Consider the following 137,633-nt stretch of genomic DNA (forward strand, 5'->3'; position numbering starts at 1 on the left):
GCAGTGGGTAATTTAAGAAAGTGAACTGGCAGTACAGATGCGGTGGTCAATGTGGGATGTTTGAAATTGAAATTTTAGAGATTGTGAATTTTTCATCATGCCTAGGTCCAGGTTGAACTCATGTGGGGCAAGACTCCAAGAATGGAAAGCTAAAGAAGAATGCATGTTGTTAAAACTGAGAGACCAGGGTATTAGATTTATCATCCAGGTAGAAGCTAAAGTCAAATATTATTCCAGTGAAGAGAGACTATGAGGAAGAAACTAAGTTGCTGAGGGCAGAGTGATCAGGAGATTGGTAAATGATAGCAAACAGGAGAGGAAAATGGTGGTTTGGCTCTCTCTCAGACTATTCTTATTATTTTCCTTCCACTATCTGTTTTCTCTTTGCTTACCCTGTTCAGGACCACACAGCGTCTGTGGATTCAAAATCTTCATTTTACTATACAAATGCTGACTCCATAAAAGTTCTATACTCAAAAAATTCCTTGAAGTGTTACATTACAGGCAAGAAAAGTGATTGCAGAAGGATATATGGCAAAAGCTATCCTTGGAACTCACCCCTACCCATATTTGTTTAGTTATTATTAAGCACATTAGGTCTTTTGACATGTATTCAGTGCATGAGTAGTATTCCCAAGGTATAGCTATGTTCCTAGTATAGTCTCTAGAGATTTAAGAAATAGGGCCTTGTTGCCACTCATCTGTCCTAGTTATAAAAATTGCCCTTTAGAGTTAGCTTACCTGTCCCATATTGTCATTCCCTTTGGTTATGTTTTGTGCATTTTTTCAGGATTGAGCTCTAGAAAGTTTTCTCTGAATTGCCAAGACTGGGTTAGGTGCATACTTTTGTGCTTCTATCAACTCTCTGATTACTTCTGTTGGAACACGGTGTTTTACTGGGTATCTTCCCCACCCAGCTGAACAATCTAGCTCTACTTTTAGAGTTCCTTGAAGGGATTGTGTCTGATTACTCTTTGTATAGTATTGAACTAAGTAAATGATGATGTCATTATTACAACATGATTCACTTTCTTAAAAATGTTGGTCGCATGCTTTGTATTCAGGCTTTCATTACCATCTGTTGTATTGTCATCTATTTCCTACTGTGTTGCTTACCTCTTTGCATAACCTGATGCTTAATGGAGTTGTTGGTTTCTTGTTATTGGTTTTTCTTTCTTTCTTTTTTTTTTTTTTAAATGAAGGCCTCTATTACATCTGCCTGGTCATTGCTGCAAGACTTTGTCAAGATTCTGAGAATATTAATTAAGAGAAACATCATCTTTAAAAATCTGATGTGCTAAGTCTCGCAACAAACAATATGCTTACACTCTTGGGAATGACTTTGTCAGATGAGCTTAGTTTTTTTTTTTTAATTTTTTTTTTTAAGAGAGAGTGAGAGAGAGAGAGAGAGAGAGAGAATTTTTTAATATTTATTTTTTAGTTCTCGGCGGACACAACATCTTTGTTGGTATGCGGTGCTGAGGATCGAACCCGGGCCGCACGCATGCCAGGCGAGCGCGCTACCGCTTGAGCCACATCCCCAGCCCGAGCTTAGTTAGTTCTATATTATAGAACTGCAGGTAGGCCAGTGAAGGGAGATTGTCTTAAGCCAATATTACAGCATCTTTGCATCTTTGCTCATTAAACTTTGCAAGTTTAGGTAGGTTGGTATACCTACAGTTTTCTTGTCTGCAGAATAAGAATAATGGTACATTAACTCAGTTTAGCAGTTTTGTTTTGTTTTATACCATGGATTGAACTAGGGATGCTTAACCACTGAGCCATATCCCCAGCCTTTTTATTTTTTATTTTGAGACAGGGCCTTGTTAAGTTGCTGAGGCTGGCTTTGAACTTATGATCCTCCTGCCTCAGCTTCTCTGAGCCACTGGGATTACAGGTGTACACCATGTCCCTGGCAGCAAATACTTTTAAAGAAGTTACCAGCATGTGATAAATATGAAAGGAATTTCACATAAATTGACAGATTGGCAATCCCCTTAAAATTTAATTCCTTAAAAAGCAAAGCTATACTTGTTTTTAGAAAGCAATCATACAACTTAGCTCAGACGTATAAATTGAGAAAGGGATAGTTGAATATTTGGAGAAATTATACTGTAAATAAATAATCAAACAAGGGAAGAAGAGAACTGATTCCAACTTCCATGTTCTTGGTGGTAAGACTATGTCTTTAATCCTCACAAACAGCTTGTTAGCAAGCAAATCATGGTTTATGACACTAAGCATTTACCTAGTCTAATTGTAAAGACCATGTCACCACGGATATTGAAAGGAAAAATAGTGCATTAGTGTATTGTAATTATAATGTAATTATTACAAGTATTATAATATTATAATAAGTAATTACATTAATTAATGTAATAGAATTACTATATCTGGTCAGGGCCTGCCTTCCATTTCATAAAAAGCCATGTTCCTGTGACTTCAGATGGGGAGAAGGACAAGGGAGCATGCTGGGGGATTTCTTTTATAAGGACACTAATCCCAACATCAGGGCTCCACCTTCATGAACTAATTATCTGACAAGGGCCTCGCTTCCTACCCTCACATTGCAGGTTAGGATCTTGACATGCAAATTTTGGGTGGGACACTGACATTCAGTCTACAGCAGTTGAGGTGTAGAATTGTGGATGAATTCTTCCCTTTACATTTTTTTCTTTTTGTAACATTGTACAACAAATACAAATACATACTTTTTTTAAAAAGTGTGAACCACTGAAAAAGGTTTTCTGTGAAATAAAGAACTTGGAATGGTAGCTCTTCTCCACAGCAATTCCACAATGTCTTGAAATGCTGCACAAATATGTACAAACAAGGACCAAAGAATATCATAGTATATATTCAGTCTACTTAAATGGGTGTGCAATCTAACAACAATTTTTATTTGCTTTGGATAATTATCTCTTATATCTAGCCTATAAAATTGTGCCTTCCTTGTTCTGTGCTTATAAAGCCCTTTCAATTCCCCATACTGTCTAGCACAAAGTTTAGTGTGCAGTAGGTCCTTGGGACAACATTTGTAGAGTTTTCTTCATTAAACTTGCTCTTACAAATTTAACAAATCAGTTCCCTTTAAATCTCTTTGAATGTAGAGCAGTGTCTTTCTCATTTATTAAAAATGTCAATTTCAGTACACCTAGACTAATAATAATATCTGGACAGCTTTCAAGTAATTTTCAATTAACTTTCACATCCCTTATGAATTAATTTTTTCATGAAACTGTACAATATGCAAATTATATCATAATTTCAAAAATATTTTAAATATCTAGAGAGATACAAGGTTTTTTGTTTGTTCATTTCTTTGGTACTAAGGATTGAACCCAGGGCTGCTTAACCACTGAGCTATATCCACAGTCCTTTTTTTTTGAGACAGGGTCTCCTAAATTGCTTAGGGCCTCACTAAGTTGCTGAGGCTGGCTTTGAACTGGCAATCTTTGTGCTTTAGCCTCCCCAGCCACTGGGATTACAGGCATGAGCCACTATGCTCAGCTGAGACACAAGCTTTTTAGTCACCTCCAAGCTCTTCTAACTATAAAGCTATCATTTCAGTCCCAAAGTGAAGTTGAAATGAAGTTTTTTATTCTGATAAAAGTGTTTACTTAATGCATCACATTAAGTATATACATCCTTTGTAAAAGCCCAGTAATAATAAAGTGTTCAACTGAAATCTTTCTGGTATTTGAGTTATTAAGCAAAAACAAAGACATGTTATTTTAGTTATTAAAAGAATTAGTATCTATATTGTTCAGAAATAGTGGCCAATAAACTTTGAGGCCAGCCTCAGCAACTCAGCAATTTAGTGAGAACTTGTCTCAAAAACAATAAAAAAATAAAAATAAAAAACAAGAACTGGGGATGTAGCTCAGTGGTAAAGCACCTAGGTTCAATCACCCACCCCACCCCACCCCCCAAAAAAGCTTAGTATAAGCTAATAGGTTTTATTTTAAAAAACAGCTTGAATATTTGTTGGGTACTGTGGATTGAATCCAGAGGGGCTTTACCACTGAGCTACATCCGCAGCCCTTTTTACTTTGAGACAGGGCTTTGTTAAGTTGCTGAGGCTGGCCTGAAACTTGCAATCCTCCTGCCTCAACCTTCCAGAGTTGCTGGGATTATAAGCATGCACCACCATGCTGGCTATAACAGCTTAATTTTAAATATTTATTTATTTACTCATTTATTTCTTATTTTGTAGTGCACCACATAAAAACAAATAAATAAAGGTATTGTGTCCAACTACAACTAAAAATATATATATTTTTTAAAAATCACAATTCACAATAGCTAAATTGTGGAACCAACCTAGATGAATGGATAAAAAAAATGTTCCATATATACACAATGGAATATTACTCAGCAATAAAAGAGAATAAAATCATGGCATTTGCAGGTAAATGGATGGAGTTGGAGAAGATAATGCTAAGTGAAGTTAGCCAATCCCCAAAACCAAATGCCGAATGTTTTCTCTGATATAAGGAGGCTGATTCATAGTGGGGTAGGGAGGGGGAGCATGCGAGGAATAGACAAATTCTCGATAGAGCAGAGGAATGGGAGGGGAAGGGAGGAGACATGGGGTTAATGATGGTGGAATGTGATGGGCATTATTATCCAAAGTACATGTATGAATACATGAGTTGGTGTGACTATACTTTGTGTACAACCAGAGATATGAAAAATTGTGCTCTATATGTGTAAAAAAAAATTGTAATCCATTCTGCTGTCATATAAATTTAAAAAAATAATTTAAAAAAGAATTGGAAAAAATAAATAAAATCACATCACATTAAGCATACATACTACCAACATGACTTAGGACTATTGATTAACTGGAGAAAGGAGTCTTAGGTTTCTCCATTGTAAAATTACTTTTATACCCTTCCTACCCACTTTTCACCTTCTCCCTTTCCATATTGTACACTTTGAGAGAATGTCTTATGTGCAGCCAACACCTAAGGAATGGAGAATTATATGTTATGCTTATCCTTTCCTTTTTTTTAATATTTATTTTTCAGTTTTCGGTGGACACAACATCTTTATTTTATTTTTTATTATTTTTTATCTTATTTTTTTTTTGGTGGGGTTCTTTTTTTTTTGTCTTTTTTGGAACTGGGGGTCGAACCCAGGGCTTTGCGAATGCAAGGCAGACGCTTTGCTCACTGAGCTACATCCCAGCTTTATTTTATTTTTTATGTGATGCTGAGGATGGAACCCAGTGCCCCGTGCATGCCAGGCGAGCGCATTACCGCTTGAGCCACATCCCCAGCCCATTATCCTTTCCTTTTTATATAATCCATATCATTCTTCCATTTCTTTTCCACATACCTTAAAGTAGCTTTAAAAAATTAAGTAGCAAAGGGCTGGGGATGTCGGGGCTGGGGATGTGGCTCAAGCGGTAGCGCACTCGCCTGGCATGCGTGCGGGCCGGGTTCGATCACAGCACCACATACAAATAAAGATGTTGTGTCCGCAGAAAAACTAAAAAATTTAAAAAAAAAAAAAAACAAAGGGCTGGGGATGTGGCTCAAGCGGTATGGCGCTCGCCTGGCATGCGTGCGGGCCGGGTTCGATCCTCAGCACCACATACAAAGATGTTGTGTCCGCCAATAACTAAAAAATAAAAATAATAATCTCTCTCTCTCTCTCTCAAAAAAAAATTAAGTAGCATAAATCATGAGAGGCCTGCACACAGTTCTTGTCTTCTACATCCTAAATTCAATCTGTAATCAAACCCTACTGAGTCTATCTTCAAAATAGAATCCCAACAACTCCCCCCCCCCACACACACACACACACTCTGTTGCTACCGTTCTGGTTCAAGCCATCATCAATCTCTCTCTCTCCTAGGGTATTGTAGTAACTTTCTAACTGGTTTCCTTGCTTCTGCCCTCATCTAGATTATTTTCAATGTAGCAACTAATGATCCTTTTAAAACCTGAAATCAGTTCATTTCAATCCCCTATTTACGTTCTCCAGTGGCCATAACTTAGGAGTACAGGCAAGTCCTCATCATGGCCTATAGAGCTATTTGTAGTCTGTCAACCCTATTAATCACCTCCATCTCAATTCTTTCTTTTCTTTTCTTTTTTCTTTTTTTTTTTTTTTTTTTTTGGTACTGGGGATTGAACCCAGGGCACTTAACCACTGAGACAATCCTAACGTTTTTAAAATATTCTATTTTGAGACAGTGTCTTGCTAAATTGCTTAGGCCTTGCTAAATTGCTGAGGCTGGGTTTGAACTCGTGATCCTCCTGCCTCAGTGTTGGAATAACTTTCGGTTCACAGCTAGTAGCTATGAGCAGTTCAGAGTGCTAGGAAAACCTATGCTTGTACAGGCCTGACAGGAACACCTGCAGGACAGGGCACTCTGCTCTAACGAGCCATCTGTGAAACCACATCCTCAGCACTTGTGGTCAGCGTTGCCAAGCTACCAAACTACCAGGTCAGGAAACGGAGAGTCAAATGCTTCAGGGCATGTAACCCCCCAACTCATAACCTCCCTTTCTTAGGGACAAAGACCCTTCCAGACTGCCTTCCATCATGACAGCAATATTCAGTGCTTCCTCATAGTGCGGTTACATTAAGCATAAGATGATTGGCTTATAGATGCTAAGGTGCTTATGTGTGATTGGTGGGCATGGCCTCCCTGAGCCCTATAACAGCTGTACGCATTCCAAAAATAAACAAGCTTCCTTGGAGGTCGACTGAGGTTGTCACCTGCCAGCTCTCACCAGCTCCCGGTGTCCATGTGTTGCTCTGACACCACATCTCTAGCCCCCACGACTGAGGTAGCCGAATGACCATCAACCACCAGGGACATAGGAACACATACATCTCAGCCTCCCCAGGCACTTGACCCATCTCAATTCTTTTTTTTTTTTTTTTTAGTTGTAGATAGACACAATGCCTTTTATTTTATTTATTTATTTTTTTAAAAAATACTTATTCTTAAGTTTTAGGTGAACACATTATCTTTATTTTACATTTATGTGGTGCTGAGGATCAAACCCAGTGCCTAGTGCATGCTAGACAAGCGCTCTACTACTAAGCCACAATCCCAGCCCCATTTGTTTAATTTTTTTTATGTGGTGCCTGGGATCGAACCTAGTGCCTCACTCATGCTAGGCAAGCACTCTACCACTGAGCCACAACCCTGGCCCTCCACCTCAGTTCTTTTTTTTTTAATTTTTTTTTTTTTAGTTGTAGATGGATTCAATATCTTTATTTTATTTGTATGTGGTGCTTGGAATTGAACCCAGTCCCTCACACATGCTAGACAAGTACTCTACCACTGGACTACAATCCTGGCCCCCACCTCAGTTCTTATACACTTTTCCTCACTTGCTTTGCTCAAGATATACTGGGCTCCTGCTTTTTCTTGAAGATGCCTGGACGCTCCTACCTCAGGACCTTTGCACTTCATATACCCATGGCAAACACTGAGATGTGTACGTAAGATCTCTCTCTAAAAAGAACTTGCTGATCAGTTGCAAAACAGGAAGTTGGGCGATAGCCTCTTGCTTGTTGCCTTTGGGATTTGCCTTATCTTTGGTGTTTGTTCTTTTTGGGAAGCTACACATGGTCATCCAGCTCATCAAGAGTTTGGGGCCGCCAGGCGCAGTGGAGCATGCCTGTAATCCCAGTGGCTCTGGAGGATTGCGAGTTCAAAGCCAGCCTCAGCAATTTAGTGAGGCCCTAAGCAACTCAGTGAGACCCTGTCTCTAAATAAAAGACAAAAAAGGGCTGGGGCTGGGGCTCAGTGGTTAAGTGACCCTGGGTTCAATCCCCAGCACCAAAAAAAAAAAAAAAAAAATTGGAGGGCCTAGCCAATTCTGCCTATTACAGGATTCCTCAAACGGGCAGTCCTTGTTCTGGAGATCATCACTGGTTTGGCCAACAGTTTGTCAGATATACACTGATGTCTGACAAAAAAATTCATAAGGCTCTTTCTGCTGTCACAACAAGAACACACTAATGTTTTCCCTAGTTTTCAGGAACTTTTCCAGGAAAGCAGAGAATGATACTTTATAAAGCATATATTTCTTGGCTGGCTTGATGCATTTTCTAGGTGAGTGTTCTTGCAAAAGGGTGGATGTTTATTCCACACAGCATAGCATACAGATGTAGCTCTGACTTGAAGACATACCCATGTTATTCAGGAAACTAAGAAAAGTAGAGTTTTGGACTGGGAGTGTAGCTCAGTAGTAGAGTGCTTGCTTAGAATACGCAAGGCCCTGGATTTGATCCCCAGTACTGCCAAACAAAAAAATCTTAAGTCAGCAAAGTATGTGGCATTTATACTTCTGACTCTGTACTAACAGATTAATGGATCTTTAATGTTTTGTCCCTTGTTGAATACATTTGTCTACTTTGTCTGTTAGGAAATCATGTATTGCTAGCCCTTGGTATTCACAGGTTCCACATGCATAAGTTCAAACAACTAATGATTGAAAATATTCTGAAGACAAAATTGCATGTATTGACCATGTTCAAACTTTTGTCATTAATTCCAAACAATACAGTATAACAACTTGCATAGTATTTACATTGTACTAGGTATTATATTTAATTTAGAGATGATTTAAAGCATATATACAGGATGTGCATAGACTATATGCAAACACTACACCATTTTGTATAAGGGACTTGTGCATCTTCAGATTTTGGAATGGGGGAAAGGGTTTGGGAACCAATCCCTCACCATACTAGCGAGGGCACAATTATCACGTTAGTAATCTGGCTGAGTGACACAGGTCTATAGTCTGTGCTGTTCGAGAGACTGAAGCGGGTGGACCACTTGAGCCTTGGAAACCCAAACCAGCTTGGATAACTTAAAGAACCAGTCACACACACACACACACACACACACACACACACACACAGAAAGAAAGAAAGAAAGAAAAAGAAAAAAGAAAGAAAAGAAAACCGACATTAGCTTTGGAAACAATTATAAATAACCATACCACTATAATACTACCTATAACATGAAAGATCAGTACTATATATAATAACGATATTAGTTGTGCAGACAAGTATAAATGGCTTATAAATTTATCATTCTTTTCTGCTCAATGGGAAAATTTTGAAAAATCTGCTATACAGAGGAGAGGAGCTTTAAAAAAGAAACTGGAAGAAATCCAATTTCCCCTTTCTTTTCTCCATTCAAGTAAAAGTTGTGGGATCCGTTTTTAGGTTACAAGGCTGCGACCCTCCCGGTGACGATCCGGCTGGCGAATACTTCCGGCTTTCTCGCCTCACAGCCAGCCTGCAGGGTTTTTGATTGCGCGTGCGCAACCACTCCCCCCCCGCCCCCCCCCCGAACCTAACCGTTCATAAAATGAAGGTTTAAAATCTTCGGAGTACTCTTCCTGGAGCGCCGGTGGCGCCCTCGGTACTCCAAAGAGCCTTGGGATTGGTGGAGCGCGGAACAGTTTCTGGGCTCTGATTGGGTGGCACACCAGCACGTCGCGGCGACTTTGCGTGACGCCTCCAGCACCGCCCCTGCTCCCTGACTGGCCGGACTTCTGACCAGTCAGTAGGCGCAGCGCGCCCTTTGGTTTCGCGAGCTAGTGTTTGCCGCCTCAGTTCCCGCGACCCCAACGTCCCAGAGGCGGGGCCCGGAATCAGCAGAGGCTCTCCTTGGAGTAGCCTCGGTTCTGGTCCAACAAACACACCTCAGTTTTGCAGAGATTGCGGTAAGTGGGGTTTCGTGCTCCTAGTTCCTTTCGTGCAGCGGGGAGGGACGGTGGGTAATGTTCCGGGCCCTGTAGTGGGTGGTTTCTGTCCTGGGGCAGATGACGAAAAGAAATAGGGGGAGAAATTAAATGGACTAGGAATTCTGAGTTCTCGCCCTTGCATTCTTTGCAATATCCGGCCGAGACCCTGATACATATAATAAGGGATCAGTTAATGTTCGAAGTTCGTGGTCTACTGGAAATACTATGTCAACAGCAAGGTGTAAACCATGCTATGTGTGTGAGAGGACACCGTGGTGTCCAGAATATTTCGCAGAGATATTCGAGTTGGATGATGAAGGGTGACGCGTTTACCAGTGCATTCCAAGTCAAGGGGCAGACTGCGGAAACTGGAGGGCTGCAAGTAGTTCTGTTTCGGATGTAGAATGAGTGGATGGGAATGTGGTTGTAATAATAGGATAGAGTCCCATTGCGAAAGTCCTTTATTCTGTATATAAAGAAGAGCCATGAACTCCTCCCCCCACATGTTTTTATTGGTGCATTCTAGTTGTACATATTGATGGGATTTGTTGTTACATACTCCTAGAAGCACACAATACAACAATATCATATGGCCAGTATCCCTCCCCAGCACTTCTCCCTTCCTCCGCACCTCCCACTCCTTGGTCCCTTTCCTCTACTGATCTTCCTTGATTTTTAAGAGATCTACTCCCACTTTTGTTTGCCTTTTTCCTCTCTAGCTTCCATATATGAGAGAAGGATGCGACTCTTAACCCTCTGAGTTTAACTTATTTCCTTTAACATAATCGTCTTTCGTTCCATCGTTTTTTTTTCCGCAGATGCCATAATTTCATTATTATTTAGAGCCATAGACTTTTTAAGCACGAAAATAACTTGATCTGATTTATTCAGATAAACTTCTAACAACAGTGGGAAACTTTTCAGTAAAACTAGTGAAAGCTGATGAAGGGTGGTATGGAAAAGTAATTTATATGGGAAAAGACGGAGAAGACATGAGGATGACTTGATGGTTCTCTTTGATACATGATGGTGCCATTACCAGGGAAGAATATGTTTTGCTAGGAATAGGTGTTTGTGGTTTTAGTTTCAATTTCTTATGTAATACTGTTGGAATAAACTACCTTATGTATGTTTTTTAGAATTTTTTTTTTAGTGGTATATGGGCACAATACCTCTGTTTTATTTATTTTTATGTGGTGCTGAGGATTAAACCCAGTGCCTCACATTGTGCTAGGCAAGTGCTAAATCACTGAGCTATAACCCCAGCTATATTGTTTTAAAATGAGAATTGGATCAATAATTCCCATCTTTTCACCCTCATGCACAAAGGAAGAAAAAACAAATATGGAATTTTAAAACACTTCTGTTTAATGAAGGAAATAGAAGCTATTTTGTATACTTTAGAAAGGTATTTTTATTACTCTATATACTGTTATCCATGACAACCAAGTGCTATAGAAGGGTTGTGGTGGGGGGAATATTATAAATATGGTGGGAAGGTCAGTAAAGTATGAGGAGATTTTGAGGGGGAGAGAGGAGGGACAGGAAAGGAGAGGAAATAGGAACTAAACTGGACAAAATTATGCTATGTGCATGTATAACTATACTATAGTGAATTCCACCTTTATGTATACCTATAAAGCACCAATAAATAAATAAGTGGAAGGTAAACCAGTAGTGTAGAGAAAGGAGAAGAACAGAGCGGGGAGGGAGAATGAGGAACTGGGGACTGAAATGGAATCAATTAAATTCTATGCATGTATGATTATGTCAAAATAAACCCAACTATTATATGCAACTATAATGCACTAATAAAAGGAAAAAAACATTAAAAAATTTAAAATAAGGGCTGTAGAATTAAAATCTTGCATTCCATAGACGTTGCAGATATCTCTAATAGGGACTTTTTAGCCAACCTTACAAGGGTCAATAGGATTTTATTCTTATAGATATTTCCAGCCTCAGATTTTATTAAAAAAAAAAAAAGTCTTTTCTAAATGGTTTTTGCACTTAAATTAGTAACCCTTCCCTACCTTATCTTGCTTCAGACAATTCCTTTTTGTGGAATTGGAACAATGCACAAAACCTAAAAAAACTATAAGACTTAAAAATATATGGAAAATACTGAACTATAAAGAAAGGGCTATGAGGTCTGTATTTTACTTCAGAAATGTTTATTTATTTATTTAAATTTTTTTGGTTCTGGGAATTGAATCCAGGGGTAATTAATAACTGAGCCACATCCCCAGCCCTTTTAAAAAATATTTTATTTAGAGATAGGCCCTCACTAAGTTGCTTAGGGCCTCACTAAGTTGCTGAGACTGACTTTGAACTTGTGATACACCTGAGCTGCTGGGATTACAGGTGTGCACCTCCATGCTCTGCGCATACTTCAGAGATATTTAGAAGAAGCTATTCAGTGAGCAATTAGAAATGTAGGTTTGAAACTCAGGAAAGATGTGGAAGCTGAAGGTTTGCACACATGGGAGTGAATTAGAATACTGAGAGGGGGCATGCATATGGATCCAAAAAAAGAACACTGATTTTTTTTCAGAGGTATAAGTCAGTTTCTAAGGATACAATATTTATCTTTTATTGCCACAGGACTGAAGGTTCCTTGATGACTTTGTTATAGGCTCGTAAGTTTTCCTCTCTGTAGTAGACTAATAAGGCTTTTGCTAAAAATTTCTTGTATTAAGTACTACTTATTCTGTCCAGCTCAAAGCTGAAGTTGATAAAAGATTTTGTGGCAAAATCTGTACTTTCCTTAGTGAATAGATTTTCTTGCCTAAAATAAATATTAAAGATTTTGTTGCCTAAAATAAATATTAACACTAATTTATAGGCAGAATGTCTCCAAAGAATGAAAATGATCAGCAGAATCTACAAGCATTTAATTTTATAACTATAGTTAATATAAATAACCTAATTTTGCCTGCAATTTTGTTAAAGTATGGTTAAATCATATTTCTTATTTCTTTAGGATACTGAAGATTTGAAGTTAAGTACATCATTTACAAATGTTATGGAGCCTACATATCCTCTTGCAAGACCCCAGATGAATACCAGGTATAGAAATATTTTTACAAAATGTTTTTTCTTAACTGTTCACATTAACTTAAGAAGGTAAGCTGCAAGAGAAGAAAGAATATAATCCTTATCATAAAAATCTGGGCATATAATCCCAGCTCTACCACTTATTAAGTGACTGACCCAAGTTCATTAATTTAAGCCTCTGTTTCTCATTTGTAAAATGGGTATGATAATTGCAAAGCAAGAATATTGAGAAGGAATAAATGAGATTACTAAAAGCATCTGGCACATAGTAGGTACTCGGTAAATTATTAGTTACACTCTCCATTTATTTCAGTTCCATAAGATATCTCTTATTGATAGGAAATAGTACTTGAACTCCTGAGGCTAAAAATTATATTGATGTTTGTTTATATCCTAAACAAATGGGAAAGTGGTTGGGTTCTTTTCCTTTTCTAAACACTAATTCCTTGTTTGGAATTATTTCATATTGAATATTCCAGGTTTCCTCAAACTTCTCTATGCCTTTACTAGTAATGTATAGTGAGAAGGAGGAGCTTGCCACCTGTCTTCTGGTTTTCTCAATCTGTCATTACTTTGGGGGTTCAGGCAAATTGGCTTATATTTTCTGGCTCTTTGAATCATTTATTGCTTTTTTTTCCCTAGGGAAGAATAATTAATGCTGACGTGAATTTTTTTTCTTTCAAACTACACTTATACCCATGGGGTACCTTTATTCTCTGTATTATCTTCCTTTGTGCCAGATTTTGTTGAAAGACAATGGGAAATATGACCCAAGAAAGCTATCAGATTTCTTTTGCCTTAATTTTGGCCCTTCTGTTCTATCCCACTGCCACCTCTTATTCTTTGAATATTTGTCAACTGCTGTTCTTTGAAAGGTACAGTTGTGTAACAAGGGTCAAATTCATTCCTTATATTCTACATAAGATATTTAATCATATGATTTAAACTCGCTAGTCCTTAACTTTTATTTATTTACGGACCTCTGGTTTTCTATGATCCCTGGAATTTAGAGCAGCAGTTCTAATTTGTATATGTGTTTAGGAGGGGAGTTAGAGCCCCCTTTTGAGTTTTGATAAAAGCCATGTGTCTTATTTCCTAAGAAAAAGCTGTTACATACATACATGCAAACGTTTGCACCCAGTTTCAGGCTGCAAGGTTCAGTTTGTGTCTCTCCTCCCTCCAAAGTCTACCTATAGACTCCAGAGTAAGAAAAAGACTAATAACAACATTTATTGAAGTCTTACTATGTATCTGGTGCCAAGCTAAGTGCTTTGCATGCATTATTCTTTTTTTGGAGGGGGGCAGTACTGGGAATTGAACCCCGGGGCGCCCTTCCACTGAGCTACTTCCCCGGCCCTTTTTATTTTATTTTGAGACAGTACCTTGCTAAGTTCAGGCTGGCCTTGAACTTGCAATCCTCCAGCCTTAGCCTCCTGAGTGGCTGGCTTTATAGGAATGTGCCGCCAAGTCCAGTGCATGTATTATTCTTTAATCTTCACAAGAAAACTATGAGATGAGTATCATTATTACCCATACTTTTTCCCCCCTTAAATGAGAAAAGTGTGGCATAGAGAAACTAGTCAACCCAAAGTCATACAGTTAATAAGTAATATAGTCAGGATTTAAACCTGACTTCACTTCTTCCCTATGCTCTGAGTAAGTAAACCTGAATATCATAGGTTGGGCATTAAAGGTACTGTGGACTCCTAAAAGTGAAAAAGAAAGAGCTAAGGCTGAGAGTACTTACAATAAAATAAGAATTATTTTAAGCACTTTATATATATTGACTTATTTAATATTTAGTGTAATGGTAAAGAAGCATTGATACCCCAGTTTAACAAATGAGGAAATTGAGTCAAAGAGAGGTAATTAACTTGAGCAAGGTCACATAGCTTACAAATTTAGACTCCAAGAAGTTAGTTGGTAGACTTCTTGGTTTTTTTTCCTCCTCCTTTTTTCCCTTACCTTCCTTTCCCAACCAGCCTCCATTTTATGTATTTATTTAGTTTTTTAGCTTTATTTTATTTTTAATTGATATATAATAACTGTACATGTTTATGGAATACAATGTGATGTTTTGAATAATATGTATATATTTCGTATGATTATCAAATCACAGTATTTAGCATATCCATTACCTCAAACATCTTTTCTTTTTGGTGAGAACATTAAAAATCCTCTCCTAGTTATTTTGAAACATATGCTACAATATTGTTGATAAGTTACCCAGCTGTGCTATAGAACCCCAGAATTTATTCCAACTAAATGTTATTTTGTACTCATTGATTAATCTCTTGCTAGTCATCTCTTTCCTCCTACCTTTCCCAGCCTCTGATAATCATTACTCTACCAGGTAATTCTGTGAGATTGGCTTTTTCCATTCCACAAATGAGTAAGATCATGCAGTCTTTGTTTTTCTGTCTGGCTTATTTCACTTAAACATAGTGTTCTGCAGTTTCATCCATTTTAGGACAAATGACAGGATTTCTTTTCTTTTTTTTTTTTAAACAGTTAAGTAGTGTTGCATACCACATTTTCTATATCTGTTGATGAATACTTAATTTGATTACAAATTTTAGTTATTGTGAATAGTACTGCAGTAAGCATAGGAATACAGATAATCTCTTTGACAAACTGATTTCATTTTCTTTGGATAGTACCCAATAGATTGCTGGATCTTTTAAAATTTATATATATATATATATATATATATATATATATATATATATATATATATTTAGTTGTAGTTAGTTGGACACAATATTTTTATTTTATTTATTTATTTTTATGTGGTGCTAAGGATCAGACCCAGCACCTCACACGTGCTAGGCAAGCGTTCTACCACCGCTCAGCCCCAGCCTCAGCCCCAGATTGCTGGCTCTTATGGTAGCTTTATTTTTAATATTTTGAGGAACTCCCCAGGTGTGGTGGCGAATGCCTGTAATCCCAGTGGCTCAGGAGGCTAAAACAGGAGATCTGCAATTCAAAGCCAAGCTCTAAGCAACTCAGTGAGACTCTGTCTCTAAATAAATACAAAATAGGGTTGGGGATGTGGCTCAATAGTTGAGAGCCTCTGAGTTCAGTCCCTGGTACCAAAATAAAAATTTTTTTTGAGGAACTCCATGCTATTTTCCATAGTGGCCATACCAATTTACATTCCCAACAACCGTCTGTAGGAGTTCCCACTTCTCCATAACCATTATAACCATGCCAGCATTTATTTTTTGTATTATTCAGCACCTTTATCCTTTTTTTTTTTTTTTTTTTTTTTTTTGATTGCCTCAAGCTCCTGGGCTCATCTTCCTGTCCCTGTAAAAGATGAATAACTGTTCTTTATAAAATTTCTACCAAGTTTGCTTTTCCTTGTGGTTTAATTATAAATTATTTTTTAAAAAGGTTTTCTTCAAGCAAGATAGTACCTTTCCACTTTCCTCCATCAAAGTATGCACTTTGGAACCCAATGCCAATTGGAGATTTCATCTACTTACATCTCAATCACTACAGGTATAAGATGTTTCTCTTTTAAAATCAAACTAGTATAAACATGAGTCATAAAAGGATATGCAAGGAAAGTTGATTACTATGACCAGTTGTAGGTTGAGTGTCCCTAATCCCCAAATCCAAAGTTCTGAATACTCCAAAATTTCCATGAATGCCAACATGGGAAAATTCCACATCTAACTCAAATGTGCCTTGTCACAATAAAAATGAAGACATACAACACAGTTATATAAAATTGCCTTTATGCTATGTGTATGAGATGTGTATGAGACGTATATGAAACAAATGAATTTCATGTTTAGACTTGGATCTCATCCTCACGATATCTCATCTATATGCAAATGGCTCAAAATCTGAAACACTCTGGCCCCAGACATTTTGGATAAGGGACACTCAATCTATATTCATTTTTCTTTACTTTTCCATTAAAAGCTCTTCATGGACAAAAATTTCATCTTTTTGAGGAGTAATCTTAATCTCATAGTTAAAATATTCTGCAAATTTAAAGTTTCGAGTATTGTAGGAGTTAAAAAAATGTGAAATATCATAAAAACTAAAAGTGTTTTTCCTCATACTTCAGCATGTTGTCTTTGGAGGATATTGAGAAGACTGAACTGATTTTAAGTAGATCACATTAGAAGGAATAAATATAAAATATGGTGGTTTTGTTCAGGACCTTAAACAAAAGACATAGAAGTTTATACTTAAAGTAATTGAAAATTGGTTCATTGATATTTTATACATAAGCACCTACTTATTTAAAGCAGTAGTCTAAGAAGGATGGATTATACTGGGGAGAGCCTAGAGTCAGCTTAGCCATGAGATGGTTTTATATAATCATAGATTTATGCCATAGTGGTTTAAGGTATTATAACTGGATTCAGACTGCCTTTAGTCTGAAATTCTGATTCTACAACTGATTTATGTGACCTCAGTATATTAAGTATCAAGAATTTATTTTCCTTATAAAATGGCTAGAATACCTATTTTATAGTACCTTTGTTTTTTGTGATGGGTATTAAACCCAGGCCTCACACATGCTAGGCAAGTGCTCTACCACTCACCTATACCTCCAGCCCCTCATAGTTCTCTTATAAAGAATAAATAAGACAGGTTTTGTAAAGCAGCTGACACTGTGCTTACAATAGAAAGTATTCAATAAATGGTATCTATGAAAGTGTAGTAGTATTCAGATCAAGAGGAAAGAACAAAATAAGATGTTTTGAAAAGATTTTATGGCATTTGATGATTGACTGAATAGAGTGACTGAAGGAGAGATAGAAGTAAAAAAAAGTATTTAGGTTCTAAACTAGTTGGCAGAGAATAGGGGAGAATCTTGTAGAAGTTTAATTAAATATTTGTTAGACCTGTTCATCCTTTTCTCCATGTTTGTTAACCTCTTTTTTCCCGCTGTCTGTGCTATGTTTTGAGTAATTTGTTTCTCAACTGTATTAATGTTTTCTTTTTTTTAAAGATGTTGATGAACCTTTATTTTATTCATTTATTTATATGTGGTGCTGAGAATTGAACCCAGTGCCTCACAAATGCTAGGCAAGCACTCTACCACTAGCCATAATCCCAGCCCTACTAATGTTTTCTTTAGCTGTGCTTAGCTGCCATCTAACCTGTTTATTTAGGGTTTAGTTTTTTGTTTTTGCTTTTGTTTTTGTAGAACTGGGGATCAAACCCTGAGCTTATATGTGCCAGATAAACACTCTACCACTGAGCTATACATTAGCCCGTTTAGGTTTTTTAAATGTAGAAGTACATACCATATATGTGAAAGAATGTTTATAATATATATAAACAATATTTTTATATATATCAGAATAACAACAAACAACTATGAATGGTAGAGTAGTACATACCTGTAATCCCATCAACTTGGGAGACAGGCTTCTAGGAGGATTACAAGTTTGAGACCAGCCTCAGCAACTTAGTGAGAACCTGTCTCAAAATAAAAATAAGGGCTGGGGCTGGGGCTCAGTGGCAGAATGCTTACCTAGCATGTGTGAGCCATTGGGTTTTATTCTTAGTACCACTTACAAAAAATAAATAAAATAAAGGTATGCTGTCCACCTATAACTCCAAAAAAAATCAAAACAAAACAAAAATAAATAAAAAATAGAAAGGGCCCAGATGTGGCTTAGTGGCAAAGCAACTTGGGTTCAATTCCCAGTATCAAAACAAATAAACATTCGTGTATCTATACCCAGTTGATTATATAATCCATTGAAATTTTTAAAAAATTTACTTATTATTTTTATGTGGCGCAGAAGATCAAACCCAGTGCCTCACACTTGCTAGGCAAGCATTCTACCACTGAGCTACAGCCCAAGCCTTAATCCATTTAGGTTTTAAGTGAATATATTTTTTACTTCCGTAAGGCTGAATCAGAACTAATTCTATATACTTCCTTTTCATCTGATCTTTTTTCATAGTTTCTTGTTCCTGAATCATATTTTGGTTTCCCTCTTGTATTTCTTTAAATATTTTAATCATTTTATTTTGTATTCAATAATGCTATTATCTGAAGTTCATAGATATTACTATTGTAAACAAATGGGTATGACTGTTTCAATCAAACTTTATTTTGTTTACAATAGTATTGTAAGCAATGAGTATAACTTTCCATCAAAAAAAAATGGCCTCATAGTTTGTCAGTTCGTGCTGTGGTTCATAAAGTTAAACAAATTCCTAAAGGACAAATACACCTTGTGTATCAGGTTATTATTATTTTAGTTTCCAGGTGGCCCTTTCTACTCCTTGCCTTTGTCCTTGGGATTTCCTGACAATGATCTTTCTGTACATTTTAAAAATTGTGCTTTATGTTTTAGACAGTATTTCACAATGAGGATTATTTAAGGATATCAAATCCACTATTCATAAAAGACTTGTTATTTTTCAGAAATCCAAAGCTTGTGGTGACTGAAAAGACCCTTCGACTTGCTTACCGTCATGCTAAACAGAATAAAAAAAATGTGCCATGCTTTTTACTTGGTTCTCTCACAGTAGATGAAGGTAATATACTTTAGAAAATTATTTGATGCCTATAGTAGAATTTACATTTATTGATTCAGACAGCTATTGCATATGCTTTGTGTTTTTGTGTTTTCTTTTTTCCTGTATATCAAGGATATGAAGAAAATTGCTCTTCACAGTCTTTATAATCTAGTTGGGTAGAATATATAAACAAGTCATTTTTATATAAAATGATAATATGCTACTGGATGAGCAAAGTGCTTTGCTATAATTAGCAAAGTAGCCTTGCTAAGGTGATTTATGTGTTTAATTAGCATGCTGTAAATTATTATTTTTTTTCTTCAGATGAAGAAGGTGTTACATTGATAGTAGATCGCTTTGACCCTGGTCGAGAAGTACCTGAATGCTTAGAAAGAACCCCTACTGCTTCTCTTCCTGGAGACTTTGTGATCCTCTGCAAAGTTCATACTCAAGGATGTTGTTCAAGAGAATTGACAGTTCATGATATAGATGACTTCAGTTCAACTTTTAAGGTGATATTGATAACTTTATTATTCTTAATTTAATGAGAATCACATTATATATAGTATGTAGTATTTTAATAAACCCGTTAAAATATATTTCTGATTAAATTATTGAGGAGCTGGACATGGTGGCACACACCTGTAATCCCAGTGACTTGGGAAACTGATGCAGGAGGGATCACAAGTTCATGGCCAGCCTCAGCAATTTAGTGAGACCTTAGGAAATTGGCCTTGTCTCAAAATAAAAAGGACTGGAGATGTAGTTCAGTAGTAAAGTGACCCTAGGTTCAAACCCTAGTACCAAAAAATTTAAAAATTAAAAAATAAACTATTGTGGAGCTAAAATCCAATTAAATATGGTTTCTGAGGGCAAGAGTCCTAGGTAGACGATATGGATAACATTCTGGAAGAGGAAGCAGTGGGACCAAGATAAAGTTTAGAATGTGCCCAGGCTAATAGTAAGGGTGTAGATTTTTTTTTTTTTAATACCTTTATTTATTTTATTTTTTTTTACGTGGTGCTGAGGATCGAACCCAGTGCCTCACGCATGCAAAGGGTGTAGATTTTTGCTGAATTTGTGGGCAATCAAACTAGAGTATTAATTTGGAAAGTTTATAAAGAGCCTTGATGGTCATGTTAAGGAATTCAAACTTTGTCATATGGGCCATGTAGCCTTTGAAGGTTTCTGAAAAGAGGAAATACTGTACAATCAGGAACAGATTTAACCTGACAGGGCAAACTGACTGAAGTCAGAGAGAATAGTTAAACGGCCATTTCAGTTGCCAGTAAATCTATTAGAGAGGGATCTATTATCGTATAATAAAGCGGTAGCATTAAGACTAGAAAAGAACACAGTAGGCTTCAGCAAATACAGAGGAAGAACTGACTTGATAATTGGGATTACAAGAAAGGAATTGAAAAGAAATCATCTTGCGATTCTATAAAGCTGAATCAGAACTAATTTGCATCCATTTTTTTCCATGCAGTAAATATATATCAGGGGTAACATTACCCATCAAGAGTTTGAAGTGCTGCTAGGACATAAGTTGGAAGTCCATGATGGAGCTTGGAACAGAAGTCTTATTTGCTTTGATATAGTTATTCACTTTATCTTTTTTTTGGTACCAGTATTAAACCCAGGGGTGCTTACCACTGAGCAACATTGCCAGCCCTTTATTTTTTATTTTGAGACAGGATCTTGCTAAGTTGCTTAAGGCCTTGCTAAATTGATGAGGCTGGTTTTGAATTCAGGATCCTGCTCAGCCTCCTGAGCCACTGGGATTACAGGTGTGTGCCATTGCCCCCAATTCACTTTTTCTTTTGATTGCTTAGAAGAAATGAGAATTGAAATGTTGCAAATCAAAATTAATTTTGGTAATGCAGGACCATTTTCTTCTTTTTTATATGTGTATATGCACCAGTGTAAGATAAACTTTAAAAATATAAACACAAGGGGCTGGGGCTCAGTGGTAGAGCTCCTGCCTCGCATGTGTGAGGCCCTGGGTTTGCTCCTCAGCACCCCATATAAATAAATAAATAAAAATAAAGTCCATCAACAACTAAAAATAAACAAGTAAAAAAACAAACACAATTCAGAATTTTTAAATAATTGTATAATATTGATTTTTTTTTAGGCTCTACAGCACCATGTATGTAGCAAAGATTCCTTGGACTGTGGTAAGCTGCTTTTCCTAAGAGCTCATATTACTTCCAGGGAAAATTTGGACAATGTGGATTTTGACTTGCACTGGACAGCTGTAACTCTAGCAAATAACTTTAAATGTGCACCTGTGAAGCCCATCCCCATTATTCCAACAGCTCTGGCAAGAAATTTGAGCAGTAACTGGAATATTTCTCAAGTTCAAGGGACATATAAATATGGGTAAGTAAAAGATATATTATTCTAAAAATTTACATATTGATTGTATTAGTATTTTTTAAAACTGGTTTTATTTTTTAAATACATGACAGCAGAATTAATGACAATTCTTATTACACATATAGAACAATTTTTCATATCTCTGTTTGTATATAAGGTATGTTCACACCAATTCATGTCTTCATACATGTACTTTGGATAATGATGTCCATCACATTCCTCCATCATTACTAACCCTGTATTAGTATTTTTTGAGGATCTCCACATACACAATATATGTGGAGTCAGGTATAGTCTGTTAAAATGAAGTTGTTAATTGGTTGGCTTTGGGGGAGGGGTTGTTTTGTTTTTTTAGAGTGGGGGGATTGAATCTAGGGCCTCACAAATACTAATTAGCACATGCTTTACTACCAAACTACAACCCCAACCAATTAAGTTTTGCTGAATATAATAAAGCTTTCTTTCAGAGTTGTGCCCACTATTCTACAAAAATTAGTAGTAAAAATCATATTAAAATTAGTTGTGGATCTGGGGATATGGCTGTGGTAGAATCACTTGCCTAACATTATCTGAATTATTTTGCCCAGGTTTTAGACCATTTTCTTTCTTTTTTTCTTTCTCTCTTATTTCCTTTCTTTCAACTATAATCTGACTATGAACCTAACAGAGTCTGGTGAATTTATTTGTAATATGCAGTCTTAACTATGAATAACAAGCAATGCAAGTTTAGAAAGAAGCAATTAAATAAAAATTTGTAGTACTCTGGCTTACCAAAATGTCAACTTCTTGAGGGTGGAGTTCCTTCACAAAACTGGAGCAGAAACCTCTCCAGCTTCCTATTCCTTAGTGTCTTGGAAAATGCAAGCCAAAACACAAGCAGAGCTGCTTCCCTGAATCCTCATTTCTTTTATTTATTGTCTACTGAACTAGGTTAGACAATGTAAGCACCCTGTGCTTCAAAGTTTGACCAGAGGTAGTTTGAAAGATTATATTTCTTGCTTCCTTTCCCACTACTCCACCCTAGTTCCTGTTAGGTCTATGGAGGCAAGAATGTTTGCCAAGGTATACTCAACTCCAAGTCTTATCCTCTAAAAATTCTGCTTCAAAAAAGGATGAAAAAAAAATTGTCATCTCTCAACAATTCTCTCTCTCAACAATTCTCAACAAAGTCCCTGAAGTAGCAAGAAAGGCCCCATTTTGACTCCCATATTCTTACCAGAGTGTGCTTGCTGATTGGAGTGGCATTACAAAGTCTTAGAATGATCAAAACGTAATGATCAAAAAATGTTACATTTAATTTCTTTGGAATAATGAAGTGCTTCTCATTTGGAATTCTTCATCTAGGATCCTTTAGCATGCTATTCAATTGCCTATTCCCCTTGCCATCTCCTGTTGAGAATTGTCTATTAAATTTGTGACATTTGTCCTTTTTCCAACCATATTCATTTTTTCCACTCTACTATTTATATTAGGATCCATTATAGAATAGGTATTTGTGTAGGAACTAAAAATAGATTTTTACTTGTACATTAAATGTATTGACATTTAAACACCATGTGCTATATTTAATAGAGGTTTATAAACAGTGCTAGGAAGGCAGTAAGGTATGTCTGAATTGCCTGGGAAAATCATAGAAAATTTAAATTAATTCTTTTAATAGGAATTGGAATTTATCAGGTGGACAAGGTAGGGGAGAATTTTGAATTTTTTTTTTTTGGAGAGAGAGAGAGAGAGAGAATTTTTTTTAATATTTATTTTTTAATTATTGGTGAACACAACATCTTTGTTTGTATGTGGTGCTGAGGATCGAACCCGGGCTGCACGCATGCCAGACGAGCACACTACCGCTTGAGCCACATCCCCAGCCCCGAGGGGGGAGAATTTTTAAAGCACATGTGTCATTGTTGATACATAAGTTTAAACCAGTTCTAACTTAATCATCATTGTTGATTAATTTATTATATTTGTGTTTTAGGGTTATTGTAGGAATAAAATATATTATCCCCAGATCCCTCCCCCCCAAATATATATTTATTTATGTATATATTTCATATATATATACACACATATATATAAAATCAGTGGTACTATTAAGATTTAATATCATTAATGCCATTGTTTTTATTTGTGTGATATAAAGCCATAATAGTAATGTTATCTCTCAACAATTCTGTCTCTCAACAATTCTCAACAATATAGAGATTAGAGATTGAACACAGGGGTGTTTTACTGCTGAACTATATCTCCAGGCCTTATTTTATTTTGAATACTGGGGATTGAACTTGGCACTCAATCACTGAGCCACATTGCCATCCCTGTTTTGTGCTTTATTTAGAGACAGGCTCACTGAGTTGCTTAGCACCTCACTATTGCTGAGACTGGCTTGGAACTCGTGATCCTCCTGCCTTTAGCTTCCTGAGCCACTGGGATTACAGGCGTGTGCCATAGTATCTGGCTATAAGTTTTAAGTTACTAAATTTTCTTAATCTTTCCATCTTACCAGAGTCTTTTTTAGATTGAGTTTAACACTTAGAACTGTTTGTGTTTATATATGTGTAAGAGGCAGTTGTCATTTGAATTGTGTCCCCTATATAAAATGTTTCATAACTCGAATTGTTCTTTTTAGGTGAAAAGTACATACTTTTAATTATTTTTACATTAATATCTTCTGTTTAGCTATCTTACCATGGATGAAACACGAAAATTGTTACTTTTATTGGAATCTGATCCCAAGGTTTGTTCTCTACCATTAGTGGGAATGTAAGTAATTTACATTTATGAAAATCTTTTCAGCCAAATATGTGTCTAAAATGTATATGATAAGCATGTCAATCAAGTTATACTATGAGTATTTAGATCATTTTACAAAATCACAAAGGCCAGTGGGTTTGGTTTTTTTTTTTTTTTTTTTTTGGTATTTAGGTTCACTTAACCACTGAGCTACAACCCCAATTCTTTAGTCCTTTTTATTTTTTGAATTTTGAGATGAGGTCTCACTAAGTTGCTGAGGCTGGCCTTGAACTCTGATCCTCCTGCCTTAGCCTTCTGAGCTGCTGGGATTACAGACATGTTCCACTGGGCACTCAAGCCAGTGGAAGTTCTCTTATTTGTAGGATTAGCTAAAATAAGATTTTCCCTAGTCTTAGGAAGAATTTCATATATAAAACATGTAAAATTGAATTCTTCTGGTTGAAGTTGAAGACCTAGAAGCCCCATTTCTTCAACCTTCTCTTACTACTCATTGTCCTTAAGGTTACTTGAAGAACCCAGGGATCAAAATAACACTACTTAAAATTCACTGCCAGGCAGTTTTGCAGAAATTCCCTTTAGTGTTAATGACTCTTTCATTAGAGTTAGTGGTTAATGGCATTTAGATAGACTATTCAAAAAGTTATATCCATTCATTATTTATTGAAAACTTTCCTTATACATAGCATTATGTTTGCTACTGTGTTGGGGTTTAAAGCTCCTTCTTAAGTACTTTATAATTAAAGGGAGGTGGTGAAATATTCAAATATTCACACATAGAAAAATAATGATGAAGTATATGATTTATTATGAATTCAGTAGTATAGACAATGAATACCTATTAGTATTTGTAAGAGAAATGATGGGGGAGATTTTCTTATAAAAGGTAAATTCATGTTGGAATTTTACTTGTTTGGATAGTAGAAGAGAGGATTAGTAGGAAAGAGCACCATGTGAAGGAATGGCATGTGCAAAATTAATGAGAATACACATATGTCTTTGGACCATGAAATCTACTTACAGTCTGTTTGCTACGGTTCTGGTGTAGGCTTTGGGTTATTGATGCCTGAGTACACATTTATTAAGAGCCTTCTATATTTTAAGACTACCTATATGTGTTACAGCACTTGATTCTCTCAACAAAGTTTTCAGTTACAAATTTTGGTCTCCTCTAATTCAGCCCATTCTTTCCAATCTATACTAATTCATTCTTCCCTCCTCCTCACCTCTATGAACCCTTTTCTCTCTCACATCTCAGGTGGAAGAGGACAGAGAGAAAGAAACATGTACTTGTTTTTCTCTTTTTCTCTACATTAGTAGTTACATTGCTACAGATGTCTATATATTCTCTAAGTTGTCAGTATTAATTATGAAGCCTTTAATGTATTGCTCGTAAATGTCAAGGGATCTGCCATATTGCCTTGAGAAGGATGTAATCTAAAGTATGTTAATTTGTAAATGACTATGGTTTTAATTTCTTTATTTTATTTTTTTCAGTTGGCTGGCTGGAATTATACATATCTACAGTCCTCAGGTTTGGGCTTGCTGCTTGCGATACATGTTCAGTTCTTCTATTCAAGAAAGGCAAGTGATAATTTATTCTGTCATATTTTACTTTGATCTTATCTTTGGTTATAATTTTATTGGTTTCACTTAAAATTCATGTACTGCTTTAATCACTTATAATACTTCTAAATAAGTACCTAAGGAAAACATACCTTATATTAAATGGGAATAAAGCTGAGCAAAAAAGATGAGGTGGCATTATACCTGGGAATTATGAGCAATTTTCTTGCCTCACCACAAAAGATACCATTTTTAGGGTGGGAAAACACCTAGAGATCATCTGTTATAGCATCCTACTTTACAAATAAAGACATTGACTTTCAGTCAGATGAAATGATTTCAGTTAGTTGATTAGAAAAGATTTTGGATTTGTTCCTTTGCAAGTGTTTTATTAAGTTACACTATGCTACTACTAGTACACTAAGAAAAAATACTTGAGATATTTAATTTTCTTCCTAGAACTTAAAGCATAAGTATTAGAATTAACAGGGAAACTTTATGTCTAAATCAACTTCTCTTTAATTTATTTTGTACATGATGCCACTACTTGCTTCTTAGTGTCTTTATCTTTTAATTGAGTCCTTTTGTTATTGTCTATCTGTTAATAGACACTTTTTTCTTGGTACTGGTGATTGAACCCAGAGGCGCATTATCACTGAGCTGTATTCCCATTCCTTTTTTATATTTTGAGACAGGATCTTGCTAAGTTACTTAGGGCCTTGCTAAGTTCCAGAAGCTGGCTTTGAACCTGAAATCCTCCTTCCTCAGCCTTATGAGTCCTGTTTGTGCCACCATGCCTGGCTGAAATAGACTTTTTTAAAAATAACTTTTCATTGAAAAGTCAATCCAAGTACATGGCAATGAACTAGATGTATATAAAGATATACAGTAAAAGGAAATCTCCCCCAGACCTCATTTTCAGGGGCAATTATTGTTAAATGGTATCTTGACTTCCTTCCTGAAATATTTAACATGTAGACAAGTGTCACTTTCCCTCAGTCTATAAAAATTAAATCACAATTGAGAGTATTCCATTCTTCCTTTTCTATATGTTGCTTTTTTTCCCCTATATCTTGGAGATCATTATATCTTAGCATATGCAGACTTAATACACATATTTTAACAACTGAATGGTATAAAATATATGTTATGCTTCAAAAAACTGGTCCTTTTGCTTTTACAATAGTAGACTGAACACATTACTCATATCTTTTTGTTTGTTTGTTTTTGGGGATTAAACCCAGAGACTCTTAATCACTGGACCACATCCCCAGTCCTTTTCATTTTTTATTTTGAATTAGGGTCTTGCTAAGTTGCTTAGGGCCTCACTAAGTTGCTAAGGCTGGCCTTGAACTTTCAGTCCTTATGCCTCAGCCTCCCTCCCAAGTTGCTGGGATTATAGGTATGCACAACCACACCCAGCACTCATACATCTTTGTATGCATATAATAATATATCTGTAGGATAGATTCCTAAAAGTGTTTCTCTGGGCCAAAGAAGATTTTGATATATTTTTAAATTATTGGTAGATATTGTCAAATTCCCTTCTAAAAGACTCTCAATTTATAATTCTTCCAATAGTGTATGAGAATGCTTTTTTTGCCCCACAAATGTAGATATTTATGCAGTACCAACATTGTTCATGGTATTGGGGATAGCAGTAAACAAAATAAAGACCTTGAAGAAATAGGCACTAAACAAAATAAGTAAAACACATTTTTAAAGGTGGTGAGTGCTTTGAAGGAAAATAAAGCCAGAAAAGAGGAAGGATGTGTATATGAATAAAGGTGGCAGGTAGAATTGCAGTTTGTTGTTGCTAGAGAGATGGGATGAGGGCAGGAGATGAGCTCAGAGATAAGCAGAGGCCATTGTTAAACTTTGATCTTTGCTAATCTAATAGATGGAAATGGTTTTTCCCAGTGTTTTATTACCTCTTATGGGAACTGACTATTGTCTTGAAATTTTTCTTGTAGATTGTTCATTTTTTAAATATTGCTTTGTATTATTGAACTTTTGCTCTTATTTTTCAAACATTCTGCACTTGCTCCCATGCACACATGTGTGTGCTCTCTGTATACATATTAGATATGCTATATATTATATGTGTGTGTATGTGCATAAAATATATATAGCAAAAATTTTTCTCAGATTGTCATTTTTTAAAAAAACATTTTTTTAGTTGTAGATGGACACAATACCTTTATCTTATTTATTTATTTTTATGTGTTGCTGAGGATCAAACCCAGTGCTTCATACATGCGAGGCAAGCACTATACCACGAGCTAAAACCTCACCCCAGATTGTCATTCCATTCATTTTGGTTAACAGTATTTTGTCCCAGACTTTTGTTTTTGTTCCTGAGATCATACTTCTCAAATGTTCTACCACTTAGCTTCACCCTCAGTGTCAGACTTTAAGTCAAATTTTTTTTGGCAGTGCTGGGGAATGAACCCAGGCCTTGTGCATGCAAGGCAAGCACTCTACCAGCTGAGCTACATCCCCAGCCTTGAGTCAAATTTATCAGTCTTCCATCTTTTGTAGAAAGTATTTGCCCTCACTAAGAGTATTATTGAAATAAAAAAATCTTTCCCTTTTTTTTTCAGATGATTTTATAGTTTCTACTTTTTACATTTTTATTTCACCTTTGCAAAAGAATTAGTTCTGTTTGCAGTAAAACAAATGTTTTCAATTTTTTGTTATGATTTAGTATAGCTAAATTTATTATCAATTACTGATCTTACTTTAAATTCATATTAATAGTAAATGCTCAGTAAAATTAATTTTGAATCTCTTTTTTTGTGGTTAGTCTAAAGCATTGGGCGATTTTTTTATATCAGAACTCTTAATTACTGCTACAATTTAATTTGTAACTTTACAACATTCTGAATAGTTATTTTAACTGGCCTCAGAATAAGGAACTAAGCAGTACAGGCATTCTGCCTCTCTGTCCTCTGCATTATTTTGTTGGTAGTATAATATCCTCAAGTTATTTTTTTTTAATTTCTTACTATTTGTTTTTTAGTTATAGGTGGACACTATATATAGTGTTCACCTATATATTTATTTATTTTAGTCTTTTATTTTTATGTGGTGCTGAGAATTGAACCCAGGGCCTTGCACATGCTAGGCGAGCGCTCTACTGCTGAGCCACAACCTTCCCCCCAACAATATCTTTATTTTTATGTGGTGCTAGGAATTGAACCCAGTGCCTCACTCATGGTAGGTGAGCGTCCTGCCTCTAAGCCACAACCCTAGCCCCCAAGTTATTTCTTATTTATTATTTTACAAAGTAGAGATAACTAATAAATACAGTTTAGATGCTTTGGTTTAGTGTATATTTTAAGAACTCTTGAGGACTTTACATACATTCATTGAATCATTTAGTGTGACTAATAAAATTAATGTCCATTTTATCAGGGTTTATAATAGTGGAATATGGTAAACAAATATCCATTTTTAAATGTCTAGGTGAATTAATAATGGCATATCTATAAAATGTAATACTGGGCAATCACTGAAAAAATAAGGTCTGAGGTATAATATAGAATAGTGGCATAGAAAGAGGTACAAAAAGAGGTACAAAATAGATTGTTTTTTAAAAATAGCATTTGCATTAGTTAGGCCTCATTTTTGTTAATTTATGTAAAATGTTTGTGAATGCCTAAGGTAAAATTCTGGGTGTTTTTTTTTTTTTTTTGGTTTTTTTTTTTTTTTTTTTTTGAGATAGGGTCTCACTATATTGCTTAGATGGGTCTCTAACTCCTAGGCTCAAGTGGTCTTCCTACCTTAGCCTCCTGAGTAGCTGGCAGTACAGATGTTCACTGCACCCAAATTAAAAATGTATATGCATTAAATTGAGTTCTGAAAGTTTGCACACCAAATTGGAGAAGGGCAAGGAGGAGTTTTCATTTTATACATTTGTTTTGTTTGATGTTTTTATAAGAAATAGGTATTTCATAATCAAATATATCTTAAATTAAAAATTTATAATATTGGGGTTGGGGCTGTGGCTCAGTGGCAGAGCACTTGCCTGGCATGTGTGAGGCACTGGGTTTGTATTTGTTAGCAACAAATACAAAAATAAGCAAATAAAATAAAGGCATGCTGTCCATCTACAACTATAAGAAAATAATAATAATAAGTAAAAAAATTGATAATATTAAAATGGGCATAAGTTTGTTTCCTAGTTCTCTTTAAAAAAATTGGACTCCAGGGCTGGGGATGTGGTTCAAGCAGTAGCGTGCTTGCCTGGCATGCGCAGGGCGCTGGGTTCAATCCTCAGCACCACATAAAAATAAAATAAAGATGTTGTGTCCTCCGAAAACTAAAATATAAATATTAAAAAATTCTCTCTCTTAGCATAATCTGCTCTAATGCCATCCATTTGCCTGCAAATGCCATGATCTTGTTATTTTTTAGTGCTGAGTAATATTCCATTGTGTATAAATGCCACATTTTTTAATCCATTCATCTATTGAAGGGCATCTAGGTTGGTTCCACATTCTAGCTATTGTGAATTGTGCTGCTATAAACATTGATGTGGCTGTGTCCCTGTAGTATGCTCTTTTTAGGTCTTTGGGGTATAGTCCAAGAAGGGGAATAGCTGGGTCAAATGTGGTTCCATTCCCAGCTTTCCAAGGAATCTCCATACTGCTTTCCAAATTGGCTGCACCAATTTGCAGTCCCACCAGCAATGTATGAGTGTACCTTTTTTCCCGCATCCTCGCCAGCACTTATTGTTGTTTGACTTCATAATGGCTGCCATTGGTATCTTAGAGTAGTTTTAATTTGCATTTCTCTGATTGCTAGAGATGATGAGCATTTTTTTTTTCATGTACTTGTTGATTGATTATATGTCCTCTTCTGAGAAGTTTCTGTTAAGTCCTTGGCCCATTTGTTGATTGGGTTATTTGCTTTTTTGTTGTTTAACTTTTTGAGTTCTTTGTATACTCTAGAGATGAGAGCTCTATCTGATGTTTGGGGGGTAAAAATTAAAAGTTAGCCAATCCCTAAAAAACAAATGTTGAATGTCTTCTCTGATATAAGGGGGGTGACTCAAAATGGGATAGGGAAGAAGAGCATGAGAAGAAGACTACCACTAAATAGGGAAGAGAGGTGGGAGAGAAAAAGAGGGAGAAGGGGAGTTGCACGGAAGATGAAAGGAAAACTTCATTATTATACAGAATACATATATGATATTGTAATGAGAAAAAGAAAAAAAAGTGTGTCACATTAGATTGGATAGAGAGAAAGGATGGGAGAGGAGGGGAGGAGTAAGGAGGATAGGAAGGGCAGCAGAATAGAATTGATAATATGATTGATGTATGTACATTCCATGTATGTATCATATGTCAAAATTCATTCTGTTGAAATGTATGACTAAAAATAAAGAAAGAAAGAAAGAATTTTTTTTTTAAATTCTCTGTCTCTCTCTTAAAAAAAAAAACTACTAAAAAAAAATGGACTCTGTACTTAATCTAATAATTAGATTGGGAGACTTACCTCAGAGTTCTTTGAGTATAATCTTACTATCATTATTAAATTTTAACTAAATGGTGTTTTTTTTTTTTGTTTGTTTGTTTGTTTGTTTGTTTTGTCCAGGGTTTTTTCACAATCTGGAAATTTCCTCATAGTTCTTTATTCTTTGACACATAAGGAACCTGAGTTTTATGAATGCCTCCCTTGTGATGACAAAGTACCTGAGCTTCGATTTCATTTACTGACCAGCAAGGAAACATTACATCTTTTCAATGTAAGTGATTTGATTACTCACCTACATTGATGACTGTTTCCAATTGCATTTTGGCGGTTTAAGCCCAATGGTCTTTACCCTTTAAAATAATAATTTCATCAATCATTGAATATTAACTTTTCATTTATGGTTAATTTTTGTTCAGTAAATCTTAGACCGTATGTCTAGAACCAAATTATAATAGAAGATAAAAGATTATCCACAGATACCTAGCTTGGGTTTTTCTAAAATTTTTGAGGAATATGTCAATAATTTTTATATGTTGTATCATTTTGTACTGGTGAGAATTAATTTTGTGATTTTAGTGTTTTCTTTGCCTTGACTGTTATTTTAAAAATATGTATATAACTAATATATAAAGTTTTCACACTTAAAAGTCAGTGTTTATATAATCCAAGAAGTTGTATCTATTAAAATATATAGAAAAAAAATAAAATACAAAGAAATTCATTAAGGATGATCAAAGAAAAAGTAGATTTTTTTGAAGTACAGGTGTCATATAAAATTAAATTTAGCCAGCATGGTGGCACATGCCTGTAATCCCAATGACTTGAGAGACTGAGGCAAGAGGATTGCATATTTAAAGCCAGCCTCAATAATTTATCTAGGCCCTAACAATAGTGAGACCTTGTCTCAAAATAAAAAAATAAAAAGGACTGGGGATATGGTACAGTGGTAATGTGTCCCTGGGCTCAATCTCCAGTACCAAATTTTAAAAACTGCTTTTCTTTTTTTTTAAGTTTTGATTTTTCTTTTTTGAAACAAAGGTCTTGCTTCTGGGTCTGTAGCCAAGTACCACCACACCCACCTAAAGACCACTTTTTTTTGTTTGTTTGTTTGGCTGTACTGGTAATTGGACATGGTACCACTGAGCTATGTCCTGGTCTCACCACCCCCACCGTCCACCCCTGACTCCGCACATCTTTTTTTTTTTTTTTTTTTTTTTTTTGAGATAGTTCCTTGCTAAGTTGTTGAGGCAGTCTCAAACTTGTGATACGCCTGCCTCAGTCTCCCAAATCACTGGGATTATAGGTGTGCACCGCTGCACACCTTGTTTAAAAATCATTTTTTAATGAAATTCTTGGTTAGGTCTTTTTTTTTTTTTTTTTTTAAGAATTTTAATATTTATTTTTTGGTTATCGGCGGACACAACATCTTTGTATGTGGTGCTGAGGATCGAACCCGGGCCGCACGCATGCCAGGCGAGCGCGCTACCGCTTGAGCCACATCCCAGCCCAACTTGGTTAGGTCTTAGATCAATAATAAATAAAAATATTCTTTATTTTATTAAAAAAAAGTTGAATACCTCTAAATAACCATGTATATCCATTCTGATCTTTTGAGTTCATTTATAGGTTATAGCAGTTCTCATATTGTAGTTATTATTATCTTAAATGATCTCTGATAATTTGTTTCTACTGTAGAGACATATGTCATTTATCATTTTTCTTTAGATGTCATCAGTTTATAGTTATTTTATATTCATTGAAGTCCTGGTTACTGAGTAAATTACATAATACAGGTGATTGAGTTTTAACTTTCACTTATAGATCTGGGAAATGGACATTTTACAAAAGAAGGTTAGAGTTACAGAAATCAGAAGTTCCCCCACCAATTTACCCAGTATTTCAGAGCTACTTTTTATCTAAATTGAATTCTCTGGTGTTTTTATTTAAGTCACATCTCAAAGTATGACCTACTTCATTTCAGAATGTTGAACCTTCTGACAAAAATCAAATCCATTTTGAACTGAGTGCTGAAAGCCAAGATACAGAAACAGAATTTTTCAGCAAGTTTTCCAAGAGTCTTTCAACTAAGAGGTAAGAGATAACTTTTTATTGTCATATATACTTTATTATATTTATTATTTTTGGGTAATTAAAATAACTAATTATTTTTGATAAAACTGTCTTTGCTTTAAATGTATCCTTTCATAGTCTCTAGAAAGCTGGCTGATAATTTTAATAAAAAGAAAACTCTAATATAATTTTCTTTTGAGTTGATTTATTATGTAAGAAACAAAAAAGGCATTTGTCAAGAAATTATCTTGCCTAAGAAGTAGCATTCTATTTCTTTCCCCACATTTTTTTATTGGTGTGTTATAGTTATACATACTGATGGGATTTGTTGTTACATATTTGTACATGCACACAGTACACAATATAACAATATAGTTTGGCCAATATCACTCAGTGTATTCTATTTTTAATGTCTTTTGTTTGTTCTTCCCTGCCTTATAATTTTAAACCTGGCTCTGTCAGATAAAATACTATTAAAATAACTCCTCTACCTAAAAAATAAATGGTTTGTTTAAAATTTTTCAAAGCAAATACACTTGGAGAATATTAAATAAGGGCTTGTGACTCTTTGTGTTATTGTATCCTACTTTTGTGGTAAAGAGGATACACCCTTGTATTAATGAGGGTTCTCCAGAGAACAGAAACAGTAGTATGTGTATATGTAGAGTGAGATCTTTATATTAAAGAATTGGCTGCTGTAATTATGGAATTTTGGCAAGTCCTAAATCTGCTGAGTAGGCTGGTAAACTGAGATTCAGGGAAGAGTTGTAATTTGATTCCAAAGGCTATCAGCTGGCAGAATTCTCTCTCCTGGGAGATTAGTCTTTCTGTAAGGTGTTCAGTTGATTGGAGGATGCCCACCCATATTATGGAGAGTAAAATAACATCCACAGAAACATCTAGAACAATGTTTGAGCAAATAGCTGGGTATTCTGGCCTAACCAAATTGACAAATAAAATTAACCATTACATCCCTAACCCAGCTTTATCATTTATTCTACTTATGTGCCAGGTGATGTGATAAGGGTTAGGGACATGATGTTATTAGTTTATTCTTTGATTCCTTAGTTTAGAAACAATTATTATTTTTAATGCATCATAGCAATTGACTTTTCTGTTAGTCAACTTTTTTACTATAACTCAGATCTATCTTTGGACCTTTAGTGCTATCTGTTTAGAATATTAGCACGATAAACAAACAAACAAAAAATCTTTCTACTGAGTTATAGAAACCAAATTTCAGTCAAATCAAGGCCTTTTCATCCCTTTTCCTCTTTTTTTTTAAATATTTTTTTTAGTTGTAGATGGATGCAGTACCTTTATTTTATTTATTATATGTTGCTGAGGATCAAACCCAGTGCTTTACACATTCGAGACGAGCACTCTACCACTGAGGCACAACGCCAGCCCTCTGGGTTTTGTGTAAAGGATTTAATGGTGTACCAATACTTGGAATAAGAGTTGACATAATTCTCATCCATCTGTACTGCTGTATATTGAGATGTTATCATTAGCAGCTGATCTTAAGCAGACTTGTGCACATTCCTGCAGTGAAACTCCTATGACCTTATTCTGGTTCCTGGCTCTCTCTGTCATGTCTGTGCTATTCTGAGCATTTGGGATATCATTCTGTATTTCACTTGTCCTTTGACTTGATGGGAGATCTTTGTGGGTTGGTACAGAACCATCTGCTTAAACACACTATGCAGATATTCTTGTTGCTTCATTGCAGTACCTTGCAGAGAAAGATCTTTGTGTCTGTCTCTCCAGACTATCAGTTTGGGGGAAAGTTCTCGTCTGCTATTAGAATTTCAAGTCTGCTTTGGAGTTACTTGTTCTATTATCTTCTACAAAAAAGAATTCAACTTGTATAAAACAGGATGCAGGGTCCTTTCTTTCTTTTAACGGTTATTTATTTATTTTTGTTTGCTCTTTTTAGATATAGAATGTATTTTGACTTGTTATAAAGGGAGTGTATAACAAGTGTATTTTGACTTATTATACATAAAGAGAGTATAACTTATTCTAGTTAGGATCCCATTTTTGTGGTTGTACGTGATATGGTGTTATATGCATATATGAACATATAGGAAAGTTATGTTTGATTTATTCTACTCTTTCCTATTTCCACTCCTCCCTTCCCTTCATTTCCCTTTGTCTAATCCAGTGAACTTCTATTCTTCCCTCCCCACCCCTTATTGTGTGTTAGTATTCACATATCAGAGAGGATATTTGGCATTTGGTTTTGGGGGGGATTGGCTTATTTTGCTTAGCTTGATAGTTCCATCCATTTACTAACAAATGCCAGGATTTCATTCTTCTTTATGTCTGAGTAATATTCCATTGCACATACATTCCACATTTTCTTTCTCCATTCATCTCATCTATTGGAGGGCACCTAGGTTGGTTCCATTGCTTAGCTATTGTGAATTGAGCTGCTATAAACATTAATGTGGCCACATCACTATAGTATGCTGATTTTAAGTCCTTTGAGTATATACTATGGAGTGGGAGAACTGGGTCAAATGTGGTTCCAGGACTGGGATGTAGCTCAGCAGCAAAGTGTTTGCCTTGCATTCATAAAGCCCTGGGTTTGATCCCAGTTCTAGTTCTATATTGTGCAGAAGTATGCCATCTGTGATACAATAACCATAGCTAACTAAATGAGAGGTGATACCTCAATGTATTTTCCCATCACAGATATAACTTCATAGGAAAATGTAATTCTTTAATTATTTTCCTTTTTAGCCTAGTGTTTGTGTCAATGTGCATGCCTATCAACAGATTATAATTTTTTATATTAAGTATACTTGTAGACTTCCTGCATAATCAATCAGAAGGTGCTCAGTTACTATTGATTTATTGTGATGTTAACAACATAGAGATAAACTTGCCATGATCAGGTAAACAAGGTAATCAATTAAATAAGAACTTGAATAGATCAGCTTTCCTGGTCAACTAATATTGATCTGAAAAAAAATCTGTAGTGTTAGATACTAAATTAAATGATCCAAATACTACTTTTTAAGGTCTTCTTCACTCAGTTTAAACTAGAATGAAGTATACTAGGTTGCTGAAATTTTTTCTTGTCTCCTTTTCTATGCCTTAGTTCTTCCCAGAAGTTATCTCTTGGAAAAATACCAGTAAATGATCATGACTCTGGTGTTGAAGATGAAGATTTTTCTCCAAGACCAATTCCTAGTCCTCATCCAGTGAGTCAGAAGGTATCCCTGATCTTAGTATGAATTCACCTTTGTGATTAGAGATCAAAAAGCCTCTTTTTGTTAAAGCACTAAATAGGACCTAAAATTTATTTATTATTCTAGCTATATATCTCTATATGATTTTACACATATAAACACACACACCCTCAGAGTACATATAATTATTATTACAAGTAATAATGCATATACATATTATTTATACTTTTTACATATGTGTAATTATATATATAATGATTATATATAATTGTTATTCTCGGAGAAAAGTGAGGCATAGATTGGTTAAGTTACCTGTCCAAAATCAAACAGTGAGTAGTAAGGCTGGGATTGTTAATTCAGGAGGTTTGGTTTTAGAATCTGATAGAGATTTGTTTTGGGTTTTGTTTTGTTTTGTTTTCTAAGACAGGGTCTTGTTAAATTTCCCAGGCTGTCCTTGAACTTGTGATTCTCCTGCTTCAGCCTCCCTAGTAGCTAAGATTATAGGCATGTGCCACCACATTCAGCCCAGAATCTGGTGCTTTAAACAACCATATAGCCAGGAGCAGTGGCTCAGGAGGCTGAGTGAGGCAAGAGAATCATATGTTTGAAGCCAGCCTTAGCAATTTAGTGATGCCCTGAGAAACTTAGAAAGACCCTGACTTTAAAAAAATAAAAAAGAAAAGATAGACAGAAAAACTAAAAAGGACTGGGGATGTCGCTAGTTGTTAAAGGCCCCTGGGTTTAATTCCTGGTACCAAAAAAAACAAAACAAAACAAATACAGCCATATAGACTCAACATTCTATACTATCAGCAAAGCTTGATTTTTTTGTTGTTGTTGTTGTTACCATATTCTGAAAAAACATCTTACTTGCAATCAGAGGTTAATTTTCTGATTCCATCATAATTTTTTGTGCTGCCAACGAGTGGGTTCTTTTAGAATTGTTGTATACCTCACATGGATTTGTTACTTATTTTATTTATTTATTTTTTTATTGATAGTGGGATTGAGCCCAGGGGTGCTGTGTCACTGAGCTACATCCCCCAGCCCTTTTTAGTTTTTTGTTTTGTTACTTATGTTAGAAGAGAAAGGTATGGGAAAGATTTTTTAAATGAATATCAAGGTATAACTAAATTTCCCACAAGGAGCATTTTGTTTAGTCTTCCCTGCTCTTTTTCCAGCCCTTTTAACTGACATCAGTAAAAGGAATAACAGAATAACATAATTTAGTGGAAAAATATTTTGAAATATTTATTGGAAAATCCCTTGTTATTTGAGATACATAAACATTTGCTACTAGGTCTCTTGAAACATTGTACTTGTGATAACTTCTTTACAGAGTGAAGATGTAAAACTAGTGTATAAAAGTTTCTCATATCCTATGATCTAAGCAACATTAATTAGTGGTCCAATAAAAGAAGTTCCATTATTAAATAAGTCTGGGAGATGCTTAGCTATATTCTTTCAGAACAAAGACCTTGTTTATTTTGCTTACAATTATATTCGTACTGCCTAACATACAAGATATCCAGAAAATATTTATTGATGGTATAAATTATGAATAATATTTAAATGGCTAATATTAGAGAAATACTAATCTAAGGAAAGTAATGCATATATCTTTTCCTAAGAATTTCTTTTTTCTTTTCCATTTGTAGATTTCCAAGATCCAACCATTGGTTCCTGAACTTTCACTTGTTTTAGATGGCAATTTTATAGAATCAAATCATATGTTGAATCCATTGGAAACGGTGAACACTGAAAATTCTCCTTTGTTGATTCAGCACTCTGAACACTTGAAGGCAATGAAACCTGAGCTTTATGATGAGAAACAAAGCCCAGAAGCTGAACCTGGAGAGTCTTCCTTAAAAGGGATATCAAGTCAGTTTAATCAGGACGGTGCTTCTTTGAGGAGCAAGAGTAAGACAGACAGCAAAGTAAGACAGCCATCTACCTGTAACATAGGGAACTCTCATTTTAGGAATAAGAGTGTTCCGCCATCTTCTTTTAATGTTCCACCTCCTGATATAACTGAGAAACTTCAAGCAGTTTCTGCTGGAAATGTACAGAAAGAAGAGTATCCTCTAAGACCCTCCACATTTAATTCGAGACAGTCTTCTCTTGCTCCACAGTCCCATCCACACAATTTTGTTTTTTCACCTCATAATTCAGGAAGACCAATAGAAGTTCAGGTACCTGCTCCCCCACTACCAACTTATTATTCCACAAATGTCTGCAGCTGTTATCAGCATCATGGTCATATTCAATATAGTCCAATAAATTCTTGGCAAGGAGTAAATACAGTTGGATCCATTCAAGACCTCCAGTCTGAAGCCCTTCAGAAACATTCATTGATTCATCCAAGTGGATGTCCAGCTCTATGTCATAAAGCATTCTATTCTTCAAGTAGCCCTGTAGCCTTGAGACCTCAGGGAGGCATGGATAGTTGTTCTCCCCACAACAATGTAGAACCATCGCCTGTGGCAAGACCTTCACATATAGACTCTTGTAACCCACATCCTTGTGCAGTGTGTATGCACACAACCAAGACTGAGTCAGATAATGGAATGATGGGACTGTCTCCAGATGCTTATCGGTTCGTCACAGAGCAAGACAGACAGCTGAGGCTACTTCAGGCACAGGTTTGCTTGAAGATTTCTTAGTTTTGTTCAATTCTTTGTATTGATATGGTTTCTTAAAAACTGGTTTTATTACTCTTCAGTAATTACGTTTTTATGAATAGAGTTGTCAGAATTAAAAGAAACCTTCGAAACTGAATTCTAGTACCTCTCATTTTATAGATAAGCTGAAGTGAAGATTAGAAAGAATAATTTAACCCAGTTCCTCATTCCTAGTTAATAGTAGAACCAGAAAAGAAAGCAAGCCTTCTTTCACACTATCTTGTGATATCCTAACCTACAAGACTATTGCATTTTTCTTTGCTTTTTTGCTCCTATAAAAATGATTGTATAATTCTTCTAAACATTTATGTACAACTAAACATTGACACATCTTTACTTTTTCAATCATTTATTATGTATACCAACCTTTAGCCAGTGTACCTTCAGAGAATAGACTAAAACTTGACTTGTTCTGCTCAGTTTGTTCTGAAATGTTCTGTTCCTTAAGGGATTTTATTGCAGAGTTCTTTTTTATTTTTTGTGGTGCCAGGGATCAAATCCAGGACCTCACATATGCCACATCTCCAGCCCTGTGCATAGTTTAATTTATAAGTATTATGTCTTTATTCATTGACATCCTTCCTGCATATACCCACCCCAAACCAATTGTTCCTCATTTTCATATAGCTATATGGAATATATAATATATAATATGTATTTATGTGTGTATGTATATAGTATGCATAAATACATGTGCTTTATAAAATTGGAGGCATCTTGTTTGCAGTTTGGGAAAAAAAAGCAATTTGAAATTGTGCTTAAAAATGCTTTGGATAGGAACACCTGGGAAAAATTCAGCTTTGCTCTTTCTTTCTTTTTCTCTTCTTCTTTTTTTTTTTTTTTTTTTTCTTCTTTTTTGTTATTTTTATTTTGAGACAGGGTCTTGCCAAGTTGCTGAGGCTGGCTTCGAACTTGGAGCCCTCCTGTCTCAGCCTCCCAAGTCTCTGAGATTACAGGTGTGTGCTAATACACCTGGCCAGGTTTGCTTTTCTTTTGTTTGTTTGTTTTTAATATTTTTAGCTGTAGATTAACACAATACCTTTATTTTAAAGTTTCATTTTTATGTAGTGTTGGTTACATCCAGTGCTTCACACATGCTAGGTGAGCACTCCTACCATTGAGCTACAATCCCAGCCCCAGCTTTGCTGTTTTTTTAAACCTAGGTCAAATTCTTTGAAATTATAAAATATACATTGGATTTTAACAAATTGTGATAAATATGTAGCAGAAATTTTAATTTAGTTAAATATTTCTATAATGAAAATAATTCTTTTTTGTCTTGTTCAAAAAAATAATAATAGAGGCTAAAAGACTTCTTCAAGCTGTTGAGAAATCTTAGTTACTTGGGACAGGCGCTATAACACATGCCTGTTAGCAGCATCTTGGAAGGCTGAAACAGAAGGAATGTGAGTTCAAAGCCAGCCTCAGCCTAAGCAACTCAGTGACACCCTGTCTCTAAATAAAATATAAAATAGGGCTTGGGATGTGGCTCAGTGGTCGAGTGCCCCTGAATTCAATCCCCAGTAACCATCCCCCCCAAAATATATGATATAGGAAATCTTCTGTGGTTAAATATAGTATTCTCCTCGTACATGAAATTCTTTTTCTTTTTTAGCTTTTTGTAGGTTCTTTTTTTTTTTTAATACTTTAGGCATTTTCCTTGTAAGTACATATAGAACTCTCATACTCTACATAGGAATTTGCTCTGCTGTACACAGAGTTTTCTAATTGTTCTACTGATTATATCAACAGTTTGAAGTACCTATTATTGCAAAAAATGAAGTGAGCAGTGAGCATCCTTGTATTTGCACCTAACTGCATATGTGTCAGGATCTGTGTACTATAGATTCCTAGAAGTAAAATTGTGAAATTAAGTTATATGACTTTGAACAAATAATCTTACTTCTGTGAATTCAGTTTTTTGTCTTTATGCTGTTGTTGTTTTTGAGGTTTTTTTTTTTTTTTTTTTTTTTTTGTGGTGGTGGTTGGGATTGAATTTAGGGGCTTATATGTATGTTAGGCAAGTTTTCAACCCTGAGCCATACCCCTAGCCCTGAATTCAATTTTCTCTTATACAAAATAGGAATATACATGAGTTGTATGGAGTTCTAAGGATTGAATGAGTTACTAAATAAGGGCTTAGATTCATGCCTGGTATGAAGTTAATGCTCAATAAATGTTAACTGTTACTATTATTTTTATTATCATTATTGTCTCAGTTAATGATCTCATCTGTCATCCAGGCACTCTGGCCAAATTTAAAAAACAAAAAACACCTGGCTCTTGGATCTGGGGATATAGCCATGATAGAGCACCTGCCTAGCATGCATGAGGCCCTGGGTTCAATCCCCAGCACTACAAAAAATAAAAATAAAAAACTTAGGCTCTACTTTATAGATGCATCCTAAATTTAACTACTCTGTACTGTCTTTCCTGCTATACCCCAAGTCAAACCATTCTTTAATCATGCCCAGTACTGTTCCATATTTCCTGCCCTTGAAAACTCCACAAAAATCTTTTAAAGCACAGATCAGATCATGGCCTTCTTCCTTAAAGCCCTCCAGAGATTTTCCATTACAACTAGAATAAATTCCACATTCTTTACTTTGGCTCTCAAAGACCTTTGTGATTCTGTGTCTGTCTCTGTCTTCCAAATCATCTCTTAATACTCTCTTCTATGTTCACTACATTTCAGCCACAGTGTTATGCTTTTTGTTCTTCAAACATGCCACAACATGCTTATATTTAATTCTTAAATTTGCATCTCCCTTTGACTGAAATATGCCTCCTTTGGTTCTTATAATGGCTAGTTCCTTTACGTCATTCACGCCTTAATTATATGTTGGTGGTTTTTTTGTTTTTGGTCTGAGATATAAAGTAGCTCTAAGGAGGCAGCTACTTATCATCACTGTTTTAGCACCTTTATTAGTACTTGACTTGTAATTGTTGCTTAATACATGTTTTGTTACTTGAATGAATGAAAGTGACTGCCAGAGAGGTTATACCAGTGGTTTTTTTCTCTCTCTCTCTCTCTTTTTTTTTTTTTTTTTTTAATAAGGGGTAGGACGGAGTCTCTTCCCTTGTCTTTAATAAAAAGAATTAAACCTCTCTATATTATTTATTTATTATTGTAGTATTGGGAATTGAACCCATGGCCTCACATGATAGGTAAGCACTCTACCACTGAGCTATACCCTCAGCCCAGGTTATTCCAGTTTAATACCTTGTATCTGCAGTGTTAGCCATATCAAACTCTAAAATTATCAGGGTTATAATTAGAAACTTTTAATTTGCATTATATTATTATAAGTAACATGAATTATTATGGCCATTTGTATTCCTTTGTTTAAAAATCTGTTATTTAAGCATTCTGTACTAAGTCCTTTTCTAACTAATTTATAAGAGATTATATACTAAGAAAATTTATTCTTTATCACACATGGAATTTTTTACAATTTGTCTTAAGTGTTTTGCATTTTGGCCATTTGTTTCATGCATAATTATCTAGCTTATCTAAAGTTAAATATTACTCATTGTCTTTCTGAGTTGTATATTATGTTTAGAAAAGTCTTCTTCCCTTCAAGATTATAAAAAAGTTTACTCTCCATCCCTCCCCTCTGGGATTGTTGCTTTTATTTTATTTTGTTTGGATGTGGAGATAAGATTTTTTTTTAAATCAGATGACTAGCCCCCACATATTTATTGAATAATATATCTGTGTGTGTGTGTGTGTGTGTGTGTGTGTGTGTGTGTGTGTAGTATGGTATTTAACTCGGGGGCACTCCACCACTGAACCACTTCCCCAGCTGTATTTTGTTTTTATTTAGAGACAGGGTCTCACTGAGTTGCTTAGCACCTTACCTTTGCTTAGGGTGGCTTTGAACTGGTGATCCTCCTGCCTCAGCCTCCTAAGCCACTGGTATGTACCACCAAACCCAGTGTAAAATTTTATTTTGAGACAGGTTCTCTCACTAAGTTGCCCAGGATGGCCTGGAACTTGTGATCCTCCTACCTCAGCTCCCGACCCTAAATATTTGAGATTATAGTATGCACCTCTGCATCTGCTGAGAAAGCACATTGTTAAAGCATACTTACTGATTAACTTTAGGCCCTGAATATGTATAAAAAGTCTCTTATTGAGTGTTTCCTATGTGTTTTTTCTAAATCTCACTTTTCTCATTGTAAAATAGGAGAGATGATTGGTGTATTATCTGTAGATTTGAAGGTTAAATATGTTTATTATAAAATACTTTAGTGTAGGACCTGGCTGTGGTGAGCATTCAACAAGTTAAACTATTTTATTCGTCTCTCTTAATATTCACAACAACCTTAGTTTTGGGTGATATTGAAGCTTATAATATCCCAAAGGTAGCAGAGTATAATTTAAACTTATGTCTTCATGACACCAAAGCCCATGCTCAAAACCACTATAAATACATATGCCATTTTATGTTGACTCAGCCTTTATTTCTACTGATCTTAATAATTTGTTGATAATATTTATACTAATAATGTTAATCCACTAAAATTAATGAGATTAGTTAAATACAGTGTACCATTTGTAGGAAATAGAAAATCACAGTATTTTAAAAAAAAATCACAGTATTTAAAATCACAGTCCAGGGTTGGGCTGGGGATATGATTCAGTTGAAGGGTTTTTGCCTAGCACCTGTGAGGCCCTGGGTTTGATTTCCAGTACCTCCAGAAAATAAAGGGAAGCTCTTCTGGTATACCCAAGAGAAATGAAAAAAATATTTCCATACAAAAACCTACATATAAATGTTCAAAGCAATATTATTCATGATAGCTTAAACTAAATAATCCAATTGTCCACTAGCTAATGAATAGATAAACAGGGTTTGACATATATTCATAAAATGGAATATTCAGCAATAAAAACTATTAGTAAATGCTATAATATTGTTGAACCTTGAAAAAAATGAAAGAAGTCAGACACAAGGCTATATACTGTGTGGTTCTGTTTTTACAAAATGACTGGAGTAGGCAAATTCATAAAGATAGAAAGTATTTTAGTGGTTGCCAAGGATTGGGGGTAACTGTTAATGGTATGGAGTCTATAGGAATTTGATAAAAATGTTCTGGAATTAGGTAATAGTGATGGCTGCAAACTTTGTGAATATACTAAAACTAAAGAATTTTTTAAAGTGGTAAATTCTGTGGTATGTGCATTATATCTCAATTTTTTATAACTGTTGTTTTTTGTTTTTTTTTTAATGTGATGCTGAGGATTGAACCCAGAACCTTGTATGTGCAAGGGGAGTGTTCTACCTCTGAGCCATAACCTCAGCCCCTATATCTCAATTTTTAAAGGAAGAGGAGGAGGGGCTATTTGTCTTTAAGCCTCAGTTTTGCTACTTGTTAGTTATGTGATCTGGGCAAGAAACTTAAATTTTCAATGCCTTATGTTTTCTTGTTGGTAAAGTGTATTTTATGGTAGTATATTCTTTATGGGGTTTTTATAAAAATCATTCATAAAAATTTATGATATCTTGTCTTGCAAACAAGAAACACCCAAAAGGTGATGGCTATTATTTATTACCGTTTCCAGTTTCAGCATGGCCAAATGTGGGCAACTCTGATTAACATTATTAAGAAAATTTTGTGTAAAATGTTCCATATTTGGTACATGGATTCACAGTATACCATTCTTCCTTGATTTATTAGTGAAGTAGGAATAAAATGTTGAAGTATTAACCATTCAGACTTTTCTATATGAGTGTCAATTTACAAATGCTAATCTAAACACTTTTATGTTTCACTTTTAAATTTTTACTTAGCTTAAAGTGTTCTTGATAACTAATGATAATGACTCTACACAGAGTTTTATGGTAAGTTCTAATTGGAATGTGAGAAAATATAGTTAAAAGTCAGCTCTTTATAACTGGGACACTTTGTAATTCATTATTAAACTCTCCTGCCAATTTTGTTGATAACTTCACTGTCAATTTAAAGTATGTTTTTAATTGATACAGATTCAGCGTTTGCTGGAAGCACAGTCTCTGAAGCCTGGTTCCCCTAAGACAACTATTGTTGAAGACACTGTGCAAGCTACAAAGCAAATGGAGCTGGTTTCCATGGAAGCACAATCTTCCCCTGGCTCGCACATGAAAAAAAGTGTAAGCATTGCTGTGAGCACAGGTAATTTCATTTTTTTTTTAATTGTAAGAAATTTTTAAGAAATGCTTTTTTATACCTGGCTTTTGGATTTTTAGTCTAAAATTGGTGCACAGTACAATAGAATAAAACCAAGGTGATGAAAATATAACTTCAGTCTGTTATTTTACTCTTTTTTTAGAAATGTATATACATATATGTTAGTTGTAGGTGGACACAGTACCTTTATTTTATTTTAATGTGGTGCCTCATGGGTGCCAGGGGAGTGTTCTACCACTGAGCCACAGCCACAGCCCCTGTTATTTTACTCTTTATGAAAGAAAAATGCACCGAAGAACACATAAGAAACTACATAACATGATACATTGTTAGGTTTTACTACTTTTCTAGGTTGGACCTAATTCTTTTTGTTTGCTTTGGTTTGTTTGTTTTAAGGTCTTAGGGATTGAACCCAGGGCCCTCATGCATGCTAAGGCCTGGCTATATCCCCAGCCTTTTTAAAAAAAAAAAAAAAAAAAAACTCTGTAGTGCTCTACCACTGAATTATATCCCCAGTCCTTTTTTATTTTGAGACAGGGTCTCAATAAGTAGCTCAGGCTATCCTCGAACTTGGCAATTCTCTTGTCTTAGTCTCCCAAATAGCTAAAGTTAGACGAAGTTCTAATAAGATAAATCATCAGTGCTTTGAGGGATCAGGGTAAGGTTTTATCTATGCATTGTTATTGAGTGTGGGCATTAGAAGTTATGCAAGATTTCAGTAAGTAGAGTTGAGAAATGGCCGAACAAACTGGGTAAGAAAAATAGTATGGACTCTATGAGAAAACATGGGGCTCTGAATTGTATTTCTGGTGATTAAGAATGAGCAGGAGGGGCCAGGGTTGTGGCTCAAGTGGTAGCGCGCTCGCCTAGCAGGCGTGAGGCACTGGGTTCGATTCTCGGCACCACATAAAAATAAATATATTGTGTCCACCTAAAACTAAAAAATAAATATTTTTTTAAAAAAAGAATGAGCAGGAAATGTCTTATACTATGTTGATAAGATTAGGTAACTAACTGGATATAGCAGTTGAGGAAGAATGAGGACTAATAAATTACTCCAACTAAACCCAATGTAGTATCCTGAATTGCATTCTAGAACAAACAAAGGATACTGGTGGAAAATTGGTGAAATCCAATTAAAGCCTGGAGTTTAGGTAATAGTAATGTACCAATGTTGGTTTTCTTGATTTTGACAAACGTATATTGGTAATTTAAGATGTTATCATTGGGGAAATTGGGTAAGGGGCATATGGGAGCTCTATTTTTTACTACAAATTCAGAATTAATTCTAAAGTAAAGTTTAATGAAAATAAAAGTTACTCTAAGATTTTAAGTTTGGAATATGGGGGGATGATAACATCAAGTATAAGGAGTGAAGTTAGAGAAGGCAGAGGAAAGATCATGAAATCATCCTAAATAGATGCAAGCTTGAGCTTGCATACAAGTGGTTTGATAACAGACTTGCAAAAATAAAAGATGAAGATTTGAAGCTGGAGAATAAAAATTTAAGAAAGAATAAAGAAGGAAAACAAATTTCTATATTTTTCTGAACCTATTTATTATGTAGAAGGGAGAAAAGAGGGAGGGAAGCAAGAGCCACATGCATATTTTTAAGTCAAATTCAAAGAAGGGGAATTTTCTACAAGGTTATGAGAATGTTTCATGGAAGACAATGCCAAGGATTGAGCTGAACTTAAGGAAAAGAGAAACCACTGGACACTAGAATTACCATTAAGATAACTCAATTCCCTCTGCAGTCTGGCTTCCATTGTAAAAATGGTTGACTCTGAGCTTTTTAAATATTTTTTTAGATGTTGATGGACCTTTATCTTATTCATTTATTTATATGGGTGCTGAGGATCAAACCCAGTGCCTCACACTTGGTGGGCAAGTAGCTCTACCACTGAGCCACAATTCCAGCCCCTTGGAGCTTTTGTTACAGAAGCTAAGTTTGTATTATACAGTTCTAGCCATATGTGCAAATCATCTAACTATCCCTCAGTCCCAGTTTGAAATTGAAGAAAACCTTAGTGGACTAGTTTGCATTAGGTTTTAATCCCTGGTCCAGTGATAAAGGGGTTGAAAGGCACAATAGGAATTAAGCTGCTGGAGTCCCCCCTTTGTGAATTGCAAATACAAGAGTTCCCAGGGAAAGTGTGTATGTAGGTGGGGTAGAAAAGGAGCTTGTGGGGTGGGGGGTGGGGGGTTGTGGCTCAGCGGTAGAGCGCTTGCCTAGCGCATGTGAGGCCCTGGGTTTGATTCTTAGCACCACATAAAAATAAATAAATAAAACAAAGGTATTGTGTCCAACTACAACTAAAAAATAAATATCTTGGGGGCTGGAGATGTGGCTCAAGCGGTAGCGCGCTCGCCTGGCATGTGTGCAGCCCGGGTTCGATCCTCAGCACCACATACAAACAAAGATGTTATGTCCGCCCAATACTAAAAAATAAATATTAAAAAAATAAATATCTTAAAAAAGAAAGAAAAGGAGCTTGTGGGTATTATGAACCAATAAATGTACCAAAGTGCAGTCTTCTACGTTCTCTTGTGAAATTCTATGTTTACGATATTCCAGTTGCTTAACATCTATATCTATCACTAGACTGTAAGCTTTAGAGATCTGGACCACTGAAACAATGTCTGTTGAGTAAATAAACTGACAATTGAATGAAGTCATTCACATATTCAAAGTGATTATGAAATTGAGACATGTTTTCAGACATAATATATGAATTCAAATATATTAAAACATCATAGATTCATATTTAGTTATTATTCATCTACATAAAATGAATTATTAATAGTCTTTTTAACCAAATGACTTTTCAAAGCACATTTATTCTACATGTACTTAATTCCCTAAAGGTTTATATTGATACATAGAGTAAGCAGGACCTTTTTATCTTTTTCAAAATTGTCTTTAATAAAATAATGAATTCTAAGTTACCTCTTGCTTTTTTATTCATTTATTTTTGTTTATTTTTATGTGGTGGCGAGGATCAAACCCAGGGCCTCACACATGCAAAGCAAGCGCTCTACCACTAAGCTACAGCCCCAGCCCTTATTCATTTATTTTCATAACACCTAAGTAGAAACCATTTCAACTTGGATTTACTTTTTGGTTTTAATCATATTTTTTAAATCATTATTTATAGCAGTGTTTCCCAAATTGTAGAATGCAGATCACTGATGATACAAAAGAAGATTTGGGGTGATGAATATTTTACATTTTACAATGTATTTATTCTTTTTTTTTTTAAGTTTTAAAATTTATTTATTTTTATTTGTTCTTTTTAATTATATACAACAGTAGAATGTATTTTTACATATAATACATACATGGAGTATAACTTCCCATTCTTGGGATTGTACGTGATATGGAGTTATCGCGGATCATGTATTCATATATGAACATAGGCAAGTTATATCCAATTCATTCTACTGTCTCCCCTATTCCCATCCCCGCTTCTTTCCCCATTCCTCTCTGTCCAGTTTGGTGAACCTTCACACACATACACTCCCCCACCCTTATTGTGAGTCAGCATCTGCACATTAGAGAGAACATTTTGTTTTGGGGGGATTGGCTTATTTCACTTAGTGTGACAGCCTCCAGTTCCATCCAGTAAATGTATTTATTGTTATGAGTATTAGAAGAGCTCTAACTAGCACAGCAAATGTACCACTTCACAGAAACGATGACACTAGGCAAAGGTAAAGTGGGTTAGCCGGTCATGGTAATGCATGCTTGTAATCCCAGCGACTTGAGAGGCTGAGACAGGAGGATTGAGGCCAGCCTGGGCAACCTACTAAGACTCTATCTCAAAATAAAAAGGGCTAGAAATGTAGCTTAGCAGTAGAACAGGGTTTAGGTAGGGTTTAATTCCCAGTAATAAGAAATAAAAATAAAAAAATAGTTAATTTAACAAAAAGTATAAGAAAATATGCAAAAAGCTCTGAAAATATATGCAGATGGCCCATAAATATTGGGGAGCATTTGATTTTTAAATACCTGCCCGTATTACATATGTCTGATGCCTCTCTAATATAGTTTCTTAAATATTCTATTTAAGGATGAAAACCAGAGATCCTAGGGTTTTGTATTTTATGTATTTTCTCCTACTATTTAGAGCAGCAGTTTTCAACACACAAAGAACCTTAATATGTAAAACAGAGTCATTCCTCTAAAAGAGGCAGGACCCAGGATGTCCCCTTTCCCTTTGTCCCAGTTTTCTTCTTTCTACCTTTCACCTACCTTTTTGTGGCATTTCTGAGGAAATATAATCTGAAAACAGTTGTAGATAATTGTGTTAAAATAATATAGCTAATCATAACAAGCTTTTATTTTCATTATTTTTGTAATTGAATATTTATTTCAATATCTGTTAAATCACTTTACCTCCAGGTGCCAGCCTGTTTTGGAATGCACCAGGCGATGATCAAGATTCTCAACTGAAGCAAGATGACACCAAGATTTCTAGTGAGGACATGAATTTTTCTGTCGATATTAATAATGAAGTCACAAGTCCTCCAGGTAGTGCATCTTCATTAAGAGAAGTTGATATTCCCAGTTTTGAAGAAAGCAACATTGCTGTGGAAGAATTTAATCAGCCAGTTAATGAATCCAGGTAAGGTTTCCTTTATTCGTGTTTCATCCTATTTTTGTCTTTTTCTTTTTTCTTTTGTTTTCACATTTTATCTTTACATTGACAATTTTATGGGATACTTTTAGATGTTTACAGTGTAGAATGAGCAAATCAGGCTGTTCAACATATCTATCATGTCACATAGTTACCATATTTTTTTGGTGTGATGCAAACATTTAAAATACACTCTTTTTTTTTTTTTTTAAAGAGAGAGTGAGATAGGAGAGAGAGAGAGAGAGAGAATTTTTTTAATATTTATTTTTTAGTTCTCGGCGGACACAACATCTTTGTTGGTATGTGGTGCTAAGGATCGAACCCGGGCCGCATGCATGCCAGGCGAGCGCGCTACCACTTGAGCCACATCCCCAGCCCCTTAAAATACACTCTTAGCAATTTTGAAATATATCATGCATTGTTATTTACTATTATCACCATTCTGAGCAATTTTTTTTTTTTTTTTTTTGTACCGGGGATTGAACTCAGGGACACTCAACCACCGAGCCACATCCCCAGACCTATTTTGTATTTTAATATTTAGAGACAGGGTCTCACTGAGTTGCTTAGTGCCTCGCTGTTGTTGAGGCTGGCTTTGAACTAGCAATCCTGCCTCAGTCTCCTGAGCCACTGTGATTACAGGCGTGTGCCACTGCGCCTGGCTCTGTGCAATTCTTATTTAATATTTTTTTCAAAAAAAAGGGGGTATGCTGGGGATGTGACTCAGGGTTAAGTGCCACTGGGTTCAATCCCTAGTACCCGCACCCCCCACCAAAAAAAATATATATTTTTTTTGTTACTCTAACATAAAACTATTTATTTTCTACATGGTATTTTCATTGATATATTTCCATAATATCATAATATGGTGTCTGCATAACTGTCTTTTTTGAGTTTTCTTGAACTATTCCCAGATGTCAGTCACTGGAACAGCCTGAATAACTCAGAACAACTGAAGAAAACTTCAAATTACATACACTCACTCCTCACCTTTGAGATTCTTATAATACTAGGTTCTAGATGGAGATGGGGCTCAGAATTATAAATTTTTTTTATGATTCCCTATTAAAATTACACAAAAAAAGAATATTTTTGAAAGCTAACAACCTGAATACTTATCTGAGAATTGCTTCAGAATAATCTAATGGAAGATGAAATGGCTAAGAGTTTAAATGAAATAAAATTGTCTTATAATTGATAAGTTTTGAAACAGATGGTATGTGGTAGTTTATTAGATAATCTCTTGTTTGAAACTTTTCATTGTGAAATTTTCTATTAAAAAATTCCAAAGTAGGGGCTGGAGATGTGGCTCAAGTGGTAGCACGCTGGCCTAGCATGCGTGAGGCACTGGGTTCGATTCTCAGCACCATATAAAAATAAAATAAAGATATTGTGTCCACCTAAAAATAAAAAAAATCCAAAGTAATTCAGATCCTCAGTACATTTGGTAATAAATTCAGCAAATTTTCTTTGAACTTGTGGTATGTGCTCCCACAGAACTTGGCACTAGAGATCAAGCAGTAGGTTAAACAAAACAACTAATTTTATGAAATATATCCTCATAAGCAACAAAATAATATAATTTCATATGGTGACAGCTAATGTGAAGAAAATGAATAGAGTGATCAAGTGTGGTGTAACTGGGATGGTAGCATGAGAATGAGGTGTGATATATTAAATAGGGTGGGAAAGGAAGCCTCTTTGAGAGGTGACATTTGAGCAGTGATTTGAATAATGAGAAGGAACCAGTCATGACAGGATCTTTGGGAAGAGTGTTGTGGTTAGAAGAAATACCAAGTGTTAAGACCCTGAGTTGTGCATGAGCTTGACAGATCTAGAAACAAGCAGGAAAGGCAGTATGACTGGATACTGTGACCGATAAGGAAGAGTGTAAAAAATGAAGGCAGAGATCAAGGCAGGAGCCAAAGCATATAGGGCTTTGTAGGATGTAGAAAGGAGTTTTGGAGTTAATTCCCTATTCATTAAAGCCAGGAGAGGATTTCAGACAATGGTGTGGTATGATCTGATTTTCTTGTTTTTTTTTTTTTTAATATATTTTTAGTTGTTGATGGACCTTTATTTTATATATTTATATGTGGTGCTGAGAATCAAACCCAATGCCTCATACATGCTATACAAGCACTCTACCGCTGAGCTACAACCCAGCCCCTGATTTTCTTTCTTTTTAATATTTTTTTTTAGTTGTAGGTAGACATAATACCTTTATTTTATTTATTTGTATGTGGTGCTGGGGATTGAACCTGATGCCTCATATATTCTAGGCAAGTGATCCACCACTGAGCCACAACCCCAGCCCCCTGATTTTCATTTTTTGAAGATTCTTTTTGTTGTTTTTTGAACAAATGAAAGAGATTTAAGAGAGGAAATTGGGAGACTGGTTAGAGGACTTAATAAGCAAGTAAGATGAGGATGGCTTGGACCTGTGGAAATCATGGAAAATATCAAATGTAGGATAAGTTTTGAAGGTAAAAGAATAATGTAGATATAAAATACCTCAGGTAAAAGAGGTGAACTTGCTGGTAAGGTGACATGGGGCAGATAGAAAGTGGATGACCTATTTTTATCCTAAATCTTGTGATAATATTTGACATTTTAAATTGTTCTAATTGCAGTGGTGGTTTAAATAATAAACATGCCCCTCCAGAAAACAACAGAGAACCACAGATCTCCTCATTTTAGTACACAGTGTTTTAATCTTATAAATCAATTAGGGACTCATTGATGTACCACAGTATATTGAAAAGATCTTTTGTGTATATCACCTTGGCCAGATTGAGTTCCTACAGGGTCATGATCATATTAATTTCTGTAATTTTTTCTGTAGATCCACATTTTATTTGGAATATTTACAGAAACTGCGGAGGACAAGGAATGAACTATGGTTATCTCTGTTTATTCTTCTTGACTTAGTTCTGTAAACTGAAGAATATTTTCAAGGATTATGGGAGTTTTCAAGTTAGAACTTTAAATATCTCTAATCCTTTGGTGGTTTTTAACTTTAGAAACAGATCTGAGTTAACTGATAGAAAAAACTTAATTGCTTTTTCAGAGCAATTAATCACCTTCATTGATTCTAACATATAACTAGATGTAAATCTAGTCTTTTGTTCAGGGAAATGTATTGAGTTGGATTAAATACTATCTCCATTGTTGTCTATGGAGGTTCTGGTGCTTCTCTGGACTCCTCCTCCCAAACATCTGGTCTGACCTGTGCTATAGTTCCCCTTGCTGAGTATTCATACATGTCACTCAGCTACCTGGGCTCTCAGTCTCCCTTGGATGCCTTACTGGATCCAGTTTTTCTGATGTTGAAACAGTCTGTTAAAGATAAGTTTATTTGCCTTGCAGCTTAATTAGTTATTGATTGCTTTTTCCCCATGGAGAATAATGGTATGTGGTATTATAAAGATTTTCTTTTAATATGATTATTTTTCAGGAGCCACCCTTGGGAATACCTAATATTCTTTGGCATATAAGAGTCATCTTTTAAGGTTTTGTTTTAATCTTAAATCTTTTGAGAGATCTTTGTAATGTTTTGGTTCTTTTTTAGCTTTTGTTTTTTTCTTGCTAGGTTAGACATCAGGACATATATTTTCAAGTTCTTGAACATACAGTGTAACAGTGAATTAGAGCATGGTCTCTGGTGTTAGACTGCCAGATTTGAATCACAGCAGTATGATTATGGACAGGTCTTTTGATCTCTTGGGACTCTGTTTTCTCATTTATGAAGTGGGAATAATAAAAGTACCTATTTCATAAGATTGTTATGGGAATTAAATGAGTTCATATATGTAACATAATTAGAACAGTGCCTTAGCACCTAAATATTGTTAAGTTCTGGTGTTTTCATTAAAGTGAAATTGGTCAACATGGTTGAAGATAAAGGCTCAATCTGATGTTTGGGGCACAGGGAGAAGGCAGTAGTAGTTGAACTAATAATTACGGATCACCCATTATGTACATCTGGTACTGTGCTAGGTTCTCTGCATCTCCATTAATTTTATCACAGTTTTTCAACCCAGGAAAGGAAACTGAGGTTCAGGGAGATAAAGAAATTTGCCCAAGGCATTATAAACACACAGATAGTTATAATATAAATAAACACAAATGCAACTTAAAACATAAAAAGAAGGTGCTAATGGGAGTTAAAAGAAGCAAGAGAACATATCCAATTAGGGTGCTTCAATTTCTTTGTCTGTTAAATGGAGATGATATATAATATCTATCTCATAGACTTTTTTGGTAAGGTTTACATAAGATGATGCACTTGAGGGCTGCGGTTGTGGCTCAGTGGAAGAGCACTTGCCTTGCAGACATGAGGCCCTGGGTTTGATCTTTAGCACCACATAAAAATAAATAAATAAAAATAAAGATAATGTGTCCATCTACAACTTAAAAAAATGTTAAAAAGAAAAGGGCTGGGGATGTGGCTCAAGCGGTAGCGCGCTCGCCTGGCATGCGTGCGGCCCGGGTTCGATCCTCAGCACCACATACAAACAAAGATGTTGTGTCCGCCGAGAACTAAAAAATAAATATTAAAAAATTTCTCTCATTCTCTCTCTCTCTCTCTCTCTCTCTCTCTCTCTCTCTCTCTCTCTCCTCTCTCACTCTCTCTTAAAAAAAAATTTTAAAAAAAGAAAAAAGATGATGCACTTTAAACTATGCCTGGACTAATAATAATGCTGCTTCTACTAGCTAACATTATTGCTTTCCTCCATTTTCTATAATCCACAGATTACTGTTCTAATAAGAATATACTACTTCCAGCTGGGGTTGTGGCTCAGCAGTAGAGCACCTGCGTAGCACATGAGAGGCCCTGGGTTTGATCCTCAGCACCACATAAAAATAAATAAATTAAATAAAGATATTGTATCCAACTACAACTAAAAAATAAATATTAAAAAAATAAAAAATAGGGCTGGGTTTGTGGCTCAGTGACAGAGCACTTGCCTGGCATGTGTGAGGTACTGAGTTTGATCCTCAGCACTACATATAAATAAGTAAAAAATAAAGGGTACATCAACAACTAAAAAATATTTTTAAATAATAATAATAATAATAAACAGAAATATACTACTACTTTCCCTAGTTACTTAAAATGTTTCATATTTTTTACTTTGAAAGTATAAATTATTACTGTATAAAATTGGAAAAAAATACACAAAAGCATAAAGGAAAGAAATACCATCAACTATATGACTATCAGTGGCAACTTATGAACTTTCATTTGACAAGGATCTTGACAATTATTTTAAAACTCAAAGTGAGCAAATTATATATTTTAAATTTTATTGCATCAGGTTTAGAAGAAATTAACAGGTTGTTTTCCAACTTTCAAAGAAAGTTGTCTGAAATCATTACACATAACATAACTTTAAAAGGTGTTATTGGACAAGCCAGGCACATCAGTGTATACTTGTAACCTCAGCTACTCAGGAAACTGAGGCAGGAGGATTGTAAGTTCAAGGCCAGCCTCAGCAACTTAGCAAGACTTTGTTTCAAAATAGCAAATAAAAAGGGGATGTAGATTAGTGGTAGAGTGTCCTTGGGTTCAATACCCAGTACTACCCAAAAAAAAGAAAAGCTATTATGTTCCAGTTTATATGTAGCTTATCAATATGGTTTATTTATATATACCACCAGCTGAAAATACAAACCAGATGCTGCTTGAGTCTTACCCTTTTCTTCCAAAGTTACTACATTTCAAATATACAGTTAAAGGTACCTTGATACTGAGATACTAACATTTACTTAAATGTCCTATTATGCAGCTCTTCTTCAGATGTGAGAAAAGAACCCGATGTGCCGATATTCTTTCCAAATGCCTTGCTGGCAGAGAGCATGAGCATGTGCTTACAGACCGGGCCAACAGAGGGTGCCAATACCAATACTGAAACGTCTGAGAAACCAAAAATTGAGCAAGTAATGCAACCTTTGTCTCATCAGCCATCAGATAACCAGAACATCTACCAGGATTTATTGGTAAGAACATGGGGAGCATTTCATCTTTTGTGAGATGGTTTTTTAATACAAGTAATATTAGTTAAACTTTCCCTAGATTTAAACTAATAGGGAATTTGAAATAAAAATATTTTTACCTAATAAACAGTATATCATGTATTTCTTTTAGCTTTTTATAAATTATGATAACTTAAATGTAAATATGCCAGTTATCAGATACTCGGCAAAAAAAAAAGCTTATTTTTTAAATGTAAGTGTAAGTATTGATATTGTGCTAAATTCATACTAAAGTTAGTAACAACAACAACAAAAAAGCAAAGAGTTTGTAAAAAGCTTGAAAATTGAAAAGTTAGTGGAATATTTATGGTAATACTTATTGACTTCAGGTAAGCAGATGTTTATTCAATTTTTAGCTTAGTCTAAGAAAGGGGATTAAGAAAAGTGGATATATAAAGATGATTACGAGAACATAGGAGAAATAATAATATAAGAACACAAGCAACCACTCTATGACAAGTTGAAAAGTGGTGTAAAGCAAAAGGAGCACAGAATCAGTAGGGATAGCTTTAGTTGGAGTACCTCATTTTCTTAGAAAACTTAGAACATGAACTGGGACTTAAGATGACCCTGCCTATTACTTAGATCCAAAATTTTTGACCTAGGAACATTTGATATCTCTATTTGTAATTGACAGCTAATTAAACATACTTCACTAGGACTCCATGTATTCATCAGTGAACACATATTTTTTATTTGCCTGCTAGGTCCTAGATTGGTGTTAACCCTGTATGCTCAGAGAATGAAATATGCTTTAATGCCAGGAAAGTAGAGATAGTATCACAGGGCATTTTCATTTTTAGAAAGTGAAAAAAAAAAGTAATTCTGAAAATAACATAAAAGTCTAATTTACAACCCTAAACATATTACTATTTTGTAAATGAAAGCATGGTTTAAAACTTGTTTATACAGAATTTATTATAGATCCTTAAAAACACTTGGAATATTACTCAATATATTTTTAAAATGTTGGTTTAAAAAATGAATATTTTGGTTTTTAAACAGAACAACTCTTCTCTTTCCTGTACGGACTGACAAATAATGAAGGTGGACTTCTTTTGTAAAAAACCCCTAATACTTTCAGATATACTAGATATTTTATAGAATTTGATAAGATAATGTAAATTTGCCTTCCCCTGGCCTTCCTTATGGTATTATTTAGGATCTTATCCTAAGATTGTTAATAGTAATTTTTATTTTTTTTTATTTATTTTTTTATATTTATTCTCAAGCTTTAGGTGGATACAATATCTTTATTTTACATTTATGTGGTGCTGAGGATCGAACCCGGTGCCTTGTGCTTGCTAGGTGAGCACTCTACCACTGAGCCACAACCCCAGCCCTAATAGTAATTTTTAAATATGTAATTTTTCTTTTTATCAGGGTCAAGTGAACCATCTATTAAGTAACTCCTCCAAAGAAACTGAACAGTCATCTACTAAAGCAGTACTTATCAGCCATGAATGTACCAGAACCAAAAATGTTTACCATACAAAGAAAAAAAAACACAGTTCAGGACTGGTGGACAAAGATTGTGTTCTGAATGCAACTCTTAAGCAACTAAGAAGCCTGGGAGTAAAAATTGATTCTCCCACTAAAGTGAAGAAAAATTCACATAAAGTGGATCAGGCCAGGTAACCTTTTAAAATTTGTTCTAAAAGATGAATAAATTTTAGGTATATTGTAGCAGTCTCATGGGAAAAGATATAAATTTGTACCTTAATTGATTCATCATTTGTTCAGGGCCAGCTTACCTAGAATGAATGAGATCATCTTTATATTTTAGGTTTTTTTCATTTTTAGTAAGAGAGGTTACATATATAACATATAACATCTGTTATATACATATATGAGAGATATGTATATACTTTTGAGAAGAGAAATGAGATTTATTGACAGAGTCTAAATGTTCTTCTGGAGGTGGCAAGGCGATACGCTAGCTAGTAGATGTATGGTTACATAGTTGTGTCATCTAAAAAGCAAAAACATTCCTTTTTCTAGAAGTGTGTCCAACTTACATACCCTGTTCAGATCCCTTTTTATTAAAAATAACCTCAGAGTTGGGCATGGTGTTATATGCCTGTAATCCTAGTGACTTGGGTGACTCAAGCAGGAGAATCACAAGTTTAAGACCAGTCTCAGCAGTTTAGTGAGGACTTAAGCAACTTTGCAAGATCCTATCTCAAAATAAAAAAAAATTTTAAAAAGGGCTTGGGGATGTTGCTCAGCACATTCAGTCCCTGGTACCCCCAAAAATGAAATAAAATAGTACCTGGAAAGTTTTATTGTTAAGGCTAATATGTTTTCTGTTAATTATTTTTTGTTTTTAAAAATCTAATAAAATTTCCTGGTTTAAAAAATAAATAATATGGAAAAATATAAGGTAGAATACAAAAAAACCCTGCCCCCCAAATTTCTCAATCTGTCTCCTTTAGATTGCTTCTCTTAACCATTTCTTTTGTATTCTTCTAGAAATATTTTACATGTTAAAGTATATATATATGATAGGGTTTGTGATTTAATTTTTTTAAATTAACATCATTATATCTTTGATATAGTTCTTTCTCATGCATTTTAACAGCTGCATCATTTTCTATTGTACTCATTTACTATATCCAACCCCAGTCCTCTATTGATGGACTTTTTATCCAAATCTCTATTTGTTATTTTAGACAATGCTACGTGAACATCAGCTACAGGTAATCATATAGTATCTTTGTTTTTTTTTTGTTTTTTTGTTTGTTTTTTTTTTTGTTTTTTTGCAGTGCTAGAAATTGAACCCAGTGCCTTACCTAGGTAAGCACTATATCACTAAACTGCATCTCTAACCCCAGTGCAAGTATCTTTGTAAGATAAATTCCTAGGTAGGTAGGCAGGATCAAAGGGTTATATGCATTTGAAGTTTTAGTAGATATTTTTAGGCAGTGTATTTTTTAACAGCAGCTATCCTATTTTTTTTAAATATTTTTTGTACTTGTACACAATAACTTTATTTATTTATTTATTTATATGTGGTGCTGAGGATTGAACCCAGGGCCTTGCATGTGCAAGGTGAGCACTCTACCACTGAGCCATAACCCTAGCCCCAGCCATCCTATTTTAATGTCTTCAGTGTCTTGGTTTTTTTTTTTTTTTTTTTTTTTTTTTTTTTGATCTGGGAGTTAAACCCAGGGGCACCTTACCACCACTAAACTATAGCCCTTTCCCTTTTCTTTCCCTTTTTGAGACAGGATTTCACTAAATTGCTTACGGCCTTGTTGAGTTCCTGAAGCTGGACTTGAACTTGCAATCCTCCTGCCTCGGTATCCCAAGTCACTGAGATTAGGCATGTACCACCACCACATGGGGCTTGATTTGTTTTTTAAATACCTCAAATGAAATGGAAAGTATAGCCTTTTTTGTATATCAGTGTGAGGTAGTCAGATTGTTTTTTTTTTCTTTTTCTTTTTTTTTAAAGAGAGAGTGAGAGAGAGAGAATTTTAATATTTATTTTTTAGTTTTCGGCGGACACAACATCTTTGTTTGTATGTGGTGCTGAGGATCGAACCCGGGCCACACGCATGGCAGGCAAGCACGCTACCGCTTGAGCCCCATCCCCAGCCCTGTCAGATTGTTTTAATCAAGATTGTTCTCCTAATTTAAATAACAATGTGTATTATAAATTCACTATGAAAATAATTTATGTTTATGATTAAACTTTTAGAAAGTGAAAAAGTGTTCTCTGAACTAATAACTTTGCAAAGAAAATCAACTTTTTAGGAAACAGTTGGCTGTTTTATTATATATAGTTTTGTTTATTTTTCTTAACAGAAAGCAGGCATTTCCACTTAGTATTACAAGCAATACCCATTTTTAATTCAATTATGTATGTGTAAGTTAAAATTTCATAGATATGCTAGCTAGTAGATGTATAGTTTCATAGTTATGTCATCTGAAAAGCAAAAACATTCCTTTTTTTTGGAGTGTGTCCAACTGACTTTTTTTTTTTAAATGGGCCTCTCAATTTAATAGGATTTTTTATACCTTTATTTATTTATTTTTATGTGGTGCTGAGGATTGAACCCAATGCCTCACACATGCTAAGTGAGCACTCTACCACTGAGCCACAACCCAGCCCCCATAGACAGGTTTTTAGTTTCTAAAATTCTAATTAGATTTGTAAATTTACTTGCTCAAGGAAATGGAAACAAATGTGAAAAAATTAAATTCTCACTGGGCATGGTGTAATATGCCTGTAATCTCTGCTACCTCGAAGGCTGAGGCAGGAGGATCATATGTTCAAGGCTTACAAAGGCAACTTAGCAAGATCCTGTATCAAAATAAAATTTAAAAGACTGAGAGTGTAATTAAATGGTAGAGTGCTTCCCTGGTTCTGAGTTCAACCTCCAATACTGGAAAAAAGAAAATTCAATTTTCAGTTCAAAATAATAAATTAAATTAAGTGTTTCTATAAAGGAATCCATTGGCAAACATTTTATAGCAACATTTAGCTATATCTTCATATGAAAAGTTTAAAAATTTTATAGTATAAACTATTGTATAAAATATTGTAGAATTTTGAACATAGTTTGACATTTGTTCCTGCTAAGTAATATAAACTTATTTTGGAAATGGAAAATTTAGAAGAGTAGACCAAAAAAAAATTTCATATTTTTACCAACCAAACTCAACTATTAAAATTTTGCTTGTATATCTCCTTTCAGTCTTTTTTCTTTAATAATTTTAACAACTCTTAATTCAGTGGTAGACTGTTTGTCTTGAATTTAGTTTTTTAATATACTCTCCTCCTATTACTCCCTACCACATTCTAACTTATCCACCATTGTTACTTGCAGGTATATTTAAAATTAGACCAATTTTTTTTCTAAATATTTTAACATTGTGAATTAGAAGGTTGTATTTCCTTTTATCAAATTATTTACATAAGTATCTATAGACATTACACTTAAATATAATATGTATATGTTTTTCTGATATAAAATGCAAAATGTTTATTATTTTGAGGAATTAGGCAAAGAAAGTAGACTTATATTCACATTTTCACAAAGACATATTCACAAAGCATTTTCATGAAAAAATAATGCCTAAATAAATTGGTAGCATCTCTTCCATTTTATAAAATAGCCTCTGAAGCATTAAGTACCCAGAAGGTTGAGGGAGAATTCCAAGCTAGTTATAAAGACCAACATTAGGGCTGGGGTTGTGGCTTAGCAGTAGAGTGCTTGCTTAGCACGTGCGAGGCCCTGGGTTCAATACTCAGCACCACATAAAGATAAATAAAATAAAGAGACTGTGTCCAACTTACAACTAAAAAATACACACACACACACACACACACACACACACACACACACACATTTTTAAAGAATAAAAAATAAAGATCAACATTATTGAGCACTATTCATTGTTTGGTGATGACACCACTGACTTGGGGGAGTATTAATGATTGGAAGTAGCTTCTTTGAAATTTCAGGTGCTTATAAGAATGAAAGTACTTGATCATTATTTGGTTTTTGCTGGGCTGTATATTTAAGTAGTGGCTGGCACATGTAAAACAGCTGGATATTTTTGTGGGATGACATGGAAAGTTATAGTATGTTCTTTGACCAGAACTTAATGTTTATCACAACAAACAGTGCATGAAGGACTCTCTTATAGCAAAATGCAAACTGCTGAACACAGTGTAGTGAATCAGTTATTATAGAGCCCCAGAGAGTATGGCAGACATGAGTTTCATTCTCAACTTGCCACTTACTAACTTCAGCTTTGGGGGAAAAGATATGAAGGAAAGGGCAAATCAGTTAATACCAACAAAAGTTAGTTTTAGATTATATAATAAATATTTATGGGGTTGGGACTGTGGCTCAGCGGTAGCACACGTGCCTGGCATGTGAAGCACTGGATTTGATTCTCAGCACCACGTATAAATTAATAAAATAAAGATCTATCAACAACTAAGAAAAAAATTTTTTTAAAAAGTTTATGTGTGTATTTGTAAGGTTCTATCCAGAGACCAATTGATGATTTTATTTATTGCAAATGGAAATCTCTTCTACTATGAGCAATTTAATTTTCTGAGCTACTTACCAAAGCTTGTACTGTCAAATCATCAGATGTGTTTTGTGATTCATTTTACTTGTACATTTTACTTTACATTGAATATTAGCTGTTTAGGGTTAATGGTTGAAAATTAAATGACACAGCAATATTGAATAACTTTTACATTTAGAGCCTTGTATTTGTTCTTAAAACCATGACTGATGTACATACTTAAGAAAATCAGAGATTGAGGATGTAGCTCAATGGCAGAGCAATTAATTGCCCAAGGCCCTGGGTTTGATCTTTGGCACCAAAGTAAGTGAACAAACAAATAAACAAATTTAGGAAAATCAATTTGGGGCTGGGGATGTGGCTCAAGCGGTACGCGCTCACCTGGCATGCATGCAGCCCGGGTTCGATCCTCAGCACCACATACAAACAAAGATGTTGTGTCTGCTGAAAACTAAAAAATAAATATTAAAATTCTCTCTCTCTCTCTCTCTCTCTCTCTCTTAAAAAAAAAAAAAGAAAATCAATTTGTATTCCACTTTCAGTCTGTAAATCATGAATTTTACTTTCTAGGTTATCGTATTTATCCCTTGAATGGGCAGATAGGTCATGGAAACTTAAATGTCCGAGTAGTCAGATAAAAAGTACCATGCACTTAAAGCTGAAATCTTTTGTTACTTTCATAGACAGGAACGCATTTAGATGAAACTCTATTACTCAAAATGATGACTTATTATTTTGTGTCTTTCAGTGTGTTGGCATGCATCAGCCCAGAAGCAGTGATCTCTGGATTAAACTACATGTCTTTTGCTAATGTTGGCATGAGTGGTTTAAGCCCCACTGGTGTGGATTTGAGCATGGAGGCAAATGCCATAGCACTGAAATATTTAAATGAAAATCAGCTGTCACAACTGTCTCTCACTCGATCAAACCAAAATAATTGTGATTCATCTTTTAGCCTTCTACATATTAATACAGACAAAAACACAGTGGGACTTAGCTTAATTTCACCAAGCAACATGTCATTTGCAACCAAAAAATACTTGAAGAGATATGGACTCATACAAAGCAGTGATAATAGTGGAGATGAAGAGGATCCTCCCACCTCTGCAGATAGTATGAGTAACCATTCATTGAATCAAACCCCTACTTCCATACCTGCACAAGTTGGTCATCAGAAAGAACCTTTGAGGAATACCTATGAAACAACTAATTGCTATAACTGTGAATCCATGGACACTAACACAGATGTACCAGTATTAAGAAATATCACAAATGAAGTTGTGCAGCCTAAAGTAACTCAGCAGTTGAAGGAAAACCCAGCTTTCTTATTAAAGAACCTCAGGCCTGGTCCTGCAGTGAACCTCCGGCCTGCAAAAGCTGAGTTTACTCAACATCCTGAGAAAGAAAATGAAAGGGATGTCCCAATTTTTCCTGAAAGTTTACAACCTTCTGAAACTTTAAAGCAAATGAATAGCATGAACTCAGTAGGTACCTTTTTAGATGTAAAACGTCTCAGACAGTTGCCAAAATTATTTTAAACCTTTAACTCTTTCTTTTCTGATACAAGAACTGGTGTCTTCTGAAGGTACTTAGAGAAGCCAGAGCCTTTGGGTAGTTTTGGATTCCTAATCACTGTAGGAGTCAATCTCTTTCTTGGTAACAGCTGATTACAAAGAGCTGAACAAATGACTTGATTGTCTGTGAGATAACTGGCTAATGAGGAGGCCAGATTCTTATTCAGCATCACTGAAACCTTTTAAAAAAGAAAAAACTCCTAACAGTTATTTCAACAAATTTAGATAAATAGATGCTCTTCAACTCTCTCAACTGCTGTTTTATGTTGTGTGTTTTAAAAAGTCCATTTTCCTAGCATGTTGCATTTAGGCATCTACCCAGTATCAGTAAAAAACCATAAACTTACCCTGACCCTGGCTGAATTAGCAAAATCAGCCCTTCTTGAGTTTAAGGGGAAAGTTACTTTTTAAAATATTTTAAGATATTTCATATAAGGTATGTATTTCCTCTTAAGTATATTAGTTAAACTCTGCAAGTAAAACTTGAGATCTGGTGGGTTGATGTTCAACATACAGCATTAGCTATTATTAAATAAGAAAAGTATTGGGTATGAGTGTGTTTTATAAACTTTGTGATTTTTTTCAAATGTCTTAATATTTTTAAATACAACAATAAAAATGTCTAAATTAACTGTTTTCCTTTGTCTTCTGCTATAGTTTTTCCTTTCCCACTTTTGTTTTTCAACTCCTGCAAGATACAAAAATTATACAGAGGCCAAATGCACACATGCAATCCAAGTGACTTTGGGGCTAAGGTGGAATGATCACAAGTTCCAGGTCAGCTTCAGCAACTCAGTGAGACCCTGTCTCAAATTTTTTTTTTTTAATTTTTTTTAAATTTTTTTTTTTTAGAGAGAGTGAGAGGAGAGAGAGAGAGAGAGAGAATTTTTAATATTTATTTTTTAGTTCTCGGTGGACACAACATCTTTGTTGGTATGTGGTGCTGAGGATTGAACCCGGGTCGCACGCATGCCAGGCGAGCGCGCTACCACTTGAGCCACATCCCCTGCCCCCTGTCTCAAATTTTTTAAAAAATTAGTCAAGTCATGCTGGATTCAATCCCTAGTATAAATAAATAAATAAAAATCACAGAATTCAGGAATACCCTTTACCTAGTGTCCCCCATGATAACATCTTACAGAATCATAGTAAACTATCAAAACCAAGAAATTGACAATTGGTTCATTATTAATAAATAAACCACAGACCTTTTGAATCTCCTTTTTTTGTGTGGGGTAGGGGGCTGGTAATCAAACTCAGAACTTCAAGCATGCTAAGCATGTGTTCTACTGCTGAACTATACCCCCAGCCCACAAATTTTCATATGTACTCATTTAATATTTATAAAATTTTATCACTCAGATTCACACAACTATCTCTACCCTTTTGAAACATACTCTACCTCCAGCCCTTATCCTTCATCTGTTTTACTAGAATTTTATAATTTTAAGAATGTCCTATAAACAGAATCATACAGTGTATAACATTTTGAAATTAGCTGTTTTCACTCAGCATAATGTCTTGAGATCCATCCAAGTGTTATCAGTAATTATTGCCAACTTCCACCTGTTTAAAAATTAAGTTTTAAATTGTTATTTCTGAATATAAATGAAAAAGCCCTCACTCATTTCATAGATAATAAACCTTACTGAAGTTAAGATGTGATTGCTTTATATTAAAGTTTGATATGTAAACTGAAAGAAATAGACTTTGGGTCTCTAAATTTCAAATCCAACTAAATCCAGGGATGCTCTACTACTGAGCTACATCCCTAGCCCTTTTATTTTGAGACAGGGTCTTGCTGAATTGCTGAGCTGGCCTCTAACTTGCTACGCTTATCCCGGCCTTCCAAGGCACTGGAATTTCAGATGTATGCCACCATGCCTGGCCAGCTCTGGCTTTCTGGGACAATAGCATGGTAAAACAAAGTTTGCAAGCCCATATATAGTAACATGGTAATTCCCCACTGGAACCAGGGACTAGTTAGTGGGTCTTTCTCTACATTGTTGTTTTTTCAAGTTAAAATTACAATTCATAAAAGGTAATGTCTTTCCCTTTGGTTTCATGTGCATCATTCAGAGCTTTAATCATTTGAATAGTAGCAAAAAAAAATCCACTTGCATGTTTCTTTGGAGTAAATTTAAGTAATGTCACTTTCAGATATGCTTTGTTTTAACTTTAGCACTCATCCAAGAAGTGAATGTGGGTACCATTTGTTTTGCACACTATTGAAAAAACAGAGTGTTACTGAATTAACTGACAGCCTTATCATTTGTCTTACCTTTATTTCTGGGAACCCTGTAATTTTTATACTACATAAGAAGCTTTCTCTGTACAACAAAAACTGAGCCTGAGACTTAGGCAAAATTCAATTTGATCACTTATTACCACATCTAACTTAAGACCTCTGATAAAATATTTAAGCAGTTTTGGAGACTGAATTTAGACTGCAGATTAATTCAACAAAACACATCTTTTATTGTACATGCCAAGAAAAGAGATGATCAAAAAAGGCTACTCTAAGAAGAGTGTTTGCTATGGAAAGTTAACTGCTGTGATGGTCTTTAGGTATCTTTGGAAAACTCATCAGTACTGGGAAAATTGGATTAAAAACTGAGGTATTCTTCTCAAGTGATATTTCTCTGCATTTCTGTCATCTAGTCCTGCAGCATCATAAGGCACATGAGTGCTTCTTCAAATGAAATAGGAAAATGATTGAGCTTCTCTTACCCAACTTCTGAGAAATAAACCCATTAGTCTGGTTTTTGGCCAGTTGTCAACCTACCCCTTCCCCACTTCAGATGTCCCTCACTCTGCTGGTCAATTGAAATCAACAATACTCCATGTTAATGTGCTCTTCCTTCCCTTGCCCTGTGCTAAGCCCCCACATAAGTGAATGTAAACATTAGATAAGCCTTGTGAAGGCTCTGGAGCTTCTAGGGGAAAGTTGCAAAAGTTATGAGAGTGTAGAATAAAAAGCCAATTGTGTGATATTTTAAGAAGCCTCAACAGAGTAATTGTGACAGCTTCCATCTTTTTAGAGGTTTATATGTGCTCACAAGGGCACTGTGCAGATCATTCCATGTGCAGTAGTTAATTTAAGCTTCCTGGCTGACCACAGCTGGTAACATCTCCTTAAGGATAAGGGAATACCCTAGGGGAAAGAACTTACCCAAGTAGGTTGACTCAAGCTCATGTATAACTCCAGAACCCAAGAGTCTCTGAAGCCCCAAGTATTCAGGAAGAACTTCCTGCAAGAAATGGATCTGGAGCTGAATGAATGATTTCAAATACTATAGCCAGTGCTCTTTTTCATTCCTGCACAGTCCTATAAACTGCCTCACATTCTTTTCCTTCAGCAAGGAGCCTCTTGCCCTATAACCTCAAGCACAAAACTAGTTATTTACTTCTATGCCCTGAAGGAGGTAACTGCAGCTCTTTTAATGATCAAGGGTTCACTTAAATGACTATAGTGGAAAGTTAATACTGAGTCTGTACAATGAGGGCTACTGGAAATTAGAGGAACAAAATCTGTTCTTTGCCCTTGTTTTCAAGGCATGGCTCACATGGGCAGAACTTTCCATAGCCTCCCAAATTAACTAAGAGGTCTTTCTACCTGTAATATAAATTTCACGGTAACATCTCGCATTTGCACTTTTCCAAGTGCTATCCCACATATTTTCTCATATAATCCTAACAACAAAAACCCTACTGAAATATGTATGGCAGGCATAATTAACTCCTCTTTACAGATGATGAAACTGATACAATGTATAAACTGGGCCTAAGTCAGACAGTTGGAGTTAACCAGGCCGCCCACCTACTGTTCATCCACAGCTTCTAGCCCAGTAGCAGCCACTCCCTCCATCTTTCCTCTCCATTCTGGCACCTTTCTTATAACTCAGTAATATCACATTGATCTTGCTGGGCACTGAGCTAAATGCTGAGCAAGACAACCTTACCTTCTGCTACTGAACCTAACGAGGGAGAAGCATGCAAACACTAGCAATAGTCAGATAAGTACTTGAAATAAAACTGCATAAAATGGAAGACTATGGTAAGAGAAATGAGGAAAGTTATTTTGAGAACGTTCTGCAAAGATGGTGACTTTTTTTTTTTAACAGAATCAGGAACAATAGGAAAAGGGGGAAGAATGGATATTTGTGATAGAGGGAGAAGGCTTGTGCAAAAGCATGGAGATGTGAATAGCTATAAGTGCTGGAGGAGGGGGCTTTGGACAGGGAGCCAATGATAGGAAAGAAAAAAATACAAGTTAAAAAAAAAATAGCATTACCCTAGATTAAGTAGAGAGAAAGGAGGGGAAGGGAGGGGAGGGGAGGGGTTGGGGAGATAGGAAGGATAGTAGAATGAAATAGATATTATTATTACTGTGTGTATATATGTGAATGCATGACCAATGTGATTCTGCAACCTGTATACTCAGAAGAATGAGAAATTATATCCCATCTGATTCAAATGTATGATATGTCAAGGTCATTGTACTGTCATGTGTAACTAATTAAAACAAATTTAAAAAAAAAAGAAAACTCATGGACATTTCATCTCAAGATACCCTTACTTTTTATATTTATGGAGGCTGTAGGCAACTATTATCAACTGTTTTTCTTTACAAAGTTTTTGGTAAAATAGGAAAAAAATTTAAAAAATAAAAAATAGGATATAAATAAAGAAAATATAATAAAATGATAAAGGAAAAATAAAAAAGGGTTTCATTGTAAAAAAAAAAAAAAGAAAAAGAAAAAAGAAAGAAAGATCACCAAATTAGGAGTCAGCAAAAACTGAGTTCCTATCATCACTGTCATCCAAACTCGGACACTGGGCAAATCATGGGCTTTAGTTTTCCAGTTGTTGAAATTAAGTGTTACCACTGTGACCCCTGACATGCTGTGACTGCATGAAATGATGGTTCCAGAAATAGGGCTGAACAGTAGTTTTAAAGACCAGAGAAAGTAAAGTCTTGCTACCAGAGAGAGAAAGCTTTGTAGGCAGGCCCCGAGAAAGATCTTGAAGGATTTCTACAAGCAGAGGTGAGGAAAGGATTTTCCTACTTTTTAAATTATGTTTAACATACTTCACAATTGAAAAGGAAAAAGGGACTTCTGTTCTCTCTACTGAGAGACTGAGCAATCATTTCTGTTTGAGGGATACTGGCATGGCTTTCTCCAGTTCTGAATTATACCTTCCCTGTTTTTAAGGAGCTCAAGTCTGAGTGAAAAGAAAATAAAAGAAAAAAATCATAAAACATACCCCCCCCCCTGAAAAGGTGCTTTAGTGTTTGGAGGCATGGGGGATGCTCCCTATCTCTTCCTCCCCACTTCTGTAACCGGAACTGTCTGGGTCACAAAGAACATCCTCAGAGGAAATCCTGTTTTCCCACTTCCTGGTGGGGCTGAACTCCAGGAAAAGGATGGATTTGGGGAGGGCTCTGTGTCCTGCTTCTTCATGGGAGGTCTGGGGCCTCCAGGGCAAGGGGCATTAATTGAAAACATAACAGAAAAGATTATATCAGGTATTCAGAGGTGTAAGAGCTGCAGGCCCCTCAGAAGACCACTTGGCCCTCATGGTACATGTGAGGACACAGGCCAAAGGAGAGAAGGGACTTGCTCCAGTGCACAGAGCTGGGACTTCACTCAGGACTCCAGCCAGCCTCCCAGAGCACACTATTGCCTGCCATGGAATCTGAGTCAGCAAGTTAGAAATGGAGCAATAAAACCCAGGCCCTCTCTGATCCCTGTACATACCACAGGAAAGGAAAGTCAGTCCACACATACCTACGCAGTCAGTTCCCAGCCTTCCTGCCTTGATCGGTATTGTTTCTTTGGCCTCCAAACTCTCCACAGGTTCAAAGCTCTTCAAAGACCAGCTTAAATGCTCCCTCCCCAACTCCTGCATTGTTTCCTCATCTGGAGCAAACCTTCTGGAATCTTCATGTGGAAGGAATATTTTTCTTCTTTGAAACTCCATAACCCAGGCTGAGGTTGTGGCTCAGCAGTAGAGCGCTCGCCTAACATGCTCCAGGCTCTGAGTTCGATCCTCAACACCACATAAAAATAAATAAACAAAATAAAGGTATTGTTTCTAACAAAAAAAATAAATATTAAAAAAAAAAAAAAGAAAGAAACTACATAACCCTTTCTCCGGTCCTCTTCTTGACCTCTTGAAGAATTCAATACAACCAGATTGTACGTTACTTACGTGTACCCAGGACTGGGAACTCCAAGGGCAGGAACCATGCACAGTCACAATCCCTTTATCCAATGAAAAGCAACATGAAAAAGGTCTGCTTCACTCTCCTGCTATGCTAGGGGCCTTGCACTAGACTCTGGGGAGCACAATGAAGAATGAAAAGACACCACTACACTCTGCCTTTACAGGTGTGCATTTAGTGCTCACTCCTATATGTGCAGAATTATATTCATCTATCACTGAGCAGAGTCCTACTCAGTACCTCATTCAGACTTCACAGCCCTCCAAGGTACACAGCATTCAGCTTCACATGCAGATATAGAAGTGCACAAAATTACAGAGAACTGGGACAAAAGCAGGCAAAAAGACCTGCAACAAGTAAAAACGCCCTGGCTTAGGACAGTGGAATGAAGTTGAGATTGAGGGGAAGATGATGAAATTATTTTTAGAGGCCAGAAACTGCTCGCTAGGGGGCCCATTCTGTTTGCTTGCTGCATTGTGGATCCTACGGAAAATACTATTTCATATATTCTCTCATCTAATTAGCATAACAACTCAATGTTATGATAATAAGTCACACACAACGGCTCTATGAGGTTTTATAGGGTAGAAAATAGAAGCAGGGATATTAAGTAAATTGACCCAAGGTCCCACAGCCAATATAAGAAGCCAGGATTCAAGCCCAGTCATCTGGCTCCAGAGCCCATGCTCGTAACCTCAGCAGCAGGTCAGGATTATTCCTGGGATGCAATAGAGTCTCAGGTACGAAGGTGATTCCTACCCATGCCCCCACCACTAGGTCACACAGGTAAAGTAAGTGGTCAAGTCAGAAGTTGAACTCGGGACTGCTGAACTTCAGAGCCCACATGGACTGCTTCTCCTTTTTCTCCTTCTCCTTCTCATGGGTAGGGCAGAGAGACAGCTGAGGTAGGCATGTGCTTGGGTTCCGTAAAGCCCGTGTCCTGCCTTGATAGGTGACATCAGGTCTTGGCCTTGGATGGAAAGCAGGGTGTACCACAGCTGAGTGGCTTCTGATGAGTGCTCCAGACCCCTAACCAGGCTCTGTAACTCTACCGGCCCTGCTTGCCATCCCCTTCCTGCCCACCGCAGAGACTATCAGTGGAGATAGAGTCTACCTCTCACCTCCAGGAAAGGGCTGCCTCGGCAAGGGCTGCTGCTCCACAGCGCCTGTAATCATGGAACCATTGATCTCTCCTCCCAGGCCATACAGGATGCACTTTCACACTTCTCTGTGGCTGGTTCCGGGACCCAGAGGGCTAGCTAATTCCGATCAAAAGCCCAGGTTCTTACCTAGTGGTTTACCTCTCTCTCAGAGATGTCCCTCCAATGTCTTCAACATACATCTGTGGTGTCCCTACTGCATCTGGGAATATGCTGGGTCAAAGTCAAACCACAGACATGGTCCCTTTCTGGGAGGGTTTTGGCAGATAAGGCAGACACGCAAGTGTGGGGCAGCACCATGCTGTGGGGATGCTTAAGGGATACAGGAGTTTCTGCTCTGCCCCAAACACAAGGACAACCAAACCCCTTGGCTCTCTCTGTTCCTGGAGCTTCACTTGGTCTTCACTCCTCTCCCTCCTGCCACCCAGTTCAGCTAGGCCCTATTCCCCCAAGACTCTGGGGAAGCAAGATAATGATGAGACTAACCTGGGAGAAAAAAAAAAAAAAAAAAAAAACGTCCATCCATGTGCCACCAGAGGCCTGAGTGCATGATGCAATTACATTCAATTCATTTTGATTCTCCTAGGCCTGTAGTGGGCTCCAAGTCCTCCCACATCCCCAGTAGGCAGCATGGGGCTCAGCACTGCTGCTCAAAATGTGTTTGTTTAAAAAGGACCAGTAAGCAGGGGCTGTGTCCACTGAGCAAATGAGGAAACCAAGTTCTAGAGGGGATAAGTGACTGTCCTCCCTCTCAGGTTTTAGGATCAAAGTTGGAAAAAAACCTCAGATTTGTTAACCTCGCACAGGGCATGCATTCCAAGGCAGGGAGCACAGATATTCATCTCTGATACCCAGGCACAGAAGATATTTTCTGGCACAAACTAGATCCTTAGTAAATGTGGAAGAAAATGAATGGGTGAAGCTGGGTATGGTAAGCTGAGTACGCTTACCCCTAGTCTACACTCTCACCTCACCTACCAAGAGCCCCTTCATACAGCTGTTGAGCCTCAGCCTCACTGAGCTTCTTGCGGTCTCCACACGGGCCCTCCACTCCCACCACTGGACTTTTGCACTTGCTATATTTTTCTTTCCTACTATCTCCTCTTGCTATTCACAGTCTAAGGCAAATGATACCAGTTTCACAAAATCTTGTCTGCTCCTCCCCTCCGAAAATACACAGACACACACAGACACAGACGCACACACTACCTCTCTTAGACTCCAAAGCACTCTGCACATCCTTCTTTAGTAGAACAAATATTAAGCTGTACTGTGATTCTTTGCCTGTGCCTCTGTCTCCTCCATCTAGCTATCCCTAGGCCTGAATACAATGGGGCTTGGGATTGGGGGTGGGAGCAGAGGTTTATAATAAAAATTAATAACTTCTACATATTAAATGTTGCTGGGCACTGTGCTGATCTCTTTGTATGTGTCTCATAATCTTTCCAACAACCCTGTGTTTTTTTTAACCCCTATTTTAGATATGAGGAAACTGAGACAGAGAAATTGTTTGGGGGGGGGGGCGGTGCTGGTGCTCCTCATGCTGTCTTCAACCATGTTATGAGGCTTTGTCCTACACAGCAGGTCCTGGGCTGCACACCCAGGACCTGGGCCATGTGGAAGAGAGGCTATTTGCTCTCTCTTTTCCCAGTGACCCATAGCTACCTGGCAGAGTCCTCTTGGCCCAATGCCTGTGAGTCTCCTTAAAGATGCTTTGGAAAATCTCCCCCCCACCCTTTCTATCCTCGCTTTCATTTCCCGTTCTCCCCCACCCCACAGAGCCGATGACCAGCTGAGAGAAAGGTGACAAGGAGACCTGAATGCTTGTTTCCGCAGGGTGCCTCTCTGAACTAGAGTTCTCCCTGAGAGCCTGAACAGAAGGCAGAAAGGAAGAGAGAGGCAAAGATGAGAGATTACAGACAGAGACAGAGAGGCAGGGCCAGGGGCAGGAAAGAGGAGAAGAATCAGCACCAGAGAGAACTCGTTCAAGCTTAAGATAGAGACAGCAGAGATGAGAGGCAGAATGAAGAGATGATAAGAGATAAAAGGGTCCCCCACCTTATCCCTGTGACAGATAGGGAAACTGAGGGTCAGAGGAAGAAGGGACTCTACTTCCTGGAGGAAGTCCCTGTCACTCTTCTGAATACCTTCAGTTCAGTTCCTTTCTTATTCCCAGCTCTTACCTCATGTCTGTGTGCCTGGCTCTGAGCAGCACGAGTAGACGGAAGGGGCAGATTCAGGGCATGTGAATCAGGAGAGAGAGAGAGAAAGAGAGGGAGGATGGGAGAGAAAGGTGTCAATGCAGGCTAGGGCAGGGCAGGCTGATCAGGGAAGTTTTCCTGGAGGAGGTGGGGTTGGAGCAAGGCTACAAAGAAGGTTTGTAGGCAACTTTATTGAGACATGATGTATGTGTGTGTGTGTGTGTGTGTGTGTGTGTGTGTGTGTATATACATTTCACTCATTTTAATGTTCAGTTTGCTGAATTTTTTTTTTTTTTAATGTGGTGCTAAGGATTGAACCCAGGGCCTTGCTCATGCTAGGCGAGCGCTCTACCACCGAGCCACAACCCCAGCCCCAAGTTTGCTGAGTTTTGACAAATATATATACTGCATAATCACCATCACAATCAAGATAGAATATTTCCTTTACCCAGAAAGTTCCCTTATGTCTCTTTGAAATCAATCCCCTCCACCATTGCCCCTGATCTGAACTCTGCCATTATAGATTCACTTTGCCTTTTCTAGAGTTTCATATAAATGGAGTCAGACACTCTATATAATGACTTCTTTCACTGAACATAATGTTTTTGAGGTCATTCTGTATTTTTGAATGTATCAGTAATTTGTTTCATTTTTACTTCTGAGTAGTATTGCATGAATGTACCACAATTTGTTTATCCATTTACATGTTGATAAACGTTTGATGTATCTCTAGGTTTTTGGTATTATGAATAGAGCTTCTGTGACAATTTATGTCCAAGTGTCCTTGTGGACACACATTTCTTAATCTTCTCAATAAGCGTATATATAAACTGTATGTATGTAAGGAACTACCAGAGTTCTCCAAGGCAGTTGAAAGATTTTTGCATTCCCTTCAACAGTGCACATGAGAATTCCAGCTGATCTATATCCTCCTCAATTCTTAATACTGTCTGTCTTTTAAATATTACCATTATATCCAGGCATGATGGCACATACATATAATCCCAGCAATTTAAGAGGCTGATGCAGAAGGTTTACAAGTTTGAGGCCAGCCTCAGCAACTTAGCAAGACCCTGTCTCAAAGCAAAACCAAAAACAGCTAGGGATGTAGCTCAGTGGCAGAACACCCTGGCTTCAATCCTTAGGATTAAAAAACAACAACAACAAAACAAAACAAAAATCCTCAACCATTTTAATGGGTGTGTCATGATAGCTCATTGTGGTTTTAACAATTTGCATTTCTCTAATGTAAGTCTGAGCATATTTTCATGAAACTTTTGGCTGTTTGTCTTTCTTTAAGGATCACAGAGTCTTCAGCCAGAATCTATCACAATACTATACAAAGAGTTCAAGATTTTGAAGTAGTTCACCCAAAGTAACAAACACTTCCTAATAGCCAACAGGAGTCAAGGAAATATTGGCCAAGCAGGCTTGGGTGTATACTAACTTAGTGACTCTAGGTAATATGAGTCTGTTTCTTTATCTTCAAAGGGGGATCATACCAGCAGCCCTGAGTCCAGAATTCCAAGTGTGAGAGCCATCTCTATGCTTCCAAAGCCCAGCAGGATCTGTGCAGGATCAGATGACAAAAGTAGAGCAGAATAGGTGCTCACCAGGTAGAGTCCCCTTCAGGGCTCATGGGTTCCTTTCACTGTCTTGATGTGTACATATGGGCCACAGCCCCACCTTGGTGACCATTAACAAGTATTTGTGAGCTAGAGAGTGAATGGCTGCGCACATGTTTTGTGACTCTCTTCGCAGCTGAGAGGAAAACCATTGGCGCACAGCTGTCTTGAGTTCTCTGTTCCTGAGGACAGACAAGTTGAAGTGGTATTCCTTTCACAAGGATGCAGTTTTGGTCTTCTGGACACTTCTGGAAGAAGCATGGGCTGGAGAAAGGGAAAGAGCTCTGAAACATCAGAAAACATAGTGCCGTCTTTCTTTTTCTTTGGAGCAAGGGGATACGGGGGATTGAATTCAGGGGCACTCAACCACTGAGCCACATCCCAAGCCCTATTTTGCATTTTATTCAGAGACAGTGTCTCACTGAGTTGCTTGCTGGCTTTGAACTCATGATCTTCTTGCCTTAGCCTCCTGAGATGCTTGGATTATAGGCATGCACTACCTTGCCTGGCACATATTGCTTTCTTCACATCCTCAATTACCTTACTTTAGCCTTTGTTACACATGGGGTTGTGCACTAGAGCAGTGTTTCTCAAATTTTGTGTGCATCAGGGTTCACCTGGAATGCTGGTTAAAAGCAGATTGCTAGCCAAGCACAGTGGCACATGCCTGTAATCCCAGTGATTTTGGAGGCTGAGGCAGGAGGATTACAAGTTCAAAGCCAGCCACAGCAACTTAGTGAGGCTCTATGCAGTTTAGTGAGATCCTGTCTCGAAATTAAAGTGTAGGGGAACTGGGGATGTGAATCAGTGGTTAAGTCCCTGGGTTCAATCCCTGGTACTAAACAAACAAACAAACAAAAATTGGATTGCTGGCTTCTTTCTCATAGTCTCTGATTTAATAGGCCTGGAGTGGGGTCCATGAACTGACTTTTCTAACAAGATAAAGAGCATTCTGACTGTCCTCCTTGAGAATCAGGAATTAGAATAAGGTCTTTCCATCCCTGAAACCTCTGGTGGCCCGGCTGGGATTTGGAAGTAGAAAGATAACTCTCATGCTTGGAATTCTGGGTTCAGGCCTGCTAACTGGTAGGGTAAGGGTACTTTCAGGGTAAGAGAACAAAAATGAAGAGAACAGTCACATGCAAGTGAAAGGAGGAAATAATGACATCTCCTTAGATTGAAGTTTTCACCATTAACAATAATCCTTATAAACCCCAGAATGCTGTGTGGACAATTATCACCTCCCTCTACAGACAAGGAAAGTGAAACTCAGATTAACTTGCTTTGAATCCTACAGCTGGCCAGTGCGGAGAAGGACAGAAGCTCAGGTGGGCCTACCTATTGGATTGCTGCCTTGGAAGCACAGTGGCTGAAGCAAGACTAACCTAGATATGAATTCTCCTCCACTACTTACTAGCTGGGCATTCTCTGCAAGATGCTCAACCTCTCTGTGCTACTACAAAATGGAGGTCCTAGGAGTCCCCAACTCATTGGGTTGCTGTCAGGATTAACTGAATTGAAACTCTGATGTGCTTAGGAGCAGTACCTGGCACATAGAAAGGCAATGTAAAATTTTGGTTTATTTAACCTTGTCGGCCATCAGACTGCACACATTGAGAGGAGAGAGTTCAGAGAGAGTCCAGTACCCAGTGACAGGGTAGGCAGAAACACTTGAAAAACTATAAGAGCCTCGGGTGGAGGGAGCCTTGGCTTCATCGGTGGTGAGGGAATGGCCTCATTTAGAAGCCTAATTAAGCTGCTCTGCCCGCTCGGTCTTAACTCCAGGGCCAGACTCCAGACTTACCAGTGCGGGTCCCAAACCTCTCTCCCCACCGTCACTACCCCCACCCAGGCGCTCCGGGTTTCCTGCCCGTCTGAGGCCCCTGAGTGGGGCGGGTGGAGGAGGGGTGGCATTTCCTGGCCAGGCCGAGGGCCGCGTCACCCTCTCATGGACGCTCGGACAACTAGCTGACCGACAGGCACCAGATGCTATTTCGGGCGGCGCCTGGCTAAGCGCTCAGTTTCCGTTTTTCCACCCACTGTCGGAAACTGGGGAGGGGAGGGGTGTAGACGTCACGAACCCCCAGCCCCAGGCAGCCCCAGGTGGGGGCTTGGGGACTTGGTCAGGGACAGCTGGCAGTCTGATAGAGGAGAAGGCGTTTGTGTGGAGGAGGGGGATGGCGAACGCCCGCTCCCAGCCCTGGAGACAGACGCCTGGACACACCCTCTGCGGTAGGGTTGACGAGCTTTTCCACCTGTCCCCACTTCTTCAAGACAGCTCTTCAATGTGAAGGGCAGGGTTCTTTCATGCCCTGTAAAATAACCCGACAGTCGGCAGGTGCCTCAAAGGCATCTAAACTCAGGGAGTTCAAAACAAAAAGCAGAATCCCACCCCCTGCTCTCTGGTCTCCAGAACTCTCCCCCCATCTCAAGGAGGACTCACCTATCTCCAATATGACAGCCACATTCCTGGATTCTTCCCTCCTTCTTGCCTGCCAGACCCAATTCCTTCAAACCTAGTTTTACATCCTACATAAATGCCATCTTCTGCCAGCATCTAGAACAAGCTCTAATTCTCCCTCCCCAGACCACTACACTGGCCCCAGAACTGGTCTTCCAGAATCCTTCCCATCCCAACTCCACACTGCAGCCAAACAGTCTTCTAGAAAAGCATATGTGATCCTATATAGGACACTGGACACCGGAAAAAAGGTTCCAAACAATCCTTAAATTGTCCATAGGCTTGCTCCATTCCTATTGAATTCTTTTCTGTTCCTTTCATGAACTTATGGTCCTTTTGCTTCAGCCCTTGGTCCAGGCCTCATTTTCTTAGGGAAGCAGTCCCCAGCTGGACTCTCCAATATGGGATTGGCAAATCTCTTTTTGCAGGGGCTTGCATACATGAAATGACTTACCCAAGAGTCCCATAGCCCAAGAGTGACAGATCTGGGTTTCTAACTCATAATTACATGGATCTCACTCTTTCTATTAAGTGTCACAGCCAAGGAAAGGTGTGTGTGTGTGTGTGTGTGTGTGTGTGTGTGTGTATCACAGATCACAGGTGGCCTTCCACTGTGAGGTTCTGTGAAAGTTACCTGTATCCACACAGCAGCTGACTTTCATCAGAGAGCACAGGAAGAGGAGACAGGCTGCACCGAAGTAACCGCACCTTCTCAGGGAGTCATCCACATGACCTTGGAGGGACCAGAACTCAGAAAGGGGTACAATTTGGGATCAGTCCTTGACTGGAACTCAACCTATGACTGGACAGATGAGGAGCTTTTCCCAGTTCTCACACTCCAAAAAGAGCCCAAACTGGAGACAGAAGAGGGACAAGCAGCCTGGCACGATGAGAAAAATTGTGACTGGGAGTTGGACAATGAGCTTGATTGCTGGCTTTTCTTCTGGGTCACTAAGTTTGGGCCAATTTACATCTCTTTTTGCCTTATTTTTCTTCTCCATGATGGTATCCAGATCTCCTATGCAAGTGCATACGATGTTTTCATGGGCTGTGGGTTGGTTAAGTACATAGACTATCACCCACCACTGCCACCTTTTAAAGGTCATTGTATTTATTCTCACAACTTTGTGAGGCAGAAGTTATCTCCCTGTTTTATGGAGGAAGAAAATGAGGTTTGGAGCTAAATGGCTAAAATTTGAGCCTGTACTCCTTCCACTCCGACATGAAAGAATAAATTCATATATTCTCCATAGGTTGAGCCCCAGTTACCCAGTTGGCACTGTACTCCACTTCCTGCTGTACATTATAGATCTTGTCTGGAGTACTCGACCACTGAGCCACATTCCCAGCCCTATTTTGTATTTTATTTAGAGACAGGGTCTCACTGAGTTGCTTAGTGCCTGCTGTTGCTGAGGCTGGCTTTGATCCTCCTGCCTCAGCCTCTGGAACTGCTGGGATTACAGGCATGCCCAGCCCAAACTAAGTTCTTAACACCCCATTTTAGCTGAGACTCCGGGGCCAAATTTCCTTCAAACCCAGGCTCCACCACTCACTAGAAATGTAACATTGTGAAACATTATATTTTACTCTGTGCCTCAGTTTCCTCATCTGTAAACTGAGAATAACAAAAGCACCCATTCTCAGGACTGGTTATGAAAATTAAAAATATTTGTAGAGTACTTAGTACTTAGGTTAAAGTGTTTGTTAAAAATATTATGGGGGAGTGGTGATTGTGGGCACTGGGCTAAGCCTGAAATCAAGCAGAATGAATATTTTAATCCCCTATTGACTTCAATCACTCCAACCCTCTTAGAGCCCCCTTGGGTTTGTGGTACTGGCTCCATTTTAGAGCAGAAAGGGGTGGAAGGCCAGAGAGGAGTTGAGGGGCTTTCTGAGATAAGAGGAACTGTCCACTGAAATCGGGGTGTCTAGGACACTGGAGAAAGAATGAAGGAAGGAAGAAGAGTCAGAAGGTGATGGTTTGGGATGTCTTGGTGGTCTTCAGAGGCACAGAGTGTTGGGATGAGAGTCGCCAAAGAAAGGTATCTGGAAGGGCGAAGGAATGAGTGAGGTTGTAGGGAGCCAGGATTCGTGAGAGGTCCCCGGGATGAGAAATGGGGCTGAACCCGCCCGGTCGTAGACAGCGCGCTCAGTTCTCTCGGTGGCGCATTCCGGAGCCGGTCCCAGCGCCGCGCAACCAGTCCCCACTCCCTCCGGTGAAATTGCCAAATTAAAATGAATCATTTGGCCCATAATGGCCGAGGCGCTTATCGGGGGCGGGCGGACCCGCGGCAGTGCCTTATCTCCGCGGCGCACACGGCCCCGGCGCGCCTCGGCCCATGCTAACGAGGCCTGGAACGTGAGCGGGATTAGAGCGCGGTGGGGCAGGAGCCGGGCGCAGGAGGGCGGGGGAGCGGACTGCGGAGGGGCCGGGCCTCCATAGCCAAGGAGCAGGCCTCAAAATGGCCACACGCGTCCCCCCGTACGGAAAAACGTGAGCATTCTGGCCTTTTTGTTGGGGAGAAGCGACCTCCCGCCTCCCACGGAATTCCTCGTCAGTTTTCTCCCTCGCTCCCCACACCCGCAGAAGATGCCTGCGCTCCCTTTCCTTCGGTTTCTTTAGACGGGGGGCATTTTCCACGGACACCCCCGCCCTCGCCGTCCCCCTCCCGCCTCTGAGACTCTCTTCCTTCCTTCCCCTTTTTCCTTACGCAATATACAGAAATGCGCGAGGCGGTGGTTGGTTTTCATTTCTTCTTCGTGGTTGTGTGCATGCGGTGGGATTGTGAGAGTGCGTGTGTGTGAGCTGTGGGCGATGTTGGCTGTTTCCGAATGTGGTCTTTTGGGAGATAGGTTGCGTGTCCCCGTGCAATGGTGCCTGCACTGTTTGGGTGTGTAGATTTGGACCCCTCGAAGCCCTACTGCCGTTTATTCGTTGTGTGTGTAATTACGCCCGTTTCCTTTCTCAACTGGAGTCGGGTTCTGCATGTGGGGTTTGTGTGGTCTTGGCGATTGTGTTTGGGTGGCTTCGTTGTTAGGTCGCGCCTGTGTGATCCTGTGTCGGGTTGTGTGTCCGTGAGTGACTGTGTTTAACTGATTTCGTTGTGTCATGTTGGGAAGCGTGCGGGTCTGACCATGTCGGCTTGTGGGGCAGTGTTTGGTTGTGTTTATTTGCTTCCCTCCTATGAGGCTGGACCTTGTGTGGCCCTGTCCACACCGAGCTGTGTGCGTGTATGCCTGTGTCCTTTAGAGGTGCATTTGCAAATCGCAGGGGGCGGGCGTGGGGGAGGGTGAGCGAGAGACCCAGGCGCTAGTGGGGACGTCGGCATGGGGGCGGGGAGCGGGATTTCACATTTTATTCCAAATTATGATGTATTCGGGAGCCAGTGTTGGCTTGGATGGGCGGACAGAGCCCAGTCGGCTGCTGCTCTGTCGGGAGGTCAATCTGCGCCTCGGTGTTTGAAGGGTTCGTTGGTGAGTGGGAGGCTCTTCCAAGCTCGAAGCTGAGCAGCGCTTGCAGAGGCCGGCGCCTTCCAGCCGGTAGCCGCCGGCTTGGGTTCGCGCCGCACTCCGGCTTCGCCCATTTCTGGTCAGTTTCGCGGGTGCGGCCGGCAGCGGTGGTCTAGAAGGGAGGCCCGGTAAGGACAATGGATGCATTTTTCCAAGGCCTCGCGCCACGGGTGGGGGCCCTCGGGATCACCTCCGGGGGACATTTTCCTACCCTTTTCTTCATAAGCGACATTACCGTGACGGTCAGATGCCTGTCGCATGGGTGACCACAGCCAAATTCGGGCTTCTTGGAAGAACGGGGTCAGTGCTGCCCTGGCTGCAGAAGAAAGGATTTTGTTTTGCCAGTTGTTGTGATTGCCAATGTCATCATCATTATGATCATCATCATTAGCATCCTATTTTAATTAAAAATAATCGTCCCAAAGCGCGGCAGCAAGTCCCTTTAGCTTCTTTGGAAGGAGAACAAAGCAGGGCAGTCCTGTTACCCCCCGCCCTCCAGTTTTGTTTTCAAGTTGTTGGGTTTGGGGTAGGGAGAGAAAATGGAGGGGTCTGACAGAGATTCAGTCATAAAGCAAACACAACCCCGAAATAACACACCGGGGATGGGTGGGTTCCCCTCTTTCTTTCTTTCTCCATTTGGATTAGGAGAGGAGAAAGAAAATCGCCCGCATTGGATCAAAATTCGAGGAAGAATTATTCCTGTATTTCCACCAGAGCGCGGCAAAAGGAAGGAAGCCTTTGCAATTAATCCAAGACTTCGATGTGATCATAAACTGGACAATTTAGGCAAAACAAATTAAACAAAACCCACAGGGGGAAAAATAAAAGCAAACTAAATCTGGCTACACCCCTGGAAGCAGTATCCGGTTGGTTTTTAACCCTCCTTCCCTTTTGCCTTATTTATTACTGCAACAAATTACTAGAATTCCCCCTATTCTGCCTGTCTAAACCCCGAAAAATAAAAAACCATTTTGTAGGGCTGGTGGAGGGAAAGATGAAGGATTTACCCCCTCTATTTCTCTCTCCCTTACTCTCTTTACTTACCCTAACTTACTTACTTACTTTCGTTCTTTTATTCTTTCTGTTCGAAGGGAGGGGGAAAAAGGACCTGAATTTATCAGACACCTACCCACCCCCAATTCCGACTCCATTCCTTAAGGGAAGTAGAGCCCTTGGAATCTGGTTCTGGTTTCGCTTTGGGCTGGAGGTGGGTAGATTGGGGTCAGGAGAGTTCCTGGAGGAGGGGGTTGGACTTGGTGTTCTGCCCCACAGATCAGGGCCTGGACAGACTGACTATTCACCTTCCCGGACACATACCCCCCACCCATCCACGTCTGGCCAGGGAAACCCTTATGCGCTGTGGCCAGGGCCTGGCTCCGGTTGCAGAGTAAACTGCGTAGACACGTCCATGCTTAGAAAACAAATTTGACCATACCGAACCAGTCCGATCCCATTTGGAGGGTACGAAAATGTTCTGGGTAACCTGCCGGGAGGGGTTGTTGTTGTTGGACTAAATAGTTCTTCCTGATTGGTTAGGCGTAGTGTTCATTTTTAAGGGGAGTGGGGAAGGCTCCAAACACCTGCAGGTTGGGGGCGGAAAGCAGTTCGTGATTCTATGGGCTGGTTGGTGGGGGACATGAGGTAACTCCCAGCCATTGACCCCCATTTCTCTCTCGCCCTCCCTTTTTCTCTCCACCCCCATCGTTCCTGGAAACTCGCTTTGGGCGCGGCAGACCGGCCAGGACCACGCCGCAGTCCAACTAACTGCTAGTCTTTCTGCGAGAGAGGGGGAAAGCAAAGACCCCTGGCCACAACCTTGACCCCTCTCCTCCTGCGGAGGAGTGAAGGTCCTGTTCAGAGGGGCCAGTCTCTCTAAATATGCCCCAGGTGAGTTTTTTTTTGGGGGGGTGAGGTGGGGTGAGGGTGAGTGTTAGAGGAAAGAGTATCCAGGAAGGCCTTGGGATTCCTGCTTGAGATGGGGAAAGCTCAGGAAGAGAAGAGCCCAGTCTTAGATTGGGACTGGACAGGACCAACACAAGGTTGGGAAATTCAGCTGCCTCTGGCATCCAGCAGGGCCCTTCCCTTTTTCCGGTCTCCAGTAAGACCAGCTGGTGGAATAAGTCCTCCCGGCAGCTCTCATCCTTCTGGGTTCTGTGGACATTTCACAAGGCCGGTGACTCTGTAGAGGCTATATCCGGGTGGTTTAGACTATGCCTGGAGCTCCTGCAGGAAGAAGGCCCAAGCCATCCTGGCTGCTCTGGTGAGCCCTTGACACAGGGCCTGAGGCCTAGGGCCTGTAGTGCTGAACACCCCTCCATTCGGTAGCAACAGATACTGGTGGATTTGGTTCTGATGTGGACTTTGGGCTCCTCCAGAGTGTCCTGCTGGTGCCGATGCAGTAGGAGGGATTGGAGGCCAGTGTATGGTGGTGGCTCTAGCCCGGGCCCTTTTTTTTAATCTAAGAAAGTCTTCATGCCAGAGAATGGAGGGTTGGGATCTGCTGGAGATGGGGTATCTCCTTGTTCAGGCACACACTGAAAGGCCCTGCTGTTTGGCAACTGGAGTGTGAGGATTTGGTGTTGAGGGCTGCAAGCTGGATTTCTACTGCACAAAGAGAAGAATTGTAATGGTAGAATAGTCTAGTGCCATTCAGTCCTGACCCTCCCTACTTCTGCATCCTCTCCAAATAAAAATCACTCAGGCTTTCCTTTCAGTAATCTTAACTGAAGCCAAGTGATGCAGTTTTGTCCTCAACGACTATAGGCGTTTGTGTCATCTGGTGGCTTTCTTCTGGGTATGGACCCCTGGCTGGGGTGATCCTGGGCTCAGAAAAGCTAGCCGGGTTTTTCTGAGGTCCAGGAGAGGGGGCAAGGAGAGGCCTCCCATAGACGCCCAAGGCCAATCTATGTCACTCACAGGAAAATTTGGATATATGGATATTTATAGGCATCTGGAGAGGACCACGGGGGCCAGGGTCAACTCATCTGGAATATTTGCTCCTTTTGCGTCTCAGGAACTTGCTTCTACTGCTTCAGGGCAGAATTAATCAGAGTATACATGTGTCATAAGAGAGTTTGAGCTCAATTGGTGATTGGAGCGCACACTATATGTCATTCAGAAGCACATGTCATAGGGTATACACTGATGGTGGTAACTTTGAAGTAGGGAGCTAGCACCTCTGGGCTTGTATATTTCACCAAGGACTATATTTCTGTACTTCAGCAGGGGTGGGGTAGGGAAGCTAGGATGCCTGTTTTTTGCTTTTGGTTCATTTCCAGTGGCCTGAGTGTCTTGGTTGTGGCATTCTGTGGATACAAACCTTTATTTCCTTTGTAATCAAAAGTCACTTTCAATAAAGCATTGCAGATGCACTGCCATTGCTGCTTGTGTACACAAAATCTTGGGGAATTTTGTCATTTCCAGGCTAAGTGGGGGACTGGCAGACCCAGCACAGGCATGCAGTCTGAATTTCACTTCTCTGCCAGCTAGTGTGTGTGGTGGTAATTAAGCTGAATTCTGTAGGAAGTTTCAGTCTCCCTTCTAGGGTGGGAAGAATGGTTCCCAGATGATTCTGTCCAGAATATTGCAATGGCAGAATGGAGGAGTTTGATGGCTACCACAAATATTAGATGGACTTTGAGCTGAATTGGATTTTGATATATTTCTGTTCTGCTTTAAAATACCCCAATTACATAATTCTGAGAGCAGAAAACCTATTTTAGACAATTTATTAAGTCTATTGAATATAGTTTTATTAAAACAATGCACAAACATGCCCAAACTCTGGATTCTGAGTCTCATGGTTTTTTTGTTTAGGTTCTTGTTGGGGTCTGTTTCTATCTGGGTGAAGCTGGGTGAAAGATCTTAGCATATTCATGGGAAATAGAGTGGCTGTGGTCATCTTGGAGTGTGGTTATGCAGAATAGAGGGGGTTTCTGGGCTCCAGTGTATATATGGGAGAGAAACACAAAGTGAAATCAGAGTTCTATTTCTCAGGAACACCAAGATGAAGTGGGGACTGGAAGCATTCAAAGGCAGTCTTGATATCTCAACCTGATTTAAAATATTTTTTTAGTTGTAGATGAGCACAATATATTTATTTATTTACTTATTTATTTTTATGTGGTGCTAAGGATGAACCCAGGGTCTCATACCTGTGAACCAGTGGTCTACCACTTAGCCCCAGCCCCAGCCCTCTCATCCTGATTTTGGAGGGGAACCCAGACCCTAAAGGCCTCAAGAGCACTCTTTAAATCTCTGGGCTTCATGCCGTCTCAGTCAGTCTTCCCTTACAGACCTAGCCTTACTGCTGAGTCCCACTGAACTGAATAGGATGAAGCATACAGGGCTGTAATGCCAGAATCATCTTAATCCCAGCACCATCTTTGTCTCTTGGTGACCTCTCTTCTCTGTATCTGGGTAGGAGCAACACAGTAGTGCACTGAATGCAAGGTGGATTTTCTTAGTACAGCCAGGTGAGAGAGAGAGAGGGGGGGGGAGAGGGGGAGAGAGGGGGGGGGCAGTGGAAAAGACATCTTTGGATTTTTTTTTTTTTAAACTAGCATTGTAGGAGAGAACCCCAGTCCCTGTAGCTTTCATTCCCTACTTCCACCTCTACCAGGTTTCTGGGTGTATGTGTGAAGTGTGTGTGTGTGTGTGTGTGTGTGTGTGTGTGTGTGTGTGTGTCCTTCCACACACTGAGGAAGGGTGTTGCTGAGAGGTGAAGAATTGCTCCAAAAGCACCCCAACCCTGCATGACAGATTCCCCGCCAAAACCAAAAGTGGGGCGGGAAGAACACGGGTCGGGGATTTGTTCCCTCCTCTTCCCTTGCGGCTTGAGAAGGGGCACGGGGTGCTCTTTCACTCCTCTTTGTACATTTCCTTCCTCCTTTTATTCCCTTCGGTTTTCTTTGCCGTCTGTATTCCTTGTCTTCCAATGTATCTGCCGTCTTTCTCCATTTCTGTCCTTTTGGCCCACAGTCTTTGTGCCTCCCAGACACTCCCCCTCCTCCCAGTCCGGAGAAGCCCTTCTCCTTGGGCCGCAGGCCCGCCAGGCCTTCAGGCCCCTAGGGCTGAGGACTGGGGTGCGTGTCCTCTTGGCGCTAAGTTTGCTTCTCAGGTCTCAGTGCGCGAGTTCCTCTCTCTGTCCCTCAGCCCTCTGCGGCCGGGCCGGGGGCTGTTGTCAGAGCGGGCGTCCGCTTGTCTGTCTGTCTGCCTGCAGGATGACCGAGCGGCCGCCGAGCGAGGCGGCACGCAGTGACCCCCCGCTAGAGGGACGGGAAGCGGCCGAGGCCCGCATGGCCCCCCCGCACCTGGTCCTGCTGAACGGCGTCACCAAGGAGACAAGCCGCGCGGCCCCAGCCGAGCCCCCGGTCATCGATCTGGGTGCTCGCGGCGGCCCGGGGGGCGGCCCTGCCGGTGGGGGCGGCGCCACGAGAGACTTAAAGGGCCGAGACGCGGCGGCGGCCGAAGCGCGCCATCGGGTGCCCACCACCGAGCTGTGCAGACCTCCCGGTCCCGCCCCGGCCCCCGCGCCCACCTCGGCCCCAGCGGAGCTGCCAGGCGACGGCCGCATGGTGCAGCTGAGCCCGCCCGCGCTGGCGGCCCCCGGCGGCCCCGGCCGCGCTCTGCTCTACAGCCTCAGCCAGCCGCTGGCTTCGCTCGGCAGGTGAGCAGCCCGCGGGAGGGCGGGGAGAGCGGCCGCGCAGCCAGGGTCCCCTTTGGCACGTGGGAGGGACCCCTCTCCTGCCTGTGGGTCGCGGAAGGGAGCGTGTGGTTGGAAACCTCTGGGCGTAGGAGCCAGAAGCTGGAGCCGGTGTGCGAAAGTGGGAAAGGAGCTCGGGAGCCTGAGTGACTGTGGAGACAGACGTGACCTGCGGCGTGCGGGTGTGTGGAAGCCGAGGGGAGGAGTGCGCGCATTTGGGGGTGCAGGCTTGAGGCTGTGTGAGAGTGACTGCATTGTGTGCTGGGTGGTGGTGGTGTGGATAGGGGGGTGTCCTCTGTGTGTGAGTCCCTGGCAAATGTGTCTGGATGAGCTCCTGTGTGAGAGAGGAGGTGTTTGCTTTTAAGTTATGAAATTCTGGAAGGTGTAGCCCTAGGTGGACAGGCAAGAGAGAAGGATATGGAGTGGTTGTAGAGGGTACCCTTTTATGAGTCCTTGCTGGGGTCCACCCTAGCCCCCCTCCCCGCTGGCTGGGTCTGTACAGTGGGTGTAAGGGAACAGCCTTCCCTGCTGGGTTACTGTGAAGTTGCAGGGAGGATGCAGGGTCGGGATGGGGAGGGGAAGAGGAGGCGGGGTAGAGTGCAGGGCAGGCAGCTAGGAGAGAACCGCGAGTGGATGATGGGGGAGAGCCACCGGTCGGGGAGCATGTTGGAGGCGATGAGTCAGGGTTTCCTGTGCGTGGTCGAGCATCGGAGGGTCGGGAGGAGGGAGCACGAGTGAAGGTGGAGTGAGTTCGGTGGGAGGGGACAGCATGCCTCTTTGTGGTGCTGGAGTTGCATATCATCAAGTGTGAAGGCCACAACTGCCTGTGTAGGCACCTGTTTGGGAGTGTCTGTGTGGTTTTTGTGTTTTCTAGGAGAGGAGAGTGTATTTCCTTGGTGTGTGTTGTGCGTTCATTTTTCGTGTTTGCTCTGTGAATTTACCTCTGTGTGCTTGTGTGTGTGATTCATCTTCTATCAAATTCAAGTGTGAAAGGAGCAGGGTATCCCTCCAGGGGTGAGGGGCTCCAGGACAGGTGGGGAAAATCCCTAAGGAGCCTCTTTCTCTCATCCACACAATGTGTCATCTTGTAATCTGCTTGCTTCCTCCACAGTGGGTTCTTTGGGGAGCCTGATGCCTTCCCCATGTTCACCACCAACAATCGAGTGAAGAGGAGACCCTCTCCCTACGAGATGGAGATTACAGATGGTGAGTCTCCCCTGCCCCCACCTCCATAACCACCCCTCTTGCTAGACCTGTGGAGGAGGAAACCCTGGGACTATATAGGTGTCCCACATAGGTGGGATAGGCCACCTTGGAACCCCGAACCAGCAAAGCCCTTTTCCCTGAAACAGAGTTGGAGTGAAGCCATGGGTAAGGCTGGGAGGGTCCCACTCATAGTCCTAGAAAGAGAGTTTATAGGAGAGGGACTTACAGTGGTGCTCATCCCAAAGCTACAGAGTCAGTTCTAGTCCCCACTCCAGGCTCATTCCTACCTCTGGGAAGGATCCTGGGGAGGGCAGGAAGAATCTGCTATAACTCCTGACATCTCAGGGAGCCCCTGCCCCTTCCCTCAATGCCTCTTTGGAGTCTGGAGTCTGCTCCTGCCTGAAATTGCACCTTCAAGGGCCTGCTGCCAAGTCCCTACATTGTGTCCCATCACTATCTATCTCTTGTTCCACATTCTGGGCTGAGACCTGGTGTTCCCTGCCATCATGGATTCTACTCTGGTCCAGAGAGGCCTCAACACTTCTGTGAACTACCTGAGTATTCTTTGGCCCTAAACTTGAATGGTAGATTTGGAGGACCCCTTTCCTCCTTCCAAGGTTGACCTGATGTAACTGGGTCCCAGCACCAAGGTAGAAGAGTGGCCTCTTCAGAGCTTAGGGACTTTGAGCAAGTCACTGGAGTTTGAAAGGCTTCAACCTGGCTGGGGCTCCTGGGAGAAGGGCACTAAGGCCTCAGGAGACCTGGGACTTATGCTGGGAGCTGGCAGATGGTGTGTGTGTGTGTGTGTGTGTGTGTGTGTGTAGAGCACTTGAACTTCATGGGTAGAGCACTCTGTGGGGTTCTGGAGAGGAGGGGGCCAGAACCTCAGAAGTCCAAGCCTTCCTGGGTCAAGGGCATGTGGGAACAAGAGGGAAGGGTGATGGGGCGCTGCTGGATTAGAGAGGGTTCTCCAGCCTGGGAGAACTGGGGGTACCAAATAGGAAGTAGCAAGACCAACTCTGAAGTTCCTCAGGGAAGAGGCAGAAGAACCAGATGAGAGGGTTTAGGGAACTGCAGGCGCATAGGAAAGTCATTATCCATAAAAGTTGCCAGTGTATACTAAGCACCTACTCAGTGTCAGGCCAGAGAGAGACAGAAGATGCTAGAAGGATGGACAGACTAAGGAAAGAGGAAGAAGTATTTTTTTGTGTGTGTGTGTCTCTCAGGGAAGGAGTAGTTAGACATGTAGGTGAAGGGAAGGGTGTGGGGTGTGGGAGTGTAGGACATGTAGAAATCAGAGATTGAACCAAGAATCCATAGAAGTGGAACCAGTATAAGCTCTAGAGTCAGGACTTGTGGATTCTTATTCTTTATGACGTTTCTGAGCCACAGTTCCTTGTAAATGGAGTGAATAATAGTTGCCTTCCAGATTATTCATAGAGTGTGATGGAGAAAAGTGTTTTTAGGGCCTGGTTCAGAGCAGGTGCTGAGGACATGTGAAGGCTCACCCCTCCCCTCCCTTCCTTTGCTGGTCAGGAAAATTGTGGAGGGATTTCAGGAACAGTAAGCCCCCTCCATTGAAACTGGGACTGCCTAACACAAGGCAGACTTGAATATGGAGCACAGTGCTTTGCATATTGTAAGTGTTCCATATGTGCCCTGTGGCTGCTTCTGCTCTGCAAGCCTTGGTACCAGGATGCTAATGACTCTTGGGTTAAGCTTTAAGCAGTGCATTGTAGACAGGGAGACTGAGGCAGTCCTTTAAAGCCTGTCTGAAGCCTAAGACCATGACTGTGCATGGCCGTCTCTCCTCACCTCTTCTGGGGAAGAAGCCCACAGGTTAATTCCTTTCCTTTCTGGTCTCTGCTCTACTTTCATCCCCCAGTCCCCTGCCATCTCTATGCTTAGTCACTCAGGAAACATGTACTAAAGCCCCTACTCTGTGCTTTCCATCACTTCTAAAACAAAATCCTCTTACATTTTACTACAGGGTCCTGCCTACTCCGACCCTGTGCCCACTATTCCAGCCATTCTAGCTTCAGCCCTTTCCCACCTCTGGGACTATGAACTTGACATCCCCTCTGCTTGGGCACTATTCTTCCTTTCCATGCCTGTGCCTGGCTGGCTTTGTTTCAGCCTTAAGTTTTTTACCTTATAAATGTCATCACCTCAGGAGACCTTCGCCAGCTACCTTAACAAAGAGTACTAGCTCTTTCTGTCTTTTACTTATCATTTGGCCTCCTACTTTTCTTTTTAACTACTTTTTCATTGTCTCTCATACCCTCTAAATGTAAGCTACAGGAGGGCAGGAGTATATTTGTTCACCATTATTCCTTCGTGCCTAGCACAGTACCTGGGTTGTTAGTAAAAAACTAATGAATGGCTAGCAATAACTAACACAGTGTGAATGTTTAAACTGAGACAGGCATTGTGTTAAGCACATCGCCTGTGTGAGGCATCAGACCCATGTAATGATCTTATGAATTTTCTTACCAGTATTCTCTCCATTTTATGGATGAAGAAGCTAAGGCACAGAGAGTTTAAGGGCCTTGCCCAGAGGGACTTGTCTAGGTTCAATTCAGGAATTGAACGTAAAGGTTCTGGCTCTAGTTCTGTCTTGCTACATCATGCTCTTGGCGCAAGTGAGATTGAATGATGTATGGTTCCTGTCCTCAAATTCTGCACAGCCCAGAGAGGGAGCCAAGCCCAGAAACATATATATAACAATCAAGAGTGATGGGGACAAAAGAGCAATAGGGTCATAGGGGTTGGTTAGATGGGTCTGGAGGGTTGAAGGAAGATCTCAGAGGAGGTGACAGGACCTGAACTTGGAACGAGTCTCCTGAGTAACAGCAACAACAAAGTGTTCTGGGTCTCTCAAGCTTCCAGTGAATGGAGAGCCCTTTGGGAGGAATCTCAGCTTGTTCTCCTAACCCGAGTCCTCCTACCCTCCAGGTCCCCACACCAAAGTAGTGCGGCGGATATTCACCAACAGCCGGGAGCGATGGCGGCAGCAGAACGTGAATGGGGCATTTGCTGAGCTCCGCAAGCTGATCCCCACGCACCCCCCGGACAAGAAGCTCAGCAAAAATGAGATCCTCCGCCTGGCTATGAAGTACATCAACTTCCTGGCCAAGCTGCTTAATGACCAGGAGGAGGAGGGCACCCAGCGGGCCAAGCCTGGCAAGGACCCCATCGTGGGGGCGGGCGGAGGCGGGGGTGGGACAGGGGTTGGTGCTCCTCCAGATGACCTCCTGCAGGACGTGCTTTCTCCCAACTCCAGCTGCGGCAGCTCCCTGGACGGGGCAGCCAGCCCGGACAGCTACACGGAGGAGCCGGCACCCAAGCACACGGCCCGCAGCCTCCATTCTGCCCTGCTGCCCGCCAGTGATGGGGCCGGCCCCCGGTGATGGGTCTGGGGCCACCCAGGACCAGCCGGGAGAGGACCCCTAGGCCACTGGGATGGTGGGCTTTAAGGCAAGTGGGATGAGAAACAGGGCAGTGGACTTTATGAAATTCCCTTGCGCTCTGAACTTTGGGAAGCCCCAAGGCTGGCTTTTCCGTTTCCTGCTCAATAGAACAGGAAAACGGAGCAAAGTGGTAGGTACTTTTTTCTGAAGATGGCACGGTCTTCCCCCCTCCCTGAAACCCTAAGACTTCCTAAGAGAGAGGCTCAAATGTCACTGCTTTTGGCCTGGAGTTTGGAGCCCTGTCTTGGCAGACACCTGAAGTTGTCTGCTGTGTCATCTGGGGTATCCAGCAGTCTCTGCCTTGCCATTAGCCCCTCCCAAGCTGGTTGGATGGCTTTTGTGGCTGCTTCTGTCCAAATATATAGGTACCCAATGGCTGCCCATTTCTTGAGCCCTGTCTTCACCCAGGCCCATGTTGATTCATCCAGCTTGCCAGCTGCTGTGGAGAGTCACAAGCCTTGAGGTGCCTTCTTCATGGCCTGGTTGAAGAAGTTGGCCATTGGACAGCCTGCTCCTGACTAGCTGGGCCAGAGGGTCAGGAAACCCAATAGCCCTTACTTCTTGCCCCGGGGGATCAAAGTTCTTTCTCTCCACTGAGACTTGCCTTCCTATCCTGTGGCTGTGGAGATGGAGTCTACAGCCTTGAGCATGCCCTGTTGGGCCTTGTGTGAAGGCAGAGAAAGGGAAAATGATAAGAGAGTGAAAATGAGCAAGAGATTTTGGGCATGTGGGCTTCAGCTCCTGCACGTTACTGTTTGAGCAAATGCCAGTGTGCTGATGGGCACCTGTTGGTGCTGAAAAGGGAAGTGCACCCTCATGCACATTCTCCTAGATGCTTAGAGGGTGTTCCCTGCTGCAAGATGTCTGCTAAATGATCTGGTCTTTCTTCTGAATGAACTGAGCACAAACTGTCCTATGAATTATTTGTATTTAAGATTTTTTTCTTGATTCAGTTATTGGTGAAATCTTTAGGTCTGGATATGACCCAGGACACAGCCCCACTTCTAGGGCATGGGAAATCCAATCAGACACCAGGCCCTGGCTAAACATATGCATATTCATCTAGCAGAACTTTAAATACCGTGTGATTGTGCAGCTTTTTGTCATTAAAGGCGTGCAGGGGAGGCTGGTTTAATACAATATGAGTGTCCCTCCAAAAGTTGTACATGGCATTTTTGTAAATCAAATCCTTATTCTTCATCTTTTAAAGAAATAACTACTGCAAGTTCTTTTGTAAAGTGAAGAATCCTTTTGTAGTGTGAATGACTGCCCCTTTGTTTATCCCTGTGTCCATCCAGGTGGTGGGACATAGTTTTCTGCCTGTGATACATTTCTAAGCCCATGAAACAAACTGCACAGAAGTCCTCTGTATTTGTCATTGTACTTTAAGTCACCCCAGCCCTCTCCCACCAGGCTCTGCCTTTGAGGTCAGAGAAAATATCCTGTCATGTAAGAACCCATCAGTCTGGCTGTTGGAAATCGCCTTTCCTGTTCTGAGTTTCAGCCCAGCAGCTTGCCCCGAGCTGTGATGAGGCCCTATGCAGGAAAAAAAAAAATGATCCTGGCTCCCCTCCTTTCCTTTTAAGTTGTGAGGTCCAGTTCTTGGGCATGGGAACAGTACGGTTAATCATTGAAGCACTCTGACTCTCTATGTCATTCCAAACACCCCAAATCATATTTTGATAAACATTAGGGTTGGTTCCTTGCCAATGCTTAGAAGTTTCTGTGAGGAGTCTCACCCATGTAAAAATGGAGCAACTGTCCTGGGCTCTAAGACTGTGTTTGCTTCTCAGTGGATTAACTTGACATGGGAATGAAAAGTGGTCATGTGTGGATGTGTGGTTGAATGATTGGGTTTTGTGAGATGGTTCACACATTCTATTGGGAACTCTTAAAAATCCAGTTTCCCTTTCTCTTAGACTTGCAATGTGACTGGGATAAGGTACCCACGTGTCACTTTCTCATTAATACCCTGGCTTGGTCTGTCTCCTAGGGCAGCTGTGTGGATCGAATGCAGTTGTGAAACTGGAAGATTTTTGAGACCACAAAGAGCTCTGTTGCCAGCTGGGGGTGTAGCTCAGTGGTAGAGCACTTGCTTAGCATGCTCAAGGTCCTGGGTTCCATCCCCAGAACTGGGGAAAAAAAATCATCTCTGTTGCCCTCAGTACCAGTCCTTCTGTGGGGTTCCCAGCCTGAGTCTAGGCCTGGGCAGTGAACAAGTAGGTCATTTAAATTATACTCCACTTTTGCTTGAGTTATGCAGACCCTCTTCATTTCTCCAGATTGTCTGAATTTCTGTCTCATTCCAAGGAAAGGGACAGGAGTGAGAGCAGAAAAGAGATTTGGGAGCATGGGCAGACTATGTAAAAATCTGACGGGGCTGCCCAAAGAGGCCTGGACAGGGGAGAGCATGGCTTTAGGTCTTTGTAAGAACTAAAGAAAACCTATATTTTCTGTTTCCATCTTCTGTTCTCCAGGCCCTTCTTTTTCTTTGCCTCCTTCTTGCCCATGAAGAAATAGCACACTCCAAGAATATCTGTATGAAAAGGAAAAAAAGTGTAAAGGTCAACATTTTGAGGAGAACAAAGATGAATGTAACTAGAGGGAATCCCATCTGTTAAGAACTCATAATGTTTTATTTGTAGTGGCAAATGACAAGATGGTACAACCTTTATCCTTTTCTAAAAATAAAGCAAAGGGCACAACATCTGTAGTCAGCTGACCGCTGTATCGGCTGTTTGGGTGGGTCTCTCCGTACTTGTGATTTCAGTGGTACGTGACCCTCTGCGGCTTGCCCCTGCCCGTGTACATAGCGCAGTGTTTCTGTGGGCGGGCCCAGCACTTTTGGTCAATGTTGTACTGTATGTGATGAATTTCGTTGGTCTCTGCATTTTTCTGCAGAAGAGGAGTAACCACTCCGGGTACCTTGACCTTTTTGTAAAGCCCAGAGGCCAACACTGTGGGTGTATGACTAGCAAAACAAAAAACAAAACAAAAAAAAAAAACCCATGTGGTGATGATGATGTGTGTACATATATAAGGTTATATGGGGAAGATTTCTAAATAAAAGTTTTACAAAGGGGCTGGACTTTTTGCTTGCACTTTGTACCTCTAGGCCTGAGAATTGGGATATTAAGTGGAAAGGCATGGCAAGAAAGTGCTTCTTCTGAAATGGGGGAGCTTTCAGGACTCCGCTGTGCTCTTAGGAAGTGGGAGGCAGGGACAGGACAGTGGGGAAGAGGGAGGCTCCCCACTGAGTGTTTCCATTCTCCTCCTGCTTGGGTTTCGCATCATCTTGCACCTATGTTGGAAGTACTGGGCAGCTCTGAAGATAGCCCCTCTGTTGGCTCAGCTTCCATAGCTGGGGCAGTAGCTTCTAGCATAGATTCAGGACAAACTAAGGTGTTGCCATGGGAGGGCCCCAGTTTCCTGGTGACTGATAGGAAACTGCAGCTCTTACTCTTGGCTCTTGAGGACTGGGGTCTCAGGGACAGAGGCCAAAGACTTTGGAAGCCTCAAGTGAAGGCCCTGTGGTGGCATTCATATCACCTGGGAGGGCTGTCCTGGAGGCTTAGGAATGGGAATGTGGTTGGAGGCAGGGATTCTGAATCTGGAGGAGATCACTGCATGTGGACTGTTCCATCCTTGAAGACTTCAGTAGGGTGAGCTCATTCAACTAAATGTTCATCCTTCTCTCATTTGCTTTTTTTTTTTTTTTAGTTGTAGATGGACACAATGCTTTTATTTAATTAATTTATTTTCATGTGGTGCTGAGGATTGAACTCAGTGCCTCACACATGCTAGGCAAGTGCTCTACCACTGAGCTACAACAATAGCCCCTCTCATTTGATTTTAAAAAAGCATGTATTTATTTATTTACATTGGTCAGTGAACTCAGGGACATTCATTATATGTCTGAGTTATATTCCCACCTCTTTTTATTTTTAATTAAATACTTATTTATTTTTTTGTACTGGGGATTGAACCAAATCGGTGGCACTTTACCACCGATTTACATCCTCAGCTCTTTTTTAAGTTTTTATTTTGAGACAGGGTCTCACTAAGTTGCTTAGGGCCTCACTAAGTTGCTGAAGCTGACTTTGAACTTGCAATCTTCCTGCCTTAGCCTCCTGAGCCACTGGGATTACAGGCATGGCCTGATTATTTTTTATTTTGAGACAAGGTCTTGCTAAGTTATCCAGGTTGGACTGAAGCTTGCCACAGCCTCTTAAGTCCACTGTGCCTGACCAAAAAGCATTTATTGATCACTTGCTATATTCCAGGGGTTAGGAACCCAACACTGAACAAAACAAAGATTTCTATTTTGTGGAGCTTAAATTCTAGAAGAGGAGACAGTGAACACAGAGACACACACAACTATATGATAGATTGGTTATATAATAAGTGAGAACAAGTAATCAGTACAAATGCAAAAGGCTGTGCTAACAAGGGAATTGAGGCCTTCACAGGTAACTCAGTGAGTCTTATTTATCTTGCTAGGCTTTGGTCTTAGCTGCCCCTGCCCTCAGGGAGCTTCTAACCATTGCCAGGAAAGCAGAGACAGGATTGGACTTGGGATCATGCCGTATACTCTGGCCTGTAGGGAAGTGCCTCAGTTTTTAAGACTCTCTGTGCTTCTCCCTGACTCAGGTGTGGAGGTTCTTGGGTAGATGAGATGGTGAGATTTGGCTCTGGGGTGGTAACTGGCTATGGATTTTGGGTTTATAGGCTTGAGAAGCAGCAGGATGGAGGGACCTGCCATGATGGGAGGGAGAAAGTAGTGTTCAAGACTAGTGTTCAGGGTGGAGGAAGTGGTGAGTCAAGTCCTCACCACTTGCAGTTGAGTGGTCATGCAAGCAAAGTTCTGAACATGTTGATTGAGTTTAGTGACATGAAGGATTCTGATGCCTGGAGTATCCCATATCCAGCACCACATATCCCATAATGACAGATGGGGCAGGACCAGCCCACCTGCCTCCCAAGACAGTGCCATTCCTGAGGCAATGGGGGCCTGTATCCCACAGGGAAAGGGCCACACCTGGGGCCTGCCCGAAGTAGCCTGCTGGTCTACCTAGCCTCTTTCTCACCACTCCCTTGTTCTCTTGGCTGCTGCTCTACAATCCTTCCTTCTCTTCCAGACCATATTATTTTATTGTTTTATGACCTTCCATTTTGCACCTTTTGTTTGTTTCTTTTTTTTTTTAACTTTTTTTTAGTTGTCAATGGACTTTTATTTTTATTTATTTATATGTGGTGCTGAGAATTGAACCCGGTGCCTCACACGTGCTAGGCAAGTGCTCTACCACTGAGCCACAACTCCAGCCCCTGCACCTTTTGTTTCATTTCCCCAGAACGGCTCACCTGTCCTCTCTTCCCACTCACCTTTCATTTGGTTGACTTGTTCTCAACATCCGGGAAGCCGTCCTGATTCCATGGGGCCAAAGGCCTCCTGACCCCACGGTTCCTGTTTTACCATAGTCCTGTATTTGTACAAAAGTATACTTTTCTGCTTTCCCACTGAAACATGAGCCTTTTGAAAGCAAGACCAGGTCTGATTTATCCCTTTGCCCTCAGAGCCTCAGGGTACACCTGGCATAGGTTCCTTTCAATATTTGCCTGGTGAAGAGCTTCCCAGCTCAATTCTGAGGCCAGCAGGGAAGGGATGTGGAGATGGGTGGGAAGTGAGCCGTTCCTATACGGAAACCACACCATTGGGCTGGTCAGGGCCAGGCGAAAGCTCTGCCCTGGGCAGGCAGAGATGTTTGGGCTGCCTCTTCTGTTGGAGGAGGAGCTTTCTGGGACTGGGCTGCAGCAGTCTGGTTATCATAGGCCTAGTGGGGAGGTATGGAGGGATGAAGATGGGGGTATGGTGCTTATCTGATCTGCTCACAGCAGCAGCCCTGCCTTCTCTTGCTTTCCATGTTTGCAAAACAACTAACTGTTCCCCAGCAGCCAGCACTGCCCCTCCCACTGTACTGCTCCTGGGAGCCAGGCAACTTGGGGACACAGGTTCTGGTGCCTGGCAGTGTCCAGCAACAGGGGCTTGGCAATCATGAATCCAAGTAAGGAAAGAGATCAGGATCATCTGGGGTGTGTGTGTGTGTGTGTGTGTGTGTGTGTGTGTGTGTGTGATGGCAGGAGGACATGAGGTCTAGAGAGGGAAAGGGGCTTGACCAAAGTGACCTGGGATGGAATTCTGGTCTGTGTCCAGAGCCAGTGCTCCAGAATCTTCAGGAAGGAAGAAGAGACAGCCAGTATAGTTGGTGTTCTTAGAACAGATGGGTCAAGGCTTTGAAAGAGATGGCAGCTCAGCTTGTCTCAGCAGTCTGCTCAGGAGAAATCCAGGTGGACAGTGGAGAACTTGCCTGCAGTGACTGACAGGATAGGATTAGAGGTGGAGGATATTTGATGTGGAACCAGTTCATGAAGGGTGGGGTCGGCACGGATGGGAGGGAGCAGGAAAGGCAGCTGGACCACAGGATGAGTCTGCTCTTTGGGATCAGAATCACCTGGGTTTAAGTTCCATCACTGCTACTTAATGTACTGGCTGTGTGACTTAAGTGAGTCACTTGACCTTTCTTTCCATTTCTTCACCTGTTAAATGATGATATGAACACTCATCATCCAGGGCTGTCATGGGATTTCAAAATGGTATTTGTCAAGTGCTGTATTTTATAGAAAGCAGCCATGATTATTCCTGGAAATGGGGTTGGGATAGAGCTGTCCTTGGGAATGCCAGAAGAGAGAGAAGGAAGAGAGGACAGGATGCAGGAATATTAGTCATCCCCAGCAGTAGAACTTCCTCTGGGCCTGTCCCATGCTCAGTAATGCTGGGGATCCAGCAAGGGACCACCCTGCCCCTGTCCTTAGGGGCTCACAGGCTGGATAGAAGTGGGGTGTAGGGGAATGGATACAGAATATTAGAACTACTGGAGACAAGTACTGGGAGAGAGAGTGGCTGGGGGAGACAGCTGCGGCAGCAGAGGCCTTAAGTCAATGTTTGCTGAACTGAAGGGGCCTGAGGAGTAGGCTGTGGAAGGCTTCCTAGAGGAGTTGCCACCACCTGTCCTGAGTTCCAGCATCTCCCAATGATAGAGGCAAGCTGCTCCAAGGATGATATCTTCCTTCCTGGATCCCATACTCCTGCCCAGGCCACCTGGAGTCAGGTAGGGCTGGGCTTCTGGAACTAATGATGGCACTCTGACGTTGCTTCTGGCTCCTGCTTTCTCCCTCCACTTGCTTAGTCCGAGCCCTGCCTCCCTCCCCAGCTCCTGGCCTCCTCTGTCCACACAATAACAGGATGTGATCCGTTCGAAGAGAGGAAGTGGGGAGGACGGGCAGTGCTGATAGCGCCGTTCTGACTCTCCACTCTTCCCCTCCCCTGCGGACTAGCCCCTGGATCTGCCTCCTCCTGCAGGCCTTGTTGGGCTTCCCCGTGGGTCCAGCAGGGGTGAGTGTGAGATCTTTAGGACCAGCAGGCTTGTTGAAGCCTACAGGGAGATATACACTGACTACACCCTCTGCAGGGCCTGCCTTACTGGACAAGTAATTTTGGAGCTTCTGGAACCTGGGGGTGTGCAGACAAATCCCTAAGCTTTCATGTTAGCAGGGCTCCACCTGCCCTACAGCTTCTCCAGGTTCACGTGGGCCTGATCCAAATCAGTGGATGATAGAATCCATGAAAAGGCTCTTGTCAAAGGCTGGGGAGTCTTGCACAGCATATGGGGGCAATCTGCACAGAGAGGCAAGGGACTTGTCTAAACTCAGTGTGGACTGGGAGCTAGGCAGGAGCTAGAATCTAGATCTCTTGGTGCTCAATCACCCTCTATAGGCCATTGCTGTCTGTAAGAACTTTCTGGGATGATGGAAGATATATCTGCTTATCTAATATGGTAGCCACTAGCCACCTGTAGCATTTTAGTACTTGAAGTATGACTAGTGTAACTGAGTACTGAGCTTTTAATTTTGTTGAATTTGAATTAACGTAAATGCAAAAGGCCACATGTGGCTAGTGGCTGCCATATTGGACAGCACAGCTTTAGACTCTGATTCATTAAGTCATGTTCTTTTCTTGTCACCTTTGCTGAACTGGGCAGTACTAGGGACACAGATCAGCTGGGTAGCTGCAGCCATGTATTAAGTACTGCCCTTGAGGTCGACCAGGGGGGAATCTGACTCACCTAGGGGTCATGAAGCCTTGCCATAGGAAGCTGGTTTTGAAGGCTATGAAGGAATTGATCAGATGTGCAGAGAGCAATAGCATTTGGGTAGCAGGAGTAGCATGAAAAGAGGCATAGCATTGGGAAGAGCGGGGTATGCTCCTAGGCTGCCAGCTGTGTGGCTGATGAGATGTGTGTGGAGCTGGACAGGCCTTGGGGCCAGGTCACTGGAGGCCTTGACTGCCGTGAAGGTGATGGGGAGCCACTGAGTGTTGCGAGTAGGTAGGAGGATGGTCAGATCTATGTTTTGGGGACCTTGGGGGTAACGCCACTGGGGCCAGAGTGGAGTCAGGAAGACCAATGAGGAGTCAGAGAGCCACAGTCACCACAGTGTGGCAAGAGGCTGGGAAGAGCTTCCTGCTGCTGCCAAATCATAGAGACTGGGCACACTTATTACCAGGACATAAAGGCAAGGGGCTCAGGAGAGCCTGAAATTGTCCTAGAACCAAGCCTCAATCAGCTCTTGCTTTTCCCAGCCCACTTTCCCAACCTGACTTCCCATTCCTGCATTCCTGTGAAAACCCACCAGTGCCCTAGGGGGGATAGAAGCCCAGGCGCTGGTGGGTCAGAAGAGATTTTATATGGATCTTTGATGAAGAGCAGGTTTTGGGAGAGTGGTGTTGAGGGCTCCTAGGTCCCAGAGTAGGAGGCTCAGACAGAGGACATGAGTCCCCAAGGGGGAGCCTATCCTGCACTCTGAATTGCAGTTTATGTCAAAGACTGAGTCTTCCCAAGAACCCAGGACAGAGGACAGTACTTTCACTTTACAGATGAAGAACACTGAGGTCTTAGAGATGGAGTGATTTGTTCAAGATCAAATGTCTAAGTGAGAATCCTAGCTAGAATTCTACCCCTGGCTGTTTGGGGAGCCAGTTCCTTACTCTTACAGCAGGTGAACCCCTGAATACTGCTGTGGTCACTACTGGCACAGCCCAGCCCCAGTCATTAGGTTGGGACTCCTCTGAGGGCAAACCAGAGAATGACCCGCATATACTAGGGGACGATAGGTTTGTCGATATGTTATTTAATGAGTTTCCTGATCTCAGGGAGACTCAATGTCTCTGACTCTGTCTCAGTCAAACAGATGATGATCTGACCATAACATCACCTCTCTCTGCATGGCCCTCACCCCCTTGCCATCCCATGACAAAGTCCCACAAGACCCATGACTTTCTGAGACCCAGTGGAGCTATGAGACTGGGTTGGAAAATCCTTTCCCACCCTATGTCTGGGGATAGCATAGCCAGCTGAGCCCCAGGGCTCAGGGTCCTCAGTCAGCCCTTCCCAGCTCCCCTGCTGCAGCTTGAGACCTGTGGTGCTCCTGGGTCCCAGGCTCTCTGGGCTGGGCCTTCTGCCCTCTGGCTGTTCTCACACAGCCTGGCGGAGGCTCCTCTCTCAGAGCTCCCGCCCCTCTCTCCAGCAATCCTCTGGGAGCTGCGAGCTCAATGGGCTATCAGGCTTGCCCATCACTCTCACGCCCCCCTCCACTACCCCTGAATAGGTGGGATCCAGACAGATACAGGCACTCCCAGCCCCAAGTCCCCAGCCAATCTCTCCCAGGACCGCCTGGGACCTCCCAGCTCTGATGTGCTGCTACCTGCCTTACCAGCTCAGGACCGCAGGTTTTGGTCACACTGACAGCCTGCCCTTCTATTGTCTGCCAGTGCAATCTAACCTAGGTACCAACATGCTGGGATTGCCTGGTCCATGCTGCTAGGATTCTGCTCTGTGAGTCCAGCCACAGGTGAAGGTTAAGCTCCCTAAGACCCATAGTGGGAGTGGATTTCGGTGACTGTGTGCTTCTCCCCCTCCCTTTGGCTTGGGTGACTGCAGCAGCTTTCTTGTGAAAATGCAAGGAGAGGCCTGGGGAGGGCAGGACAAGCTGGTGGTTGCCTGGCTTGGTTTTTTTTTTTTTTTTTTGGCAGGAGGTGGGGGGCTGGCCATAGGCCCCTTCAGGGTCCACATCTGCTGGGTTGGGGCTCCGCCAAAGACGGCTGACTGGTTTAGTTGCCGAGGGCAGGGAGCTGGCTGGCAGGCTTCCTGCAGGATGCTAATGAGGGCAGTCACAGGCGAGGGGGGAGGCGCGCTTTTGTCCTGCACTTGTCCTTGGTGGAGGGTCCTCAGAGGGAGACAAGGGGCCCCTCCTCAGACCCAAGTGTCCGTGATTAGCCTGCCATCACTCACTTTGATGGATCCCAGGGCTCTGGGTGGTGTGGACAGAGATGGGGAGGGACAGGGAGCAAGCCAATTCTGTGCCGCCATCCCGTGATTCCCAGAGAGTATCCTTACAGACTCGCTGCTCAATCCTGTCTCCTCCACCTCTTCCTTTCCCACTGTAAGCCTTTGCTGCACCTGTGACGTCCTCTCCAGACTCACATTGCCAGGAGCGGATCTCTGGATGAGGTCATCTCGGAGCCTGCTTCTGCAGGAGTTTCTCCTCTTTCCAAACTCACAGAGCCATGTCTGGGTTTTCACCTGCTGCTTTCCATCTGCCCATATTTTGGTCCTAGTGGTCTCTTCCTATTTGTCTGTGATTTGCTTAGTGCTGGCATGGTGTGTCACTGATCACTAGTGGCCTCATCCTGCCCAGGGTGGGGCCCGCACCTAGGAAGTGCTCAGTAGATATTCACTGAATGATCTCATCAGCCTGCAGAGTGGTGGAACACAAATGGATCTCAAGCTTCATTTTGCAGATGGGGAAGGATGTGTGACTTGTGCAAGGTCACACAGAGCAATGAGTGACTCAGGCTCCCAGCCCCACTCAGGCCTCCTTGAGAGCAGGGCTTCTCAAATTTTGGTTCAGGGACACCCAAGGAAAGAGGAGAGGATTCAGGTAGGACATAAACATGAATGGGGAAAAATAAACCCTCTGTATTGCCACAACCTCTGACAGAAACTGAGCCTCTCATCCTTTGCTGATGTAGGCAAATCTCAGCACCCTGTGGCTGAGCCATGTCTGGTTTTTTGTTACCAGTAGAAATTGCGTCCTAGCTGTGGTAGGGAAACCTTAAGTATCATTTATCACTATTCCCAGTCTGTATGGTAGGTATTAGACTTGTTGCTAGATCTTGTTATTTAATCCATTAATAAAGGAGCACGCATGGTCATTATGTTGTAAAATCTTAAAGACACTTTGACAATTTCAGTATCATTGGTTTTCTATATGATTTTATGTATTTGGGAAATTTATTTTATTTTATTTGTGATGCTGGAGACTAAACCCAGGGCCTCTCACATACCAGGCAAGTGCTCTACCCTTGAGCCACACCCCCAATACTAAGGTATTCATTTTGAAAGGGATCACAGACTTTACCACTCTGCCCAAGAGGTCCATGGCATACAAAAGCTTAAAACCCCTGCACAAAGGAACACCTCTGATTGACTCTTCAGCCCAGAGACTGTGTCTTTGATCCATCTTTTGCAAAGAAGTTTGGAGGAGATGTAGACACCTGCTAGTGTGATCGGAAGAGGGAGGGGTCACCCCTTCAGCATCAACCCCTTGTCCTGTCACTTTTTAAATGTGGCTGCTATTTACTGAGTACCACACACATGCCCATCACTGTTCTTAACACTGGGAATAGAGCTCTGAACAAAACTTTCCTTTACAGAGGGTATCTTCTTGATGGGAAGGTAGAGAATAAACAACATAAATAAGTTAAATAAATAGCGGATTAGATGGGGGTAAATGATAAGGAGAAAAATGAGACTAGTAAAGGGAGTTGGGAGTATGGGGGAGGGAGGAATTTGCAATTTTAGATTAGATAAACAGAAGGGCCTCAGCAATGAGGTAACACTGAGCCAAGACCTGAAGGCAATGAGGCAGCAAGCCACATAGTGTGGGGAAAGAGTATAATAGAGGAGAAACCAGCTAGTGCAAAGGCCCTGTGGCCCAAGTGTATCTGGCATGGATAGGAACTGGCTAGGAGGCATATGTGACTGGAGTAAGACAGGAGTGGAAGATGGGTCTTAGAGGTACCATGTAGGCACTCTGAGACATTGAGAGGACTTGGGCTTTTATTTTTCCACTGGAGGAGTTGGAGTAGGCCAGAGACATGCTCTGACTTAAATTTCTGGCTGCCATATTGAGAGCAGACTGAATAGGGGCATAGGCAGAAGTGGGGAGACCAGTGAGGGGGTTGTTGCAATAAGCCTGGTAGCAGATGAGGGGGCTTGGAGACAGCACAGCGATGGAGGTGGTGAGACCTGTTAGAAGTCGGGGTGTATTTAGAAATGCCAGGAGCATTTATTGAGCGTTTACATCCAGCGTGGGGTGTATCCGAGAGGGAGGGCAGAGCCAACTCTGAAGTCTTTGTGTGGACAGCTGAAGGAGGGGGTGCTGCACAGGAATGGGAGGCCCAGGAGAAGTTTTAGCATCTTAGTTTTGAGGTGCCTGTCAGGGGAGTGGGCTCGGGAGGTATTAGTGTCGGGATGCCGTGTGTCGTGTGAGATGGGCTTGGTCATGGGTCTTTCAGTGGACTCTAACAGTGCTGGACCCTGTATGGTGTCACCTTGCCCTCCCACCAACCCGGAGGAAGTGCTAGAATCACCCCCATTATACAGATAGGTACACTGAAACCCACGAGGGCCAGGGCCACACTACAGAAACACTGGCAGGAAAGAGGAGATTTGGGATTCCCACTTACATCTGTCTTATTTTAACCCTCGAGCTTTTAACCCACACCACACTATTGCAACTTCTTCTTTTGAGCCTCATGGTTTTTCCTCCTTCCTCCTTCCTTCATTCTTTCCTTTCTTTTTTTATTTTCAAGATTCTTACTTTTGGCTTTCAGGTAAAAGCTTTGGGAGAGGTCAAACTGTAGTTGGAATTAACACTTGACCTTTAAAAAATTCTTAATTTTTTGGGGCTGGGCATATGGCTCAAGTGGTAACGTGCTTGCCTGGCATTCACGGGGCACAGGGTTCAATCCTCAGCACCACATAAAAATAAAATAAAGATGTTACTGAAAACTAAAAAAAAAATATTAAAAAATTCTCTCTCTCTTTCTATCTTAAAAAAATTCTTAAATTTTTTATTATGAACATTTTTATACATGTGAAGAGTGGATAGGATGATAAATGATACCAATCCACCACCTCATTGTTTTTGTAGTAAAATGGGGATGCATTATCCAATTCATACTGGGAGGAATGAATAGGAAGTCCAGAGTTGTCCAGTGTCCACAACTGTCAGCATGTGGGAGATCGCCTTTCTTATATACCTCTACCCCTCCCCACACTCCTTGTCCCCACAACGGATCGTTATGAAACAAATCTCAAACATCATTGCTACTTCATCTTTAAATTCAGTTAATATCTTTATTACTTAATTTAATTAAAAATTATTACTCTGTCAAGTTGTGTGCTATGTTCTAGTAAATTCCTACTCATCTTGCAGAGCTCAGTTCAAATCTTACCTCTTCCTGGAAGCCCTCCAGGATCTTTTTTTCCCCCAGGAGTTCAAAGGCTCCTTACTTGGGGTTCAGATTATATATCTCCCTCACAGCACTCACTTTTTTAAAACTTGATTTCTTTTCATTTCCTTTTCTTTCTCTTTCTTTACTTTCCTTCTCCTCCCTCCCTCCCTTCCTCCCTTCCTTCTTCCCTTCCTTCCTCCCTCTCTCCCTCCCTCCTTCCCTCCTTTCTCCCTTTCCTTCCCTTCCCTCCCTTCCTCCCTCCTTTCTTTCTTCTTTCTTTTTTTCTTTTTTGGTAGCAGAGATTGAACCTAGGGAAGCTTAACCACTGAGTCATATTCCAAGTCCTTTTTATTTTGAGGACTTGCTAAGTTGCTTAGGGCCTCACAAAGTTGCTGAGGCTGGCTTTGAACTTGTGACCCTCCTGCCTCAGTCTCCCGAGTTGTGGGGATTATAGGTGTGCACCAACATGCCCAGCTGATTTCTTTTGTTTTATATGAAGAGAAAATATAATGCAATGCTTAAGAGCTTTCGAATCAAATAAACTTGGATTAAAATTCTGGATCCACTTACATCCTGAGTTTAATTTCTTGGGATCTCATTGTTCTTGTAGTAAAATGGGGAGGCAATAACCACTTCATACTGGGAGGAATGAGTAGGAAGTCCAGAGTTCTTTGCACACGACACACCTGGCACATAGTAAGTATTCCTTCTAGAAGTTACATGTCACACTCACCGTGCTGAGCCGGAGGGCAGGGCAAAGACCACTTTCTATGTGTGTCCTGGTACCTGGGAGTCCTGGACAGAATGGTATGGAGGATGGCCTCCAACTGGCCAGCAACCAGGCAGACTGGACCCCATGGCGCTACCTGGTAGAGAAGGTTCTCTGGTGAAGAGATGCTCTGGTTTTACTCTTGAGCTATTTAAGTACAGTAAAAAGCTTGTAAGTGACTCAATTTTGTCTTTTAATGTATACTTCTTTCATTCATTTTTAAGCTACAAGTTTATCCCTCTCTCCCCCATCATCAAACATTCCTCATTACAGAAACTCTGGAAAGAATATAAAGAGAAGGAAAAAAAATCACAAGGGCCTGGGGTTGTGGCTCAGTGGTAGAGCGCTTGCCTAGCATGCGTGAGGCACTGGGTTCGATTCTCATCACGGTATATAGATAGATAAAAATAAAGGTCCCATTAACAACTAAAAAATATTTTACAAAATCATGAATTCAGCACAGGTGGCCAATTAATATTTTAGTGTATCTTTAATGTTTTTTTCCTTATCTGTGAAATTCTAATTTCATTTTGTTTAATTTTTGCATCTGTCTTCAGTTTTTTTAAAATATTTTATTTATTTTTTAGTTTTCGGCAGACACAACATCTTTGTTTGTATGTGGTGCTGAGGATTGAACCTGGGCCGCACGCATGCCAGGCGAGCGCGCTACCGCTTGAGCCACATCCCCAGCCCCATCTGTCTTCAGTTTTTTAAGGTCATTTTTAAATTTAAATTCTGAGGGGCTTGGGGTATATCTCAGATAAGAGTGCTTGCCTATCATGGGCAAAGCCCTGGGTTCAATCCCCAACACTGCAAAAAAAAAAAAAAAACCATTTAAAAATGTAAGTAAATAAATAAAAACAAATAAATAAAGGACTGGGTGTGGCTTCTAGACTGATCCAGAGTAGTCAACATGTAGCTTGGCCCACACCCTGTTACACCTCTCACTGCCTGCTGGGGCTTCTGTCATGAGAAAGGACTGGCTGGGGACAGGGCAGTGTGGCTCAAATGCTTGATACCCTGTTTAGATTTGGGCGTTTCTTGCATTTACCAAGTATTCACTGCTGTGAGGCCTTCAGATGCATTATCCTCTGGCTGATCTGGTGGACTTTACTGAGAAACAGGCTCAGAGAAGGGAAGAGACTTGCTCAGGCCGCACAGCTAGTAGGGGTGGGGTGGGAACTTTGATCCCAGCTCCCTTCCTGGACCTCAGGGGCTCATCAGTGAGTCCATTCACCCCTCCTCTGGCCCTTGTCCTGCTTTACCTCCCTCTACAAGCTCAAAGCTCCTACTTGCATACCTCCAGTAGGGGAGAGCTCGCTACCTTTCAGAGACATCTCAACCATCACTAGACAGCCATGGGAGACATCTTTGTCTCACTGAACACAATCCAGCTTCCCTGTGACTTTTCTTATCATGGACATGTGGTCACATAGTGAAAGTTCTCTAATCTGGAAAAGCTCCGAAGATATCTATAGAGGTTCCTAAGGCTGTTCCTCTTTAGACTGAAAAATCTCAGCTCTTTCAAATATTGAATAGATTAATGACAAAATTAATAGCAAGTGAAGAGAAGAGTTTTAGTTAGGATGAAATAAAATCAGTTCCACGACTCTGGTGCCCTGAAGTGAGAAGCAGCAACTCTGGGGGTTCCATTAGGAGAGGTATGAACTCTGTTGTTTCTTCATTTTCCCTTCAGTTGAGATGGACCCAGTCCCCACCCACTTGAGGGTGAGTCCTGATCCAACTTCGCCCTTCCCTCTCCTGGGCTGTGTCATCTTTGTCCAAAGCCTTAATCTCTGTTCATAACGGTTGAATTCTAAGTCTCTATTTCCAGTTCAGATCTATCTCTCCCCTAAATGCCCAGTGGAAACACTAAGCTTTGTCCTGAGATGTCCCCAGGCTGTCCCTGGACCTGGCATCCTTGTCCCTTTGCTCCCTGCTTGTCTCCCCAACTAAGTCACGCATCTCCCCAGGGTAGGGCTGTGGAGCTGTGCCTGGCACCGAGCAGAAGGAGAGAGGTTTGCTAAACACATGAACACCTGATGACTTCTCACCCGGGCCCCATGGGCCATTCTAGTTTTCTCCAGTTGAAAAACCAGTACAGACATCCAGGTGCTGCCTGTCAGAGGACCAGGAGCCATCTTGACTCTGGACCTCTGAATCCCCTACTTCTTGTATGATCTGGAATATGAGGGAGAAGCCAAGGGGGACTCAGGGACTTAAGTCTGCTCAGCTAGATGAGCTTGTTGCTTGTCCTGACTGTGCCCCTTGCATGGTCTTTTCGTCCTCTAGTTATCTCCATGCATGGTTTTAATCCCAGGCGCCACCACCCCTCTCTTGGACTCCTTCCAGAGCCTGCTCCCTGCTTTCCAGTCTATTCTCCAAGCTGTGCATGGAGACACCTTGCTGAAACGCATGGCTGCCCATGTCACGTCCTTGCCTACAACCTTACCGTAACCCTGCATTATCTGTAAGGTGACGATCACACCACCCCTCTCTGGCATCCCTTCTAGGGTCCATTCACTGTAAGGTCCTCAGATCCCTTCCGCTCTCTGCTCCCCAGTCGGGTCGTTCCCCATCATTGAGAGCAGCCTTGCTTTTGCTCCCCCCAGGCTGCTCTTCCCACCCTTCTTCCACCATGGAAGCTCTTCTCTCCCCAGGTCCCTCCCAAATCCACATCTTAGCCTGAGTCTGACCTTCAGACTCACCACCTCCAAACCAAACCAGGAATCCTGCCCCTCCTGCTCAGAAAAGCCTCCTCCTGCAGTTCCCCCATCTCATCTAGCTGAGCAGACTTAAGTCCTTGAATCCCCCCCTGGCTTCTCTCTCATATTCCAGATCATATTGATCTTATCCTCAAAATAGGCCTAGACTCACCCCACACATCCCCAGCTCCATAGCTCCTCCCTGACCTGAGCTGCTGCCGTCTCTGGCTGAAGCTTGCATGAACCTCTTCCACGGGCCTCCCTGTCCTGCTCTCCTTGCTCCTCATAATCCCTTCTCAACCCAGCAGCCCAATCATGTCTCTTGTGATCAAAACTCTCCAGTGGCTTCCTGGTCTCCATTGGATTAGAAGCTAAAGTCCTTACAGTCACCCACAGAATCCCAAAGGAGTGGATCTCTTGCAGCCTTCCCAACCCCACTCCCCACCTCCCTGCAGTCACCTCCCCCAGCCACACTGACACCCCCTCCATGATCCTTTCTCAGGGCCTTTGCACTTGCTGTTTTCCTTGTCTGGAATCCTCTCCCCTCCAAGAGCTGAACACCTTCCTCACCCTCAGTTCTGTTCCAAGGAGCCATCCCTGTGAATTTATATACGACAGCATGCCCTTCCTTGAGGACTCCCTGCTCCTGCTCCTGTCTGGGCTTTCCTGTACTGCCATTAGACCTGCTTCATCTACTTATTGTTTGTTTCCTGGCTCTAGAATTTGATTGCTCTAGAATTTCGGCCCATGGGTGCAGGGGTTTTATTGTGCTGTTTCCTAGTGTTCTGAACAGTGCCTGGTCCTCAGGAGACTCAGTAAATATCTGTTGAATGAGTCGTAGACTTACCACTACCTTCTCCTGACCTCCCAGACTAGATGGTGTCCTCATTGATATATTCTTGGTGGCCATACACCTGTTTTGAAACATTTGGCACAACTGCAATTACATAGCTGTATGAGGTGAGCTTTACCTTACATCACTACTGGGTTTCCAGTCCTCTGGTGGACACTAAATAGGTGTTGTATGAATGAGTGAGTTAAAGTAAGTCAGAGTGTTATTGGAGAAACTGATCAATAAGCAGGTGCTCCAGTCTCGGGCTGGTTGTAGGGATGCCGGGGGTTGGCCCTCTCTCTCCTCCTTTACTGTGTGGCCTTCAGTTGATCCCTTCACAGTTTCCCCAGGTGAAAAATAAGTATCAAGATCACACTATTCAGGATGAGCTTTTAGGCCAGAAAAGACTGATTCTGGAAGCCAGTTTGGTTCTGCTGCTGGCCTGGAGCCCTGGATGGGGGAGCAGGGGTGTGCTGGAATCACTGGGCAAAGATTTGGCCTTGGGACCTCTGCTGGCAGGCTGACTCCTGGCCGGGGGCCAGCCCTTTAGTTTCTTGGCTGGGTGAGTAGGTAATGGCAGGGGTTGATTGATCTTCTCCCACTGGGGGGTCCTGGCCATAAATCTCCCTGGCCCAGTGGGGTCGCCTAGGACCCAGGAGCCACAGCCAGTACATTCCTTGGCTTGGCTGGCTCCAGGCTGGTACTTTCTGCCCACTTCCAGCTCTTACCACTGGGGCTCTCTGTGGGGGTAAATACCCATCCAGTCATCTAGAGGGTAGAGAGAGACAAGAAGACAACTAGAGCTAACATGTCTGATTCATTCAACGACCAGCCTCTGAGCACTACTGTCTACCAGACCAGAGGGAGACACTGCATATACTGAGATCTAATTTCACAAAATATTTGTTGAGTGTGTGTGTAGTCACTGTGCTCAGTGCTCGGGGTGAGATGGGAGTTATTAATAGAGTAAATATATAAGTCAAGAAGGAATTGCAATTTGTGACTATGTATGTGAAGAGATGAGCAGAGGAGACTCAGATGTGGGTGAAGGTAAGCCAAAGGAGTCTTCTTGGAAAAGTGACCTTTAAAGCAAGACAAGGAGGATTAGCTTACTGGGTAGATAGGAGGGGAAGAGTGCTCCAGGCAGAGGGTAGAGCAAGTAGGGAGCTGGCCCAGATGCAGGAGGTACTGGGGCCAGATGAGGCTGGAGAGAAGGGGAAGGGCAGATTGTCCCACTCCTCAGGACCAGGTCAAGAAGTCCAGACATTATTTTAAGGGCCACTGGAAGCTGTTAAAGTGTCTAAGCAGAATCTGTTTGAATGAGTACAGGTCCAGGAGCTCTCAGGCTTGCAGCAAAGACAGTAATGAGGTGAGGCATTGTAAGAAGGAGTGAAGGAAGCTTCTATCTGTGCTCTGAACATCCTTCTCGAAAGTAGCACCCTGCTTTTTCTCAGTCTGAGCTCTCTGCCTGGATTGCTTTCCCCACTCTGTCTTTCTGCCTAATTCAACGCCCAGTCAACTTTTCCCTTAGCATCACCTCTTCCAGGATGCCTTCTTTGACTTTTAGTGGTCATGGGCAGATCTCCACTGCAGCCCTGGCTTGCCATGTGCACTGTCCAGCATCAAAGACTGCATCCACATCCACCTTCTCTTCTTCCAGATCACCCCATGAGAGGGTGAAAATAGGGGGCAGGAGGGGAAGGAAGTTGGGGACTCCTCAGCTCTGTGCTAGTCCTCTACCTTCCCAACCAGTCTGGGATTGGCGCTGCATACTGCCACCTGCTGGCAACAAAAGGAATTAGTCCCGGTCCATTCAGGCTTTTCTAAAGAGTAATCACGTAAGCTCTAGCTAGATGCAGGGCTTGTCTAAGGGGCCTGATGATTTCAGGAGGCAGAGCTGGCCTGGGAGTAGGTGGGAGGGATTAAGCATGGATAGAACAGCTGCTCTAAGGTGAGGACTCAGGGTCCAACCCTGTTGGCTGCTGAGACCTGAGTCCAGACACTGGGCCTAAGCCAGAGCGGTAGGGGAACCCACTTTGTTACCTCAGGGATCAGGAATGTCCACACAGCTGGGAAGATGACCTCCTCTCCTCTGTGAAGACCTCCAGGGAGCAGGGACCAGCCTCAAAGCCAAGTGACCACCCACACCCCCTTTTTCCGGGACAACTTGTTTTGCTCTAAAGCCTGGGACTTTGACCTGGGAGCTGGGCTTTCCGCCTGTTGGTCACCTGCTGTCTTTCCTGCTCATCCTCCCCCCACACTGCCCCCAAAGCATGGCTCAGAGAGTCCTTGCCTTGCCTTTATCCAGGGAGTTTAGTGAGAAAAGGCAGAAACTGTGTTTTGCTTGCTGATGGCAGAAGCTGGGCGGCTGCACTGGCTGGTGGGGCTGGGTGACGACCTTGTCTACCTCCCCTTGAATCTCTCCACCCTTGGCTTCTCGGATATTCAGTTTTTCTGGGATTTCATCCTCTTGCTCCATCCTGCCTCCTCTTCTTTTGAGACACTTGTGTCCTGGGGTTGCATCCTGGTCCCTGAAAACACACACACACACACACACACACACACACACACACACACACACACTCTAGGAAGGTCTTGCACTCCCATCCTGAATTACCATCACTGTTCACAAGTGTCCCTCGGATCTAACTCTCTCTTCTCCAGACCCAGGGATCCTGCTGCCTTCTAGATGCCTCCTTCTGGAGGGTCCGCAGGTACCACACACAGTACATCTAAGGCATCTGAGACACTACTATCCACTCAGCTATCCAAGCCAGAAACCTAACCAAGAGTCACCTCCTTCCTCACCCTGTCCAGCTAGTCACTGTTCTAGAAACCATGCCCAGGCTTTTCTACCAGGGCTCAGACCCACCCCCACGGCCACACCCCTGCTGCAGGCTAACGCTGACTGTGTGGCTCCTTGGTGGTCTCTCTAGATCTCCCTTTTCCATTTCTGATGCCCATTTCATTTTCTCAAATGCACCTCTGACCATGTGACTCCCCTGCTTAAAACCCTTGCTGCATGTTTGTGAAATTGAACTTCATTCCTTACATTCCAACCAGTGATTCTCTGGCTGTTCATTACCACTCTTCAGACTGTGCCCACAGATTCCGAACCCAAGTTGTTGTAGGAGGGGGAGCAGGACACACATGGACAGGAGGCATCACTCAACTTTACCCAAAGTTCTCCTAGAGCACTTTGAGGATTCCCAAGTTTTGTTTTATTTTATTTTTAAAATTTTCTTTGCTCTTTTTAGTTATACATGGCAATAGAATGTATTTTGACATATCATACATATATGAAGTATAACTTCCCATTCTTGTGGTTGTACATGATGTGGAGGTACACTGGTCGTGTATTCATATATGATCATAGGAAAGTTATGTCCGATTCATTCTATTGTCTTTCCCATTCCCAATCCCCCTCCCTTCCCTCCATTCTCCCCATCTAATCTGGTGGAACACCCCCACCCCCACCCCCACCATTGTGAGTCAGCATCTGCATATCAGACAGAACATTCAATCTTTGGTTGTTTGGATTGATTTATTTCACTTAGAATGATAATCTCCAGTTTTATCCATTTACTGTCTAATGCCATAATTTCATTCTTCTTTATGGCTAAGTAATATTCCATATATGGAATATTATATATATCACATTTTCTTTACCCATTCATCTATTGTAGATCACCTAGGTTGGTTCCATAGCTTAACTATTGTGAATTGAGCTGCTGTGAACATTGATGTGGCAGCATCACTCTAGTATGCTGATTTTAATTCCTTTGGGTATGTACTGAGGAGCAGGATAACTGGGTCAAATGGTGGTTTTGTTTCAGGTTTTCTGAGGAGTCTCCATACTGCTTTGCAGAGTGGTTGAACCAGTTTGCAGTCCCACCAATGATGTCTGAGTGTACCTTTTTCCCCACAGAGGATACCCAAGTTTTGGATGGTAATGGGCCCACTGTGTTTGCATGCATGAGCGTGCACACATACACACACACACACACACACACACACACACACACACAGCAGGGACAAAACGTGATTCTGAGTGCTCCCAACTGACAGAACCATTTTGACATGGAAAAGGGTGCCCAGTGGGTCCTCTGAACAGCAGTTCGACTTCCTCTGGGCAGAGAGGCTATGAAGGAGACTCCTTAGGGACTTTGCTCCTGGTCCGCCAGCTTTGCCTAGCCTTTCCTTTCTTTATGGGCAGGAAGTAGGATTTATTGGTGAATGTGAGGAAGGAGGTGGTAACACGGTGGAAACCCTCACCAGTACAGGGTTTGCCATTTGTCCAGGAAACTATGGGATGTATTTGACAGCTGCCCACTTCTCTGCTACCATGTCTTCAAATCCATTCACATCAAACTCTATAAAGCCCCACTGTTTTGAGATATGGATTTTTTGGTGGCCAGGGAACTGAACTTAGCCCCATGTAGGGCCTCAATCCCACACTCCTTGTTCTGTACCCAGGTGCAGATGGACACTATGACTTGGTCAATATGAACCCTAGCCACTGCGCCCTGGGACTTTCCAAAGGCATCTTGAATATCTGTCTGGGACCCAGATCAAGGACATGAAGAGCTCAGAGACACGTATATCCTTTGGGAAGCACCATCTCCAAGGTCATACAAGTCATACAAGCAATAGGGTGCACACACTTTGTTCAGCCATTGCATACCAGGTTCCCATGAGGAGCGGAGCCCAGGCACAGCTCCCAGCACCTAAGCTTCCCATAGTCCTGCTGTGGCTTGGGGCAAGGAAGTCTAGCATGATCCCTGGCCTTGATAGGAACTTGGGTTATGCTTAGTCCCTGAGCTGGAGGGTAGACTGGATGCCATGTGATTCTAGAGGGATGTTTCGCCTCTTATGAGGAGTCTGGCTCCAGGATCAGGTGATAGTTGATAGGTGTCCCCGGTGGTAGGTGAAACTTCCTCAGGATTGCTCCTGAGTAAGCTTGGACCTCGGCACCTGGGGGTACCTTCTCTTCTCCCTCCACAGCAGCCTCTTGGTACCTACTTCTGCCTCCAAGGACTGCTGGAGCCAGACCTGAGGGTAGGTGCTGAGGCCTTTGATCTAGCTCAGATCTTGTCTGAGGGAGGCCTGCCACGCCTCCAGGGACCACATGGGGCCAGGAGGAGGAGGTGAACTGGGTCCAGGTCAGTTGGGCTGGGAAAATCGGGGACTGGGACCTCAGGCCCTCTGTTGTGATTTGTGGGAGGGAGTGGATTTAGGGAGCTACTGGGCTGGGCCAGGGGGTGGGGGAGCACCGAAGCTGGGCTGTATTCCCCGGAGTGGAACCCCAGGGTCTTGCTTGGTAGGGCAGGGACAGGTGACGGGGAGAACAGAAAACAGGCCAGGCTCTGGAGAAAGTGGGCGGCTGTGAGCCTCCCTGCGCCTCTGGGGTTTTCCCTAGGCCCTGAGCCAGGCGCAGATTTCTTAATTCCATTGTATCCTTCCAAGAAGCTCCACCCACTGGACTCATTCAGTGCAGAAGAGACAATGTGTCACTCTTCCCCAGAGCCCAGCCCCACTGCCAGGAATGTGGAGCCCAGGCAGGGACTGTGGGGGCAGTATGGGGCTCCAGGTGTTTGGGACTTTCCCCACACCTCCCAGGTCCTCAAACTCACCTCCTCAGCTGGTCTCTGAAGGAGGACTTCAAATGCCAGCTCAGTGGGCTGGGGACGGCCAGGGAAGCCAGTCCAGGGAAGCCAGTCCGGCCAGCTCATTTCCATGGGAGGGAGGGCAGTTTCTCTCCCCCGCCTGTCCTTCCCCCTCCTTCTCCCTCTCTGGCCCTCTTCCTCACTCGCTCCTCTCCTCCCCTCCAGGATCCGACTGTGCTCAGTGGATCTCAGGCAAACACCACCAACACCCCCAGCAGCTCCAGAAGCTCAGTCAGCAGCCGCGGAGGGAAGGCCCAGGAGCTACCTGCAGCCATGTCAGCCTTCAACCTGGTCATTTTGGGCCTGCTCACCTCAGTGCCACCTGCCAGCTGTCAACAAGGTAGCACAGGACAGGGGACAGCCTGGTGGCTGCAGAGAGGAGAGGGCTGGGCTGGGCACTGGTGATCCAGGGGTGGGTGGGATGTGTCCTGGCTTTACCCACCCCCCTCAGCAGGTACGGGATTAGCCAGAGGAAACTCCAAAGGCACAGTTTTCTGAATCAGGTCCCTGTGATTTGCTTTCCACCTGTGAGAAGAGGTGACAAGCCAGGGAAATGGTGGGTCTAGGATTTGTGGGAGGAAGAGCAGTTAGACCTCCTGAGCTCCGAGAGCAGGAACTGCCCTAGTGACGGCTGCATTCTGAGGGCTGGGGGCCAGGCGCTCTGGGGAAGGTAGGAGTGGGGCCCACACCTCCTCAGGGCAGGCTTGCTCTAGGGGAGGTGCTGTGCTGTCAGGGGTTTGCCCAAGACTTTGACCTGGTCCTCATCTTCTCAGCTTCCTGGGCTTGGGTAGAGAACAGTGCCCCTGAGTGGTCCCCACCATGTCCTGGACTCTGTCCAGCTGTCTTTTTTGCTGTGTGGCCTTGATGAAATCACTGCTCCTCTCTGAAACTCAGTTTTCTCACTCATATAAGATGAGGATGGAAAACCCCACTCTGCCCACCTTCCAGGGCTGCTGCCAGGTCAGGGACGTGGAATAGCTTTGTACCCACTGAAGCATAACATCCCGAAGTCTGGGGTCCACCCTGCACTCTTAGGCTGCATCTGTGGCCAAAATCTGGTGACTTTGCAGTGGCCCTTGGATCTAGTGGGAACTGACAAAGATGCTTTCAAGCTCTCCTGAACTCTCGTGTGTGTGTGTGTGTGTGTGTGTGTGTGTGTGTGCGCGCGCGCGCGCGCGCGCACACACACACACTCCAGCCCTGTCTCCCAGGTCCTGGAGGCCCTCTAGGGAACTGAAGAGACCGGAGGCTGAGTAACTTACATGGGTCGTAGAACAGGGCAAGAAGGGACAGGATCCAGGCCATCTTTCTCCTGCTCCAGGTTCTGTCCCTTACTCTTTGTGCTTGCTCTAGAGTCACAGGGGAGGAGGAAGCAGAGGATTGTGGTCTCTCTTGTGTCTGAAAGGAGTTGGCTACAAGGTCTAGAGGAAGCAGGGAGGGGCCTCCCAGGGCTGCTCCCAATGCTTGAGCAATTATTTACCTGAGAGAGCAATGTGCTTGTTTCTCTTGGGAGGAACAACAAATTAAAAAATGCTCATCTTTGTAGGATAACCACATTGTGTATCTTCTGATATCCATGGAGCTAAGCAAGGTCTGACCTAGCCATAGGCCAAAGAGTTCCACAATTCTCCCTCTTTCCCAACACCTGCTAGGTTCAGAAAGAGTTCAAAGAAGAGGTGAAGCCTTCACTGCAGCAGGAGAGCTTTAGGGTAGACTCAAGGGAGGTCTTTTGAGTGGCAGTAAGGTAGAAGGAATGTTATTGATGCCCAGACTGGTTTTAATATAGAATGGCTCTCAGAATATAAAATGGCTGAAGGATACAGACATTTTTTCTGGAGGCAGCAGCCCCCCACCCCCACCCCCAGAAATCCCCTGTTGACTTCTGTTCCCTTCTAGGACCTTTACCTACTAAGTATCTTTCCTCTGCAGGCCTGAGCTCCCTCTGGTTCATGTCGCACAGTGATACCCAGGAAAGAGAGGGGAGCTCTTTGGGGCTCCCTGTGGCCTAAGGGTGGAGATTTCTGGGAATCTTGAGGGTAGGAGTTGTTGTTAACAGTCAAAAAGCATAGAACAGGGGCTGGGATCCTAGCTCAGTGGTAAGGCACTTGCCTTGCACATGTGAGGCACCACGTTAAAAACAACAACAACAACAAAATAAAGGTATTGTGTCTATCTACAACTAAAAATAAAAAACTAAAAAAAAAAAGTGCATAGAACAGCATGGTTGGAGCGTTGACTGGTCTCTGGCCCTGCTCCCCTTGAACACCCAGCTGGAGGAATCCAAAGGGGCTCAGGGTTGGAAGCTTCCTTCCTGGTCCCCTCCATCTCAACTCTGTCACCGCTCTGTGCGCCCCAACCTGAGCAGCTCGGCTGGCCCGATCTCACACCCTGGGAGCTCCTCCCAGCCTCTTGCCACCGAGCAGGATCTTCCAGATGCCCGCCCTTCTCTGGCAGTTTGGGGCCAGTTTCCAGCCTGATGGCAGTTGTAGAGGAGGAGGGGCCACTCCTAGCTGGCAAGGCCTGGGCCAGCTGTCCAGGGGAACTGCCCTTTGGTCCCTGGGGCCCAGCACTCCCTGGGGGGCCTGCACGTGACCCCTGGGGGAGGGGATGGATGAGGCACAGGGATCCAGATCTCAGACACAGCACCTTGAGCCTCACGGCCTTGTGGGCTGTCAGGCATCTGTCTCTCCCTGGGCCTCTGCCCTTCCTTCCAACCACATCTCATGCTCAGTGGGGTCAGATGGGCCCTCATTGCCAGTCCTCTTACCCAGAATGTCCTTCGTGTTCCTGAAGTGGCCGGTGGGCCCCCCCCCCCCCCAAGCACCAGCCCTTTCAGTGGGAGGCGCCTTCTGCCCCTGCTCTGCACTCAAAATCCCCCTTCCCTCTTCAGGTTTGGGGAACCTGCAGCCCTGGATGCAGGGCCTCATCGCAGTGGCCGTGTTCCTGGTTCTCGTTGCAATTGCTTTTGCCGTTAACCACTTCTGGTGCCAGGAAGAGCCGTAAGTGCTACCTGAGGGCCCTGGGACTGGGGTCCTGAACAGGTAGGGTGGCCTCGGGACCACTGCTCTTGCTCTAGTAGTGGGGAGAAGGGCCTCAAAACTCTGGGTCAGGTCCTCTCACGGTGAGGAAGGGAAACTGAGGCTCGAGGTCACAGGGTGAGTTGGTGACTGTTGGAACTAGCCTCAGGCTTGCTGGCTCCCAGAAGTGGGCTTTCTATTGGCCAGCTCTGGTGGTCCCTCCCTGTGAGTTTTGGGAAAATATCTTCTCTCCTTGGAGTCTTGAGGTTTCCTTTGTAGAGTTGGGATAGCAGCCTGGTCTTCCTACTGGAAAGGAAGTTCCCATCCTTCTCCAGGGTCAGCTGTGGAGCTCTTGGATTGCAGACTGGACAGTAAACACAAGTGCACGTGCTGATGAAGGAGACTGTACAGTGCGCTGCCCTGGTCTGGGGGTGGTCAGGGAAGGCCTCCCTGATGGTATATGCATCCTGGAGCCTGGGGGAGGCAGTTACAGGACAGGGAGGAGTACTCCTGGGTGGCCCTGAGTTAGAGGCCTGGCACCAGGGCCACTGGGTATGAATGCACAAAGATCAAGAGTGCACTCTCATTTATCAGGTCAAGGCCCCCGGGGTGAGGGCACATCTTTCCCAGAGCATCGCTTCCCACGCTCACAAAGGTGGCCCGGTGGCCAGGATGCCAGCCGCAGCCCTGCACCGCCTCAGAGGAAACACAAGCAACTTAGTGGAGAGGGGACAGGGGAGGCCCAAGACGAGGCAGGCGAGGTGAGCAGGACCCAGGCCAAAAGAGCCCTTGGGCCTGAACTTTGGGCTTCATCTTGGTGCAGAGGAATTTTTTTTTTTTTTGAGGGGAGGGAGGGAGGGAGGGAGAGAGAGAGAGAGAGAGAGAGAGAGAGAGAGAGAGAGAGAGAGAGAGAGAATTTTCAATATTTATTTTTTAGTTCTCAGCGGACACAACATCTTTGTTGGTATGTGGTGTTGAGGATCGAACCCGGGCCTCACGCATGCCAGGCGAGCGCACTACCGCTTGAGCCACATCCCCAGCCCTTGGTGCAGAGGAATTTTTAAAGCATGTTTTAAAGCCTGGGACACAGCCTTAGTAGTCACTCTGGCTGCCACTTGGCAGCTACACGGTGCGTGGGGACAGTCTGCAGGCCTGGGGAGCAATGAGGAGCCGGGCATGAGGTTGGGATGATCTGGACTAGACGTGGCAGGTGTGATACTGAAAAGGGACTGAGTCTAAGAGCAGTCCAGGAGGTGGGCCCTTGGAGGCTGGTGGACAGAGACAGTAGTGGACCCAGGGGGATGAAGGACAAGGAAAATACCTGGGAACCTCACTGAGGCATAGGACATAAGCGGATGAACAGATCTGGAGGCAATTGATGAGTTTATTGGGGCCATGTTGAATCTGATCTCTGTGGGATGTCCAAGGAAAGACGAGCAGGTGTAAGGGTCCCTGTGACCCTCACGAGAGCAGTTTTAGGGGTGATGGAGCCCACACTGCTGTGAGTTTATGCTTGAATAAGAGGCTTTCTGTGGAGATGCTTCATTCCTCCACTGGCCAGCTCTCCTTCAGGGGCCGCTGATCGACCACATCTGCTCCTGATTCTGGGCAGACACTGAGTCTTGCTATTCTGCTCTGAGGCCTGAGCTGAGGGTGGCTGGGAGGCAGTGGAAAGAGGCCTTGGACTCAGGGCAAATCTTGCAGATCTCTGGCCACTACTGTGGAGCAGGAAGAAGAGTGTGAGTTTCCCTAGACAGGCTGATGGCAGGGCCTGCTACACAGAGATGCTTGTCCTGCGCTTGTGAGAACCAGCATCCAGAATAGGGTCTGCTCGGATAGGGTGAGGTGGGGGGCTATCAGTGGGTGTTACTAATGAGCCTTGTCCCCAGGGAGCCTGGAAACATGGTCATGACTGTTGGGAACAAGCCAGATGGGATCCTGGTGGGAATGGATGGAAGGTACTCTTCTACGGTGGCCAGCTTCAGGTGAGGTGGTGTACAGGGCTGCTTGCCCTAGGCTCCAGGGCCCAAAGGGAACCCCAGGAGGAGGTGCTGCTGGAGGTGGGGAAAGAGGGTGGGGACTCCCATGGGGAAGGGCTAATGAGGTGTCGGGGACTTTGTGGGGATCACCAGGCTCCATGGGCAGGTGAAGCCTCAGTTTGGTAAGAAGGCTAAGTTAGGGGAAGGCTACTAGAAAGGGGGGTTCAGTGGGTGGATGGGGACTCACAGGGCAGTGGGTACTATGGAGAAAAGGGATTCCATGAAGGGCTGACCCTGAGGGGAGAGGGCTCAGCGGGGAGGGAGTTCAGCACAGGGAGATGCGCTCAATGGGTGACCAGTGGAGGAGGATCCCAGGGAGGAGGACAATGGGATTCAGGGAGGTAGTGCTGAGAGGCTTCCTATCTACATGCCCCAGCCCAGGTGTGGTCAGGAGAAGCCCCTCCTGGGAGTCAAAAGTTTATTCTACAAGATACCACTCTCACCAGCACAGGATGGGCAGGGAGAAGCGATGCGAGGCCTGCTGACCACCAGGCCCTGCCTCTTCTTTCAGGTCCAGTGAGCACAAAAATGCCTATGAGAACGCCCTGGAGGAGGAGGAGAGCAAGGTCCGCAGCACCGCCATGTGACCCGGCTCACGGTGGCCCCCAGCCCTGAGATTGAGGTGGACATCACCACCTGGCCACTGCCTTCTCTGGGCAGGAATCTACAATCAAGGACTGACTGCCCAGCAGTTCTAGCCAGTCAAGGTTGGGGCTCAGACCATGTCCAGGTTGGGGTGCCATCTTCCTGGATGCCTCCCACCCAATTCAAAAGAGCGGATGGAAGACGCAGTCAGTTTAGCTTCCCGTGCTGCCTCCCTTTCTTCCCTATAACCATGGAAATGACCCTTATTTCTGTGAAATAAAGACTTTTTTTACTTCTGGGGCTGAGGCTCAGAAATAGCCCCTCCGGCTTCCAGGGAGACCCTGTCTTGTTTTCTGAATCATGATAATCACCTGTCATGATGGCCTTGGAGGATTACCCAGGAAGTCTCTGGGGCCACAGGGCGGCTGGGGCCAAGGGGGCCAGGCCAGGAGAGGTGAGGGCCATGTTGTGAGCTTATGTCTATGTCCTGGTGACCAGGCAGAGTGCCCTCCAGGAATGTCAGATGAACGCCCTTGTGTGGGAGAGTTTGGGCCCATTCTGGCCAGAGTGTGGGCCTTGCTCCCTGGGGTTAAACCCTTCCTCTAAACCTTCCCCTGGGCCGGAGCAGTCAGGAGAGCTTCCCAGGTGGGGCAGGCCCTGTGCAAGCAGGATACCCCAGCCTTGTCAGTTTCAGGGTGTGTCCTAGGTTCTTTCCTGTACAAAAGGCAGAAAGAGGGGATCAGAGACCTAAGGGCCAGGGAATCCACCCACTCTACCTTGTACCAGGGAGAGCCCCTCCTTCAAGTCTCACCAGCAACCCATCCTTCCTTATGCAGCACCCCACCCTGCCTCCATGATGCCTGGCATTGTGATGGGTTCATTCTTCTCTCATCCATCCAGCTCTACCTGCTTCCCCATTGCCCCTGTGTGCTGTGCGTCAGGCAAGGAACTGCCAGGAGAGTCCAGGAAGAATTCAAGGAAGCTCAGATTTGAGTTCTTGGACCCCTGACAACTTGCTCTGTGACCTCAGGAGAGTGGCTGACTCCTCTGAGCTCAGTTTCTTCTCTGTGGAAGATTTGGCCAGTCTCATTGCAGACCTGGAGTAGAACTCAGTCTTCACCAAGGCCTGATTCCCAGTCCTGAAGTGGGTTGGGGGTCAGGTGATGGGTATGAGGCCGAGGAGGGAGGAGGCATGACTCAGGGCCAGGCTGACCCTGGGCCCTTTCCTCTGTGACTGCCCAGGGAACGGCTTCTGGCTCTTTCTGTCTGGGGTAACAACCCAAGACAGACTCACCCAGGAGCATTCTCAGATCCAAGGTAGTGGGGCTAACAGTGTACTTTGTCCTAATGTCTCCCCTGCCACCTGTCTCATCCTGTCACAGCCATTCCTTTGCTGTTCCAAGGCTCACCCATTGAAGACTCATCTTGAACCAGAATTAACCTTGTCATCTCACTGGGGTTTAGGATGTGGCCTGCAGCAGAAGGAGTGGGGTGCAGCCACTTTGTTCCAGGCCCATCCCTGCTTCGCTGTGCAACCTGAGCCAAGTTATGTCCTCTCTGGGCTTTAGCTGTATGAATTGTGGCTGTTGTTCCCATGATTCCTACTCTAGGCTTTTGCTCACGTGGCCTCTGCTGGTTTAAACTCTGCCTGTTTTTGTTTATCCTGGTTGAGGCTCCTCCCGCTCTGGGCAGGGTTCCTTAGCAACCAGCCCAGCTTCTGACTCACTGTAGGAGAGACAGGTTCCTAGAGGGTTAGTCTCTGCTAAGGCACAAACACCCTCTTTTTCCTTTTCAGCCTTCTGGTGGGGACCTTCTGATGGATGTGATTTCCTTGCCTGGGGTCATATTGCCTCCCTCCTCTGATCCCAGTTGTCCCTGGGAGGTGAAGGTGGGTCAGGTCTGGTTCTCCTCCTTGGAAGGCAGAGCCACCTGTGAGGCATTACCAGGAGGGGCCAGTTTCTACCTGAACTCACCTTGGTCCCCATCAGCCTAAGGGGACAGAATGGGCACTCTGCTCTAAGAGCCTCCTTCGCCCCTTTCCTATTCTGTCTCTCTCAATTTGAGCGGGACCAGGATGGTGGGAACCCTGGGGACCCCCAAGGGGACTGGACTGGAACTGACCTTACAGCCCCCACCCCCACTCCATGCTCTGACCAGAACGGCCAAGACCCCCAGTCCTTATCGCTTGTTCCCACCTGCCAGCCTGGCCAGATCATGGAGGGAAAGGAGGCTGGGCCGGGGCCAGGGCGGCTGCTTAATGACCCTCCCGGGGCCTAATCTCAGACTGGCAGCCGCTGAGTGGCTCAGGCTTGTTCCTGGAGGAGGCTGATAACGCACCAGCTGGACCCCCCACCATCTACTGGGCGGTACAACCAGTCCCCGGGCGGCCTCTGAGGGCCTGGGGCAGGGCTGCCCACCCCTGACCCTGGGGGAGGGGATTAGGAGCTGCGGGAGTGACAGGCAAGGGAGGGCTGTGCTCCTCCCGTCTTGCCAGCTCTCTCCGTCCTGTCCTTTCTCTTCCCAGTAGGCCCTCTCCCGCCGTCCTGTCCCCTCTTTGTCTCTGTCCATCAGTCTCACGACCTCTTGTTTTCATTCCCACCTTCCTCTCTTAGTCCTGTCTCCAGTCTCCCTCCATGGCCTCTCCCCACTTGCATTTCTTCTGTTTCCAGCTGTTTTCCCCAGCTGTCCCCCTCACCAGCTTTTCCCAAACCCCAAGATTCCCGGAGGTCACCCCTTTGCCTGCAGGTCGCTTGACTCACTGTTGGCGTCTCTCACGGATCCCTTCCACCAATTCGAGGCCAGAACAAGCAGGTCTCCCAAACCTGGCTCTGGAACCAAGATGTTCTCATACTGTTGATGGCATTATCGTTTTTTCTGCTTCCGGGAACAGGGCTTGCATCTTTCTTTCCTCTGTCTTATCCCCAAAGTGTGACTTTCACAGGGTGACATTATAGATCATACCCAAACTCAGGCAGGAAATGAAAGTCTCCACCCGAGCCCCGCACAGGTAGAGGGAGATTGCAGAATTGGGACTGAAACTTCAAGAGGAACTTCCAATCTGGACTTTTTTTTTTTTTAATTGTTTTTAGTTGTAGATGGACACAATACCTTAGTCTAATTAATTAATTATTTTTAATGTGATGCTGAGGATTGATCCCAGTTCCTCATATGTGCAACACAAGGGCTTTACCACTGAGCTATAGCCCTGATCCTCTGGGCTTGGCTTTGACAAAGGCTCTTTGGTGTTCTACTTCCAGAGCTTCCCCCATTGTGGGGCAAGCTTCCCCCATTGGGAGGTGGTCAGGAAGCTTCAGGATTACTTCCCTTGTGCTCAGGGTAACTTGCAGAAATACTATGTGCTTTCAGGAGCCATCAGATCAGGGCTATGGCTGGGTAGCACCTCTTTCCCTTACCCAGGGGGACTGGTGGATACAGAGGGTACAGACATGGGCTGGAGCCTGAGTCACATGGTTCCCTGTCCAGGACCAACCTCTCAAGTAAGTCAGTCTGGGGGAGCCATCTGGGACTACTGTGGGGGCATCTGCTCCCTACCCAGGTCTGGCTGGGGGTCTGGATTCCCCAGCTCGACTTTCCTCCCAGATTTCAGCCCCTGGCAGTGTGCACAGTGGCCAAAAGCAAGAATCTGGGAGTCATACAGACTCTGGGTCAAATTCCAGGTCTGCATCTCACTACCTGTGGGACCTCCAAGACTTGCCAGTAAAATTGGATTGGTAATAGCTTCCTGCAGGGCTGCTGGGAGGAAGGAGAGATAACATATGTGTTATAATTACATCGGAGAGTTGCCAGAAAGCAAATAACCTATGGTCAGCTTTGGAGTCCAGTCCCTGCACTCCCCTTTATCTGGCACCTGTGCCACGCCCCTCTGCACTATCTACTTGTTGATGCCCACCTCTAGCTCCAGGTCTGGGAGCCCCTCAAGGGCAGGAATGGAGTCACAGCCCTCTGAGTCACTAGCATCCAGGATAGGGCTGAACAGGGGAAGGGAAGCCTAAAGAGGGGGGAAGTGAACAAATGTCTGTCCATACCCCTCCATGCCACACAGGCGCACACACGTAAGCATTTGTACACCCGATTGCATATACCTACGCTTGCTTTCTCCCTGGTTGAAGGTTCTAGGGTTAGTGATAGACTTTCCTGATCACCTCTGCCCCATCTGGCCTGGAGTGGCTCTTGTTGTGTGCCTGTGGCCTCCGCTGCCACCTGGTGGCTGCACACTCCTTAGGAAGGGCAGATTCAGCAGAGCCTTTGAACTTGAGTTGGGGTAAGGGAGCAGAAGTGCTGGGGCCAGAGACCATCTCCTGGCACTGTCCCAGCACTCCCTCAGGTGATTCAAACATTCATTGGGTCTTCCTATGGGCCTGCTGGGCAGCTGGGCTCCTGGCCCCAGTGACTAAATCCGTGAATGCCTCAGGCTCCATCTATACTGGTCAACCAAGCTTTTAGAGGCTTAGTCATCTTGGTTCTGCCTCCCCCCACCACACACACAAATTGTCTAAAGCATAGTAGCCTGTGCCCCTTTTTCAAAGTGAGTGAGGGATGACATCATTTCTTGGACTTTGTTTGTATGGAATGACCCTGATCTCCTAGAAAAGCAGAATAATGATAGTTCAATGAAAGAGAAAGAAAGTGTGTGTGTGGCAGGGGATCCGAGGGTACAGAGATGAGCTGGAGCCTGAGTCACATGGTTCCCGAGCATCTGTCCTGAGCAAGTTGGAAGACTGTGGGACCAGGGACACCGTACTGAATGATGCAGATGATTCCTCCACTGACCAGGTCCTGCAGCCTGATTTGGGCCCGAGTCACCTGGAAGGAGGGGTGCCTTTTTTTTGGCACCATAGAGGACAGGGAATGGCACTGAGAATGGCAGATGCCAGGGGACAAGCAGAAGTGTGTGTTTATGGTAATTTGCATTTATGGTAATTTGGGATTTAGGAGCTTGTGGGGCAAAGATACAGGAAGTCTTGGAGGGACTTTTGGAAATACATTTGAGGTATTAGGCTCAGTTGAGCCATAGATTTTGCCCTACAGTCAGACAGTCCCTGAGCAGCTAAGAGCCCAGGTCTGAGTCAGGCAGCCTGGGTGTAGTACTCAATACTGTGTGACCCTAGACAAATTACCTTCACTGTGCTCTAAATTGGGTGTCTATATAATAAATAAATAAATAAATGGTGTCTATGTAATGAGGGACATTGTGAATATCAAAAGGAACAATGTGTATAAAACACATGGAATAGTATCTAGCACACAGCTAGTGCACAATTTTAAGTTAATATTATTATTACAGAATGAGCTGAATTAGATGCAAGACAGAGCTAGCAGGATCCTTAGAATCATTTAGTCCAGTGTATTAATATTATACTAAGGAATCCAAGCCCAAGGAAGGGACAGTACCTGCCTCAGCTTCCATAATGAGGTGGGTGAGAAGCAGTCTGGAGGCCCCGTGAGGCTGGTGGGTACAGAACATTCCAGGCCCGTCTGTTCTTCTGTGTCTCTCGAGGTATCAGCGTACTAGAGCTGGCGAGGCCCATTTGTTCCACATCGCTGAGGCCCATGTAGTTCTCTGTGGTCTTTGTAAATGAATAACTGGACCTTTGGCTAGGTCCAGCTGTGGGCTTGGGGTATGGGGTGGGGGTGGTGCAGACATAAGCTGGCATATGGGGTAAAGGTCAGGAGGAGGGAGGATGTTTCAGGTACCAAGGGATAGAGAGCTGGAGCAAGAGGCTGGAAAGGGCCTGTCCTCAAATCCAAGCCCAATGATGGTGGAAGTGATGTTTTTTGTTTTTTTTGTTGTTTTTTTTTTTCACGGAAGCTGAGGGTTCCTATGTGGTATGTAGGGTGTTTTCTGATTGGAGCCTCATAGTGATCCTTCTGGGTGGTTGTAACTAAGGTTGTTTTTTAGAGGCAAGAATACAGATTCAGAGAGAGGGAGGTACTTGCTCAGGGTTACATAGCCAGTTAGTGACATTGAACTTGGTCTTTTGACTAATCCTACCCCAGTATAGGGATCTCTGGTGTGTGTGTGTGTGTGTGTGTGTGTGTGTGTGTGTGTGTGTGTGTGTGTATGAAATGAGTAGCCACCGTGTGCACTGAACTTTCAGTCCTTTTGGAAAGTTGACTTTCCAAAAGGGTCCCTTCAAGAATCTAAGAATAGCTGTCAACATTTGCTGTTTTCACCTCTGTCTGTCACACCACCCCCTCAATGTCTGAGCCTTCTTTCTGCCGCAGTCTGGCTGGGCACAGAATCACGAGCCACCACACACCTTGTAGATTCAAACAGCAATTCTTTATTCCCCAACTCACACCGGCCCTCTACAAACACGTTCTGCCGAAATTCACGTACTCCACCAGGCTCTAATCAGCAGGATACGCCCTATTCCCGGCAGGGTACACCTTAAACCTGGAACTGCCCTAAACCCAAGGACGGGATACTCCCTAAAACCTGATCTGCCCTAAACCCGGATCCGCCCTGGTCCTTGAGCAAGGTCACCTTACTCAAGCATACATGCAATGTCACTGCGAATGTCCAAGGCAAGTCCATTTCCACGAGTCCTTCCTCTAAGCAACATGGGGTATGCTGGCAAGGAAATTTCGATGCGTCATTCCTACTTGGCAATGGCTCTCAGCATCTTTCCACCTGTACATTCCACCAAGACTGCTCTCATGGGGCTGGGGTTTTAGCTCAGTGGTAGAGCACTTGCCTGTCACGTATGAGGCCCTGGGTTCTATCCTCATCACCACATAAAAATAAATAAATAAAATAAAGGTATTGTGTCCATCTACAATTAAAAAATACTAAAAAAAGACTGCTCACCAGTTCCACCCCTTGTTGGAAGATGCAATGATCTCTCAGATTCTTCTAAGTTTACTGTATTAGATAGTAGTACCCCATTTTCTCCAGGAAGATGTTCCTGAATGTTGGCTCCTCAAGCTCTTCCTGGCCCATTGATGGTGCTCTCCCTGGACACATTGTGAATTTGGAGACAGAGTTATCTGAGCACAGGCCACATCCACTTGTTTATCATAATGTCCTAAGTGTCCAGCAAAGGCTTGATATAGTAAATATTTGTTGAATGATTGACATTGGGACCTTCACTCCATTCTGTTACATTACTTCCTGTGAAGTACAAACAGAAAAGCAGCACCTTCAGCCCCCCTTCCCTCCTGTAAAACTTCATAGGCACTTCAGGTTCCAAGTGGAATTCTTTTTATGGGGGGTGGGGTACTGGGGATTGAACTCAGGGGCACTCAACCACTGAGCCACACCCCCAGCCATATTTGGGTCTCACTGAGTTGCTAAGTGTCTCGCTTTTGCTGAGGCTGGGTTTGAACTTGCAATCCTCCTGCCTCAGCCTCCCAAGCTGCTGGGATTACAGGCATATGCCACCATGCCCCACTCCAAGTGGAATTCTTAATCTTACTCCAGCCCCCAGTTCCTGTAAATGGCACCTATCCACCCAGACCAGAGACAGGAGAGACACCTGGAGTGCCCCCACCTCAGCTTCGCCTAGTTTTTACTTTCCAACAAATCATCCTCCCATGCCTGCGGGCTCCCTGCTTCAGGTCACTGTCTTGCCTGGATGTTTGCAGCAGTCTCCTCCCTCTTTTCCTTGTATGTCTTCTTCCTTTATCCTGCCACAGTTCGGAAGTTTAGAGACACCTCTGTAAAACGCAAATCCAACCAGGATTCAGCTCTTTGCACCTGCAGGGTGAATCTTAAGTTTTTTGAGGCAGATATAGCCTTGGCTACGTGCATAGACTTGAAGCCCAACTTCCCTAGGCTAATTTTATATTAGCATGATGTTTGGTAAGTTATTAACAATGTACATAAGCACCTGAATATGCAATTAGGAATAAAGCTATGTCCATCTGATAAGATCGTGGTGAGGAGTATATGAGTTAATACATCTACAGAACACCTATGGTCATTACACGTGGAACATTTACCTGTCTCGCCTGCAATATCTGAATCAGCCACTAGATGGCCATACTACAACTCTGCCTCCTTCCTCCCCAGCCTTTGTTTTTCCATTCTTTGCCACACACCTCACAGCAGAAGTTCTTCTACCTCCCCTCCCAGATCAAGCTGTTCTACTTCTCAGTACCTCTGTTGTTCATATTCAGGGTTTATGTTTTTCATTCAGCCAGCTTTAACTTCATGTTTGGAACTTCTAGCAGGGGGACCGCAGCTACTCTTATACCCTTAACAGAAGAACGGTGGTACTCTACCGCAGCAGGTTCATCTCTTACACCCGGTGCACAACTTCGGGAAAGAAGCACGTGGATGGGGAGGGAGGTAGGGGACATCTGTCTAGACAGCCAGACCAGCTGAGTCATCCCTGGTGATCAGTGAGGTGACAGACCTTACAACCAGATGGCCCTCACATCTCAGTCTCACCTCCTTCTGGAAGGCTCTCCAACACCTCTTTGCACCCCACTATCACCATTTGGTCTATATTCTGGGTCTGTGAGCTCTTGGAGGGCGGGCCGTCTCCAGGAACACTGGCACGACACCTGCCTAGAGCACTTGCTAATGCAATGTGTGTTAGCCAGTTTCTGCTCAGCCCTGTTTCCTGGCCCCACCAGGTGAAGAGTCCTTCTTTACTAGGGGTGGGACACAGCTGGGTCAGCTGAGCTAGGGGGCTCCTTAGCCTGGAAAGCATAGACTCAGTCTCTTCTTTCCTTAAGGCAGTAAACCTCCTGGATTACTGGGTGCTGAGGCCTCTTTTTGCCTACCCCAGTTAGGGATGAAGGCTGGTTTCTGGCCACTCCCTGTGTGCTAGGAGCCACAAGCAGATAAATGATGCATGGCACCTTTGGTTGTAAAGTGACGCCAGCTAGCCACTGAGATGATATGATTATGTTAAGATTTACATTCATATGGAAATTGGGCTCCTGCTGTTCACCTTGGTCTGCTACCGGACTCATGTTACGGGACTCCTGGAGAGTTCCCATTGGTTGGGGAAGGATAGTAGGAGGAAATTCCGGGTTTGGCTTGCCGGCGCCTACGGAGTATTGGCGGCTTTTTCAAAAATAAAGTTTTGTTCCTGCTTGAGTGGCTCGTGATTCTGTGCCCAGCCAAGACTGCGGCACCTGTGGAGCTCTGTGCCTCTGTCTGGATGAGCCTGATCATTGTACATATTACAGTGAAGCCCTGGATCAATGGCCATGGCTAAGGACTAACTACAGGAGTGGAACCACTCCATCAAAGAACATGGGCGTTTCTGAGGCTCTTGCCAAATGAACGCTTTCTATTGCTTCCCTTAAGGGTTGAATCCATTTACACTTAATAAACCTGCAGTGTAAGCAGCATGTTTGTGTGTGATTTAAATCTGCATTGAGGCCAAATATTTTTCAAAAGGTTGTTCACAAAGTATGTGCTTTTTCTATGTGAAATGTTTCTTTTCTATGTATTGACTGCAGTATTTTGAATAGCCACCAGATGGCAGAGAGTACATAGTCCCTGGGAAGATGAACCAGCAACTCCACTTCACCTGTGCAAAAGGGGAAGTCTGCCCAGGCTAGAGAATCTGAAGGAAGTGGCCATTGATAGGATTGCTGGGGAGACATGGGGGTGACCTTAATAGATAGAGTCCTGGGTGGAAATCAGGCATTTGGGATTCTAGAATTGGCCCTACCCTGCCTCAAGTCTGGCTTTCATTTATTTGTTGAGGTAAGAAATAATGAGGACACCTCATGACTGTAAGCACATTTTAGCCATCATTAGAAAATGTGTTCAAAGGATTTAAGATATGAGTCTGGGTAGTGATCCCCTCCCTTTTGTCTTGGAAAGAGATGTGAGATGACATCATATAAAATGCTCATCTGTATCTGTCTGCCCCTTCCCTACATGTCCCTTACCTTCTGACATTTATGGGCACCTTTTTGAAAAGCTTCTTTGGGTTACGAAGTGGGGAGAAATGGTATAAAATAAATGTTCAGTATAATTGCAGCTGCCGTAAAAAAAGCAAGCTGCAAGTCCTGAAAGAATGCTGCGTCTGATTTGCCTACCTCCATCAACCACATCACGAGGCTGTGCCAGTGTTTATGTGGCTGCCAGAAGATATTTTAATCCTCTTTAGCTGAAGATAATGCCAAGCAGAGCCTCTACAACACATCATACACAATGTTCAGCATTCAATAAGAACTCAGTAGGCATGCCAAGAAGCAGTCCCAATGACCCCAAGAAAGCAAAAGAAAAAGAAGGAGGGAGAGAAAGAGAGAAAAGACAGCAGAAATAGTCCCCACAGGAGATTCAGCTATGGAGTAGCTAGACAGAAATGTTCAAACTATGATTAATGTGCTTGGGAAAATAATAGGAAAGAGGATCTCATAAAAACTTAATCCATACAAATGAGTGAAATGGAAATTCTGGAATTATTTAGCAATGTTTTGTAGTTTGGTTTATAGGCTTTGAACGTATTTTGTCATGTATTCTCACAAATTTTATAAGTTTGGTTGCTATTCTAAATGAAATTATATTTTAAATTTTATTTTACAACTGTTTGTCACTAGTATAGATGTTCCTTGATTTGGGTTATGTCCTGATAAACCCATCCTAGGATTAAAAAAAAAATCCTAAACTCCACCATCTCAAGTCAGGACCAACTGTATATACAGATAGATTGATTTTTGTGTATTTATGTTATGGTTTGCACCCAAAATGTCCCCCAAAGGCTCGTGTGTTGAAGGCTTGGTCCTCAATGCAGCAATGTTCAACCGTGGGGCTTTAAGAAATGATTGGATCATGTCCTTTTTCTGTTCCAAGATCCCGTATTACATTTTGTTGTCATGTATCTTAGGCTCCTCTTGGCGGTGGCAGTTTCTCAGATTGTCCTTGTTTTGATGACCTTGGCAGTTTTGAGGAGTACTGCTTTGGTATCTTGTAGGATGTTCGTTGGAATTGGATGCTCTTTTCTCCCTAAGACTGGGGTTATAGATTATTGGAAAGTTGACTACAGAAGTAAGGTGGTGTTTCATTATATCATATCAATCCTACTTTCTGTTTCTATGAACTGGACTACTTTAGATACCTCAAAGAAGTGTAATCATATTGTATTTGTCTTTTTGTGACTGGCTAATTTTACTAACATATTCAAGATTCATCCATGCTGTGGCATGTAACAGGATTTTATTCCTTTTTAAGATGGAATATTAGATTGTCTGTATATACCACATTTTGTTTATCCATTCAGTCAATGGGCATTGGGTTGCCTCCACTTCTTGACTATCATGAATAATGCTGCTAAGAACATGGATGTGCAAAGAGTTCTTCAAGATTATGTTTTAAATCTTTTGGATGTGTTCCCAGAAGTAGGATTTCTTGGTGGTAATTCTATTTTTAATATTTTGAGGAGACACAATACAGTTTTATATAGGGGTCACATTATTTTACATTCCTGTCAACAGGGCACAAGTTTCCAATTTCTCTACATCCCCACCAACACTAGGTATTCCCTGTTTTGTTGCTGTTGTTTATTTTGAGAGTAGCCATCCTAATGGGTGTGAGGAACACTTAGGATTTTTAAATGAATATTTTCTATGTGAAAAAGAGATTTAGGTCTGGGGATGTGGTTCAGTGGTGGAGCACTTATCTAGGATGCAGAAGGCCCTGGATTCAATCACCAGCACCACACATACACACACATAAAGACTTATGTATTCCTTATTCATCATATATCTTTTCTTGCATTTTCTTTGCAACAGTTAGAACTTCCAATACAACATTGCCAGGAAGTGATGAGAGAGGATATCATATTCTTAATCTTAGGGAGAAAGTATCTAGAATCTGTAACATTCAGTTGAATATTAGCTGTGGGTTTTTAAGATCATAATAACACATATTAAGTTTACAAATTGATGGGATTTTCTTTGGTATTTCCATACATGTATACATTGTGTGATGTTCATTCCTATCCTCCTTTTACCCTCAAACCATCTCTCTTCCCAGCTCCATTTCCACTCCCTATTAATTCCTCTGGTCATTTTATTTTCTAAATAGGAGAGAGAATATGCAATACTTGTTTTTCTGAGCCTGGCTTATTTTGCTTTATATGATTTCCTCCAATTCCATCCATTTTCCTGAAAATTACCAAACTTCATTCTTCTTTATGGTGGAATAACAATACTCCACTGTGTAGGTTTACTATATTTTCTTTACCCATTTGTCTGGTGATGGGCACGTAGGTTGATTCCATATCTTAGGAATTGTTTTAGTCAGTTTTTGCATCACGGTGACCAAAAGACCTGACAGAACAGTGTAGAGGAGGAAAACTTCATTTTGGTTCACAGTTTCAAAAGTTCATTTCATGGTCAGTTGACTTCATAGCTCTGGGCCCAAGATGGGGCAGGACATCATGGCAGAAGGGTATCATGGAGGAAGGCAATTCAGGACTTGGCAACAAGGAAGCAGAGAGAACTTGTTCCTTTATTCTGTTGAGATATTAGATTATTCTATATCTAATTTGTTCAGGGCTTTCATTTAAAAAAATGCAGAATCAAAAGCTTTTTGTGCATTTATTGAGATGATAATGTGATTTTTTTCCTTTATTCTATTTGTCAATTTGCATATGTTGAACCATGTTTCCATTTCTGGAATGAAACCAACTTGATCATGGCACAGGATCATTTTGATGTGCTGTTGGATTCAATTTGTTAGTATTTTGTTGAAGATTTTTGCATCTAAGTTCATCAGGGATATTAATATATAATTTTTGTTATTGTTGCTCTTGTGACCTTGTTAGATTTTGGTGGTAGGGTAATGTTGGTCTCATAATTCCCTCCCTTTCAATCATATGGACTAGTTTGAGAAGCCTTGGCGATAGTGCTTATTTAAAAGTTTGGTACAATTCCGCAGTGAAGCCATCTGTTCCTAGGGTTTTCTTTGTTGGGAGACTTTTCTTTTTTTTTTTTTTATTTTTTCCACATCATTTTTTTTTATTGGTTGTTCACAACATTACAAAGCTCTTGACATATCATATTTCATACATTATATTGAAGTGGGTTATGAACCCCCAATTTTACCCCAAATGCAGATTGCAGAATCATGTCACTTACACATCCACAATTTTACATAATGCCCTATTAGTAATTGTTGTATTCTGCTACCTTTCCTATCCCCTACTATCCCCCCTTCCCTCCCCTCCCATCTTCTCTCTCTACCCCATCTACTGTAATTCATTTCTCTCCTTGTTTATTTTCCCATTCCCATCACAACCTCTTATATGTAATTTTGTATAGCAATGAGGGTCTCCCTTCATTTCCATGCAATTTCCCTTTTCTCTCCCTTTCCCTCCCATCTCATATCTCTGTTTAATGTTACTCTTTTCTTCCTACTCTTCCTCCCTGCTCTGTTCATAGTTGCTCTCATTATATCAAAGAAGACATTTGGTATTTGTTTTTTAGGGATTGGCTAGCTTCACTAAGCATAATCTGCTCTAGTGCCATCCATTTCCCTGAAAATTCTATGATTTTGTCATTTTTTATTGCTGCATAGTACTCCATTGTGTATAGATGCCACATTTTTTTTATCCATTCATCTATTGAAGGGCATCTTGGTTGGTTCTACAGTCTAGCTATTGTGAATTGTGCTGCTATGAACATCGATGTGGCAGTATCCCTGTAGCATGCTCTTTTAAGGTCTTCAGGGAATAGTCCGAGAAGGGCAATAGCAGGGTCAAATGGTGGTTCCATTCCCAGCTTTCCCAGGAATCTCCAAACTGCTTTCCAAATTGGCCGCACCAATTTGCAGTCCCACCAGCAATGGACAAGTGTACCCTTTTCTCCACATCCTCGCCAGCACTTGTTGTTGTTTGACTTCATAGTGGCTGCCAATCTTACTGGAGTGAGATGGTATCTTAGGGTGGTTTTGATTTGCATTTTTCTGACTGCTAGAGATGGTGAGCATTTTTTCATGTACTTGTTGATTGATTGTATGTCCTCCTCTGAGAAGTGTCTGTTCAGGTCCTTGGCCCATTTGTTGATTGGGTTATTTGTTATCTTATTGTCTAATTTTTTGAGTTCTTTGTATACACTGGATATTAGGGCTCTATCTGAAGTGTGAGAAGTAAAAATTTGTTCCCAGGATGTAGGCTCCCTATTTACCTCTCTCATTGTTTCTCTTGCTGAGAAAAAACTTTTCAGTTTAAGTAAGTCCCATTTGTTGATTCTTGTTATTAACTCTTGTGCTATGGGTGTCCTATTAAGGAATTTGGAGCCCAACCCCACAATATGTAGATCGGAGCCAACTTTTTCTTCTATCAGATGCAGAGTCTCTGATTTGATATCAAGCTCCTTGATCCATTTTGAGTTAACTTTTGTGCATGGCGAGAGAAGGATTCAGTTTCATTTTGTTGCAAATGGATTTCCAGTTTTCCCAACACCATTTGTTGAAGATGCTATCCTTCCTCCATTGCATGCTTTTAGCCCCTTTATCAAATATAAGATAGTTGTAACTTTGTGGATTAGTCTCTGTGTCCTCTATTCTATACCATTGGTCCACCCACCTGTTTTGGTACCAGTACCATGCTGTTTTTGTCACTATTGCTCTGTAATATAGTTTGAAATCTGGTATCGCTATACCGCCTGATTCACACTTCCTGCTTAGAATTGCTTTTGCTATTCTGGGTCTTTTATTTTTCCATATGAATTTCATGATTGCTTTATCTATTTCTACAAGAAATGCTGTTGGGATTTTGATTGGCATTGCATTAAACCTATAGAGAACTTTTGGTAATATCGCCATTTTGATGATGTTAGTTCTGCCTATCCATGAACAGGGTATATTTTTCCATCTTCTAAGATCTTCTTCTACTTCTCTCTTTAGGGTTCTGTAGTTTTCATTGTATAAATCTTTCACCTCTTTTGTTAGGTTGATTCCCAAGTATTTTATTTTTTTTGAGGATATTGTGAATGGAGTGTTTTTCTTCATTTCCGTTTCAGAAGTTTTGTCACTGATATACAGAAATGCCTTTGATTTATGTGTGTTGATTTTATATCCTGCCACTTTGCTGAATTCATTTATTAGTTCTAGTAGTTTCTTTGTAGACCCTTTTGGGTCTTCTAGGTATAGAATCATGTCATCTGCAAATAGTGATAATTTAAGTTCTTCTTTTCCAATTTTTATGCCTTTAATTTCTTTCGTCTGTCTAATTGCTCTGGCCAGTGTTTCGAGAACTATATTGAATAGAAGTGGAGATAGAGGGCATCCCTGTCTTGTTCCGGATTTTAGAGGGAATGCCTTCAACTTTTGTCCATTCAGAATGATGTTAGCCTGAGGCTTAGCATAGATAGCTTTTACAATGTCAAGGTAAGTTCCTGTTATCCCTAGTTTTTCTAATGTTTTGAACATAAAGGGATGCTGTACTTTGTCGAATGCTTTCTCTGTGTCTATCGAGATGATCATATGGTTCTTATCTTTAAGTCTATTGATGTGGTGAATAACATTTATTGATTTCTGTATATTGAACCATCCTTGCATCCCAGGCATGAATCCTACTTGATCATGGTGCACAATTTTTTTGATGTGTTTTTGTATTCGATTCGCCAGAATTTTATTGAGGATTTTTGCATCTAGGTTCATTAGAGATATTGGTCTGTAGTTTTATTTCTTTGAGGTGTCTTTGTCTGGTTTCGGAATCAGGGTGATGTTGGCCTCATAGAATGAATTTGGAAGAGCTCCCTCTTTTTCTATTTCCTGAAATAACTTGAAAAGTATTGGTATTAATTCTTCTTTAAAGGTTTTGTAAAACTCCGCTGTATACCCATCCGGTCCTGGGCTCTTCTTGGTTGGTAGTCTTTTGCTGGCTTCTTCAATTTCATCCATTGATATTGGTCTGTTCAAATTGTGTGTATTCTCCTGACTCAGTCTGGGCAAATCATATGACTTAAGAAATTTATCGATGTCTTCACTATCTTCTATTTTATTGGAATATAGGTTTTCAAAATAATTTCTAATTGTCTTCTGTATTTCTGTAGCATCTGTTGTGATATTGCCTTTTTCATCCCATATGTTAGTAATTTGAGTTCTCTCTCTTCTTCTCTTCGTTAGCATGGCTAAAGGTCTGTTGATCTTATTTATTTTTTCGAAGAACCAACTTTTAGTTTTGTTAATTTTTTCAATAGTTTCTTTTGTTTCAATTTCATTGATTTCCGCTCTGATTTTAATTATTTCTTGCTTTCTGCTACATTTGCTGTTGTTTTGCTCTTCCTTTTCTAGGGCTTTGAGAGGAAGTGTGAGCTCATTTATTTGTTGGTTTTTTCTTTTTTTGAGGAATGACCACCAGGCGATGAATTTTCCTCTTAAAACTGCTTTCATTGTGTCCCATAGATTCCGATATGTTGTGTCTGTATTTTCATTTATCTCTAAGAATTTTTTGATTTCCTCCTTTATGTCTTCTGTAACCCATTGATCATTCAGTAACATATTGTTCATTTTCCATGTGATGTAGGATTTTTCCTTCCTTCTTTTATCATTGATTTCCAGTTTCATTCCATTATGATCAGATAAAATGCATGGTATTATCTCCACCCCTTTATATTTACTGAGGGTTGCCCTATGGCATAATATATGGTCTATTTTTGAGAAGGATCCATGTGCTGCTGAGAAAAAAGTATATCTATTTGATGATGGTTGATATATTCTATATATGTCAGTTAAGTCTAGGTTATTGATTGTGATATTGAGTTCTATAGTTTCTTTATTCAACTTTTGTTTGGAGGATCTGTCCAATGGTGAGAGAGGCATGTTGAAGTCACCCATAATTATTGTGTTGTGGTCTATTTGATTCTTGAACTTGAGGAGAATTTGTTTTATGAATGTCGCAGCACCATTATTCGGTGCATAAATATTGATAATTGTTATGTCTTGTTGGTGAATGGTTCCTTTTAACAGTATATAATGAC

The 137,633-nt window shown here is 41.8% G+C and overlaps 3 protein-coding genes across 6 annotated transcripts; all 3 read left to right on the plus strand.

Moving 5' to 3' along the window:
• Window positions 1-9,633: 9,633 nt before the first annotated feature.
• On the plus strand, window positions 9,634-64,379 carry STIL (STIL centriolar assembly protein). The gene is made up of 17 exons (XM_081307175.1): window positions 9,634-9,713; window positions 12,718-12,803; window positions 16,188-16,295; window positions 19,201-19,313; window positions 19,620-19,807; window positions 21,433-21,680; window positions 24,354-24,437; window positions 25,923-26,009; window positions 31,593-31,743; window positions 33,454-33,563; window positions 36,652-36,766; window positions 38,401-39,384; window positions 45,417-45,582; window positions 50,003-50,225; window positions 56,030-56,240; window positions 57,660-57,910; window positions 63,076-64,379. The coding sequence occupies exons 2-17, from the start codon at window positions 12,760-12,762 to the stop codon at window positions 63,863-63,865; spliced, it is 3,873 nt and encodes a 1,290-aa protein (XP_081163301.1). The 5' UTR covers window positions 9,634-9,713; window positions 12,718-12,759; the 3' UTR covers window positions 63,866-64,379.
• Window positions 64,380-79,951: 15,572 nt separating this feature from the next.
• TAL1 (TAL bHLH transcription factor 1, erythroid differentiation factor) lies at window positions 79,952-94,527 on the plus strand. Of its 4 annotated transcripts, none has more exons than XM_081306594.1 (5): window positions 79,960-80,071; window positions 82,821-82,974; window positions 86,309-86,755; window positions 87,903-87,997; window positions 90,953-94,527. In XM_081306594.1, exons 3-5 carry the CDS (start codon window positions 86,310-86,312, stop codon window positions 91,405-91,407), a joined length of 996 nt encoding a protein of 331 aa, XP_081162720.1. In that variant the 5' UTR covers window positions 79,960-80,071; window positions 82,821-82,974; window position 86,309; the 3' UTR covers window positions 91,408-94,527. The 4 variants fall into 4 exon arrangements, with proteins under 4 accessions (XP_081162717.1, XP_081162720.1, XP_081162719.1 ...); XM_081306593.1 differs by lacking the exon at window positions 79,960-80,071 and adding an exon at window positions 82,209-82,548; XM_081306591.1 differs by lacking the exon at window positions 82,821-82,974 and having other exon boundaries at window positions 79,952-80,071.
• A 20,733-nt stretch (window positions 94,528-115,260) lies between these two features.
• On the plus strand, window positions 115,261-120,950 carry PDZK1IP1 (PDZK1 interacting protein 1). Its single transcript, XM_081308756.1, has 4 exons — window positions 115,261-115,412; window positions 117,963-118,071; window positions 119,979-120,074; window positions 120,640-120,950. Exons 1-4 carry the CDS (start codon window positions 115,346-115,348, stop codon window positions 120,713-120,715), a joined length of 348 nt encoding a protein of 115 aa, XP_081164882.1. The 5' UTR covers window positions 115,261-115,345; the 3' UTR covers window positions 120,716-120,950.
• Window positions 120,951-137,633: the final 16,683 nt, after the last annotated feature.

Source organism: Spermophilus citellus (genome assembly GCF_964194105.1).
Source record: "Spermophilus citellus genome assembly, chromosome: 9".
NCBI lineage: Eukaryota > Metazoa > Chordata > Mammalia > Rodentia > Sciuridae > Spermophilus > Spermophilus citellus.

Coding starts and splice junctions, on each gene's coding strand:
- STIL (XM_081307175.1), top strand. CDS start 12,760: ATGGAGCCTACATATCCTCTTGCAAGACCCCAGATGAATACCAG. Junction 19,808..21,432: donor ACTTCAGTTCAACTTTTAAG/GTGATATTGATA, acceptor ATTTTTTTTTAG/GCTCTACAGCACCATGTATG. Junction 33,564..36,651: donor AAGAGTCTTTCAACTAAGAG/GTAAGAGATAAC, acceptor TCTATGCCTTAG/TTCTTCCCAGAAGTTATCTC.
- TAL1 (XM_081306591.1), top strand. CDS start 80,040: ATGGCCACACGCGTCCCCCCGTACGGAAAAAC. Junction 80,072..86,308: donor GTCCCCCCGTACGGAAAAAC/GTGAGCATTCTG, acceptor GTCTGCCTGCAG/GATGACCGAGCGGCCGCCGA. Junction 86,756..87,902: donor CCGCTGGCTTCGCTCGGCAG/GTGAGCAGCCCG, acceptor CTTCCTCCACAG/TGGGTTCTTTGGGGAGCCTG.
- PDZK1IP1 (XM_081308756.1), top strand. CDS start 115,346: ATGTCAGCCTTCAACCTGGTCATTTTGGGCCTGCTCACCTCAGTGCCA. Junction 118,072..119,978: donor TTCTGGTGCCAGGAAGAGCC/GTAAGTGCTACC, acceptor CCTTGTCCCCAG/GGAGCCTGGAAACATGGTCA. Junction 120,075..120,639: donor TCTACGGTGGCCAGCTTCAG/GTGAGGTGGTGT, acceptor CTCTTCTTTCAG/GTCCAGTGAGCACAAAAATG.